This window comes from Euleptes europaea, chromosome 19, assembly GCF_029931775.1.
Source record: "Euleptes europaea isolate rEulEur1 chromosome 19, rEulEur1.hap1, whole genome shotgun sequence".
In the NCBI taxonomy this organism is placed as follows: Eukaryota; Metazoa; Chordata; class Lepidosauria; order Squamata; family Sphaerodactylidae; genus Euleptes; species Euleptes europaea.
The window spans coordinates 39,244,225-39,388,403 of record NC_079330.1 but is presented as its reverse complement, the minus strand read 5'-3'; the positions used below and the strand labels follow the sequence as shown (position 1 = coordinate 39,388,403).

Below are 144,179 nucleotides of genomic sequence, written 5' to 3'. Positions count from 1 at the left end.
GTCTCCACACAGTGAGGGCATGTTTGACTGCGGCTGCCTCTTTCTCCCAAATGGGCCAGTTCAACTCAGAGAATGAGATTTTTTTGGAAAAATACGCACAAGGTTGAAGCCGTCCTGCTTCCCCCTCTTGTAACAGAGCTCCCCCCATAGCCACATCTGAGGCGTCCACTTGGACAACAAATGGTTTTTCGCAGTCAGGGTGTTTGAGTACGGGCTCAGAAGTAAACCGTTTTTTCAGGGTATCAAACGCATGCTGACAGTCTGGCATCCAAGCCAGTCGGGAGGAGGCAGGAGTGCTGAACTCCCCTTCCCTTTAGTTTTTAACAGATCTGTTATGGGCAGCGCCACCTGCGCAAAATTGTTGAGAACCCTCTGTAAAAATTAGCGAACCCGAGAAACTGCTGCAATTGTTTGCGAGTAGTTGGTGGTTCCCACTCCAACACCGCCCAAATCTTTTCGGGATCCATGGCCAGCCCCTTGGGTGAAACCACATACCCCAAGAACATTAGTTTATCTTGGTGAAATTCACATTTGGACAACTTGGCAAACAAATGATTGTCTCTGAGACGTCTCAGGACTTCTTTGACCAACTTAACATGCTCTTCTTGAGTTTTGAGTAAATCAAAATGTCATCTAGGTAGACGATCACCCCTTTGACCAATAAATCATGCAACACCTCGTTAATCATTTGCATGAAGACACTGGGAGCCCCACTTAACCCAAAGAGCATAACTAGGTACTCGAACATTCGAAAACAGCTGGAGAAAGCTGTTTTCCATTCGTCCCCTTCCCTTATTCGAACCCGGTAATAAGCTTCGACCAAATCCAATTTGGTAAAGATGTGTCCTTCCTTCAGTTGGCTAAGCAGGTCGGGAATCAATGGAAGGGGGTAAGAGTTTGTCTGAGTGACTGCATTGAGCCTGTGAAAGACAATACATAAATGTAGATCACCCGTCTTTTTACACACAAAAAAAGAAGGCGTGGAGCAAGGAGCCGACGAGGGTCGGATGAAACCACGGGCTACGTTTTTGTCCAGGAACTCCCATAACACTGCTTTCTCTTTGGGACTCATGGGGTAAATCTTTCCCTTTGGCAACTTGCCCTCCCCCACCAATTCGATAGCACAGTCTGTCTTACGGCGGGGTGGTAGGACATCACACTCTTTCTCATTGAATACATCCACAAAGGGGGCATACTCTTCCGGCAGTTGAGGGGTTAGAGAATCTCGAGGCCCCAAGGCCATGGCGGTACAGTCTCGTATGGCCACCTCTCTGTGGTGGTGGTCACACTGCGGCTGGGCAAAAGCAATAGTCCTGGCTGTCCAATCTATGGTGGGGCCATGTCCTTGCAACCAATTTGCTCCAAGTACTACTGGGTACCGAATGCCGGGAGCAATGGTAAAATGTATTTGTTCCCAGTGCGCACCAACTCCCATTGCCACTCGGCCAGTGCATCTATCAACTGGCCCCCTCGAAAGTCACTGCCATCCATTTGGGTGAATTGGACGGCTTGGGGCAAGCGCACTGCCTTCACTTTTAAGGCCTTAAAAGTCTCTTCATTGATCAAAGTGTGTGCGCACCCCAAGTCCACTAGGGCCTCCACTGTCATCTGAGGTCCCCCCTTATAATTTTGCAAAACAACATCTAAAAACAGAGTCTCTCCCATATCACTCACCATCACTGGAGCGCCCTGTTCTTGACGGTCGGGGTCTGCTGTGGAGCCCCTTTTACAGGAGACCTGGGACGTTTTTGGCTGGTGACTCCAAGGCTCATCCTCCTCTGAAGTAGATGAGTTGCCTGGGCTTGGCCTGGTTGCATTTGTAATCCATGATCCTGTTGGATCGAGTGGTTTTGTTGGCCGGTCCTCTGCCGTACGCTGGTTCTCAGGGGAGGTTGGGGTGAGCTTGAGAGCAGTGGTTCCTCACCTTCCGGGCGCTGCACTCCTCCGACGATCCTTGCCACCGACCCGTGCTGTCTCCTCTTTGGTAGTGTGCAAACTGTCACCCGAGTGGCCTCGCTCCAATCCACCACTTTGCTACCAAGCAACTGAAACTCTCCCGCATACTGCATCACCGACCTGGCCCCCTGGCGAAGTTGAAGGAGAGCCATCTTGGCTCGCTCACTCTGGAACGGGTCCTCGAAATGCCATCTAAGTGCTACCATAAAGTCATCCAGGGAGCGCAGTGCGCGGGAACGAAGGTCGAACTGTTGGACCATCCAGCTCGCCGCTTCTCCTTCCGGGAGCAAAGCTACATATCGCACCCGACTTTCCTCCAAAATGAAAGTAGCCCCCTGCTCTCTCATAAAGCTGTCCACTTGGAGCAAAAAGTAGGGGAGCTTTTCCCCTGAACCGTCAAATGAGGCTCACAGCTCCCTCCGTGAAGCTCACGGTTGAGGCTGGGGGATGGGCTGTCCCAGAGCCGCAGGCACTTGCGGAGCGGCGGGTGCTTGGGGAGCGGCGGGCGCTAGCAGAGCTGCGGGCACCAGCAGAACAGAAGGTGCTACCGGAGCGGTGGGCGCTTGCTGAGGTGGTGGGGGCGCCAGTAGGGCCAACTGTGCCCGATGGAGGTCGGCCACCTCCTGCTAAAGTCCCTCTACCAAGCCCCGCATTATCACCATCTGTTCAACCAGCTCCTGGTTCTGGTGTTGAAGACAGCGGTAGTCCTCGTCACTCTCCCACCCTTGCTGTACTTGGTGCTGGAAGCCCACTTCCCTGTCGCACCAGTCCTGCATTCGGTGGAAATCCTTTCCCCACCCCGGCTTCACCGAGACCTCGGTGTCTTCCCGCGTCGTGTTGGAAGAATAATCCCAGGGCTCCTCACGGGTGTAGGAGCTCTCCTGGTGCCATTGCCGGGTGATCACACTGGAGGGCAACCTCTCCCGTGAAGGTTGTTTCCACGATTGTAAGAAACAATCCGATAGTCCTGAGGCCTGGGGTATGGCGTCCCAGGGTTTGTCCTCACCCACCATCTGTCCTCCAAAACAAGTCAGCAGGTGGTCCAGTTGCATCTCTGCCTCGGTTGTCCGGGTTGTTCGGGTCCCCGTCTCTGAGGCTCGCTCGAACATCTCCTCAATGAGCTGCTGGGCTTCCTCATGGATGAGCGGCTCATCCTTCTTCCTGACGGGCCACCCGGTTGCCCTGGCAGCAGCTTGCTCAACGTCCTCGGCGGCGGCTTGCTCGGCCTTCTCCCGAAGGAGTCGCTGGGTGTCCTCCTGGTCCCCCGCCCTGGCATTGGAGGGGAACGCGACACCGCAGCCCTAGGGCAGTATAAAGTCAGTAAAAAAGAAAAAGAAAAATAATAGCCTAATGTCAATATCAGGCATTTACCCCTAGCATCCCTGAAAGCAAACTCATCCAGGCAGGTAGTCCTGAAGCAGTAATTACTGTTGCAGCAAACAGGACAAATGAAACTGTACACAGATCTTACAGGCATGTGAACCAAGGACGTGACAGGAAGCCAAAGGCTGGCATGTGAACCAAGGACAAAGTCAAAGGCTGGCTTACCCCTGCCAAGGCCTTTACCAGCAAAGGCCTGTAAAGGCCTGACACCACCACCAAGAGAGAAGCCAAAAGCCACATTCCTCTCTAGTGCCTTGTTTGTTGTATTATTTTAATATACTGTGATCTCCCTCGGAGATGAAACAAACTACAATAAATGACACATGTATCCCAAACGGCTCAAGTCTTCCAGAATCTGAAAACCAGAGAAGCAGCACTGGGCACCTGGGCAGCAACAATGTGAAACAAAAATCAGTGATTTTTCTTGTTTTTCAAGAAATCTGCTGTGGTGTTCTCTTAAGAATCCACAGATCTCTCTGCTTTAGAACAATGTGTGGGTCCTTGAAAACTTTTAAAAGTCTAAAGCAATGATTGCAAAATCAATGGGAAATCACAATGAAGATGGCAACCCTAGGTAGATAGCATGGCCAAGAGAAATAGTAATTTTATTAGCACAGATTAGAATTCATAACAGCATTGACCAGGGACTCTCTGTGCTTGAAGGAAGGGGGCCAGCTCCAGTTCCCTTTTTCTCTCCCTCTAAGATTTCCCACACTTTGAGTTCCAAAACCTACAGTTTGGAAGAATCCATGCTTGAATCACTTTGCTCAACAGGACTACACTTGGGTAGCTATCATGTGTTGATTTAGGCAACAGAGGTCAATAGCTATGACAGCTACAATTTTCAGTTTAATTGGACAGAGTGGGAATGATGCAGAGAAATAAATTGCCTTGACCACTGAAAGTTTTAGGAGCTTCTGGGGTTAGAACAGAGAAGCCACAGATTAGCACACTGCTGCTTCTTGTGGTGAGCCACTCTAAGCACTTGGTCCATAGAAATCCAAAAACCACACCAGGAGACTTAGTAGTCCAAAAGAGTAGGTTTACTGGTAACATAGGCAAGCAGAGCTTAGAAATCCAAAGGCAGGAATGGGGGGGAAATGGCAAGCACTTGATTATATGAGAATACCAGAAAAGCAGCAGCAATACAGTCTCATGAGAGATAACCCCAAACAGTCTAGAAACACCAAGGCTCCCAAGGGCACCTGCTAGCTTCAAAGGGACCAGGAATGCGAGCGTTTAGAGAAACAGTTTAGAGAGACAGAAACAGTCCTTGAACGGGAGTCTGTGAGAAAACGAAACCATCTCAGACATAGCGAGCAGGCCTGACATTCTGCTCCCCTTAGGGTCCCCCCCATCCTGCAAGGGGGACGGTTTGTGGGGGTAGGCATTGTGAAAGGCGCGCACCAGGTGCAGGGCGGAAACATCCCGTGAACGAACCCATTTGTCATAGGCAGGGGGGAAGTGTTTCCATCGAACCAGGTACTGAAGAGAGCCATGACGGACACGAGAGTCCAGGATTTTAGCAATTTCGAAATGCTCCTCCCCTCCCACCATCACTGGTTGATCTGGAAGAGGTTCGGGATGCCATTGCGAGGATGCAATATGAGGTTTCAAGAGGCTTACATGGAAAACTGGATGGATGCGCCTCAGAGTCTTCGGAAGAGACAGTTCCACGGTTACTGGGTTAATGATTCGAGAAATGTGATAGGGACCCACGTATTTGGCACTGAGTTTATTACACGGGCGGGTGGACCAGAGGGTTTTTGTTGACAGGTAGACCAACTCTCCCACTTTAAAGTCCTGGCTAGGAGACCGGTGCTTGTCGGCTTGAGCTTTGTATTTACGTTTAGCTCGCTCCAGATTCTTTACTAGTCAGGGCCAGGTGGTATGAATCGCATCCACCCAAACTGCCACATCCTTACCACCCTCCTCCCCCGAAATGTCGATATGGCCAATGGGACTGAAGTCCTGGCCATATACAGTTTGAAACGGGCTGAAACCCGTGGATTGGTGTACAGCATTGTTATAAGCATACTCAGCAAAAGGCAACAACCCAACCCAATCATCCTGGTGGTAGTTTACATAACAATGGAGATAACATTCCAAGACTGCATTGACCCATTCAGTTTGTCCATCAGTTTGGGGGTGGAAAGCACTAGAGAGACCCTGTTCCACCCCAACTAGTTTGAGGAAAGCCTTCCAAAATTTGGCAACATAACTACTTCCGCAGTCGCTCACAATCTTGCGTGGAAACGAATGCAGTCGAAAGACATGTGACACAAAGAGGCGGGCCAACTTTGGGGCGGAGGGAATACCAGCACACGGGACGAGATGCACCTGTTTAGAAAACAAGTCGGTAATAACCCATAAAACCGTCATAAAATCCGTCAGTCATAAAATCCATAGCAATTACTTCCCAGGGTCTAGAAGGGATTTCCAACGGTTGCAATAGTCCAGGGGGTTTCCCTTGGGATCGCTTGACAGTGGCGCAGACTGGACAACTGCGGATGAAGGAGTCCACGTCGGTGCGCATGCCCACCCACCAGAACTGCCTGCGTAATAAGTGGAGAGTTTTTAAAAAGCCAAAGTGTCCTGCAGTTTTGGCGCCGTGGGCTAACTGCAGGACTTCCTTCCGAAGTACTTTGGGCACATACAATTTCGAGTCTTTGTACCAACAACCACCTCGTTCTAGCAGGCACAGGGGCAGTGCCTGAGCAGTGCATTCAACCAGGCATTGGGCACGAAGGGAGTCCAGGAAGGAGTCAGGCAGGGTCATCCCCACCGCGGAGGGGGGTGAAGCAGGGCTCGCTGGCAGTGGCGGTGGGGCGGAGGGGAGGACTGGCTGAGTTGGGGCACTAGGCGCAGGAGGCGTAGGTGGGTCCGGTGAGGGAGTCAATTCCCTCCTGACAGAGGCTCTGCTGTCCGCTGTTTGGGGCTGGGTTTGGGGCAGAGTTTGGGACTGGGTTTGTACAGCCAAAACCGGTACAGCATCCCTTTACGCCGGGGTGAATAAGGAGACCATTGGACGGTTGATTTTCACCGGGTACTGGGGAAGCCTGGACAGGGCATCAGCCAGTACGTTCTGCTTCCCAGGCACATGCTTGAGCAAAAAACGAAATTGAGCAAAGAAGTCAGCCCAACTCTGTTGTTTTGTGGACAGTTTGTGGGCCCCCGTGAGGGCCTCTAGATTTTTGTGATCAGTTCAGACTTCAAAGGGGGTCCTGGAACCCTCCAGAAATTGCCTCCACGTAGTGAGAGCATGGTGGACGGCTGCAGCTTCTTACTCCCAAATTGGCCAGTTCAGTTGGGAGTGTGCAAACTTCTTTGAAAAATAAGCTCAGGGGCGAAGAAGACCATCTGGCCCCCGTTGCAAAAGAGCCCCCCCCCATAGCTACATCAGATGCATCCACTTGTACAATGAACATATGGTCAAGATCAGGATGCTGCAGTACGGGTTCAGAAGTGAAAAGCTGCTTGAGAGTTGTAAAGGCAGTTTGACATTGATCTGTCCAATGAATCTTGGCGGTGGGCAACGTGGCAGAGACCCCCTTACCCTTAGTCTTTAGGAGGTCGGTGAGCAGCAGTGCCACTTGCGCAAAGTTGGGAATGAAACCACAGTAAAAATTGGGAAAGCCGAGAAACTGCTGCACTTGCTTGCGGGTAGAGGGAGGAGCCCAATCAAACACAGACTGTATTTTAGTTCGCTGGGCGGACTTCTTTGCTCAGTTCCGTTTCGTATTGAAGCATGTACTGGGGAAACAAAATGTCCTGGCTGATGCTCTATCCAGACTTCCCCAATATCCAACCAAGGATGAACGCCCCACGGAGTCCCTGTTCACTCCTGCTCAAAGGGGTTTGCTGCCCACTCTAGCAGTCCAAACCCGAGCACAAGCCCGTCTCCCACCGCAACCCCCACAAGGGGGGGACACTTCAAGCCCAACCACACCGGTCAGCCTGACCGTGCCACCCCCCTCGCCTCCTTCGCCAGCTCCGTCGGCGCCCAGTCACTCCGACAATCCAGCTGTCTGACCCCCCTCAGGGATGTCCCCTCCCTCCACCACAGAGCCCACACCACCAGATGGGTTGGATCTCACAGACTCTTTTTTAACCTCATTTCGTTCCGAGTGCCAAGCCGAACTCTCTAAGCAGACCCTCCCCTCCACTCTAACTGAACGTAGAGGCTTATGGTACAAAGACTCTAAGCTGTATGTGCCTAAAGAGCTCCGGAAAGAAGTCCTACAGCTGGTCCATGGAGACCAGACCATGGGACACTTTGGATTTCTAAAAACATTGCACTTGTTACGGAGGCAGTTTTGGTGGGCGGGCATGCGGACTGACGTGGATTCTTTCATTCACAGTTGCCCAGTCTGCGCTACGGTAAAAAGGGCCCAAGGGAAACCTCCCAGATTGTCGCAGCCGTTAGAGACCCCCACTAGACCTTGGGAGGTTATTGCTATGGATTTTATGACTGACCTCCCCCTCAGCGAGGGAAAAACTGTACTTTGGGTAATTACAGACCTGTTCTCTAAACAGGTGCATCTCATCCCTTGCGCGGGTATCCCATCCGCCCCGAAACTGGCCCGCCTTTTTGTGCCACGTCTTCCTTCTACATTCCTTTCTGCGCAAGGTGATAAGCGACCGCGGAAGTAACTACGTGGCTAAATTTTGGAAAGCTTTTTTAAAATTACTGGGGGTAGAACAAGGTCTCTCAAGTGCTTTCCACCCCCAAACCAATGGCCAAACCAAACAAGTGAATGCTGTGTTGGAATGCTACTTGCGCTGTTATGTTAACTATCATCAGGATGATTGGGTTGAATTGTTACCCTTTGCTGAATATGTGTACAATAATGCTGTGCATCAGTCCACTGGATTTAGCCCCTTTCAGGCCGTTTATGGGCAAGACTTAGGTCCCATAAGCCATAACGATGTCTCCAGGGTGGAGGGGGGAGAAAGTGTTGCTGACTGGGTGCACATGATTCAGACAACCTGGCCTTGGCTGGTGCATAATCTAGAGCGAGCTAAACGTAAATACAAAGAGCAAGCTGATAAGCATCGCTCACCAGGCAAGGACTACTCAGGGGGAGACATGGTTTATTTATCCACCAAGAATCTACAGTCCAATCACCCGTGTAACAAACTCAGTGCCAAGTACATGGGTCCCTTCCCCATTGCTCGTATCATCAACGCAGTCACTGTGGAACTTTCACTCCCAAAATCACTCAGGAGAATCCATCCTGTCTTTCATGTCAGTTTGCTAAAGCCACACGTGCCTTCCCCCGAGTGGCATCCTGAACCACTTCCTGATGTACCAGTGATGGTTGAGGGGGAGGAACATTTTGAGGTTGCAAAAATCTTGGACTCTCACGTCCGTCATGGGTCTCTCCACTACCTGGTCCATTGGAAACATTTCGGTCCCGCCCACGATGAATGGGTATGTGCACGTGACGTGTCTGCACCCCGTTTGGTCGGCAATTCCATACTGCCTACCCTGACAAGCCTGTGCCTCCAAATGGACCGATGGAGGACAGTGGGGAGGGGGCCTAAAGGAGGGCAGGATGTCAGGCCTGCTTTCCACAGCTCTAAGCAGCCTGTCAGACTCTGACTGTTTTAGTTTCAATTCCACCAGGTGCTTCTCAAGGCCCAACTTGCTAACTGCTAAATTCCTGTTCCAGTGCTATCTCCCGTGGGAACGGCTCCTCAGTAGAGGGGGCCCCCGCCTTGACCTGTTGTGACTAATACTTTCCCTTATAGGCCTACCCTGTGCTCCCAATTGCCATTCGTGACAATGTACCTTTAAGCTCTGCATATCTGTATGTTTTCCATTAAATCAGCTCTCTTTTGGGCTCTTTGTCTCTGGATGCTGTTTGTGGGATTACCATGGGACAAGTGCTTACAACCCCCCCATTGCTACGTCGGAAGCGTCTACATGCACTACAAATGGTTGATTGCAGTCTGGGTGCTGCAAAACAGGTTCGGATGTAAAAAGCTGCTTAAGACTATCGAAGGCGGCTTGACACTGGGGGGTCCACTCCACCCTGGCATTGGGTAAGGTGGCTGTATTCCCCTTTCCCTTAGTCTTAAGAAGGTTCATGATGGGTAGTGCAATCTGAGCGAAATGTGGGAGGAACGCCCTGTAAAATTCGTGAACCCGAGTAATCTTTGGACCTGTTTACGAGTAGAGGGTGGTTCCCAATCGAGCACTGCTTGCACCTTTTCAGGATCCATAGTCAGTCCCTGGTGTGAGATAATATATCCTAGGAAAGTCAATTGCTTCTTATGGAACTCGCATTTAGACACTTTAGCATACAGCTGATTGTCTCTGAGACGTTGCAACACTTCCCCAACCAAGGCAACGTGGCTTCTGAAACCTGTCGATTCTAACCAATAAAACTGCTTTCGTGGATTTGCCGTCTGCTGAAGTCTGTTTATGGGTTTGCCGCAGGACTAGAGCTTACAGTGATCTGGACACTATACTTCTGTTAATGCAGCCCAAGATCACATTTGCCTTTTTAGCTACTGCATCACACTGCTAACTCATGTTCAGTGTTTGGTCTACTAAGTCCACTAGATCCTTTTTTCACACACTACTGCTCAGACAAATCTCCCCCATCCTATAATTATGCATTGGATTTTTTCTACCTAAATGCAGAACTTTACATTTGTCTTTGTTGAAGTGCATTTTATTAGTTTTAGCCCAATTCTCCAGCCTGTCAAGATCATCCTGTATCCTGGCTCTGTCTTCTACCATATTTGCTACCCCTCCCAATTTAGTATCATCTGCAAATTTAATAAGCAAACCCTCTAATCCTTCAGCCAGATCATTTATATAGATGTTGAACAACACAGGGCCCAGGACAGATCCCTGAGGAACTCCACTAGTCACTTCTCTCCAAGTGGATGAGGAACCATTAACTAGCATTCTTTGGGTACGATCTGTCAACCAGTTGCAGATCCACCTAACAATAATAGGATCTAACCCACATCTTCCCAATTTGTCAACTAGAATACTATGTGGAACCTTATCAGAAGCCTTACTGAAATCTAGAAAAGCCTTACTGAAATCTAGAAAGCATAGGCAGGCCCAGCTTCTCCCAATGTGCCTCATGGCCAAGTGGGGGTTTGTACCAATTTCTCCCCATCCAAGAGACTCTTAGGAAAAGATGCGAACTTGAGTCCACCACACCACACTGACCCAGTATGGGACTGAAATGATCAGTGATGCAGAATGCATCAAAACTGGCTACTAGTATCAGCAGACTGATGATTGGGGTGCTGCAAACTGCCCTGTCTGTCCAGAGGCCAAGGCTTGGCTGTCCATGCCCACAACCGTCAGTCTTTTGCAATGGTCCAAAGATGTGCAGAGGGGGAAAGTCTTTGGGGCAGGGGGCAGCATGGGAGGGGCTGTGGAGCTGTGTGCTACATGTGAGGAGTGGCCTGAAGGGACACCTTGTGGGCTGCTGCTGAAGAGTGTGTTGAAGGGTTGGCTCCCAGCTGGTGACTGCTGGGCAAGGCATGAACTGAGCCAGTGGGTGTTTGAGTAGCCCTACATGATGGCTGCTAACCACATAGTAAAAAGCAAGAAATATATTTCCTTTTCAAATTGCTAATAACCACAGGGCGGCAGGATGCGTGTGTGTGTGTCAGTTCAAAATACATATTCCAAGCAGAGTCAATTCATATTGTAAACCCATTGCTTTCAACCCTCATCATATTGATAGTTTACATCATATAAAGTGGCATAGCACTTTATAGAGATGAGCTGTCAGAGGTTCTAAGAGTGACAGGTGTTTCGTCTTCTCTCAACATATCATGCAAAAGGGGAAATGGTACATCATGGAAAGTCAACTGAAATGGGCAAAACGTTTCATGAGAAATGTCCCCACAAAATATACTGCCTGGGGTGAAAATGGGGTGAAAATGTTGAAACGTTCAGTGTGAAGGGAGGAATCACTTCCCTCATCCTTGTATGATTTAGTGTTGTCATCATGTTAGTTGGGTGATCAGTAAACACTTCCAGAAAACACAGTATGAAAACACACAACACCAGAAAAGGGCACCACATCTCTTGAGCTCCTTAGTTTGTCCACCAAGGCAACCGGCTGTGAGCCAAAGGCCAAGTTCCTTTCAGCTTGTGCCTCAGGAGGCACCCCCAGGCTTTCAGCACCTGCTGAGAGAAATGGATGTCACAAGCAGGATGATTTGATGGTGGCATGGGTTGGTAAGGCAATGTCTTTGGTGCTGTGTAGCATCAACCAAACCCATAGTTGCCTATGTGACCAATGTGCGTGGCTATGGGCTGCCTAGTCCATCCCACCCTTCAATACACAAGTGATCTTATGACCTAGATCAGACATTTAATTAAACTAGCTTAACCCAGACTTGGTCATTTCTTAATTTCAAGTGGGGGGGCATTGCTGGTACAATATATTTTCTCTTCTTGAGCTGCTGTCAGTCAAAGTAGACAACAATGAGCTGGACAGACCAGGCATCCGAGTTGGGATCAGGCAGCTTGGTTCACACTGAGATGCCGAAACCCTCCGGAAGCAACTACCTTTGTCTTTGATGGTCTCCTGCACTTCATTAGAATGTAAGGAGAGCCCTGCTGAATCAGAACCATGGTTCACCTAGTCCAGCATCTTGTCTCACACAGTGGCTAGCCAGTTGCCCTGAAAGGCCAACAACACAGAATAGAGGCCAAGGCCATCCCACAGCGCGGCCTCCTGGCACTGGGTTCCAGAGGTATTCTACCTCTCAGGGTGGAAGTTCTCTTTAGTCACCATGACTAGAGGCCACTTAGGGATCTATCCTCCATGAATCCTTTGTGTGATTTTCCATTTCACTGCAAAAAAAGATGGTGGCAGGGTTGGAAACGAATTATTAGACCATGTTTCTTGTTTTATCTGGCTAAGGGCCGTAAATAAATAATCTAATCTAATCTAAAAGTGGAATTTTAAAAAGATGCTTGGTTATGCATCGGGGGGGGGGGCTATTATCAAGTGATGGCAGTAATTAAAGTTCAGTTCTTTATGCTGATCGGTTCTTCCTAACCCTTCTGGGAACCTCACCAGAGAGAGAAGTTCAGAGAAACAGATTAATCCAAATGTTGGCAGCGACTAAGATAAATGAAGGATTTATAGCCTGCATTAAGATAAATGGATATTAAATACCTGTTTGCATTTCTCCAATAGTTTTTAAAATGATCAGGATTTTTTTTAAAAAAAACCATAATGATGTTTTCACAAAAAGACCTATGGCAGAGTCACGCATGTAAGAAGAAGCCACCTGTTTCCATGAGAGATCAGATACATTCCTGTCTCTGCAGGAATGTATCTGATCTACATTCCTGCTCTATGCAGTATCAAATTACAGTATCAAATTCAGATCTCCACTCAGACAAAAAAGTCTGCTGGGTGACCTTATTCTGTCAGCCTAGCCCACCTCACAGGGTTGTTATGAGGATAAAATGGAGGAGGGGAGAATGGTGTTGTAACTTGTTTTAGGTGCCCGCAGTGGAGGAAAGTGGGGTATAAATACATAAACATGGTCAGGCTCCCTGAAGAGGCAACACAGAAATAATAAATAAATAAAATCGGTGGGGTGTCCAGGCACATAGTCTGACATTTTATGAAGGAAGTGATAAGGGTAAACCATGGAGGTCATTAACTTGAAACAACACCTACACAAAAGATTCAAATGCTTAAAGTTATTTGATGTATTAAATTCAAGTGAACTGTGCTTAAGTGCCAGGGCACCCAGGTGCCCCATTTTGGACTATATTGTCGGGTCACCACTAGGGATGTCGGGTCACTACTGGCTTGGGAATTTCCAGGAGATTTGGGAGTGGTGCCTGGTGATGGGGAGGGCAGAATTTGGGGAGGCGAAGGGGAATATCAAGGGGAACCCTGTCAAAAGCCTTACTGAAATCCAAGTAAACAACATCAACTGCTGAGACACTGTCCTTCAGTGTTACTCCTCTGAAGATGCCTGCCACAGCTGCTGGCGAAACGTCAGGAAAGAAAATACCAAGACCGCGGTTACACAGCCCGGATAACCCACAAGAACCAATGAACTCTGACCGTGAAAGCCTTCGACAATAATGTCAACTGCATTCTCTCAATCCAGTAAGCTTGTCAATCAATCAAGGAAGGAAACGAGGTTGGTCTGGCAGGACCTGTTGGGGACAAATCCACAACTTCCCCGGATCACCAAGTTGTCTTTCAGATGCTCGCAGATTGATCTCTTTAATATCTGCTCCAGTATCTTCTCTGGGACAGAGGTCAAACTGACTGGCTCGTAGTTTCCTGGGTCATCTTTCCTCAATTTTTGGAAAATTGGGATAACATTTGCCCTCCTCCAGTCTTGTGGCACATCTTCTGTCCTCCAAGAAGTCTGGAAGATGATGAACAAAGGCTCTGTAAGCTCCCTGGAAAGTTCTTTGAGCACTCTCAGGTGCTTATCATCTGGCCCGGGGGATCTGTACTCATCCAATGCAGCCAGGTGTTTCTGAACTACCTCTCTGTTCATGTCAGCTCAGATGCTGTGGCTTGCCTACGACCATCTCTAGATGAGCCGTTCTCTTTTTCAGGGGAAAAACTGAGGCAAAACAGGCATTGAGCCTTTCTGCTTTTTCTCTGTCTTCTGTCAGAGTTTCTTCAATTTCACTCAACAGTGGGCCTATGGCCTCTTTTCCCTTGCGTTTGCTCCTCACATATCTGACGAAGCTTTTCTTGTTGTAGCGAGCCTCCCTGTCCAGCATCATCTCACTGTGAGCTTTGGCCTCTCTGATTGCTGACCTACAGTGCCTCGCCACACACAGATACTGTTCTCCTCAAACAGCAACCCCTGTGCCACCAACCGCTGCACCCATTTCTTGGCGCGGCTATAGATTTAATTTCAACCCGTTCTTTCTGGTCCTACCTTCTTGAGCAACAGAAAACAACATGGCACCCTCCTCAATATGACAGCCCTTCAAGTACTTGAACATGGTTATCATATCCCCTCTCAGTCTTCTCCTCTTCAGGCTAAACATACCCAGCTCCTTTAACCTTTCTTCATAGGACTTGGTCTCCAGACCCCTCACCATCTTTGTTGCCCTTCTCTGGACGCGTTCCAGCTTGTCTACATCTTTCTTAAATTGTGGTGCCCAAAACTGAACACAGTACTCTAGGTAAGGTCTAACCAGAGCAGAGTAAAGTGATACCATCACTTCGCATGATCTGGACACTATACTTCTGTTGATGCAACCCAAGACTGCATTTGCCTTTTTAGTTACAACATCACACTGCTGACTCATGTTCAGTATTTGGTCTACTAAGACCCCTAGATCCTTTTTTCACACACTACTGCTCAGACAAATCTCCCCCATCCTATAATTATGCATTGGATTTTTCCTACCTAAATGCAGAACTTTACATTTGTCTTTGTTGAAGTGCATTTTATTAGTTCTAGCCCATTTCGCCAGCCTGTCAAGATCATCCTGCATCTTGGCTCTGTCTTCTACCGTATTTGCTACCCCTCCCAATTTAGTATCATCTGCAAATTTAATAAGCATGCCCTCTATTCCTTCATCCAAATCATTTATAAAGAGGTTGAACAACACAGGGTCCAGCACAGATCCCTGAGGAACTCCACTAGTCACTTCTCTCCAAGTGGACGAGGAACCATTAACTAGCACTCTTTGGGTATGATCTGTCAACCAGTTGCAGATCCATCTAACAATAATAGGATCTAACCCACATTTTCCCAATTTGTCAACTAGAATACTATGTGGAACCTTATCAGAAGCCTTACTGAAATCTAGACAAACTATGTCTACAGCATTTCCCTGATCCAGCAAGGTAGTAACTTTCTCAAAAAATGAGATAAGATTAGTCTGACATGACTTATTCTTGAGAAACCCATCCTGGCTCTTAGTGATCAGATCCATTCTTTCTAAATGCTCAAGGATGGACTGTTTGATGATTTGTTCAAACACTTTTCCTGGTATAGAAGTCAAGCTGATGGGTCGGTAATTACCCGGATCCTCCTTTTTCCCTTCTTGAAGATGGGGACAAACATTTGCCCGCCTCCAATCTTCTGGAACCTCACCTGTTTGCCAAGACTTTTCAAGCATAATGGAAAGAGGTTCTGAAATTACATCTGCAAGTTGTTTGAGTACCTATGGGTGCAATTCATCTGGCCCAGAGGATTTTGTTTCATTTAAAGAAACCAGGTGTTTGTGCACTACCCCAATGCCAATTCTAGGCTGCAAATCCCTTCCCTCACTACATGTTCTGTTTATGCCATGTTGAGCACCACTTCCCTCACGAGAAAAAACTGAGGCAAAGTAGGAATTGAGGAGTTCTGCCCTCTCTTCATCTTCTGTTACAATTTCACTTTCTGGTCCCCGCAGTGGGCTTATCTTGTCCTTGTTCTTACTCTTACTCTGTACATAGGAAAAGAACCCTTTTTGTTGTGTTTGTTGTTGTTGTTGTTTTACTTTGGGTCAAACAATTTAAAATGCATCATGTGTTTTGTATAAGAGTCACATGAATTGACCACTCCTCTTAGAGGCATACTTAAGTCTTGTAATTTTTGTACGTGTGAGACGGGCAAAGTCCCGCTGCTCAAACTATCATCCGATTGCCAAGTGCGGAGTGGCCTCTGGGAATGCCTTAAATTGATGACCTTTTAAATCCAGGCTTCTAAACTGGCAGGTGTATTTTGTGTGTCCCTCTCTGTGGCCAACTTTTCACGGATGATTTTGCTGCTCTCTTGCCATGGAGCAAAAAAAAAAAAAAAAGCGATTAATTTTTTTCCCCATGGCTGCGAATCATCCTTGTCAATCCCAAAGTAGTTTTGGTTTTTCATGGGAACAAAACAGGCAGGCAGTATTCTACAATGGTTTGGTCTGCCCCTTTGTTGGAGTCCTCCCCTTCCAACAAGCTCATTGTTTATGCCCACCCCCAACTCCGCCCCAACTCTGCCCAGCAGATTACCTTGTGCGGTTCACCTCTGTGGACACGGCCCCAGCACAAAAAAACAAGCACCAGTCCCTCTGGTTTCCTTATATAATTTTTCTATTTACCATGCTCCCCGTTTCCCCCCACCCTCATACTTGGCCACGCTCCCCCCCTTTCCCAGAGTTTGACAGACGGTCATCATTGTGCCCCCCCCCCCAGTAGAGCTCCAGCTGTCCAGTGTCAGGAATTTCCATCCAAGAGGGCTGGCAGCCTTGGGGGCGAGCCTTGGTGGCGAGCACTCAGGAGAAAAACCGCTCGACTCCACTTTCATGCAACCGAATGTATGGGGAGTTTTGCCTTGGATTTTCCGCTCTCTGGATGCTCTCTGGATGCACATTTTCCCCATCCGAATTCTCAAAACTCAACAATATGCCCCCAAAGCAGAGTTTTGAGAATTTGGATGGGGAAATGTGCCCTGATCCGGCCCCAGTGAATCGGGAGAGAGAAGAGGGAGGCCCAGAGCAGACTGGCCGCCCCTATTCAGAAGGGTGATGGGAGGGAGTTTTGCCTGGGATTTGCCACTCTCAGGATGCACATTTTCCCCATCCGAATTCTCAAAACTCAACAATATGCCCCCAAAGCAGAGTTTTGAGAATTTGGATGGGGAAATGTGCATGTAAAGAGTGGCAAACCCAAGGCAAAACCTCCCATGCATAAATGGCCAAACACTCTCCCTTCCCTTCACAGCATGCCGATACATCCTGCCTTGGAGGGAGGCTGTCCCCCGGGCACGATCCCCTAAACAGACCCCCCCCCCTGCAAGAATGAATGACCGGGCTCGCTTAGGTTAGCAAAGCCATGGCACTCACTCTCCGAAGAACAAAGAGCGCGATCTGCAGCAGCTATGCCCCTCCTGGCCCTCCTATGAAGAGGAAGCGCACACATCTCCAGCCGGAAGACTTCTGCGGAGGTGGAATGGCGGCCTGCGATACTTGTCGGAGCACAAAATTCCCCTTGTCCAATCACCGTTCGCGTGCGTGGTGAGTCATGGGGAGGGAGGAGAAATTTGCCTTCATGGGTGGGGAGAATAGATCTGACTCCAGGGGTTTTTTATGGAACTTTGCAATAGAAAGGGCGGGGCAAAGACAAAGATCGTGGGGATTAAGTGAATTTTGTGGTCAAATCCGGAACAGCCATGAAAAATCCAAAATTAGCAGCGCGGTGAAACAACAGTGAAACCGTGGCAAACCTCCGTGAAAAATGACCTATGTGTTCTGGCACTGCTGTGTGGGAATCATGGTGTGGGGGAAGGTGGTTATGGATGCCCCTTCTGCTTCCATCACCACAGTGCCTTGACCTGTGCTTCCTTCCTATTAACCAGCGTGGATTCCCTATTCAGGGAGGAAGCCTGGCAGTCATTCTGGCACCTTTAGCAATTACTCTTCCTGTTATCACAAACCCAAGTCAATTACTCTTGTCTTATCCAGTCACCTCTTTCTTCCATCCCCCCATATGATGCATTTTATTGTACTTAGTTATTTGTTTAAAACAAAATTGTGTGTTGCCTCTCCAGACTTGCTTAAGGCAGCTCACAACTAAAACAATAAAACAAAACCAACCAAGACAATAAGAATAAGTCAATAAAATGAATACGGCAATTAGCTAGAACTAGTAAACAAACAGTAATTAAAACAAGCGTGGTGTAGCGGTTAAGAGTGGTGGTTTGGAGCAGTGGACTCTGATCTGGAAAACCTGGTTTGATTTCCCACTCCTCCACCTAGCGAGATCACTTCCTCTGGAGGAAGTAGGGTTGCCAGCTCTGGGTTGGAAAATAACTGGAGATTTTAGAAGAGGAGCCTGGGGAGGGCAGGGTTTGGGGAGAGGAGGGACCTCAGCAGGGTACAAGGCCACCCTCCAAAGTAGCCATTTTCTCCAGGTGGGACTGTGTTCTGTCATCAGAATAGTCGTTGTAATACCAGAAGATCTCCAAGCCACACCTGGAGGTTGGCAGCCCAATTCAGAGGACATGGTAACTTTGAGAGTGGATTCTATGTCATCACATCCCCCACTGAGCTCACAAGGTGCCTGCTTGAGGGGGGGAAGGCAATTATAAGCCGATTTGAGACTCCTGACAGTAGAGAAAAAGTGGGGTATAAAAACCTACTCTTCTTCTGCACAGGGAACAGCTTTAATTGCAGACAGTGACAGGGGTCTTAAAAATGTAGTTTTATCAGTGCTCCTTCAGTCATCTGGGGGATAGGAATGTATTGTAAATGTTCTTTGTGTTGGGTGAAGTTAATCCAGCACAATTGAAAATATATCATAAAATATATCATAGAAAGCAAAGGTTTTAGTTGGCTGGAAAAAAATTCAAGGCATAGCTGTGTGTGTTCTCATTCCATAGTGATATGGATTTAATTTCCCAGACTTAGGAACACTTTAGAGGCTCTTCAGCCTGTCAGGTGTGATTATCAGCAGGGCCTTCGGCAATGTTCTATTGAATGGCGATGCCCTTATAAGTATTCTGCTCACATACCTTGGAATCAGCTAATTTTCAGCTATAGATGCTACAGATTCAAATGGCAAGGCACATTTTTATCTCCAGTCTATAAATGTGCTCCCTGCTTTCTCGCCGTGCTCCCTTTCTCGCACACTCTCTGCCTGCCTCGGCTTCTTTGTAATTCTTTGTAAATTGGGCCCACTGGAAAGCACTCGCTGGTTCACAAGGCGGTCCTTGTCTGCACTGGCTGCTCTCAGTCCAAAACTGACTGCCCCGGGAGGCTCATTTAGTGCACCTCTGGCTGGTACCCTGTCTGCTGCAAACACCTGGAAGCCTTTGTCCAACGGCACCTGCATCCCACTTCTGCCCACACTTATTTGAAAATGTTTGTTTGTACATTGAAAGCCCTGAAGGGTCCAAAGTATCTGAAGGACCGTCTTCACCTGTAATCATTGCACAGCACCAGCACCGATACAGTCCCAAAATTTATTGGAACAGAGGCAAGCCGTGGTCTGGGCCCTACTGGGCCAGCACCGGCCAGAGCCAGCAACCAACATTAGAAGTGGAAACTGAAACCAAACCAAAGGATTTTTCCTCAGTGGAACATGCCAACATAACTATGTAACATAGGGTTGCCAGGGAGGCCGGCCTCGAGGTGGCCCAGGATAGCCCAATCTCATGAGATCTTGGAAGCTAAGCAGATCCAGCCGTGGTTAGTTACTTGGATGGGAGACCAGCAAAGAAGTCCAGGGTTGCTACACAGAGGCAGGATACCTCTGATAGTCTCTTGCTTTGAAAACACCAAGGGGGTCACCATAAGTCATCTTTGACATGATAGCACATTCCACCACTCTATGAACTTTCCTAGGTTTTGAAAGCAACCAGTGGACCTGCTGGAGACTGGTCAGATAAGAGCAGAGGCTGGAGTTGTTTTACTGTCAATTTATTTATGGCTTAAGTTGAACTTTAGACCTTGTGGACTTCTGCCATTGATCCTAGAGGATAAGTATCCATCAAGTTGGCTGAAGGCTGTAGGTTATGATAGAGCAAGACAAACAGTAAAACAAAGAATTAAAGATACCAAAAGGCAATTTGATCTAGCTAGAGTGCCATTTTTCAGGGCATCTGCCAAAACCAAGTATATTCCTTGTCCAGCGACATACCTTTCGATATTAGAAGGAAATACAACTAGGAGGGCATTTACGCTAGCCCGATGTTCGGCTATGCCCTCCGCAGTGCTAGAAGGAAAATTCCAAAAAAATTCCCTCTCAAAAAAGGCTCTGTCCCTGCAACAGTGGGGACCCAGAAACATCGGAACATGTCCTCCTTAGGTGCAGCTACTATAAGGAGGACAGGGAGAAGATTCTTGGCCCTCTTTTAAGAAAGAGCCCTGGTTATTCTGAAGCTGTTAGAGCTGACATCCTGCTTAAGGATGAATTTTCTCAGGTAACAAAGTTAGTGGCCAAGTTTTGTAAAATAGTAGTCAATCACAAGAAATTTAAATATAAACAGAAATGAAAAGTTGTAAAGTGGATTGATTATTTAATTTAATTTATATTGCTGACCAGCTATTTTAATGAAAGCAACACTTTGTATAGTGTTTTAATCAAAATGTATTGTTTTATATTGCCGTTTGGGGTTGGGCAATGTACTTGTAAATATTTTATGTTTGGTCTAAAGACTGTAATAAATATTATTATTATAACCAATGGACCTGTGCTATGGGAGCACAGTGGCAGAAACCTATTTTTGAACACGTATTTTTAGCTGTCACTCCCCTCCTGAGGCATTCATTTTCCCATTAAGATGCCAATTGGCTACTGTTGGACAACAGGAACTGGGGATGGTTAGTTCACTACAGAAAGGAATTATACATCCTTAAGGGTTTGTGCATGCGATTCAGAGCCAAATTGCTAATTCATCACTAGTTAGCCAGGGCCAGGCCAAAGTAGGCACACTAGGCAGTCATCTGGGGCACCAGGTGACTTTTACTTTTACGTTATTTATTTTGACTAACAAGTAAAGAAAGTAGGGTTGGCAGTTCTGGCCTGGTAAATTCTTGGAGATTTGCAGGTAGAGCCTAGGGAGGGCAGGGTTTGGGGAGAGGAGGGACTTCAGCCATAAAAACCACCTTCCAAAGCAGCCATTTCCTCCAGGGGAACTGATCATTGGACCAGTCTGAAGTTCAGTTTTAATTCCAAGAGATCTCCAGGACCCACCTGGACGTTGACAACTAAAATAAAGATCAAATTTCATTTCAGGCTTCACATTTTTCTCTATATTGAATGTTGAGGGGGCACGCTAGTCATTGTTTGCCTAGGGTGTCAAAGGTTCCAAGTGCTTCTGCCTAGAGCTTTGGCCGTAGTTTCCGTCCACCCTGGGTGGGCTTTTTCACTCTCAGTGTGTTTTATTGTATTATCCTGTTCTTACTGCATTGTTTTTCTGACCTTTGCAGCTTAGGGGTTTTTTTTCTGTGTTGTTTTATATATTATTGCATTGATTTCAAATTTTGTAATTCAGTTTTAGTGCACTGTTATATTATACAGTTCTATTGCCTTTTTAAAACAAAATTGTAATCCCCCTAGAATCTCAGCAAGAAAGGCAGACTAGGAATGAAGCATACAAGTAAATCAATAAATGTCACCTGCCATGTATAACACGGCTGTGCCCAGGGGAAGTGGCCCATCCTTCCTCTCTAATAACTCCACATGCTGTACCCTGCTGTTCTGCGTTTGTAGCCCTCGGTGAAAAGCTCCTTCCCAACTGCATGAAATGCTTCAGGCAGCTGAAGAAGTGGGCTCTGGAGCATTAAAACCTCTGTCACATTAAATTTGTTAGTCCGTTAAGGTAACACGGCAGTTGTCTTTATTTTTCAACACAGCAGCTCGTTGGTTCGGGCCATCTAAAAAAAATCATAGAGCTTCAGCCCAAAACCCCGTTTTGAGGATTGTCAGTCCAGCCAGGTAACTAATTATCAGAACTCAGCAGAGGCACAGCTAATATGCCTGGCTCTCTTTCTCTGGCCTTCAGTTGTTAGATGAGCTGCAGTCCTGGCAAAAAGGGAACAAGCAGCACATAGCCTGGCAAATATGAGGAGATCTGCCATAGGTTAGCTGTAGAGCATCTGCTTGGCATGCAGAAAGTCTCAGGTTCCACCACAGGCATCTAGGATTAGGCAGAAAGTGATGCGAAAGACCTCTGCCTGGCCCCCTGGAGAGCCGCTGCCTGGCTGACCTTATAGATCAATGGCCTGATGTGGTCCAAGGCAGCCTCATGTGCTCATGTGCTTCCAAGTGACCACCTCAGGTGCCAACCATCAAAGAAGGGGTGTGAGGTGAAAGGCAATGAGAACAACCACAGTGAAATAGCAGGTTTGGGTGAGATCCATTCTCTCCAGCACATAGTGCAACGCTGGGATGGTTATGTGTTGGAGGGGCTAGGAGTACCCCCAATTTAATTACTTTTATTGTTTAATGTCAAGAGTTCAAGGGCAAAAGGTAGAGTAGGAATAAATGTATCTTCTAGGAGATTGTGCCCCAGAGCCAGATGTCAAATGCTGACTCATGCTTGAAGGCTGGGTTGAAATCTCCCCTCAAGGGAGAATGGGTGACCTTGGCCCCGACACTTTCTGTCAGTCCAATATAACTTACAGGGTTTGATGAGAATAAAATGGGGAAAGGATAACCATGGACAACAACTTAAGCTTTTCGGAGAAAAGGTTGTATGAAAACATCAAATATTTTCATTGTATCCTACACACCTATTGCCTGCTCTTGCCTTCTTCCTGCTGGGTTTTTAAGGGAACACGAAATCCCTGCATGGACTTCTAGAGCAATTGCTGTTGAGTTAGTTGAAATATTCAATTAGTTCCATTCCAAGAATTTCTAATCAATATGGCATTGTAGCTGAGGAATAACATAATAACAGCAATTATCAGGATAATTCTATCCTCAAATTGTTGACATTTACAGATGGCAGCATATCTTTAATTAATACTTGTGATATTATTCCAATCAATACATGCCATTCTGATTTTCCATTTATTTTATATTTTTGTTGTTTTCCTCAATATACATACATAAACTAGGTTGACCAGTGTTTAGCTTTGGAGTTTACTAGTCAGAATTTTAATGTGCTTTTTTCTATGCTTCTGTTAATTCAGTTGGCTGAACCCTGAAAGTACATCCAGTGGATAATATAATAGAATACAAGATGGAGACATTCCAGATCTTCTTTCCTTCCTAACTTGCCTTTAGAGATACTATGTGCTGTTTTCTCCAGGCATGAAATCATATCCAAATGCAACTCTGTCCACTGGAGAGGGATGCTCCGGAACTTCTCATCTGAATCTCTCTCTCAGAACCTTAAATTTCCAAAGTATTTGGTCTTGTTTCCAAAGCAGAACTGATTCAGTTGAGAGCAGGTCTCTCTCTGTTGGTGAGGGGCGGTGAGGGGTGTGTGGAGGTGGTGCTGCCAGGTCAAATTCACAGTGTTTCAGGCAATAGATCTTCAATCCAGGCAGAGCAGTGATTCAAAGATTTATTTCAGAAGTCAGTGATTTCAGTAAGAGATGTGCAAGGTTGGAATACATGACAGGGGGAGTGGGGGTACATTTATAGGGCTGGTACAATAGGGTAAGAGTCTCTCCCTGGTCACTCACCCAGGTCGGAACCGGCTCGTTGTCTTGCAAGGTAGCCTCCTGTGCCGGTTCAATCACAGGAAGCTTTCTTCGTTTTTTGCCGGTGAGGCTTCTCCGGAGCAGTAGCGATGTTCACACGGAGTAGGCCCCAGGTCTGCGCTTAGAGCTGCCGCGCCGTGCTGGGTGGGTGTTCCCTCTGCTCTCCTTCGGTCCGGAACTCGGGGGTCGGTCGGGATCGCTCTGTCTGCCATCTGTCCAGGGGATCCGTTAGTACACTTGGCCGCGAAGTGTCCCATTCTCCCGCAACGCAAGCAGGCCCCCTCTTTGAAACAACACGCCTTCACTTCCGAGAACCTGCCTCGGTTCCCCTCGCCGTGGTGCGCCCCCGCCGCGGCATTCCCCCTGGTTGGGCCTCTGGGGGGGGTTCGCTCCCTGGGCGATCCTTGGCAAACTGCAAGGTAAGCTTACAGTGCTCCACTTGCCCTGCCAGCCGGATCCAGCCCTCCACCGTTTCAGGGTCGCCCAGAGTCAGGCAGCCCTCCAACACTTCCCATCGCAGTCCCTCGTGAAAGTGTTGGACCTTGGTGGCCTCACTCCACTCCCTTACTTTGAATGCCAGGGACTGGAATTCTTGGGCATATTCCAGTACTGTACAGGACCCTTGCCTCAATTTGCGCATGGCGATCTTGGCCCTCTCTGCCCGGTGAGGGTCCTCAAATCAGCCGTGCAGGGCTTCCAGGAAACCATTGAGGGAGCGCAAAAGTCTGGGATTAACTTCCGTTGCTGTTACTGCCCACTCCACCGCCTCCTTCTCCAGAAGTCTGATGGCGTACCGAACTCGGGCTTCTTTGGAGGGGAAAGTCTCACCCTGGTCCTTCATGAAGCCAGAAAGTTGTAGTAAGAAGTGGGGTAACAGGGCACAGGTTCCATCAAAGGAGATCCTCAGGTCCCGGGGGGCTGTGCATGGAGGATGAACGGGGGGGGGGAGGTCGTAGCGATGATGGACGATCAGAGTCCTCGCACCATTCCTGCTAGCGCCGTCATCTCCCTCCTTAGGATCCCCAGCTGGTCCTGAAGCTCCCGGTTCTGCCGAGTCAGGTCGTGGTTCTGCTCCTGCAGAAGACGGCGTTCCTCTTCTCGGGGGCACGGGGTTGAGGTGACTGCAGCCTGGCCTCAGAGCGGTTCCTCCTCCCTGGAGTACAGGTCCTCCAGCGGGCCTCGATATAGGAGATCGAAGTTTGGCCCCGTGGTTGATTGGTGGACGTACTGTCCGGTGATCCACGGTGCCCCCCCTGCAAGTTCTGCAGGGCTCCTTCCCGGGGTTACTTCCTCCCGGCTTGGATCTGCTCCTCTCGGGGCTGCTTCCTCCCGAGGCAGGACCGCTCCCTGCTGTTCCGACAGGCAGAGGCGTTCGTACCGCCGGATCAGTTCAGCGGATCGGGTTGAACTGGGGAACATCTTTCTCAAGAACTAACTAGTAGAAAATAAAAAAGATGGATTCCAACCTAATGTCAGGCTTCAGCAAATACACGGCGTTTCAGGCAATAGACCTTCAATCCAGGCAGAGCAGCGATTCAAAGATTTATTTCAGAAGTCAGTGATTTCAGTAAGAGACGTGCAAGGTTGGAATACATGACAGGGGGAGTGGGGGTACATATATAGGGCTGATACAATAGGGTTACAGGAACAAAGAGACAATGTAGTCGTTTCCTGCCGGTAACGACTTAAATAAAACTGAAACAGAAACAATCATGAGCAATCAGTGGAGGAGATGGTCGAGCTCTCGGCTTTGTGCGCGGGACCCGATATCAGATCGAAGATTTACACGGGTGGGTCTCAATAGAATTGTAAATTTCTGGCCGGAGTTCGTGTGCAAAACGGGGGGGGGAGGAGTGCACGGAGAACTCCATTTTGTTTGCGGGGAAACCATCTTGTTTAAGGACGGAGCTGTCAGAAGCCCTATCTGACAATCTCTCTCTCAGAACCTTAAATTTCCAAAGTATTTGGTCTTGTTTCCAAAGCAGAACTGATTCAGTTGAGAGCAGGTCTCTCTCTGTTGGTGAGGGGCGGTGAGGGGCGTGTAGAGGTGGTGCTGCCAGGTCCCCCCCTTTCCTCCGGTGGGAGGTTTTGGGGCAGAGCTGAGTGGATCGCGCGCACGGGTCACTTCCGGTTTATAACAGGAAGTGCCACCTCGCGTGAGGCCTTATACCACTCAAACTCCCAGTTTGAGGGCCACTTACGATGCGGCATTTCCGGGTGTAAAATGCATTGCAGGGGGCCTTTTACCACTCAAACTGGTGCACGGTGCACATTTGCCCGCCGACCCTCAGCTGGTCAGTGGGCAAAGGGGTGAATTGCCAGGGGTTTGCCTGCTACCACTGGGCACCTAAGAAAAAAATCTCAGTACACTGCCACAACTTTCCTTTCAAATATATTTCTCTCTTTCTTTTCTTTCCAAAGTTTCTTAACTTGTCTTAACAATTTATACAACAACAAGTTTATAAGTTCCAATACAGTTTAACTTCACTATACAATTACTTCATTACACTTAATACCTTCTCAGAATCTTTAACATAAATGAGTACCCCTCGGGAACAACGAAATTCTGGCAGCAAAGTCCTTACTCGCAAGTAAGCAGTATAAAGACAATGTTGTGAGGAACGCTGTACTCCGCACCACTTCCGCGGTCAGGTGATGTGGACTGGTCCAATCACAATGATGGAATCTCGTTCCTGCCGATGTTTCTCTTTTGGCTGTAAAAAGCTGTGTATTTTGAATGTGGATCCATTCAATATTCATATACAGCATACAAAGATAACAAGATCCCGGTTGCCTCTTGTTTCGCGTTGTGTATAATTAGCTTCTTCAGACCATGTATTAATATTCTAGGAAATTAATTAACACCATGACGTCCTATATCTTATTACATGCAGCACCTCCCCCTTAATAAAACCTGTGAAAAATATTTCTTACCTGACTGCACCCTTGCAGTTCAAAAGAATGACTCCTAGTCATAGGCTCTATGTTAAAATTTAGCAACATCTCATTTCTAAATATGCGTTTTTTTCTTTCTTTACAGGTGTTCATAATACAAGGTCCATCACTCTTCAAGGTAAGTATCCTGTGTTAACTTGGAGGTGCTACTCCATAGCAATCACTTACAGTTAAATTTTTAACCATTACTATTGTATTCAATTCAATGCCCTACTAAGGAACATGATTCCCACTAGATATACATACAGTTATGATTATAAATATACATAAATATATAAATACAAGATATATAAATATATAAATACAAAAATATGTGTTGTAAACCATGCTATATTTAAAAAGGGTGTCACCACATAATTTAATAAAACAAATAAATCTTTTGGCAGGGCAAAGAGTTGCTTCTGAAGGATGAAGGGAGGCTGTGGGGGGCGGCTGAATCAGCTTCCTGTAGGGTAGGGAGAGGCTGAACTTGGGAAAGAAGTGTGTGTGTGTGTGTTGTGCCTCCTCTTCCCCTCAGCTTCTGCAGCAGCAGCTGCCCGGCCCTTGAGTCCTCTGCCTCCAGCAAGTTAAATTTATGTAATTTACTTTTATAGCCTACCTTTCTCCCCAGTAGGGAGTCAAAGTGGCTTACATTGCTCTCTCTTCCATTTTACACAAATGAGCTGCTCACATGGTAATCTGTTATTTACTGCTTTCTCTCAGCAACACAATGGATCCCAAGGACCATCCCCAACATGGACCAACACCACCCAGGAAATACAAGTCGGGGCCCCAGAAATGAAATAAATTCCAATGCAATACAATTTAAAATATTATAACATGCTGACTCAGCATATCAATGGCACCAATATAACGCCCTAGAAGGAGAGCAGGTATTTTGGTGGCCTTTATTCAGTCGAATTCCCAGTGTTATGGAAGGAAGAAGAATGTAACACAACGGAGAGAGGAGGAGGAGGAGGCCAGCTTTTAGAGGTGGGGGTTTGCACCAGTTTTCCCCCAGTATTTTTCAGGGTTAAGTGTGTTAAGTGCCATGAAGTCGCTTCCGACTCATGGCAACCCTATGAATCAATGTCCTCCAAAATGTCCTATCTTTGACAGCCTTGCTCAGATCTTGCAAACTGAGGGCTGTGGCTTCCTTTACTGAGTCAGTCCATCTCTTGTTGGGTCTTCCTCTTTTCCTGCTGCCCTCAACTTTTCCTAGCATAACTGTCTTTTCCAGTGACTCTTGTCTTCTCATAATGTGACCAAAATATGACAGCCTCAGTTTAGTCATTTTAGCTGCTAGGGTCAGTTCAGGCTTGATTTGATCTCCCTCGCCAAACTGCTTCTGTCCTTATGAAAGCATGTGTGTGGGTGGGTGAAGCTGGGCGGTTGGCTGTTGGAGAAACCTGCAACAAGAAAGATGGGTCTGGGGGGAGACTGGCAGCCAACCCCTGGGCGGCATGGGGGTCACCCAGGGGTCTAGCTGCAATGGCATGGTGGTGGTCCCGGCCCGTGGCTCTGGCGTGCATTGCCAGCATCGTCAGAAGGCTGTCCGAGGAGGCCGGAGCACAGCTGAGGGGGAGGGCGGCATGAGTGGTGGGCGGGTGGGGTGTGGGCATCATTGCTGAGGGAGAGGCAGAGCAGCATGGAGCCCCCGGGCTGGCCAGAACTGTGGCGGCATCTGAAAAAAAAGCACAGAGAGGGATGAAAGGCGACCTCGCCCCGGCATCCCAAGAAGGCTGTCTCTTGAGTCAGGCCAGGTGTGCGCCTCAACAACAGTTAAAGTGGAGGGGGAAAGTATGGCGGTCGCCTTCAGAAGTGGTCCCCCCTCCTAGAAGCCCCCCCAAGAGGGCAGATGAGGGAGCCATACCACCAAGCCCCCCCCCGGGGGGGAGCAAGAACCATACTCAGTCCCCACAGAGAGGGGAGTTGGAGTGAGAAATAAGCAAAGTCCTGACCCCCTGGCACAGACTGGCAGCATGCCGGCCCATGTGAGGCTTACCTGTCAAGTGAGCGCCGGATTCGAAGTGCCGCTTAGGAGGGAAGTTTCCACCTCCGAGGGCCCTCCTCCGGCGGGGCACTGCCACTTCCTGGCCTGGCCCCATTGGTCAGCCTCCTAGCTGGGTTCCAGAGGCACCAGGCTGAGATGGGCGGTGCTTGGGCGTGGCAGAGAGACGAAGGTCCAGAGCCTTTGCATGGCGGTCAATGGGCTGCGCCAGGTTGATACCTGGCATAACTTTTCGGCGGCAAAAGTGGGTGTTCCTGGGCTGAAAGGGCCTTAGGAGGCCTCCTAGCCGGCAGAACGCCACCGACCATGCCCCCGTGGCCATTGGCAGCCGCTTCTGTGCTGCTCAGGCGCTAGCGCAGCCCTTGCACTCGCACAGCCATGCCGTCCCACTCTGCCACGTAGCACCACCGGAGTAACCTGCCTTACACTGGCGCCCAGGCTGTTTGCGCCGGCATAAGTGCCTTTTACGCCGGCGCGAGGCCCCTCGGCCCCCCTAAGCACTTTCACCACCCAAGCTCAGGAATGGGCTGTTACTTGTTAAAAATGAAAGCTAGAAATTCAGAGAATCTGCAAGATACATTGTTATAACATAAGATTGATATAACAATTTTCATGTGCTGTTAAAAAGAATCATGGTGCCAGAGGGAGTGAACGACTGCTTCCGGGGTCACGGGAAGGTAAGATGGCTGTTGTGTGGGTTGGCCTGGCAAAATCCTACTCACATTACAGCCATCCAGGGTTTGCTGAGATCTTTCTCACAAATTTTCAGCCAGGCAGATTTGGGAAAAATTAGAGACAAGCAGGGGAAACCCCAGGAGAAGCACAATAATGCAGTGGGGAAGCAGGAAAAAAACACTTCCCAACAGCACCAAGAGTGGGCCAAATACTGTGTGTGGACATGTCTGGGAGAAATACAGAGCAGATCTACTCAGAAGCCCCATTTCATTCAGTGAGGCTCTACTCCCAGGAATGTGTTCCTCAGGCTCGTGACCTCCTGCATCACTGAAGGACTCAGACATCATTGAAGTTCTTGAGCCGGCATGGTGCAGTGGTTGAGAGTGACAAAGTCTAATCAGGAGAGGCAGGTTTAATTCCTCCACGTGAAGCCTGCTAGTCACAGTTCTCTCAGAACTCTCTCAGCCCCACCTACCTCACAAGGTATCTGTTGTGGGTAGGGGAAGGGATTGTGATTGTAAGCTGCTTTGAGACTCCTCCAGGTAGAGAAAAGGTGGGTATAAAAAACCAACTCTTCTTCTTATCTTCATACATGCTTGGATCCTTTCTCTGGACACCTGATGACCCTTTTGTCAAATCCCTCTTCAAATACCAAAGCTTCATGCAGCTTTCTAAACAACTCAAAGCCAGCAGTTGCATTACTGTTTCTATTCACTTCCATCTTCTGTACACAAGACACATTCTGCCCCCCTTCCCTTTATTATTGCTTTATTATCACTTTCATTCTCACCTACTGCCTGAATTAAGATGGTATATTCTAGGTGGCCCTACAGAAGGGGCTACAATCCCCCAGTTCATGATACTACAGAAGGTTCAACCTTTGGCATGTCCAGTTAAAGAAGAATTGCTGCAAGCCAGATTAAAGAATATCTGTGTTAGAAAACCTGGGACAACCACTGCCAGTCTGAGTAGAGGAAGGGCCGTAGCTCAGTGGTAGAGCATCTGCTTAGCATGCAGAAGGTCCCAGGTTCAATCTCTGGCATCTCCAGTTGAAGGGACTAGGCAAGTACTGTAGGTGATGTGAAAGACCTCTGCCTGAGACCCTGGAGAGCCACTGCCGGTCTGAGTAGACAATACTGACGTTGATGGACCAAGGGTCTGATTCAGCTTCATGTGTTCATGTGCTCATGACTGGGTAAGGGGAGCAATGCTTAAAGTAGTTTCAGTGTTCAGTTGTTTATATACATTAATATGACATCTCTTTTTATTGTTAGCTGGTTAAATACTGCACCTGGTGTTGTGGAACTTTAATAAATTGACTGATGTGCAAGTGGGGGATCAGCAAAAACCCTTGGGGAGGGGGAATTCCTATTCACCACTTCCACAGGACCCCTGGCTCTGCACTGTGTAGCCTCCAGCCAGTTGACCTCCATTAGGTTGAGGCCATGCCTTAAGCCTCAAGCTACCCCTGGACAGTTGCAGGGCGGGCCTTGGCCCTGAAAGCATGCCCAGAGGCACTTTCAGCCCTGACCCACCACAGAAGACCCTGTTGCCTGCCACTCCCACCCAATCCTGTATTGTTCACCCCTCCTGTAATCTGCCCAACTGTCCTTTCCACAGCCCTCTCTTAAGTCATCCCTACCTTTTCATGGGGATCTTCAGGTGCTAGGCAACCCAACATTTCAGACAGTTTTTGTGTGATTTTTGAGCAAGTGAAAATGTTGATGGCTAATTTGGATGGATTGTAAACCCCATTTTCAGGAGGGAAGATGACATTTGATCTGATCAGATGTCAGAAGCTAAGGAGGGTTGGTACTCGGATGAGAGACCACCAAGAAAGACTTTTGCAGAGGAAGGCAATGGCAAACCACTTGTTTTGAGCTCCTTGCTGGAATCCCCAGAAGTTGGCTGTGACTTGACAGCACTTTACACTCACATGCACATTTTAAATCCCATTTTTCAGATTTTTCTGCAAACAGGGGTATTCCTAAAATTTGTAGAAACATATCTGCTGGGGATGTAATTTAACTCCATGCCATGAAAAGCTTTAACTGCCTATTTCCTTTATTAAAGGGACAAGACATTTTGTCTCCAGACCTGTTGGTACCCTAGTTCCAGGCCACTTTATCAGATACATTCAGTGAACTTCCAGGCAGCAGAATCATATGCACAGCATGTTTAAAGAACAGTTACCTGAGTAATCCTTTGCCTTTCAAATACGTTTGCATGCTACCAAAAATCCACATATGTGGCATATTAATAGAAAGAAGTATGAACATACAATTTAACACACAAGCACTACTCTTCATTCTTTGAAAGAAAAGCTTATCTTTAATATTTTGTATTATGATTTGCATAGCAAAATCAAAAGAGTTAACAAAAATCCAAGCACCACTAATTAAAATTTTAAATCAGTAATAAAAACTAACCTTCTCTGAGAAATCAGCTGAAGCGACAGCTGAGTAATCTAGTAGTTAAACCAATTGGTGCAGGTAGCCCTAATCTTTGCCTGAATGTAGTGCTAATGCAAGCAAGGTGCAATCTTGTGGAACACCATAGCAGAAAGGCCAAGCGAGTGAGAAACAACCACCAGCGCCAATTCTGAAACCTACATGTACGTAGGAATGCAACCACTAAAGGGTAGTGCCCCCCCAGTCCAATTCTGCCCGACTGATCCAGAAACATAATGTAACCAATGGTATTGAAAGTCACTGAGAAGTTGAGAAGAACTGGTTTCCAAAATATTGTTCTGGAGTGTCTGTAAGACATGCCACTGTTTTTTGCGGAACAATAATTGGTTTAATGCCCATTCTGGGCCGTTCTGGGGTGTTCCGGAGCCATTTTGGCCTGGAAAGGGTTAATCAGTGCGTGCTGTCTTCATGTTTTGATTTCTAAAATATTGTTCTGGAGTATCTGCAATGCATGCCACTGTTTTTTTCTTTTTTTCCTTTTTTTGCGGAACTATTTTTTGTTTCATGCCCATTCCGGCCCGTTCCGGCTTTTACCCTGCCCCAGTTTTCTCACCTGGCTTTTGAATTGACGCCAACTTTCTTAAGAGGGTATCGGTCTTTTGCCCACAAACACACAAAAAGACAGATTCGGTTTCTGCTGGTCTGTCTTCAGTCTTGTTTGTTTGCTTTAGAATAATGTTCCAGTCTCTCAGCACACGCAGCACACCCTTCCACAGCACCTGGTACCAAAACGGTTCATAACTCTTCTGGCAGAAAGGCTTGCCCTCCCCTGGGCCCGGCTCAGCCAAAGCTTGCTACAGCCAGCAGCCTGCATAATACTTGAAAAGTGAAACGAAAGCAAACACTTTTGTTTCAAGGGGTCATGTTAAAACAGCTATACAATACAATAAGGGAACACCACCAAATTCACAGCTCCCATAATATAACAAAAAATATTCACCAAATGTCAGACCACTTACTTTGAGGCCAGCCATCTGAGTAATGTGTCCCTTGGAAGGAGAGTTTGATCTGCAGACCTTCTGCAGTTGCCATCATCAGCCTTCATATTTTAATCCTGCCTGTTCCAGACGGCTTTATCAATTTCCCATTAAACTCATTTCTATTGAAATCTATTAAGACTGAGCTACTTCACTCCTATAGGCACATTAACCTCAGGAAAGAATTAAGGGTTGGGTTTTCAGCAGGAGACCTGCCTTGTCACCTCTCGGAAATCTAATACATCTTTCGATGGCGTGGAGTATAATGAGATGTTCAAATATAGAAAATTGAGTTACTGCTTGTTTCAGCTACGACATTTATTCAGCCACTGCGTTCCAACTTCTCAACTGCATTACTTATAATTTACTTTTGACCTTGGGCGGCCAAGATCAATCTTTAGGGAAGCTATCCTTTTCATTGCCTTCATTTTATTAGTCTTTAATTATTTTCAGACATACAAATTATATATTAGATAGATTTGAAATTCCCATATTTCCCCCCTTCTCTTATCAGGAAGAACACATGTTTGAAACAAAATGAAAATCCAATCGCTTAAAAAAAATCTCTTCTGCAAATACACGAATGTGATATCAGTGAAAAATGCACAATATTTGCAGAGCCTGTTCAGTGTTTCATGTACATTATCTTGTTACATTCCTTAAAACACGTTGGGGATGAGTGGATTGGCCAAGCCTTCCCAGTGAGTTTGTGGAGGAGGGAAGATTTGACTCAGGGACCTACTGAATCACAGCTCATTTTCTTTAGCTACCCCTATGTTTGCTTGAGCAGTCTTGATATTTTGCAAGATGAAGTGGTTACAGTGTTGGGAAAGGATCTGGGACAACCCCGTTGCCATCCCAACTCTGCCATGGAAGCTTGCCAAGGGGCCTTGGGCTCGTTCACTCGCTTACTCTGCTGGCTGGCTGGCTGTCTTCCTCTCTGGGGGCAATCCCAAGGGACTTTGTCTAGATGGAGTCTGGGATTGGGGAGCACCACAAATGCCATGACTAGGGTTGCCAGGTCCTTCTTCGCCACTGGTGAGAGGTTTTTGGGGCAGAACCTGAGGAGGGGGAGGGTTTGGGGAGGGACTTCAATGCCATAGAGTCCAATTGCCAAAGCGGCCATTTTCTCCAGGTGAACTGATCTCTATTGGCTGGAGATCAGTTGTAGTAGCAGGAGATCTCCAGCTACTACCTGGAGGTTATTGCAAAAAGAATACCTCTGTACTGGTACCAATGGTTAGGAAATTAGTACAGGAAAATGCTGACACTGACATAGCATAACAAAGTTGTAATGATGTTCTGCACACAAGTGAAAATATATGCAAAAAGTGACTGTGAAACTAAGTACAGTGAGGGAAAAAAGTATTTGATCCCCTGCTAATTTTGCCCATTTGCCCTCTGACGAAGAAATGACCAGTCCATAATTTTAATGGTAGGTTTATTGTAGCTGTGAGAGACAGAATAACAACAGGAAAAAACCTAGAAACCAAGAAGACAAAAGTCAGAGATTGATGTGCATTATAATGAGTGAAATAAGTATTTGATCCCCTATCAACCAGCCAGATTAGGTTTAGGTTTAGGGTTCTGCTGTCGACAGAAGCAATCAATCCATCAGATTCCAAACTAGCCACCATGACCAAGACCAAAGAGCTGTTCAAGGATGTCAGGGACAAGATTGTAGACCTGCACAAGGCTGGACTGGGCTACAAGACTATTGCCAAGCAGCTTGGTGAGAAGGTGACAACCCTAACCCTAACTGTCAACCTCCCTCGGTCTGGAGCTCCATGCAAGATCTCATCTTGTGGAGTTGCAATGATCATGAGAACGGTGATGAAGCAGCCCAGAACTACATGGGGGAACTTGTCAATGATCCCAGGGCAGCTGGGACCATAGTCACCATGAAAACAGTTGGTAACACACTACGCTGTGAAGGACTGAGATCTTGCAGAGCCCACAAGGTCCCCTTGCTCAAGACAGCACAAGTACAGGCCCTTCTGCAGTTTGCCAATGCACATCTGAATGACTCAGAGGAGAACTGGGTGAAAGTGTTGTGGTCAGATGAGACCAAAATCGAGCTCTGGCATCAACTCAACTCGCCGTGTTTGGAGGAGGAGGAATGCTGCCTACGACCCCAAGAACACCATCCCCACCGTCAAACATGGAGGGGGACATATTATGCTTTGGGGGTGTTTTTCTGCTAAGGGGACAGGACACCTTCACCGCATCGAAGGGACGATGGATGGGACCATGTTGTCGCGAGGGGCCTTGGGTCTGGATGCCGGGAGGGTCTCTGGCCGGGAGGCGGTTGGGGCTGAGACAATCTCCTCTGCCTCAGACCAGTCCGAGGGGGAGTCAGAGCTCGACTCTCCCTCAGGCGCCGCCAGAGTGCCGCAGGACACACCTTGCGGTCAGACTCCAGCTTGTATCCTCCCCGGCAGTCAGACTTCTCTGGCCTTATATAGCCTCCAGGCCAGAGAAGTCTCTCCCAGGCTCCGCCCCTGTCCCTCCCCCCAGAAGTTCATATAAGGGCTTACAAGCCCCGCCTCCCCCGCCCTGGCACATCGGGCACGGCTTGCGCCCTGGCCTTGCTCTGGCCCGCCCAGCCGACAGCTGGGGTCTGGAGGGGACTACCACAGTCAACCCTTCCCCCGTGGCGTGGCTGCGGGGGCCCCCCCCCGGGCAGGAGCAGGACCGGGCTGCTCCTTACCCCTGTGGGGGTTGTGGCGGGGCCCGCGGGTCGGCGGCCCAAGGCTCCCGAGGGGGCGGCGGCCGGGCCTCCTGGGTGGCGTCCCGCCGCTTCCTCGGCGGCTGTAGCTGGCCCGGCGAGGCGGCGGCCCGCGGTTCCAGAGGGGCCTGCGTCCGGGCCTCCAGGGTGGCGGCTCGCTGCGCCGGCGGCGGTCTTGGCCGGCCCCGCGGGTCGGCGACCTGCGGCTCCCGCGGCGGCAGCGGCTGGGCGTCCGGGGCGTCGGCTCGCCCCTCTCGCGGCGCTTCGGCGTGGGCTGGCCCTCCCCTCGTCGGCTGCAGCGGGAGGAGAAAGCCCTGGTAAGTCGCCCCCCCCCCGGGACGCCCGGTGCGGGGGGGATGGCGTTTCGGCCCGGGAGGGGGATGGGGAGCCCCCCCCCAGGACACATGTATCGTCAAATCTTGGGTGAGCACCTCCTTCCCTCAGCCAGGGCATTGAAAATGGGTCGAGGATGGGTATTCCAGCATGACAATGACCCAAAACACACGGCCAAGGCAACAAAGGAGTGGCTCAAGAAGAAGCACATTAAGGTCCTGGAGTGGCCTAGCTAGTCTCCAGACCTTAATCCCATTGAAAATCTGTGGAGGGAGCTGAAGGTTCGAGTAGCTACACATCAGCCTCGAAATCTTACTGACTTGGAGAGGATCTGCAAAGAGGAGTGGGACAAAATACCTCCTGAGATGTGTGCAAACCTGGTGGCCACCTACAAGAAACGTCTGACCTCTGTAATTGCCAACAAGGGTTTTGCCACCAAGTACTAAGTCATCTTTTGCAAAGGGATCAAATACTTATTTCACCCATTATAATGCACATCAATCTCTGACTTTTGTCTTCTGGGTTTCTGGGGGTTTTCCTGTTGTTATTCTGTCTCTCCCAGCTACAATAAACCTACCATTAAAATTATGGACTGGTCATTTCTTCGTCAGTGGGCAAACGGGCAAATTCAGCAGGGGATCAAATACTTTTTTCCCTCACTGTACATACAATATAGTTTCTAATGTCCATATAAGGTATCAAGGTATCATAACATCCAAAGTTGGCTTCTTGAAACTGAAGAGTAAGATGGGATACAATCGTTTCGGAGTCTTCCTCAGTCCCACTTATATCATCAACAGGGTACCCACTTGTTCAAATTCAGCTTATTAATTGGTTCTTGTAGGTTATCCGGGCTGTGTGACTGTGGTCTTGGTATTTTCTTTCCTGATGTTTCGCCAGCAGCTGTGGCCGGCATCTTCAGAGGAGTAACACTGAAGGACAGAGAGACACAGTCCTACAGTGTTATTCCTCTGAAGATGCCGGCCACAGCTGCTGGCGAAACATCAGGAAAGAAAATACCAAGACCACAGTCACACAGCCCGGATAACCTACAAGAACCAATGAACTCTGACCATGAAAGCCTTCAACAATATTCAGCTTATTAAGTTTTTCACAAGAAAGTTCCCCACGGGGATAATGGCTGCAACCGCTATAATATTCCAATTGTTCAGTAATCTCAAATCAGGATGTCCATCCTTTGCTGCAAGTGGTTGTTCAGCATTTTTCTCACAGCATCAAATAACAAGTTACCATGTTGCCAAACAAGATACAAACTGTAGCTACTCCGAAACGATCGTATCCCATCTTACTCTTCAGTTTCAAGAAGCCATCTTTGGATGTTATGATACCTTGATACCTTGTATGGACATTAGAAACTATATTGTACATACTTAGTTTCACAGTCACTTTTTGTATATATTTTCACTTGTTGTGTGCAGCACATCATTACAACTTTGCTATGCTATGTCAGTGTCAGCATTTTCCTGTACTAACTACCTGGAGGTTGGCAACCCTAGTCATGATGCTGTTTCCAGCAGAGTGTCCAGAAGTGATGTCGCCATGTCTGTGCTACTTAGAGGTCGTGTGATCCTGGGCAGGGGAGGGTAAGCACAGGCTGGAGAGGTGGAGGTTCACAGCAAGTCTTGCTCGGCCCCAAATCAATATACTGGACCTGAGGTTAATAATGTTGCCAGCTATTTATTGCCACCAAATGGCTCCACAGCAGGGCCCTTCTTCTGGGCCAGAGTTACATCACTTCGCACCTTTGCTCCATCCCCAGAGTTACCTTGCTCTGGTTCAGCAGCCCCTCCAGCTTCCGCGCTCCCAGGCCGCCACCCAACCCCTCTGAACCATGAATTTAAGTGCTCCCCCCAGCCACTGAAGCCTGCCCCTCCTCCACAGGTGTTTGGTCTACTGCCCCAGCCTCTCTCAACCCCAGCAGTATCCCTTCTACCTTGATTGTCGCCACATGGATCAACCAGCCTCTTCCTCCTGTGAGTGTGCTCAATCGCACCCTGTCAACCGGGCAGCGTCCTACTTCTTTTCCAGTGGAATTTCCACCTGCCTTGCTGCCCACACCCCTTGGTGTCCATGGCAGCCCCCATGCTCCCATCCTGCCACACTAGAAATTTCCCCAATCTCTATGGTAAATACAATAGAGATTTGGGGAATTCCTAGAGCATTATGAACACAAGAATGTCACTTCTGGCTGCTCGGCCAGAAGTGATGTTCTGGCATTCGTGCCGACCCCCCCCCCATTTTCTCCTCCTACTGGTTAGTGGGACCATGGTGGCAGGGAGTGGCAAACCCTACCCATCACTATCACTCAGTCTAACCTACCTCACAAGATCGTTGCTATGAGAATAATGGAGAGGGAAGGAGAACAAACTGGAAGAAGAAGAAGAAGAGTTGGTTTTTATATGCTGACTTTCTCCACCACTTAAGGGCTTACTCTTAAGGGCTTACCACTTAAGGGCTTAACCGGCTTACAATCACCTTCGCCTCCCCTCTCCACAACAAACACCCTGTGAGGTAGGGTCACTGTGTGTGTGGGGGGGAGGTAGTTGTGAATTTCCTGCATTGTGCAGGGGGTTGGACTAGATGACCCTGGTGGTCCCTTCCAACTCTATGATTCTGTGTTTCTATGTTAAAAATAAAAGTTTTACTTTCTGTGATAGTTTTCCATTAGGCAAAGAGACAATACAATGTTGTAAAAAGATTTTTTTTAAAAAGAAGTATGTAGCTGTCAGTTGTTCAAAAGGGAAGGAAACATTCAACATTTTCTAGGAAAGCAAAGACACTCCTGATAGTGTGAAATGAGTGAAACCCATGGATCATACATATAGATGACAACCTCCAGGTGATGGCTGGAGATCTCCCGCTATTACAACTGAACTCCAGCCGATAGAGATCAGTTCTCTTGGAGAAAAGGGCTGTTTTGGCAATTGGACTCTATGGCATTGTAGTCCTTCCCCTCTCCAAACCCCGCCCTCCTCACTCTCTGCCCCCAAAATCTCCAGGTATTTCCCAACCCGGAGCTGGGAACCCTAATCATACACTAGATCTCAAAAATATCTTATCATAATCAGAGATAGAGGATGTGGTGCAGAAGTCCTCTTGGCTGGAAGTCCCTGAAAGTTTGGCAGGGAGGATCATGAGAAGATGGCTGCTAGCTGTGCATGTGTCTCCCTCTGGTTGCAGGTACTTAAAGCCTAGGTGCAGCCAAAGGTGTGAGCTGCTTTTTAGGCCTGCCAATTCCTGCCTGGGAAATTCTTGAAGATTTGGGGATGGTGCCTGTGGAGGGGAGAATTTGGGAAGGGATTTCATCTGGAATCTATGGCAACCTCCAGGTACTAGCTGGAGATCTTCTTCTATTACAACTGGTCTCCAGCCGATAGAGATCACTTCCCCTGGAGAAAATGGCCCCTTAGGCAATTGCACTCTATGGCACTGAAGTCCCTCCCCTCCCCAAACCCCACCCTCCTCAGACTCCACCCCCAAAAACCTCCTGCCGGTAGCGAAGAAGGGCCTACATACCATAACATTTACCGCACAACACTGCCATTTACTCCAAAAAACTGTTTTCTGTAATCTGAAAATCAGTTGTAATTTCAGGAGAACTCCAGGACATACCTGGAGGCTGGCAACCCTATGGGTCTCCATTGGGAAGACAGATAGAAACAAGCTAATTTTGTATAAAATTGATCTGGTTGGACATAAGTTACCATGAGCAGATACAGAACAGGCTCATAGACAATGCTCCAGTTTTATGGCTGATTGCACAATAAGCAAAAAGTGCATAATTAGCGAAATAAATCTGGAGAACTGGGAGATGGTGACCCTAGGTGTGGTTTGGTGGTGGTATCTCTCCTCCCTTAGGTAACGTTGGTTTGGCCCTTATTTCTAAGCAAATATATTTGGGATTAGGCTACGTTTTTTATCAGGGTTTGTTTGTAGCTTTGGGGGATCTTCCCTAAGGTACATGAGTTTCTGAGCTAATATAAGTCTGATTCCATTTTGCAAATGAAACAACTTCTGCAAAACTTCTGCTAGAAAGCTAGAGTCACATCAGGAATTATTTCATTTCCAGTTGTGCTTGTTAATGGATTCTTATTTTTGGCCAAGGCCTATTACATCTATCCCTAAGAGAGGAATGGCTAACCTTCTTCACATTAATGGTGTCAAGTGCTCGCTATAACTGAATATAAAATTAAAGTGCATTATTAAAATGAAATGTTTTATGCAACAATTAAAGATTCTCTCAGAGATCCAAGAATATTTTTGAAAAAATTATTACGGTTAAGATGATCTAATTTCCTTTATTCATTCTTTCTGACAGTTTATTTATAGCATCAAGTTTATACCAACTTTGCCGAATCTCTGCCATTTTCAGAGCATTCCCATAGGATTGCTGTGATTTTCTGCCCAACATGGAATAAAGCCAGTCAAAACATAGGTGTTTGTCAATGTAGAAATGCACCCCGCCCCCCAGCTGCCAGGTCTGCACTCTCATCCTGGCCCTTGGTTCCCACTAGCCAAATTTCTAAGAGATTTCTATGCTGTTTCTGTTGGAACTTTGGAACATCTCTTTCTACCTTTCGTTTGTTGTTTTAAACATATTTCTGCGCATGTGGGTCAATGTCCTCCTAAACGTCCTATCGTTAACAGCTTTGCTCAGGAGATAGATCACAATGGGTAGCTGTGTTAGTCTGCCTGGAGCAGCAGAAAAGAACAAAGAGTCCGGGAGCACCTGAAAGACCAACAAGATTCCTGGCAGGGGCAGGTGAGCTTTCATGAGTCACAGCTCACTTCTTCAGATACAGCTAGAATGTGAGTCCATCTATCCCTATGTACAGAAGAGTGACATTGAGCTTAATTCAGCAGAGACTGTTGAATTACAACTAATAATGAAGCAACTAATAATGAAGATGAAGACAATGCATTTTCCTGGATTGAATAGAGATCTGGGTTTCCTATCTCATCACCAGTGCTGATTTCTCCATACCTACTACCCCTCTGCATATCACACCTAATACAATCACGCCTGGTAATGTCATTTACTCGCTTTTGACATTTACATGTGTGATGAACAAAGAGTTAATCTTTGAGAGAAGCTCAGAGAAAGGGAGTGGGTGGAGCTAAGGGAATCACCCTCTCCGTTCTGAAGAAAGGAAAGGGACTCTGGTTTTTATAACTTGTGTGAGCAGAAGCTGAGCTTGACTCTGGGAACCGGAAGGCTCCGCTTTGCCTAAGTTGGTGCAAAACAAATCCTGTGGAGTGACAGGCAGAGATTGGGAGGGAAAGGGCCCTTTCCCAGGTCACTGGAAGGGAATAGGCTCTGGTTCTATGCTTCCTAACTACAGTTTCCCCTCCAAAGCCATCCCTTGTCCAGTGTTTAATAAATCTCTGTTTCTTGTTTGTTAACTTGAAATAAGCCTCTGGTGTCTCATTTCTTCTGAGGGAAAATAAGTAAAGGAGAAAAATTAAAAACTCCAATAAAACATTCTGGCATACAATCAAGCCAAGCTCTCTCGCCCTCTGTACCCACAAGGAGGGATTGGGATAACGAGCTGTTGCCATGGGGTGTCTAATTCACTCTTCTCTAAAGGATAGGTGGACTCACACTCTAGCTGTATCTGAAGAGGGGAGCGGGGACTAAGGGAATCTCATACCCAGCCAGAAATTGTGTTAGTCTTTTAGGGGCTCCTGGACTCTTGCTCTTTTCTACAGCCTTGCTCAGGTCTTGGAGAGGGAGGGCTGTGGCTTCCTTACACCAGCGTAAGTTGCCTGAACACCGGGGGGGGGGGAAGGCAGTGCCGCCCGCCCTGGGACTCCAACAGGGCCTTCCGCCGGCGTGCTACTGCCGTCAAAGCCCGCACCGGCATCCTGGGAGGTGTTCCCAGGGCCTTCTGGAGCCGGGCTGGGGGAGGAGCCGCCTTTAGGTGGCCTCCAAAGCCCTTTGGGGCTGGGTGGGAACACCCCCCTTTTTTATTTTCTCGAGATACACCATCTTTTTAGGTGGCGTATCTCCCATGCAAACCTATGAAGGGTTGCACGGATTTTTAACACCGCGAGGAGGTTTCTGCGGGGCCGAAACCTCCTTTGAAGGCAGCGCAGCTATGACCGGCGCAGGCACTCCTCTCAGGAATGCACTGTGAGACTCATTAGCTGAATTATCTGGGTTGTATTCGAAGGTGTCCTTTGTTAAAGAGGGTGCCAAGATTTCCATGAATTTCCCTCTTGAAGAGCAGTTCTTGTACCACTTGTTCTACTGGAGCCATTTTGCGGTGATGTAGGAGTTGCAGAAGACGGGGGGGGGGGGGATAAAAGATCCACTCTGCGAGCAGAACTCTCCTCATGATACTTAGGATCCAATCCAGTCTTACAGCTTCTCCCTCCCCCTTTAAAATCCCTAAATAATGTCATTTTCTTTCCTTAGAAGCTCATCGATCTACAAATCTTGAGCAGCAGATTCATCATTTTTTTATATACAAGGGATAAAAGGACTGAAACAATGTTGCTACCGCCAAAGTAATCTTAGCATCATTACCTCTAAGCAAATAAAACAGTTTCCGAGGTGGTGGTGGTGGTGGGTGTTTAATGGCTTGATACAATAAGTCCCTAAATCTAGACACATCTGTCTTTGGGGATGTTAAAATTCAAATTCACCCAAATTAAGAGATTATACATTTAATTTTTTTGAAAACAAATTTAAACTAGGGGAAACACCCTTGCCCTAAGTCAGTAATGTTAGCGTTAAAAGACAAGCACAGCTCCCCAAATTACAGCCTTCTTGATATATCCTAAGTTTAAAACATAAGGATAAATATGAGGATTTTGTTAAGTGAAGGAAAAAGACAAAGAAACCAATTATTTGCCAATTTAACTGATTAACCAAAAGAATTTATCAGGCTGAGTTTTAAACAAACAAAAAATCCCAGGAAAAATGTACACATCTGAATTGCCAAAACTGCTGGAAAATATCTAGATACTCTTGATAAAGTATTGCTAGTATGCAGTTAGGACGAGACAAAGAAACCTTTTTGTTGTTTCCTGGAATTAGCAGTGCACAAAGTAGCCATTTATAGAGAAGAAGACACACACACACAGGCAGATGCTAATAGCTTTTGCCTTGGTTTATAACCCAATTTCCATCCTTCATTGCTTGCTGTTCATATCACTTAGTGTACCCCTGAAGAGCATCCAAGTGTCAAGAATTTGCATTCATCAGCCGACTCTACACAAATCTTGCCTTTTTTACGGCTATAAAATTCTGGTCTTTTTTATTGTTAGGATTTTTGAAAATGCTGCTCGCCTGGGAAGGACCATCATCTGGGCAAATATTCTTTTGGCAGCCCAGTAAAGTTTCTGTCCCTTAGTGCTTTGTCCACAATCACAATATATTTATTGATCAAGTCTTTCATTTCCTTTGTGAATGGTTCAAATCTCTTCTGCCTGGCACCTGATCGCTTGAAATTCCCATCGCGGTTGTTTTCCACGCAGAGCAGCCGGTCCTCAGTGACGTGGGCGTTCAGAAATTCCACCATTTTTTTGAGCTGGGGCAGGAGGTTCTGTTTCAAGTCTTCATAGTGAATGACAAGGAGACGTTTCCCGTATTTCAGCCAATCCAGCACGTGAGAAGCCCACCACGAGGCATAGCTGTTTACAAAATCTGGCCATTCTGTATAGGGCAAAAAACAAGGAAGACTTTGTTTTGTCTTATCATCTAGGAAGAATGACTAAAGAAATAAGGCCTGCCAGAGAGGGGTTTTTTTTCGGGGTGCTTTCCCCACAGAGAGCTGTCTGGCACCTAACTTGCTATCTTCTCAGAATCAGGTGAAAACATTTGTGGGGGGAGGCTTTCTGTTGGCTTGAGAAGGTTGCTGCAACAACAGGGAACGTACCGCAAGGAAGAGGCTCTTAATATTAATTACGAGAAGACAAAAGTGATGGTCTTCAGGAAAAAGCCTAAAATATCATCTTGGAGTATACTTGGCAACCCAATCAAGCAGTGTAGCTCCTTTAAGTACCACAGAGTCACATTCAAGCAGACCCAAAAATGGAATATGCACCTAGCAACATCTAGAGCTTCTGCATTAAGGGTAGTGGGGTCCTTTTTATGTTTTTTCTACACTAAGGGAGGTTTCCTCATAGACCCCATCCTAAAACTATACAAAAGGTCATACCACACCTCCTTTATGGAGTGGAAGTATGGGGCTGGAAAGATGATACTCTTTTAGTTTAGAATCAATTCAAAATTACTTTCTCAGGAGTATTTTAGTTCTCCCTGAGGGGACTCCCGCTGCCCTGATGAGGGCCAAAACAGGTCTCTCCTCGCTCAGGGCGCGCTTATACCTAGCGATATTAAAATAATTGGGGGGGGGGGGAAACAGAACAGCTAGAGCAAAATCGTTTAGCGGACAATCATTAATATGATGCTAACAAAAGATCCACTACATCTTAACTTCTTTAAAAAGATATTATCTCAGTATTCAACTCCAGATGACCTTTTAGGGCTACCAGCAGATTATTCCCAACTGAAAGACTGGGTCCACAAATTCGATGCCCTGATGGACAGAACACAGATTCTGAAATCGGGAACTCTGCTCCTTGGTTGAAACTTTTCAAAACTGACCATCTTAGAGCTTCTTATTTAGCCAGTATACCAAATCTAAAACATAGAGTAGCCTTTACGTCCCTGCGGTTTCAAACAATGCCAATGGCTGTATTGACCGGGCGTTATTGCCAAATTCCTAAAGATCAATGTTTTTGCATCTGTTGAGCGTCTGTTCTGGAGGACCTTATACCACTACTTATTTGAATGCCCCCTATATGTGGAACCCAGGGCTAAATTTCTTGCTGGGTTGGTTTCTGGCCTAAATACTCTCCTAGTGCTGAGAAATTAGTATTTTTGTTAAAAGACACCGATGGGTTTGTTTCTTATAGGTCTTCCCTGTATGCTCTGGCGGCAAAGAAAATAAGGTCCAATATGGTTGCGCTTTTTTTTTAACGCTACTAATACATTGTTTATTAACTCATCTTTTTATAAAAGCCTATAGTGCCCTAAACCTTAAACCCTACCACCCACCACAGTGCCCTTCACCATTGGACTTCCGGCGAGGTGTTATGACAGTATATAAAAACCTATTATTATAATCATTAATTAAGAATCACATAGAACTATAATTTGTTTATACCCTTAAAATCCGTTTTTGCCAATTTGTCCCAATATGCAGCGGCCTTTAACCATGTATGTTTAAATTCCTCCATATCTTTACCATGTAAAGAATCTGTAATTTTGGCCATCCGCATATACATCCATAGTTTTTCTCTCCACTCTTTGATTGAAGGTTTATTTATTTGCTTCCATCTTTTAGCAATTATAATTCTTGCTGCGGCAAAGCTATATTGACATATGACTCTGTCACCTTTATCTAAATCTTTTTTTGGGATACCAAATAAACAAAAGGCAGGATCTTTTTTTATTTTTAGTTTAATCAAATTGTTAGTTTCATTCAAAACTAATCGCCAAAACCTCCTAATTTTTCTGCAAAACCACCAAACATGCATGAATGTATCTACATCAGTACCACATTTCCAACACAGGGCTTTGTCATCTTTTTTCATTTTACTTAATAATACCGGGGTTATGTACCATCTGTAAAACATTTTATATAAATTTTCTCTTATTTCATTCATAATAGTAAATTTAAACTCCTTTTCCCACAAATTTTCCCATATTTCCAAATCTATATTATAACCTAAATCCCTCATCCATTTCACCATCACTGGTTTAATCCTTTCCTGTTCTAAATTCATTTCTATAAATGCTTTATAAAACCTTCCTATCAATCCTTTATTACCCTTAGATAATATACTCTCAATTTTAGATTTGGTATGATTAAAACCCAACCTATTATCTTTACTAAATACATCCCTTAGTTTAACCAATCTTTAATTTGAAGTTCTTCTCGAGATTTCAACACCCATACCCCATCTTTATATTCTATCATTTCTCTTTAGTTATCACAATCCAAATTTAAATGTGCCCCTCTTCTCATAAATGCTTCTACGGGGTTAACCCAACCAGGAGTTTTACTTTCAAAAAAACCTTTATATTTATTCCAAATTTGTAATAATTTTTTTCTAATTATATGGGAATTAAATTCTTTATTTACTTTCTCCTTCTCGTACCATAAATATGCATGCCACCCAAATCGCAGTTTAAATCCTTCTAATTCTAATAACTTCGGGTTCTCTAAGAGAATCCAATTTTTAATCCAGGTGAAACAGGCTGCTTGATAATACATTTTCAAATCTGGCAATCCCAACCCTCCTGTTTCTTTTAACTCTATTAAATTATTATATGCAATCCTATGTCTTTCATTACCCCAAGGAAACCTCAAAATATCTTTCTTCCAATCTTCAAATATCTGAGCACCTTTCACTATTGGTAGGTTTTGAAACAAAAACAGCATTTTAGGTAATAACATCATTTTAATTACTGAAATTCTTCCCCACAATGATAGTGGCATTTTTCCCCAACTTATCAAGTCTTTCTTTATCTGTTGCCATTGATTTACATAGTTGTGTTGAAATAAATTAAGATTATTATTCGATATCCATATACCTAGATATTTAACTTTATGTTCAATATTAAATCCCGTCTTTTTAATTAATATTTGTTGTTGTGAGAGAGTCATATTTTTAACCAATATCTTAGTTTTAGTTTTATTAATTTTAAAACCTGAAAGCTTTCCATAAACCTCCAAAATTTTATTCCATCTGTCAATTTGCTCAATCGGATCAATCAAAAAACATACTAAATCATCCGCATATGCTCTAACTTTATATTGATTTCTCCCTATTCGAACACCAACTACTTCATCAGTTTTTCTAAGATTATTCAGTAACAATTCTAATACTAAAATAAACAGCAAAGGGGAAAGAGGGCATCCCTGTCTCGTTCCCCTTTGAATTTCAATCTTCGGTGATAATGATCCATTTATAATCAAATTAGCAGTTTGTTGAGTATATATACTTTTTATAGCAGTTTTAAAATTCTCACCAAAATCCATAAACTCTAATACCTTAATCATAAACTGCCAGTTAACATTATCAAATGCTTTTTCTGCGTCCAAAAATATCAAAGCTATCGGAGTTGTATCTTGTTCAGCATATTCCAGAAGATCTATTACCACCCTTACATTCTGACTAATCAATCTACCTGGTAAGAATCCTGCTTGATCTTCATTAATTGATTTAGTACCCTTTTCAATCTAATAGCTAAAATTGCAACAAATAATTTATAATCAGTGTTTAATAATGAAATCAGTCTATAATTTTTAACTTCCAATATATCAGAATTTGCCTTTGGTATTAGTGCTATGTTTACTTGTTTCCATGTTTGAGGTATAATACCCTTTATCAGTCCTAAATTCATCATTTCCAGTAAATAGGGAATTAACTGATCTTTAAATACTTTATAATAAGATGCGGTAAATCCATCTGGCCCAGGAGATTTATTTAGTTTACTTTTGCTTATTGCTTCTTCTAATTCCTCTTTAGTTATTGGGGAATCCAATATTTCTTTGTCTTCCTGTGTTATTTTTTCCCATTCCCATTTAGTTAGATATGCATCCACATCTATCTCTGAAACTACTTTTTTTTATATAGATTTGTATAAAATTCCACAAATGTTTCTATTATCTCCTCTTTTACTCTTGTTATCTTACCCTTCTTTTTAATTTGGGTTATTGGTACTTTTTTATCTTTATGTTTAAATTGCCATGCTAACATTTTCCCCAGTTTATTAGCATGTTCAAAAAATCTTTGTTTATTGTAAATAACTTTCCGTTCAATTTCTTCCGCAATTAAAAATTCATATTGCTGTTGCCACTTCCTAATCTTATCATGCTGTTCCTGTTTAGATATTTTATCCTGCAATCTACAAAGCTGTCGTTCCCCTAATTTTATTTCATCTAATATATGTTTTTTCTTTGTTTCCCTTTCCTTGTACCATCTTGTATTTTGTTGAATTAATAATTCTCTAATTATTGCCTTACTGGCATCCCAAACTATATCTTCCTGGGTACCCTTACCTGTATTTTCCTTAAATAGTTCTGTATATCCACCTTCAATTTACCCACTATTTTTGTATTTTTTAAAAGAAAATCATTAATTATCCATGGTTTATATCTTTTATCTCCTATTTTAATTTTAACTGATACCACATTATGATCTGATAGCACCTTAGGCAAAATCTCTGAATCTTCTGACCTGTCTATCAAACCTTTCGAGAGCCATAACATGTCTATCCTGGAATATGTGAGATGTCTTTGTGAGAAGAAAGTATATCCCTTCTTATTACCATTTGTCAATCTCCAGACATCGAACATATCCCATTGATCTGTAAGAGCAGCAAAACCCCCAGGTAATTTGCCTTCATTTTTTGCTTTTTGCTTTTTCCCAGACCTATCTATCTTAGGTACCATTACTCCATTAAAATCCCCCATCCATATCATTTTTTCTGTAGCACATTCAACTAATAGCATTGCTAATTTATCATAAAATTCTTTTTGATTAATCTAGGCGCATATATTCCCACAAGTAATAACTTCTGGTAACCACAAGTTATTTCCACCAACAACACTCTTGCCTCTATATCTTGGTAAATAACTTTGGGTTCTAATGCTAGAGGTATATACATAGCTATTCCATTAATTTTTTTATTTTCATTGCATGATGTGAAGAGTGTACCCAACCTTGATTGTTCCAACCTAAATATATCCTTTGGGACTATATGCGTTTCCTGTAAACAAATAATATTAGCATTAGTTTTTTGTAAGTGGTGAAATATTTTCCTCCTTTTGTTAGGAGAATTCAATCCATTAATATTCCAAGATAAAACCTGTAACATATCAAAATTCAGTTAGACCCTTTAACCATCCAAAACCAAAATTGTCATCCATATCCCTTGATCTGCCCCCCTTCCCTCCCCCAGTTAGTTTTTTGTTCAGCCATCAATATCATCAGTTGGAGACTCCTCTGGGGAGTCTGTTGGTAAATCCCCACCCCAAGATGCCTCAGATGCCTTTTCTTCTTCTGTAGATTCTCTAGTTGTAGGTTCTTGGCTTGATAGGTTTCACCAATTCTGCATCATATCTTCGCAAAAACTGTTCAGCCTTATCCAATTCCGTGAACTTGAACCTTTTAGCTTTGAAGGTAAAAGAAATGCCTTGTGGGTATTCCCATCTAAACTGAATTCCGCTGAGTCTTAAGCGTTGAACAATTTCCATAAAATCCTTCCTCTTCTTCAGCAGTCTTGCAGGTATTTCCTTCATCAATCTCAAAGGCTCATCTTAAACTTTAAGTGGTGTCTTGTAGTGAGTATTTAGTATCAAATCTCGGTGACTTCTTGAAAGCAGTTGAAGCAGGCAATCCCTTGGTACTTTATTTCTAGTTGCATATGCAGAATTTATTCTGTACGCTGTCACAATCATACCCCCAATGACTTTTTCCACTTCCTGTAAAAACTCTGCCAACAGTACTGTCAAATATCCATGCAGGTCTCGATCTTCAATCTTTTCTAGTTGATCTTGTTGCTTTTCCTCCCTTTCAGCTGAAGCTACCAATGACATCTCCAGAGTGTCCACCTTCTTCTTGATTTCTTTAGTTTCCTGTGTGTTTTTTGTAAGTTTGGTTTTGACCCTGTCTTGTCTGACAGTCAGGGATGAGATTGTTTCTTGCAAAGCAGCTATTGCAACTGAATTCTGAGACATTGTGGCTGTATTTTGGGCAAGCTCCTGCTTCATTTCTGCAACATCTTGATGAGTCTTAGATAGGAGTTCAAATACAGAATTCAGTATCACTTCAGGTTTGGTTTTTGAAGCCATCTTAGCACTTACAGATGCAGATGCTACTGGAGAAATTGTTTGTTTAGACGGGGTTATAGAGAAACAGAGGATCTACGTTGAGGAAGCTGTACCACCAACTTTGTATCTTTAAGAATTTCCTTGCCGTGCTTCTCTTTCTCTCCCATTGAAAGGCTAAACAGCAACCCGCTGTAATCCACAGAAGGAGAAGGGGGGGGCAGGTAACTTCTTTTAATTCATGGCATATAAAACAGAGTTATTTCAGATATATCAATTCATTTTGCCGAAAACACATTCACTATGACATCTCAAATGTTGTATTCCATGTTACTGTGCTTGTTCTCTTACTCTTTTCTTTTATATTAAAAGTCTTCCAGCACTAAAGACAAGTTTTCAAAGTGCGTCACTCCACTAGCAAAAAGCCAAAACTCCAAAAAACAAAGCGTAACGAATTTATAGCTGATTCAGAGTTATCACCTTCGGAAGCACCTCTGCCACACACCCCAATTTGATATTTTAAAAGTCAAAGAATTTTTTTTTAAAGAACTTGCTTATAGTATCGGATCCCTCCTCGCTCTCTCCAGCTGTACCTTATGGTTGCTAAGAGAGCTGAACCTTCAGGTTGATTTTAATGGTTGCTAGGTCCCATTGGCCGATTGGGACACCGCCACAATTTTTAGTTATGATTTCTCTGAATGCATCGATTTTAGCATAGTTTTATTATGTATATTTTAGCACAATTTTATTATATTAATTATCCATCCAGAATTTTATTAAACGCATATTTCCTTTATTATGTATCTGTGGCATCCTTGACATGTTTGTAATGGCCCATTGATAAATGCAAATAAAACAATTCAATAGTGTTGCCAGTTGGTGTTTTGCTCGGGCCCCTTGCTGAAAAAAACTTGCTGTATCAGCACTCTAATTTGTACTTATTTGACAAGGTGCTTTTTTTTTTGTCAAGGTGTAGTTTTCCATTTTCACTCCTGAGTCTGTAGATTTGTTTATTTTGTATATGCATTATGTTTATTTTTAATATGCAGTTTATCTGTACAAAACACCCCATTTATCCCATTACACACATACACACAATTATTGACAGACACAAATAATATTAAAACATATATACATTATATGGGGAAAATTCAGTGTGATGGAAGAGAAAATGCTATGATAGTAAAGAATTATGGGTCAAATTTATGCAAGGAAAAATGAAATCAGGAGTTCTCAAGTCAAAATAGCAGAGATGAGAAATTTAAAATCAAACTGTGAAAAGAGGGTTTTTTTTTTTTTTGCGGAGGTCTTTTTGGGAACTACGTCCCAGAAGATCTGAAATTCTTATGCTTTTGTATTTGTTTGCTTGTTGTCCACTGTTCTGCTAGGCATGTGTTTCAGAACCAACTTTTGTCTAATGCTGGGTCTTCTTTTCCCTGACAACATCATCTCAGCCAACCAGGAATTATGCTGAGAATGTGACCCTGTGTCACTAGTACCCAAATTTGACTTTATGATCTAGTTGAGGGGAAATACAGCTTTTGGAAGGACGAGGGACGCCACTCTGGATGAGCAGGAGGAGGAAGAGGCCTCTGTGCTGCCCCCCACAACTAAGCTGGGCAAAACTTGAAAGCCCCCTTCACAGCCCCAAGTGGCCAAAATTGGGATGTGGAGGGCCATATTTCTAAGAGCTTTTGTTTTTAATTCCATGACTTGAGGAAAGAAGATGAAGCCTAGAACCTTTTTACCTTTGCTTTTCCAGTTCCGGTCTGTAGCATATCCAAGGTGGCCAGCGCATTTCCGATTAAATTCTGCCACAAGCGACTTGTAGGGATTCCGTATCAGCAAGATGGCCGAATCAAACATTTCAATTTCCTTTCTGCCGCTCTCATGTGTTTTGACACAAATTGTCCTCCTACTTCTCCAGTGATCTTTTTCCCCTTTAAAACCTGTGTTTATAAATATACATGTATACAGTTACGCGCTTAGGCCATCGGTGCCTAAAGAGTTATCTGATGGGTAGTAATCTTAGCCTTGACAAAATAGCATTAATGCTTCTTAATGACTGTCAATGTTTTCCCCCTTTGATGGCCCAGAATCCAGACTTCAAATGCGACACCCTCAGAGCCAGAGAGAGTGAGAGAGCGAGAGAGAGAGAGAGCTGAAAGCCATCCACAGCTTGACATATCCTTGGGGCGCAGTTGCTCTCTTTGTGGACTTGGTACAGGATTAGCAGCTGTGCTCTCTGACTGCAGGAGACTAGTATGTGACTCCACTACGGACTGCTTGTATGTTTGTAAATAAAGTAAACATTACGAAGGCACCACAAAGTCCTTCCAGGGCTCCCAAAGCTGTAGCCAGGAGGTGGCCAGCAGGTGTCTGCCTGGCAGGAAAGCACCCATTTACCCATCGAAAATTTTTCTTTAAAACACATGTGCGCGCACACACACACACACCCCTCTTCTTCATTTATGACATGGTGACTTCCATTTAAGGAGCAAGAGTTTGTTATTAGTTTTTTTTGGTACAAAAAACAAACCACAAACCAAGGGTGGTTAGTTTGTTATCTTTAAAAATTCAGTCAGTGGCCAGCAGTCACACCTACAGACCACAGTATTCTGTGCACCTATTCTGACGGATTCTGTGCTCGTCTGTGAGCCCTTGATATTTCCAGTAAGAGAGATTTCAAGGATTGCCTCCTGCTGAAGGAGATCACTTTCCCCTTTTTTTGGAATCCACACCAACAATGGGGGCAAAACTCACTTTACAACACACGTGTCACTCTTCTGTCCCTGTGAGCCCAACAAAAGCTAAACGGGGGGGGGGGGCTTGTCGAGCGTATCTCGGCCTTTAGAGCTCGACCAAAGGCTAAAAAAAGGCTCCAGCGTATGAAATAAGTGCAGGAGGTAAATATATATATCCACCTGCCACAGCCCCCTCCTTCTCAGTCACAGATTTGGGACCAGACCCCCCCTTTGGTCGCCTATAGGTAACTGACTAAAAAAGCCCTACACCTCTTTTGGTGCGTACCACTGGGTTTAATGAGAAACCAAAATAAGAGGGGTGGTCAGTGTGTCTCTCATCCTCACTATGTGGCGGTACACTCAAGTTTCTACCCACCGGAAACATCCAAGTGCTGCCCCATCCAAAGGTAGGGGTACACGACCTACCACCCCACCCCCCTGAGGCTGTGCTTTAAATGTAGTCAGTTAAAGGAATTATTGATCTAAGAAAGGGGGCCCCTCACTAGCATTAATAATAATTATTAAAGGACCTGAACTGTTCTTGTTTGATTCCCACTTTTGAGTTATCATTATTATTATTATTTTGAGAAATTAATGTATGTATGATCTTGCTCTTACTACATTGTTTTCTATCTTCCGTAATCTAGTTTTTGCATCATCTGTGATTTATTATGTCTTATACTGTTTTACTGAATTGATTTCAAATATTGTAATCTGCTTTGAGTCTTGGTATGAAAGGCAGACTGTAAATAAATAAACAATTCATGTACACTATGTCTGCAGTCCCGTGAACCACTTACTTGGGAATAAACCTTGCTGAACAAACTGAGATTTACTTCTGAGTAAACAAGCATAAGGTTGGGCTGTCCTCCACATATAGTGCCATTCTAAGCAGAGTTTTGCCCTTCTTAATCAGCTGATCTCTGTAGGCTTCAAAAGGTGTCACTCTGCTTGAGATGCCACTGATGGTCATTTGGCTTGCAACGTTTCAGCTGTTGCAAGAAAACCATTGCTGGTCACTTCTTTGAAGTCCCACTTGGAATTGTGACAGTCCCTCTCTTGGAAGAGCAGCTGGACACCATTGGGGTGGACTGGGAGGGGTAAATGGACCTGGAAAGGGCCCCATCCCGCTCCCCCACAAGAAGCATGGCTTAGCAACACTGAGTGCGCAGTGTGGTGCGCAGCTTGGCTAGGCCAAGTGACTTCCTCCCTGCGTGGCCGGTGTGTGGCTTGCCTGTGCACCCTCCTTCCCTGCTCCCTGATGCACCTCCCCCCCAGGCAGGGAGGGATGGAGAATGAGGCAGCCAGCCTGGAGCCTGTGGGTGAGGGCCACTGGCAAATGGCCGCTGCTGCTGGGAGCCTCACATGGGGTGAGGGGCCCCTCTTGCCACAGTTGGTAGGGAGGCTCTGATTGGGGGCAGCCTGCAGGCCCCATCCGCCCTGGGCTGCCACCACGGACTCCCGTTTGGAAAAGAAAAGAGTATTGCCCCTGGAACTACAAAGTAAGGAATGCATAACAATATACAGATTGTTTTCTAAGGGGCTTTCCTATTAGCAATAATGGTTTCCAGAACAGAAACAATAACATTTTAATCAGTTTCAAATTAGAGGGAGAAATGAGCACGTTTTTTGCAGTTGGTCTTTGTTAGTAATTTTCTAATACTCTGCCGGAAAGAAAGCAAACTGTGTCATCTGACAGTGCCAGGGAGCTCCAAAGTAGTGTTGGTAAAATAATTATCTTAATTTATCTTTACTCAGTTTCTCTCTGATATTCAGCAATCCATATATTTTCCTCTTTTTAGAGGAAATTTGGAGTCTGTTTCAAATTAATTTTATCTTGTTAAAAAAATTTTTAAGAGACAAGGGGCAGGAAGGAGCAGGCAATGTCTTCCCAAACTTCCCAGACCTCCTGTTGGAGCACTATCCTGTGGTGTGTGACAAAAAAACAACAACCCTGCAAGGGCTAAAATTACAAGATGGTGGCTAGAGGTGTAACAGAAATGACAGAGTTACCAGCACGGTGGCACTCCTATCCCCTGGGAAAGAATCCTGGGAAGAGTCCTGGGAAAACCGTATTATCTAACTGCAATAGCAGGATGTTGACATATAAGACTGCACATGGCAAGCAGATGTAAAAGATCTAAGTGACAGCCAGGTGATTGGTGGTGTCACATGACAGCTCAATGACTGAGCAGAAAAACTGGCTTGTACTGGACTGAGCTAGATAGTCCTGGAGACAAGGCAGCCAACAGTTGATTGGCTGGGAGACTATGCCAGATATGTATATAAGTGTATCATATATGTATTGGGTTGTGGGTTGTGAGAAGTAGATGCTTTGCGTAGCATTTTGTCACTGTATAATAAAATAGCACTTTTATACTACGTGCTGACTCTGCAGTATTCACTCGCTGCTGTGGTGTCTGATACTTCTTCCAAACACCAACAGGGCTATGGGCCCAGAACGACTGCGCTAGGTGCTGGAGGTTCTGAACAGAGGTTTATCTGTGGAACAAGTGCCGTGGACTGCAGTGGGAGCGAGTGAATGTCTGAGGTGAATTCAGACGGAGCAGAGGAGAAGGCAAGCCTATCTGCTGGCAGTGAATTGTCGGGAGCAGAGGAGGAGGCGAGCCTATCTGCTGGCAGTGAGTTGTCAGGGGCGGCGGAGGAGAGCGATACAGAGCTTGAGGTGCCGGGTGCTGATGACATGGCACAGGCGGCTACAGCGTTGCTTGTGGACAAGCTCACCTCCACCAACTATGAGGTCTGGGCGTTGCGAATGCAGCACTATCTCAAGAGAGAGGCGTTGTGGAATTATGTAGCTGACCCCCCAGACCCAGAAACAGCTCAAGACGTAATTAAAGATGAGAAGGCACTAGCGACCATAGTGCTGAGCGTGGCAGACGACCAGCTTGTTTATATTACGGGAGCTTTGAAGGCGAAAACAGCTTGGAATTCCCTTAAACAAGTTTATGTACAAAAGACAGCTGGCTCTTTGATGGCTATCACCCGAAGGATGTATCGGACGGTTTTGAAAAGTGGAGCGCCAGTGAGATTGCACATGAACTCTTTAGCAGAGTGCTTCCAAATGCTGGAACAGAGGGGGAAAGCTGTGTTGGAGGAAGACAAGGTCTTCATACTATTAAGCTCTCTGTCGGAGGATTACAATATGTTAATCACTTCTTTGGAGTCTCTGGACACAGGCCAGCTGTCAGGCTGCTATCTCGGTTTCGTTATTGCCTCTGTCTCTGCGTTGTATTGTCTGCCCCCCAAGGTCGCATACCTAGGCCTGGGAACCCAGCTCCTGGGAAACTGTATTCAGCCTGTGCGTGTAATCTCCCGCCTTTCCTGCCTTATAATATCTCCCAGCTAGTGAGCCTCTCATAGCTGTCATTTTATTCGTTTGCACTGTATGCCTAATTGACCAGTAAAAGCCATCTGTTTGGACTCTATATGACTTTGTGGTGATTTCTGGTTCTGTGGGCCAAGGGCTGACATTATGACAGCTATCTCCTTCTCTTCACCATTCTACTAGCCAGGCTGGAGCCCAGGGGGGTTCGCCTGCCACTTGGATGGGAGCTGTGCAGCTCTCCAGGTGATCTACACCCTGGAGCCCTTCTCTGAGGATCCTACTCTGTTACAAGACTTAATCGCTGAACTTTTCCGGACGACCCGAGAGGTTTGCCGCTTGAGGGGATTGGTACAGGAACAGTGGCAATCTCTTAAAGGACGTCTCTGGATGTTAACGTCGGAGGATACTGATGCTCGTCTAGATCTTCAGGACTTGGATCAATTACTGGACGATGCCCGATTGGCGACTGAGGATTTACAAATATTAACTGGACTTTTGGATAATCTTATTTCTCGAGAAACTCTTTCTACCATGGCGGGAGCCCCACCGGAGGGTTTTTCCCTGATCCCGGATGCAGCCAGCTGTCAGGCTGAGGCCAAGCGAGTCGCTATTAGCACCGCTCTTCTCCTTGTGGAATGTACAAAGGACACCCCGGTAGCCACCTTGGCTCAAGTTTTGACCTCGACCTTCGGAGCCGAGGCACCCGCACTGGCGGTTCGAGTACAACCTCTGCTGGGCGGGGAACCCGACCCCATACTCTCACTCCTGGAGACAGAACTTTTGCCGCGCATTACGGCAGAGACTGCCCTGAGACTTGAGAACGCCAAAGTTCTTGCGGATCAGCAAGCCGCCGAAGCGGCTAAGGTCGCAAGAGAGAGAGAGGCTGCGGAAGCAGCCAGGGCGGCTGCAGCAAGGATTAGGAATCAGGCGAACGTGGACACGCGCCCTAAGGGCAATGTACTAGGGCTATCAGGTCTGTCCTTTTCCCCGGCGTTTGTCCCGTCGCGCGCGACCCAACGCGCACGCCGTTTGGCTGACCGACGTCGAGACTCAGAAGAGTCTGAAGACGAGGATTTATATGGGGATAGCTCTCAATGGGCCACAAGCTTCCGGACCAGTAAGCCTCATCTTACTGGTGGCCCAAGTGAGGAGGCTCATCTCTTAAGAGCCCAGAATCGGGAGCTCTCCGACCGTGTTGATCAACTCCAGGAAGTAATGGAACGTATGCTTCAGGAGAACAGGCAATTACAACAAACCCTGATAGCTCTGAGACAGCCCGTTCGATACCGGGTCAGGGGGTACCCGTACAGCCACCCGCTAATGTGCCTGCTCCACCCTTGCCTCCTGGAGCTCCTGTTGCTCCTCCGCCCGGACCACCCGTGCAACCACCCGCTAATGTGCCTGCTCCACCCTTGCCTCCTGGAGCTCCTGTTGTCCCTCCGCCCGGACCACCCGTGCAACCGGGTCAACCTGCGCCCGGCCCTTGGAAGCAACTCAAATTGAGGACTACGTATGACGGATCTCTCGAGACTTTGCCTTGTTTCTTGCATCAAGTGGACAGTTATATGCGAGAACAAGGACAACTTTTCCCCACGGAAGACAGCCGGGTGCGCTACGTAGCTTCCCTTCTGACAGGTAAAGCGGCTGACTGGATGGTCCTCCAGTTTGACACCCGCTCTCGTGCTATTCGTTCCCTCAACAACTTCATGACTGCCCTGAGAAGGAGGTTTGAGGACCCCTTCCTGGGGGAAAGAGCCAAAACGGAACTCTTACAATTAAAACAAGGCTCTGCTACAGTTCGAGAATTTGCCGATGAATTTCAACGACTGGCAAGTAAAATTGTAGGTTGGCCCGAGACCACCCTGATCCATCATTTCAGGGAAGCCTTGCATCCTGACATTCTGAACTGGTCTTACATGCGAGGCGATCCCGATACCCTCGAAGACTGGATCCTATTAGCCGAGGAAGTGGAAAGCCGCCGACGCTTCATTTCTCTCGTCCGTCAAAAGCACAAGGAAAAAGGCACCCAAAAGCCTCAACCCAAGGCACCACTGCTCGTCCCACGAAATCCCCCACGTCCGCCCCAGGAACGTGAAGCCCGATTTCAGAGGGGTGCCTGTCTTACTTGCGGAGAAATGGGCCACTTTGCAGCCGTTTGCCCACGCCGCCAGGAAATATTTCGTCCCAGCACGACAACCCGCGCCCGAGGTCGTCCACCACGCAGAGGCACCGCGGCCACCCGCAGCGCAGCTCCGGGAAGACCCACACCCTCTGCACTCCATGCCGGGGACCCAGCCTCCCTGCCTACTACCAACGACCCCGCCGGGTCTCGGATTACAAGTGCCCCATTGGGGGACGATTTTCCCTCTTCGGATGAGGAAAATCCTTGGATTTCTCCAGCCTTAAACCTGGAATCTCCCCTCGACTTGTCAAAAAACGGCTCCGGTCTGTGGTGAATGGAGCGTCTCCACAGACCTCTCAGGATCTTCCTATCAAACCGAATGCTCCTACCAAAATTAAAGACGTGGACTCCACCGTCTACGTGGATGCAGTTTTACAGCAACTTAACGGTGGCCCACAAATCCCCGTCAAAGCACTAATTGACTCCGGTTGCTGTCGCACTCTCATAAGCGAAACCACTTTTGCTGCACTCAGAGCCGACTCTGAGGCTTTACCCGCCCCCGTCCAATTTGCCCAAATGGACGGAAGCCATTTCCAGGGGGGTCCAGTTGATCACCGCACCATAGGGGTGGCAATGGGAATTGGTTCCCACTGGGAACAAATAGACTTCACTATAGCCCCTATCCGATTTGAAGTGGTCTTGGGAATTAACTGGATTAAAGGACATAGTCCCAGTATTGATTGGGAAACAAACACTATCTCCTTCGCTAGTCCAACCTGCGACCAGCATCGGCAAAACTTTGCTCTGCTATATCCGCCCGTTCCAGCATTAACCTCTACTGCCCCAGCATCACCGGCTCTACCCACTGTATACCGGGACTTTGAAGATGTCTTCGACCTTAAAGAATGTGATGCCTTACCCCCCCACCGAGCCTCAGACTGTGCGATTGAAGTGGTAAAGGACTGCACATTAACCAAGAGTAAGATTTACCCTATGAGCGCTTCCGAGCGCACTGTCCTCCGGGACTTTTTGGACAAAAACCTCGCCAGAGGGTTCATTCGCCCTTCGAATGCCCCAAACTCGGCCCCCGCGTTTTTCGTCCGGAAAAAAGAGGGCGACCTTCGCCTGTGCATTGACTTCAGAAAGCTCAATGCGGTTACCCAGACCAATGCCTATCCTATCCCATTAATATCCGATATTTTGGGACAATTACAGGAAGGCCGTGTGTTCTCTAAATTGGACTTGGTGGAAGCTTACTACCGAGTCCGTATCCGCGAAGGGGATGAGCACCTCACTGCCTTCTCTAGCTGTTTCGGAATGTATGAATTCCTTGTGATGCCGTTCGGATTAAAAGGGGCCCCGGGGGTCTTCATGCAACTCATCAATGAAATCCTACATGACCTTCTATATCGTGGGGTGGTGGTCTACTTAGATGACATTCTCATTTATTCGAAAACTATGGACGAGCATGTGGCTCTGGTCAGGGAAGTTCTGCAACGCCTGCGTAACCATCAACTTTTCGCAAAACTAGCTAAGTGCGAATTTCACCAAAGCAAACTCACGTTTTTGGGATACATCATCTCCCACCAAGGTCTTTGCATGGACCCCGCCAAAGTCCAAGCCGTCCTCGATTGGACTCCCCCCACCAACCGTAAGCAAGTACAGCAATTTCTGGGATTTGCAAACTTCTATCGGGGATTCATCCCTAACTTCGCCCACGTGGCTCTACCCATTACGGACCTGCTGAAAACTAAAGGAAAAGTAAGCTCGGCTGCCTTGCCCTCCGCGAAAATCCTATGGACTGAGCAATGCCAAGCCGCCTTTCTGGCCCTCAAACGCCTCTTCACTTCGGAGCCGGTGCTACAGCACCCAGACCCAAATCAAATGTTCATTGTGCAAGTCGATGCTTCCGATGTAGCCATGGGAGGGGCTCTCCTCCAGCAAGGACCGGATGGTCTTCTTCACCCTTGCGCTTACTTTTCAAAAAAATTTGCGCACGCTCAATTAAACTGGCCCATCTGGGAGAAAGAGGCCTCAGCAGTTCATCATGCACTGACTCTATGGCGACAATTCTTGGAAGGGTCTAAAGTCCCCTTTGAGGTTTGGACCGATCACAAAAATCTAGCTGCCCTCACGGGGTCCCATAAGCTATCGGCGAAACAACAACGGTGGGAGGAGTTCTTTGCGCAGTTCCGTTTCACCCTGAAGCACGTCCCTGGGAAGCAGAACGTTCTTGCGGATGCCCTCTCCCGTTTACCACAATATCCGGTAAAACTCGAAAGACCCACCAACTCTCTGTTCACCCCTATGCAACGTGGGGCTCTACCTATGCTGGCTGTACAAACTCGATCCCAGTATCAGCACACCTTACCCAACGTACAAGCTCCGCCAGCTCAACCGGCTGCCCAGCCGCCACCGCAACAAACCGGAGTTCCCGCCCTTCCTACCCCTCCGACCGCCCAGCCGCCTGCAGTCTGCGCACCGCCGCACGTAAGCACTAGCCCCATAACTGTTTCTAAGATCTCCATGGCCGACGGGGGGGTCCCCTCCAAAATCCCCATCTCCGAGTCCTTTTTAACTGTCCTTCGGGACCAGTGCCTTTTAGAACGTTCCGCTCATACCCTACCTCCTGGTGTTTTGGAACAAGGAGGATCCTGGTACAAGGACTCGAAATTATATGTCCCCAAGGCTCTCCGAAAGGACGTTTTACATTTAGCCCATGGAGCCAAAACAGCTGGGCACTTTGGGTTTCTGAAAACCCTTCACTTATTGCGCAGACAGTTCTGGTGGGGGGGAATGCGTTCCGACATTGACTCCTTCATCCGCAGCTGTCCCGTTTGTGCCGCTGCGAAACGATCGCAGGGCAAACCCCCGGGACTGCTACAACCTCTTGAAACGCCCAGCAAACCTTGGGAAGTGATTGCTATGGACTTCATGACCGATCTCCCTCTCAGTGGGGGTAAAACTGTGTTGTGGGTTGTTACTGATTTGTTTTCTAAGCAAATACATTTGATTCCATGCGCAGGGATCCCCTCTGCTCAAAAACTGGCCCGCCTCTTCGTGACGCATATCTTTCGTTTACATTCGTTTCCGCGTAAGATAATTTGTGACCGCGGCAGTGGTTTCGTTTCTAAGTTTTGGAAAGCTTTCCTCAAGTTGGTGGGAGTGGAACAAGGGTTGTCTAGTGCATACCATCCTCAAACTGATGGTCAAACTGAACGTGTCAATGCTGTACTTGAATGTTATTTACGCTGTTATGTTAACTACCACCAGGATAACTGGGTAGAACTGTTACCTTTAGCAGAATATGCCTACAATAATGCCATGCATCAATCCACAGGTTTTAGCCCATTTTTTGCTGTGTATGGACAAGATTTCAGTCCCATCGCTCCTACAGATGATATAGAGGGGGAGGGGAACCCCGACATTGCCTCCTGGGCACACGCCCTCCGTACCACTTGGCCCTGGCTCGTTAGCAACCTCGACCGAGCCAAACGTAAATACAAAGCACAAGCTGACAAACATCGCTCCCCCGGGGGTGATCTGCAAGTGGGTACTTTGGTTTACCTTTCCACCAAAAATCTCCGTTCCACCCAACCGTGCCATAAGCTCAGTGCTAAATACATTGGCCCTTTCCCCATCACCCGGGTCATAAACCCTGTCACGGTGGAACTGGCTCTCCCCAAATCCTTGAGGCGTGTGCATCCTGTTTTCCACATTAGCCTCCTCAAACCCCATGTTGCTTCTCCACGGTGGCATCCGGACCCACCTCCTGCGCAACCCATCATGGTGGGGGGGGAGGAACACTTCGAAGTCTCCAAGATCCTTGACTCCCGTGTTCACCATGGCAACCTGCAATATTTGGTCCGTTGGAAACATTTCCCCCCTGCCTATGACGAATGGGTACGCGCACGGGATGTCTCCGCCCCCGACCTCGTCGACGCCTTTCACATTGCTTACCCAGATCGGCCAGCCCCCTTGCGAACTGGGAGGGGGTCTTGAGGGGAGCAGAATGTCAGGCTGCTATCTCGGTTTCGTTATTGCCTCTGTCTCTGCGTTGTATTGTCTGCCCCCCAAGGTCGCATACCTAGGCCTGGGAACCCAGCTCCTGGGAAACTGTATTCAGCCTGTGCGTGTAATCTCCCGCCTTTCCTGCCTTATAATATCTCCCAGCTAGTGAGCCTCTCATAGCTGTCATTTTATTCGTTTGCACTGTATGCCTAATTGACCAGTAAAAGCCATCTGTTTGGACTCTATATGACTTTGTGGTGATTTCTGGTTCTGTGGGCCAAGGGCTGACACCAGCTGACGTGGGAGTATACGGCTGGGCGTTTGTTGGAGTTTGAACGGAGATTGATTGCGTCGGCATCTGGGAAGCCTGCCCGGTCCGAGGGAGGAAAAGATAACAGAGAAAAGTTTGCAGAGAAAAAGCACCTGTCGTTGGATTTACAACATGTGGCTTTAAATGTAAAAAGATGCTTTTTGTGTGGTCGGAGAGGGCATTTAAAACGCGACTGCCCTGACGTCAAGAAAAAGAGTCGAGGGGAGCAGTCATCAGCAGGCGCAGCCAGAAGCCAGACAGCGTCATTGGTGAGGACAGAGACTAATGACTCTACTGGCATGTGGATCCTAGACTCTGGAGCTTCTCAAACAATTTGTCAGAGGAAGGAGCTATTACAGGAAGCACACAGTTCAAGCCTGAAGCATGTAAGCTTGGCTGATGGAAGCAACGCAGATGTGGTGTGTGAGGGAAGTGTGAGGTTCCCTGCACTGGACTATGTCTTTAAAAAGGTGCTTTGTGTGCCCACTATTGAAACAAATTTGCTAAGTGTCTGTGCATTAGATAATGCAGGGTTTACTGTGACTTTTGCTGAAAAATCATGCCAGATAGCAAAGAATGGAGAAGTGCTTCTGAGAGGGAAGCTATGCCATAATGTATATGTGGTGGAGAATGTTCATGTGAAGGCTAAGACAGTACTTAATCAAAGCTTGCATGACAGCTGTATTCATTTATTGCATAGACGTCTAGCTCATTCTGGATATGAGGCAATAAATAAAACACTATCTCTACTGGGTAAAGAGAAAGTGAAGAAGTGTGAAAGGTTTCTAGACTGTGAGGTCTGTAAGTGTGTCAAATCTAAAGCCTACCCAGTGGCTAGACACAGTGATAGAAGGTCTGAAAGAGCTCTAAAGCTATGACATAGCAATGTCATAGGTCCTTTTAGAGAGAGCCATTCAGGGAACCGGTACGCATTAATTTTAACAGATGATCACAGCAGATTCACCTGGGTGTTTCCCAATCAAAAAGAAATCAGATGTGTTTGAGACCTTCAAGTACTGGGCTAGAAGAGTACAGAAGCAGCTTGGTCAAGAGCTAAGTGCTTTACAGACAGATTTTGGGGGCGAGTACATGTCCAATGCATTTGCCAAGTGGTTGCAGCAGCAAGGTGTGCAACACAGGGTGGCTAATGTTTCAACCCCCCAGGAAAATGGTATTGCAGAAAGGCATGGTGGGATGTTGCAAACAAAAATGTATGCCATGCTGCAAGATGCAGAACTGCCTATGACTTTCTGGGCTGAGGCTTTAAAGGCAGCTTGTTATATTTCTAATTGGATCTGGACCAGATCCATAGATGATATCCCATACAGGGCACTGTATAAAAAGGACCCGAGTCTGAGCTATCTCAGAGTGTTTGGGGTGAAAGCCTGGGTAAATGTGCCTTTAAACCAGAGAAGGAAAGGAGGAGCTAGAGCCAAAAAGCTCACTTTCCTAGGGTATCAAACAGGCATGAAAGCCTACAGGTTTGCCAATGAACACAATTGTCTGAGTTATAGCAGATCAGCCAATTTCTGTGAAAATAGTAATTGGGATAAGATCCATGGGCATCAGGTGTCTCAGCAATTACTTCCTTTGTCTGACAGCTCTCATGATGAGAATGAGGTGGAACTGGAGGGATCCCCTAGTAGGGCCTCATCAGAGAGTGAACAAGGTGGAAGGTCTGTGCCAAGAGTGTCAAGCAGGAGCAACAAGGGAGTTCCTCCTGTAAGATATGGTTTTGAAACAAATGATGTGAACCATGTGTATGTGAAAGAGCCACAAAGTTACCAGGAGGTGTTGTTGCTAGAAGGGAAAGAAAAGGAGGGTTGGCTTGAAGCCATGAAGTCAGAGTATGACTCTCTCCAGGATAACAAGGTATTTTCCCTGACTCACCTGCCTGATCAAAGGAAAGCAATTGGGTGCAGATGGCTATACAAAGTCAAATATCTGCCTAATGGAAAAATCCTTAGGAAGGCCAGGTTAGTGGCCAAGGGTTATTCTCAGAGGGAGGGACAGGATTTTGACGAGGTGTTTGCCCCAACTGTAAAATCAGAGTCTTTAAAAGCTGCACTGTGCAAGGCTGCAAGGGACAGTATGCAGGTGCATCATTTTGATTTTACTACTGCCTACCTGAATGCAAATCTGAGTGAGGAATTGTATATGGAACAAATTCCTGGGTTTGCAAGCAAAGATGAGCTGGGAGTGCTGAGACTGCATAAGGCCATCTATGGTTTAAAACAAAGTGCTCGGGCATGGTCACAATGCCTTAGCAAGGCCTTAATTAAACTAGGTTTCAAGCAAGGAGTGGCAGATCCTTGCATGTTCACTAAATGCGTGGGTGACACGGAATGTGTGCTCGTGGTTTATGTGGACGACCTTTGTCTGATGTTCCACACAGAGGAACAATTGCAGTGGTTCAAACAGGCTGCTGGGAGTGTGTTCAAAATGAAGCATTTGGGGAATATTCAAAACTATCTGGGGGTTGAAATAACCAGAGACTCAGAGGGGTGTTTTGAATTAAACCAAACCAAAAAAATTGAACAGCTTCTAAAGAAATTTGGAATGGCAGAAGCCAAGTGCACTGATACCCCCATGACAACAGGGTATGCCCAGGAGGTGGATGACAAAGAGTTCCACAACAAGGTGTTATATCAGTCCCTGGTGGGGTCATTGCTATACTTGTCTTGTTGGACTAGACCTGATATTTGTATGGCTGTACATTTATTGTGTCAAAGGTGTGTTTGTCCTTATGAAAAAGACTGGATAGCAGCAAAGAGAGTGCTGCGGTATCTGAAGGGCACTTCTTCAGCTAAGTTAAAACTCAAAGCTGATGAGGAGGAGCCAGTCACTGTTTACAGTGATGCTAGTTGGGGAGACAGGGAAGACGGGAAATCCACTACAGGGTATGCGGTGTATCTGCATGGGGCCCTCATCATGTGGAAGTCTTTGAAACAAACTCACGTCTCCACTAGTACGTGTGAAGCTGAATACTCAGCCATTAGTGACTGTGAGATATAGTTGGAGTGGCTACAACAACTAGTTAAAGATTTAAACCTGCAATGGAGTCTGCCTGTAAGGGTATTTTGTGATAATACAGCAGCGCAGCAGTTGGCAGGAGACCTAGGCATCAGAACTAGGAGTAAACACATCAATATAAGATACAACAATATCAGGGAAGCGGTGAACAATGGGTTTATAAAACTGGAACATTGTGCTTCAAGTGACAACATTGCTGATGTTTTTACTATATGTTAATCAGTGGAGAAATTTGTGAAATTTCGGGATTCATTGGGGCTTGCAATATCAGTCTAGGAGGAGTGTTGACATATAAGACTGCACATGGCAAGCAGATGTAAAAGATCTAAGTGACAGCCAGGTGATTGGTGGTGTCACATGACAGCTCAATGACTGAGCAGAAAAACTGGCTTGTACTGGACTGAGCTAGATAGTCCTGGAGACAAGGCAGCCAACAGTTGATTGGCTGGGAGACTATGCCAGATATGTATATAAGTGTATCATATATGTATTGGGTTGTGGGTTGTGAGAAGTAGATGCTTTGCGTAGCATTTTGTCACTGTATAATAAAATAGCACTTTTATACTACGTGCTGACTCTGCAGTATTCACTCGCTGCTGTGGTGTCTGATACTTCTTCCAAACACCAACACAGGATTCATTGTAGTCACCATGGAGAGGAGGGGAAGAGAGCCAGTGTGGTCTAGTGGTTAAGAGTGGGGGATTCTAATCTGGAGAACTGGGTTTGATTCCCCACTCCTCCATATGAGCGGAGGACTCTAATCTGGAGAACTGGTTTGATTCCTCACTCCTCCACATGAAGCCTGCTGGGTGACCTTGGGCCAGTCACAGCTTTCTCATTACTCTCTCAGCCCCACCTACCTCTCAAGGTGTTTGTTGTGGGGAGGGGAAGGGAAGGCAATTGTAAACCACTTTGAGACTCTACAATAGAGAAAAGCAGGGTGTAAAAACCAACTCTTCTTCTAATAGCTGCTGCAGTCATTGGGGCTACCAGATAGGAAGGGCTGGGGCTCTTGGGGATCATGAGGTTTCATAATGACATAGAACTGGGGGGGGGGGGCTTTCATTCAGCGTGGCTGGCAATTGCCAGTTCCATTCCAAAGACAGCCTGGGGAAGTTTGCTATACACTAAGCTGGGATCAGTCAGCACCGTACCTTTATTGTACAGGGTCCCATCAAAGTAGTAGCTTCCCGTGTAGAATCCTGTAGCATGTTCTATTAGGTGACGGGCCCAGGTGTTTCCAGCTCCAGGGAAGCTCGACAGAGCAACAAATGCTTTGGATTTTGTAGGGAGAAACTTCCTGTCAGTACATCGGGTGTCTGAAACCAAGTATATATGCTATTTAACACAGTAACTTTTATCATACAGAATGTTAAGGTATCAGGTTGCTTTCTGCTCAGCACCATTCAATCCTGGATGAGCTAAATACATACAGATATTGAGAAGAATCATAGAAGTAGTCACAAGACTCTTCAAACTAAAGCTAACCTGCATGTAGCAGAGGGGTGTGAGCATGTATTTCTTCCCTACCTACTAGGCATAACTGTTCCACTTCCCACACCACCGGATGCTCAATTATTGGACTAATGCTGGAAGAGGCTGCACGTATGCAAAATCCAATGTGTACCATCTCCAGCTTTGCATTCTGTCCCCCCCTCCAATTCATGCATCAACTTTGCAATTTATGCATATAACACTTTTCAAATGTTTTATTCATGCATGGATGCCTAGAGAGAGCAGTAGCGGACTACGCAATGGTCTCTCTCCCTCGCTGCCTGGGGCAGTCTTAGCCAATGGAAAACAGCAGCCACTCCCCTGGGCCCCATTTTGAGAGTCCCCAACCACCCATGGCCCTGCCCCAACAGAGGGGGGAGAAGAAGAAGAAGAAGAAGAAGAATGGGCTCCCAGGACCATCACTTGCACCACCTCTTGGGCTCAGTGGCTGCTGCTTGTGCCTGCTCCAGCCAAGGCTCCAGCTACCGGCTTCAAGCAATGGCCCCCGCCTACCTCACCGGGGAGGAGCCTGGCCCCAGCAGTGGAGGCTACTGGGGTAGTGGTGATAGAAGGAGGGCAGTGGTTTTGGGCCCCCGTCATGGAATCACTAAGGACGCCCCTGCCCACTGCCCATAACTGGAAGAGAAGGAACAGGACAATCCAAACATAGCAGAGATGTGTGTAAAAAAGGAGTGCTGGGTGAAAACCCAGATTGTTCATTTTCAAACTACTCCTGTGCAAAAGCATCCCGGTCAAACAGCTAAAAATGCTCAGTGGACGTTTGCAGGCATTTTGGAAGCCCGCAAAGCGCAGACGGCATTATGTCTGCAGCAGGTCCACTTCAAGGAGCCCCAAAGTGGCGCAGAATGTGGTCAGCCGCAGTCCTGCAGTCAAAAGCTCTGCTCAAGACCTGAGTTCGATCCCAACGGAAGTCGGTTTCAGGTAGCCGGCTCAAGGTTGACAGTGGGCAGCCTCCCATCCTTTTGAGGTCAGTAAAACGAGTACCCAGCTTGCTGGGGGTAAAGGGAAGATGACTGGGGAAGGTACTGGCAGATCACCTCGCAAACAAAGTCTGCCTAGTAAACGTCGTCGGGATGTGATGTCACCCCATGGGTCAGGAATGACCCGGTGCTTTTGCACAGGGGACTTTTACCTTGTGTCCACTTCACTACCACAATCCTTACCCATACAGAGAGGCAGGGTCGTAGCTGGGGGGGGGGGCAAGGAGGGTAGGCACCACCCCTGTGGCATTCAGAGAAGGTGACAGAACTGCCTCTCCTACCCACTCCTCCTGTAGGAAAGGCAGTTCTGCTGCCCTCTCTGCATGCCACCAGGGTAGCGCTTGCCTGTCAGGAGTCGTGCGGTCCAGGCAGGCTCTTGACATGAGTTAGGCCCATTTCTGTTCAAGAGCATCTTTCGGTTTTGGTTCCCTGAGCTGTTCAAACTATCCCCGCTCCCTGCCTTCCCCCCTGCCCTGACCTTGAGTCGCAAGCAGGCAACTTCAGTATTATGGCTTGCTCACTCCCTGCTTCCCACCAGGCACTGTTATCTCCCAATTCCCAGGCCTGCTTCATCTTGCACCTGGGGTTGCTTTGTGCTTAAAGTTATGCTTTGTAGAATGGATGGTCATTAGCAGCTTTGACCCTGTGGATTGCTTATGCTGCGGCTCCTGAATAAACGTTTACCTGCTTTAGACCTGCCTGTCTGAGCGAGTGACTTTTTGGGATTGCCAAGGTTGGCTGGAGAACCTCACACTGCCCTCCTCACCCCCCAGCTATGGCCCTGGAGAGAGGGGCAGCTGGCTCTTGAAATACCCAGCTGGCCTCTTTCTCCTGTAAATTATCCTTCCCAGTCTTCCTAGCCAGTGTGGTGTAGTGGTTAAGAGTGCCAGACTAGTGTCCAGGAGACCAAGGTTTGAATTCCCACTCGTGCTTGCTAGGGGATCTTGGGCCTGTCACACTTTTGCAGCCTAAGCTACCTCATAGGGTTGTTGTGAGGATAAAATGGAGACAAGGAGAATAATATAAGCCACTTTGGGTCCCCATTGGGAAGAAAGAGGGGAATGAATGAATGAATGAATGAATGAAATAGTACAAATTTCTGCAGGGTTTATGGGAATTGTAGTTTTTGCAGCTTCTCAATCTGAATAGGAAGATCAAGGTTCTGAACCTATCCAATGGGATGATGAATGGCACCAACTGCACAAATGCAAAAGCACTCAAAATACTGCTTCTTCTGTAATTACAAAGAAGTCTGCAATGTGAGAGTTTGGAGCGCTCAGCTTGAGAAGAAAAATGGGCGTTGTGCGCAGGGCAAGTAAACACTTCAGTTTTGGAGCATGTGTTAGGCCAGTGTTGGATCTCGCCTAAAACCTGAGCACTGAAGTAGAACTCCCCCTCCCCAAGCAGACCTAAAAATGCCCCCTGAAGTGCTGCTTCAGTGTGTGTGTGTGTGGGGTGTGTGTGTGGAGACAGGGCACACCCAGGAGTAACATGAGGGTCAGTTGGGAGTGTTGGTGTCAGAGGGGGAACTGGCACATCTTTTTGACAGGATCCAGGCAATTGTCATTTGGAATGAATGTTTTCACACTTATCCTCCCTTCCACATAACTGCACTCAGGAAGAGTAAGTGATAGTTTTCATTGATCACTTCCATGTAGACTGTCTTGTCCATGAATGCGGTGGGACAGGGTCCCTCACTGTCCAACTGGTTTATCATCTTAGCTGACTTTGCCATCTGCAATATGTGGGTAGTCTCTTTTTCACAAGTGATTTGCTCTTACAAGCATTCATTTGCAATAAACCTCTTGTACTCAAGCATCATTATGTTCTAGGTTGAGTATCTTAATCTGTTGAGGGCTGGTGGTCTTACTTTTGATCAGATTAGATAATTTCCTTATCTGCTTCATCCATGTGATATTACAATTTAGGCAAAGCTTTTCTGGTATCGTTACTTGAAGGATTTGGTGCTGAACAGAAAACTGATTTCAGGTCACATTTAATAACTGTCTGCTAATTTTCTATTTAGAACTTGCCTCGGCTAACTGTTCTTCCAAAGAAAGATCCAAATCAGATATGCTGAGTGCTATAGAGCTTTAGTCACACCCATCTGTATTGCAGACAGGAATGCTTCTGAAATTCTCCTCATCCAATTTTTACCCAGACCATCCCAAATTATCTAGCTTTATATAAAAAGTCTCTATTGTCCTGTTCTCTGAATTCCATAGACTGCTGTATGGATCCACATTTTGCCAAAGCTTGCAGTTCCTAGAGTTTTTCTTCTGCATTCCTGATGCATATGTGTGCATTGATAAACCACTGCCAAAAAGGAACGTGATGTACTCATACATGTTATTGTATCAATATTCCTTTTATCTTTTTTGCAGTGTACAGGAGAGTGTGAGCTCATGAAATGTTACAGAAAAAGAAACTTACTGCCATCATAAGTACAATCAATCAATCAATCAATCAATCAATCACATCCATATTGCTTTTTTGCAGTGGTTATGTACATTGGTCACATGGGGGAGGAGAGGGGAGGGGAGGGGAGGAGGTTCAAATGAATGGAAGGAAGCAGACGCTGCTCACGCTACAGTTTTGTAATTGTCTTTTCTTTGGTCTACCAATAAGCATTTGTATATGAAAAGTGGGGACCCGCAAGAAACTTGCAGGAGCAGCTATACCATCCCCACCGCCTTTGCTTCCCTATACTTCTCTCTGTCTATCACTCTTTCTCCCTCCTGCCACCCCTTTTCTTACTCTCTTTCTCCTCCATCCCTGTCACTTTCTTTCTGCCCCCATCCCATCATTCTTTGTCTCACTTTCTGCCCCCCCCCAATCCCATCATTCTCTCTTTCTGCCCCCATTGTCCTCCTGGTCCCACACCTGCTTCCTCCCCCACACACGTACAACAGCAGAGGTGGCAGCTGCTCTCCCAGAATCACAACAGATCTCCCAGATCTTCTGCATTGTGCATGGGCTTGGACTAGAGGACCCTGGAGGTCCCATTCCAACTCTGCGTTTCTAGGATCCTGTTTTTCTAACAACAGAGATCAGTTCCCCTTATGGTTGCCAGCTCCAGGTAAGGAAATTCCTAGAAATTTGGGGGTGAAGCCTTGGAAGGGCAAGATTTTTTGCATGCCCAGGGTAGTGCTGATCACCCTTTTGGGGTCAGGAAGCAATTTTCCTCCAGGCTGGCCAGGGAGCCTGGAGTTTTTTTTGTTTTTTGTTTTGCCATCTTCTGGGCATGGAGTAGGGGTAGGGTCCCAACTGCCCGCTTATGGCGGGCAATCTACCGCCCATTGCTCCTGTTGCCTGCCGACTCTCAGGTGTGCTTTGTGATTACGACTCTCAGGTGTTGGCGGGTGGAAGCAGGCGGGGGAAGGGAGGGGGAGCCATCCGGCATGATGACATTATGAGTCCAACTGGGGCGCCAGAGAAAAAAGCAGCCCCAGACGACCACGGAACGAGAGAAGCAAGGAAGGTAAAACAGGCTGCAAGCAGCGCCCTGTCCTCCTGCCTCGTGCCAAACAGCTGATTTTGAAAAACAGCTGATTAGCAGCAAGGCTGTGGGAGGAGGGTAGCTGTTTTTCAAAATCAGCTGTTTGGCACGAGGCTGGAGGACGGGGCGCTGCTTGCAGCCTGTTTTACCTTCCTTGCTTCTCTCGTTCCGTGGTCGTCTGGGGCTGCTTTTTTCTCTGGCGCCCCAGTTGGGGACGCCCTGACAAACCGAAGGTGACATCAGCACGTAGATGATGCTGATTTCCGCCCTCAACCCCGCCTCCCTAAACCTCCCACTGGTTGCAAGGAAGGACCTGGCAACCCTAAAAAGGGGTCACTGGGGATGTGGGGGTGGAAAGAATCTCATTAGATCTCACAAGCTAAGCAGGGTTGACCCTGGCAAGTATTTGAATGGGAGACCTCCAAGGAATACCAGGATCACTATGCAGAGTCAGGCAATGGCAAACCACCTCTGAATGTCTCTTGCCTTTATAACCCTACAGGATCTCCATAAGTCCACTGTGACTTGATGGCAAAAAAAAAATGTACACACACACGCAGTGGGAAGAAGATGGCCTATATATATAGCACTAAGCATGTGCTAGGTATTGTATGGCATACAGATGGTGCCAATCTAGAATGGGAAGAAGTAGGCTCTCTATATTCCTGTAAAGGTTGCTTACCTTGGACTGGAGTTTGATAGACGAGGCCGTAGTCCTCCCTCCCAGGCATATCGGCTGCGCCACTCACATTCTGCAGCCTTCTACACAGGGACCTGTCTGAGCTGTTGTGTAGTGGGAATTGAATTGTAGGGAAGCCGCAGTGGCAATTAGGTCCTCTGATGACAGCCAGGGGAAATTCCTAGGAAAGGAGAAAGGGGAGGGGTGAAAAAAAGAGTGTAAAATTCAAGGGGTCAAAAACATCAAAACACTTAGCTAGAACTTGAAATAAAGCTCCGCCATTTCAATGCGAATATCCTGGTTTTGAGCAGGTTCTCCAGTGCAGAATGTAAACCTGTGAGCCTTTACTTGTAAGACATTTTCTGTTCCCTTAAATTGACACATTTTAAACTGTATTTTGGTCTAAAAGGGGGGTAAAACAAATGAGCTGGGAGCAGAACAGGCATGGGTGCTCAACATTGGTCTGCCCTTGAAGACAACCCAGACACTGCAAGTGGTTCAGAATGCAGCAGCCCAATCATGGAGGAAAAATCATTTCTACCCACATTCTCTGCCCTGAGCATAATTTTACAAACTTCCATCATGTCCCCCAAGTTCTATTTTTTCCTAAATGGAAAAGCACCAGACTCTTTAGCCTTTCTGCACAAGGAAGGTGCTCCAACCCCATAATCACCTTGACAGCCCTTTTCTGCACTTTGTCCAACTGGTTCTGATTTGTAAAGCCCTTCATGGCCCTCCATGGACTGCATCTCCCCGTAGGTCCCCGTGCACCAGCTGCAGTCTTCTGGTGGCTCCCGTCTAGTTTCCCCCAGGCTTCCCCCTTGGCACCCCTTTTCATGGCTCATTGATTTTATCCACTCACTTTGTGTAATCCGCCTTCAGTCCCAATGAGAAAGGTGAACTGTAAATAACTTATATACCCAAATAAACCTACTACAGCAAGTTCCTTCTTTATTGTGGGTCTTATCTTGTGGAACTGGCTCTCTGAGGAGATGGGCAGTGCCTTCTTTAGAAGTGTTTAGGTCAGTGCTATAAGCCATTTTATTTGCGAGGGCTTTTAATGGAGTTTCAACTGCAGGCATTTTGGGGTGGGGTGGGGAATGGGGGTTTATTGTATTTTGCTTGTTTTTAATCTTGGAATTGTAAGCTGCCTTGAGCCACAAGGGAAAGGTGTGGTATAAATAGTTAAATAAATAAAAATATGTGTGCATCCCTAAATAATATTCAAGGAAAGGTCTCCAGAAAATTCAACTATTTTGTTTTCTTGCAGAAGTTAAGACTTGCATTATTTTCATTAAAACATTTTCAACATTTCAAGTTAAGAATGCTACCGAATTTGGGACAAGAGAAGCAACATGATCTTCAACAGGCAGAGAAGAGCCTTCTGCAATGTAAAAATTGGTGGGCCTTCACAAGTAGGCACCATCGTCTACATGTTTGGATGTTGTACTGAATATAGAGTATATTTGTGCACAATATACATAGGTATAAAACCAACAGCAAAAAGTGTATAACCCAAATGGCTGATGAACTACAAACTACTATACAAAGAAGCAAAACTGGAAACTTTCATTTATTCCAATTTAGCACTGACAGTGCAATCCTAAGAATGCTCTCCAGGGAGAAAGCCATATCGGATAGATCTGAGTTGGGTTCTGAGTAGACCAACTTAGGGTGGCACTGTAAGATTATGGTCCTCAGTGTAAGAGTAGATGTCTTGCAAATATATTTTCATCTGTGGAAAAACGGAAGAGATGGTTCTCCAATATAGACATATGTAGATGTTATTTAATTTAAAATATTTATATCCCAACTTATTTCCTTAGTCTCAAAAATGCCTGTTCCATATGGGACAAAAAACGTCCCCGTATAAAATTTAAAATTATGACTGATGGAAAAAAAAGAGGGGGATTGTCACTTCCAAATTTAATCATATATCATCAAGCGGCAACCTTGGTATGGGTTAAAGATTGGATTATGCAGACGAACGATAGGATCATTAAACTAGAGCTGGCAAGTCTACAAGGTTGAGCGCACTACCTACTGTGGGGGAAAAATTGGAAGAAAAGATTAGAAGAAATGGAAGGACATCCAACGGTAGAAAATATGGTGGCAGTTTGGCAGAAAACAAAACTAAGACTAAGCTTTGAAGGGTCACTACTGATGGCACCTCTTAATGTCTACGGTTCTATAACAGACAGAAAGAAATATGGGACAATAAAATATCAGAACCTGATAAAAACAGATGGAACTTTCAAAACCTTATTAGAGTTACAAGCCGACTACCCGCAGATGCCTTGGCTAACATACCATCAATTAATTTCAAGATGTAAACAGGACTGTTGGACACGGGGAGTAATAAAAGGAAAAACAGAATTCGAACAGATGATAAGTAAGCCAACAGAACATCTATTAGGTAAAATATATAAGTTATTGCTGAAATATGATACAGAAGAGGAACAAATCAAGTCTTGTCAAATTAAATGGATGGAAAATCTTAATGAGATTATAACAACTGATGACTGGGAACAGCTATTTCGCCGAAATCTTAAATTCACTCTTTGCCAAGGGATCCAGGAAAACTGGCTGAAAATGCTACACAGATGGTACATTACACCGAGCGATATACAGAATATGAATAGTTCGACATCTAGTCTGTGTTGGAAGTGCGGCAAAGTTAGAGGCACCTTTTTTCACTGTTGGTGGACATGTATTCTAATCCAAAAATTCTGGAAGAAAATACATAAGAACTTAGAAGCTATCATCGGTCAATCTATAACATATGACCCAAAAACTATTCCTCTTGAGTAAAATACCAGACAAATACAGCAACGATCAACATACTAAAATACCTAATCACAGCAGCGAGAACAGTTCTAGCGTCGGTGTGGAAAACGGATAAAACACCAAAAATTGAAACTTGGATAGATAAAACCTACCAATATGTAACTATGGCACATTTAACAGAAACATTACAAAAAGACATTCAAAGACCAAACAAAGATAAATGGAACGCCTTTTATGAATATATTAAAACTAAAAAATAACAAAAAACAAAACAAAACAAAACTAGAAGACAGGTGAAAGTTAAGTGAATGATCAAATGTATCAGGTTTTTGTCTTTTGTTTTTGAGTGTAATATTGAGCTTTACAAGGGGGAGGACTATGTATTTTGTTTTACTAATACTTTTTTTCTTTTCTTCTGTTAATGCAAAATATTGTTTAATCAAAAGTTTTTTCCCTTTTCCTTTTTTTCCTGTATCCCCATTAAATATGAAAACCAATAAAAATATTTATATAAAAAAAATGCCTGTTCCAAAAGTTGTGTGTTGTGAACGAGCCCCTGGAAAGGCCCCCCTGCTGTTCTCCGGCCATGAATGCAGGCTCTGCCGGACAAATGTAATGATCCATTCCTAACAAGGTAATATACTGAGCGTCCCTAAGGCTCCTTTGCAGTGTTGTAGCAGCAGGACAAGGCATTAAATAGGGATCGACGTAACTGGTTTCAGACCATCCCTTTCTGAGGGTCTCTTACCCTTCAGGTTGAGCTACGGCAGAGACAGAAACTGAAACTGCATTTTTATGAAAGCAAGAAGGGGTTTTAGTTTGATTGAATTTAAGATGCCCTTTTCAAAGAGAAAGCCATTGGCAGATTGATTTGAGTCCAGTAGCACCTTAGAGACTAACAAGATTTTTTTTTGGGGGGGGGATAAGCTTTTGAGAGCTTATACTCCCCCCCCCACACACACACACACAGTCTTGTTGATCTCTAAGGTGCTACTGGACTCCTAGGGGAGATTTGATTCTTGAAAGCCTATATCCCAAAAATCCTTTTGGCCTCTGAGGTGCTGTTGGACTCAAATCCAGCCACTCCACTGTTCTACTTGCAGACCAACACGGCTGCTGCCCTCTGAAATTAACAAATGGGGTCATTCTGGACCAAATATGCATTTCCCCCCTTTATCAGCAATGAATCATCAAGGACAACGATACAGAACCAAGAGATTATTGTTTCACTTGCACATAATGCCCAATGTAGGTTAAAAAATAAGTCAAGTCTGTCCTACAGAAAAGAATCTTTCCCAGTGCCTGTTGCTCCAGCTCCTTGAAGAGAGATGCCAGCCAGGGAAGGCATCTGAGACCTTCTGTGTGCAAAATGTTTGCTGGAGTGGGATAGCAGATGAGGAGGGTCTCCAATAGGTAGGACTGGAGCTCCTGGTATTGTGCCGGTTGCAGCAGACTTCTTTGTGCAGCCCCAAGAAGTCCCAGGAAAAGATCACAAAAAAGTCAGTTCCAGGCCTTTTAAAAAGCTTTCCCCCCCATAGGATTTTCTCCACACTGCTTAGCTGACAGCTTCATTTCTGGAGCTTTTTCTTCTTTGTATTCTGCTTTTAGGGTTGCCTTTTGGCATTCCCCCCACCCCCCATCACAACAACACCACTTCCACTGTGAACACACCAAACTATGGTTTTACCATAGAGTTTTGAGTGAATGCTGTATTATTGCCCCATCACATGGCTGCCACTTCTGGTTCATGCAACTGTGGGGAAGATGCCAACCCCCCACCCCACTTTCTGCCACATTAGCAAGGAGCAGCAGGGCCATCAGGCTGCCAGTGGGAGGTCTGGAGACTTGGCTGGCCGATCTGTTTCTAAGACAGAACAAAGATTGGGAACATGCTGGGGTGGGGTGGGGAGGGGTGCAGCTCAAGAAATTTTTCATTACTCAGAAGTAGCTCACATGAAAGCTTTGCATGGGATTCACTACAGCTACTTAGAAAGGAAGCTGGCTTAAATCCAATTCTATTTATCGTAAATATTTAGACATTTGGGATTTTCCCTTCAGTTTTCAGCCTTCAGCGGAAATTTAGTCCACAGGGAGTTGAGTAGGGATTCCTTTGACTGTAAGGAACTCTGCACATGCTCTGAGGAACCTGCGACATCCTAGGTAATGTATATTTTTTTTGTGTGTGTGTTAAGTGCCGTCAAGTCGCTTTCAACTCATGGCGACCCTATGAATCAATGTCCTCCAAAATGTCCTATCTTTGACAGCCTTGCTCAGATCTTGCAAACTGAGGGCTGTGGCTTCCTTGATGGAGTCAATCCATCTCTTGTTGGGTCTTCCTCTTTTCCTGCTGACCTCAACTTTCCCTAGCATGACAGTCTTTTCCAGTGACTCTTGTCTTCTCATGATGTGACCAAAATACGATAGCCTCAGTTTAGTCATTTTAGCTTCTAGGGTCAGTTCAGGCTTGATATGATCTATAACCCACTGATTTGTTTTTTGGCAGTCCATGGTATCCGTAACACTCTCCTACAACACCACATTTCAAAAGAGTCTGCTTTCTTCCTGTCAGCTCTCTTCAATGTCCAGCTTTCACACCTATACATAGTAATAGGGAATACGATGTCATGAATTAATCTAATCTTGGTGGCCAGTGACACATCCTTACACTTCAGGATCTTTTCTAGCTCCTTCATGGCTGCCCTTCCCAGTCTCAATCTCCTTCTGATTTCTTAGCTGCAGTCTCCCTTTTGGTTGATGATGGAGCCAAGGAATAGAAAAGTCTTGAACAATTTCAATTTCCTCATTGTCAACCTTAAAGTTGTGTAATTCTCCTGTAGTCATTACTTTTGTCTTCTTGATGTTCAGCTGTAGTCCTGCTTTGGCACTTTCTCTTTTAACTTTCAGCACAAGTTTTGCTTAGCTAGTTTCATTTGAATGCCTCTGTGTTGGTGGTGTTGGTTACCTTTCCCTGCGTTTTGTTTTTGCCCCTTTCTCACCAACTTTGGAATCTGATTACCCATTAATTTTTTCATTTTATAATAAACTTTTTAAAATAAAGAATTTTGGCTTTGCTTAGTACAATTTTTTTCTCTGGGATCCTTTTCTTAATCTCCTCAAGTGCTAGACTGCATGGGGTGCTGGTGAGTTGGTTATAAGATATTTCTTAGAGTTTCTACCCTGTCCCTTTGTTATTGCACTAGGGCTGCACTGGAAGAGGCTCCTTCTCAGCAAGTCAGTTTAGATGTTTGGGGTCAGGAAGTAATTTTCCAGCAGGCTAAATTGGCCAGGGAGCCTGGAGGGTTTTTGTTGCCATCTTCTGGGCATGGAGTAGGGCAGTGGTCGGCAAACTCATTAGTCAACAGAGCCAAATATCAACAGTACAACGATTGAGATTTCTTTTGAGAGCCAAATTTCTTAAACTTGAACTATATAGGTAGGTACACTGTTTATTAACTTAATAAACTTTAATTAAAGTTTTAAGTCTTAATTAAACTATAGGTACGCTGAATAAAACTTGATATCATACTTAATAGTGATCTTATTTATTGATAAAAATTAAATTGTAAGTAAGGTATCCATAAAATTAAATCATGACAATGACTGACAAACACTGTACATTTTCCCTATCTGCATTCTCAAAACTCTGCAGGGGGGCTTATTGTTGAGTTTTGAGAATCTGGATGGGGAAAATGTGCATCTGAGTGGCAAATCCAAGGCAAAACCTCCCATTCATAAATGGCCAATAACCCCCCATGCAGAGTTTTGAGAATCTGGATGGGGAAAATGTGCATGAATCAAACATGGCTTCCCCCCACCCAGGCCCCGACCTCCTCTTCCTCGCCGCTGTCACCTGGGCTCCTTCCTTCCCTCCCCGGCCGGCCTGCCGTCCGCCCATCTGCCCCTCCTCAGTGCCTCGGCCTCCGAGGAGGAGGAGGAGGAGGAGGAGGAAGGGGGAGGGGTGTCCTCCCCCCTCCCCTCTCGCTGGCGTTCTCCAGAGGCGGAAGGATAGGGCAGGCCACGAGGGCGAAGTGCTGGCGTTTGCAGGTGAGGAAGGTGGGGGAGGGTGTGTGCTGGATCGGGGCCTCCCTCCCTCTCCCCGGTGCTCGGGCCAGCACGTTGCAAAGACCTGCCCCCCCCCCCAGGCGCGGTGGTGGCGGCTCTGGGCTGGCGGAAAGGCGGAGAACTTTTGTGGGACTTCTGTGTGCGTGCAGAGCCCGGCCGGGGCGGGGAAGGTATGCCAGGTTCTCCTCCGCTGCGCCGCACAGCCCCAATCCTCCGCCGAAGGAAGCCAGCCCCCCCCCACGGGCCCTCCGCGCCCGGGGAAGATAGCTTCTCTTGGGTGGGCGGCCGCGATCCTGTAGCCCAGAGCCGCACTCAAGGGGCCAAAGAGCCGCATGCGGCTCGGGAGCCGCGGTTTGCCGACCACTGGAGTAGGGGGTCACTGGGAGTGTGGGGGGACTTAGTTGACAGCAGAGGATAGAACTCGCAATAATGGGTATCAGTTACGGGTGGAAAGGTACCAGCTGGACATTATGAAGAATTTTTTGCAGTAAGAGTTGTTCAGCAGTGGAATGGGCTGCCTAGGGAGGTGGTGAGCTCCCCCTCACTGGCAGACTTTAAGCAGAGGCTGGACAAACAGTTGTCAGGGATGCTCTACGTTGATCCTGCATTGAGCAGGGGGTTGGACTAGATGGCCTGTTTGGCACTTTTCCAACTCTATGATCCTATGCTTCTATTCTTAGAAGGTCCTGATTGGTGGTAGCTGATTACCAGGGTACTTTTGGATGAAGGGATTTTCCCAGCAAGGAAAGGCAACATTTCCCTCTTCCTACCCTAACATCATGTTTCAGCAAAAAAGAGTCTGTTGTTTCAGCTTCAAGGCTGAAATTCATATGCAGCACTTATCTTCTACTGGATACTACTACAGAACAAAGTCCAGACCTCTTTCAATTGAAAGGGTCTTTCAATTGATGCTTCTTACCCATAACTAGTTAGGGGTTGCCCCCTAGTGTCAAGTCTCTTGATCAAAATATGGATACCACTCCTCTGGATTTGTGAATATGAAGCTTCAGGCCAGTCTGATTTTAAATATACACTTTTGAACTAATTCCTCCTTTCCCTTTTGCTCTGTGCCTTGAATAATTTTTAAAATTCATTTTCATTTATTTGTTAGACCTGCAATGTCAAGAGTTTCCTCCACATGCCAAAATATTATCGAAATTGGGGAGGTTCATAAAGACTTGTGGTCTGAGCCCTCCCTTGAGAGAATCCCCTTTTAAGAAAGTATTTCAGACCCTTGTACAGCTTCCTCCTACCCTGGGAAGAAGAGGTTAATTTAGATAGCAATCCTAAGCAGGTTTTCTCAGAAAATAGTCTAATTTTATTCAGTGGGGCTTACTCCCAGGAAAGTGTTCTTAAGACTGCAACTTGAAAAAAGTGGTGAGAGCGACTTACAGTGCAATCCCAAACACAGTTACACTCTTGTAATTCAGTGAGTTTAGAAGGGTGTAACTCTGTTTAGGATTGCATTATCAGTGGGCGGGGGGACTGGGTGGGGCTGTGCCTGGTCAATGTGGTATTGTGAGGGTCTGGTATTCTTTGTTCCCCTTCCCCACTTTGTTCTTTGCCTATCTCCCTGAACTCGTAAAAGCGGTTCACACCTCCCCGCAACCCGGCGCCTCTGCTGTCTTTCCCAGGTGCCCTCCCCTGCCACGCTTCCTGTGAGCACTCCCTCAGGCCGAGTCCGGCCTTGAAGATCTGATAGCCCTAGCAGCCTCGCTGGGACCCGTTTGATGTTTTGTATTGCACCAATCTATCTTGTAACTTCCCATAACATCAGTGTGAACCCCAGTGCCCTGGAATAGATATATTTTGTAACCCAGCTATGCCAATTCACTTGCAACTTTGAATCCGTGTCTGTCTCATCTGTCTGAAGCCTTCAATAAATCTATTGTTTCTGCTTTCAAGCCTGAGCAGTGATTTTGCGAAGTTAGCCCAGGGAGTTGGGAACTCTCACACTAAGTTGCAAGTCACTGCCTTGTCGCTCTGCAGCTGTACCTTAAGGGACTGTAATGCCAGGCGACGGGGATCCCTCTTCTCCCCCGGGTACACCGGAGAAACCCGAGGTCCCGGAGAAACCGGACCCTAAGGAGGAGGATGTCAGGTGGAAGGTGCCCGGTGCCCCACACCCGGGACCGGACTTGGGTACGAAGCCCAAGAACACCTTTAACTCCTGGCTGGACTCTCCTAAGGGCTGGTCGCTTTCCCGGACTGAGGCGAAGCATCGCCGTCTGGGGTTGTCCGGTACGGGACTCGTAGACGACCCCGCGCGTAGGGAAGTCCTGATGGACGAGGAACGGAGACAATGGCAGGAGGAACGCCAAGCCATGCTGGAGCGGATGGATGCCATGCAAACCGTGATGGGTGAGATGGCAGCCGCCATGGACGCACTGAAGGTACGGCCTCCCCCGGCAACGCTCCGGATGGAACGCCGGCGACTCCTCCCGCTCCTCCCAGCGCTCCGGCCCGCCGTGACCTGAAGATCACGTACGATGGGTCGGGAGATCAGTTAACTTTCTTTATGGTCCAAGTAGATATTTTTATGAGGGAACAGGCCCGGACCTTCACCTCGGAAGAGTCCCAGGTCCAGTATGTGGCCTCCCTCCTGCAAGGCGAAGCGGCCGCGTGGATGGTGTTACAGTACGAACTCCGCTCCCCTGTGCTGCGGAATCTGGATGAGTTTATGGTCGCGCTCCGCAACAGGTTCGAGGACCCGAACCTGGGGGAGCGGGCTAAGGCCACTCTGATGCAACTGCGCCAAGGGACTAAGTCGGTGGAGCAGTATGCGAGTGAATTCCAGTCTCTGTCGAGCAGAATTCTGGACTGGAGCGAAGCTACCCGGGTACAGTGCTTCAGAGAGGGGCTAAACCCGGACCTGCAACATTGGGCCTTCATGCAAGGCAACCCCCCGGACGTCGAGGGCTGGGTGCGCCACGCCGCCGACATCGAAAATCGGAAACAACTCTTGACCCTGTCCAGACAACGCACCGGCCGCGACGCTAAGCCGAAAGGGGACAGGCCGGGTGATATCAAGGATTCCCGTACCCCGGGGGTCCCCTCGACGGCCGAACGCCGCAAGCGTTTTGAAACCGGGGTGTGCTTGGTGTGCGGTGGCAAGGGCCATTTTGCCTCGCAATGCCCTTCCCGTTCCGGACGCCCGGCTACCCCTCGCCCAGTCCCGGCCGAACCGGAGAAGACCCCGACGGAAGGCCAACCTCGACGCCGCAGCGGCGCTCGCGGACGCCAGAGCGCACCCACCGCCCTACACGCAAGCGCTCAAGAGGACGCCTCCATCTCCACTGGTCCATCGGGACCTCGGATTACAAATGCAGCTTTTGACTCGGCCGAGTCATGGATTACAACTACCACGTCGCCTTCATCCAGTGAGGAGGAAGAGTGGGAGATACCGGCAAAAAACGCCGTCGGTCTGCTGTAAGGGGGGCTCCTCAGCAGACCGCTCCCATTGTTGTGCAAGGAGCTCCACCGATGGTAAGCGCCCAAGAGGACAATGTGTATATTCGGGCACACCTCTCGCTGCCCAAGGGGGGCCCAGTTTTAGAATTTCCCGCCTTGGTAGACTCCGGGTGCGCCCGCACTTTGATTAGCGAGGAAGCCGCCAAAAGGTTGGGCGTCCGGCGCAAACTACTCCCAGGTCTCCTCCGCTTTTCCCAGATGGACGGTAGCGACTTTAAGAAGGGCCCTGTTACTCACCGTACCGCTGCGGTGATTATGGCTGTAGGGGAACATTGGGAACGCTTATATTTCACTATTGCCCCCATAGTTGCCCCCATAGTTTTGGGGATGAATTGGTTACAGGGGCATAATCCCTCGATCGACTGGGTCAAGCGAACCCTCACGTTCCCGGAGGACCCTTGCGGGGCGCACGATAAGGACCGAGTGCTTTGCACCCCAGCCGCCGCATTGGTGGGATCCCTCCCCCAAGTCACCCCTCCACCCCGGCTTCCCGCGGAATATTCCCAGTTCACGGATGTATTTGATGTGAGGGAATGCGACGAATTGCCCCCACACCGGGACACTGATTGTGCTATTGAAATTGTGGGGGGAGGCAAGTTGTCTAAAGGGAAGGTTTACCCCATGAGCCCCAACGAAAAGGCGGTGCTGCGGGACTATCTGGACACCAACCTGGCGAGGGGCTTCATTCGCCCCTCCAAAGCCCCGTACTCTGCCCCCGCCTTCTTCGTTAAGAAAAAAACGGGGGACTTAAGACTGTGCATTGACTTTCGTAGACTGAACGCGGTCACCCAGTCTAACGCTTACCCCCTCCCTCTCATTCCAGACCTTCTTGCGCAACTAAAAGAGGGCCGAATCTTCACTAAACTGGATTTGGTAGAAGCCTACCACCGCATCCGCATTAAGGAGGGGGACGAACCCAAGACGGCCTTTTCCAGCTGTTTTGGAATGTTTGAGTACCTTGTTATGCCTTTCGGACTTTCAGGGGCCCCGAGTGTTTTTATGCAATTAATCAATGAGGTTTTGCATGATTTGTTGTTTCGGGGGGTGGTGGTATTTTTAGATGACATTCTCATTTATTCTGAAACCGTGGAGGAACACGTTAGGTTGGTGCGCGAGGTCCTCCAACGCTTGCGGGAACACAAGCTGTATGCCAAAGTATCCAAATGCGAATTTCACCAGCCCTCCATCACCTTCCTGGGTTATGTCATTTCCCACCAGGGCTTGGAAATGGACCCCGAAAAGGTTCAGGCCGTGCGGGATTGGGAACCCCCCACCACACGCCGCCACCTACAACAGTTTTTGGGGTTTGCCAATTTCTACCGCAACTTCATCCCCAATTTCGCGCAGGTGGCCCTCACTTCCCTTTTGCGTACCAAGGGGAAGGGAGCGAGCGCCGCTCTACCCTCAGCCCGTTTGCAGTGGTCTCTTACCTGTCAGCAGGCGTTTGACGAGCTTAAATTGCTTTTTTCGTCAGAGCCGGTTTTAGCCCACCCGGACTGCACCAAGCCTTTCGTGGTTCAGGTGGACGCCTCCGACGTGGCCATGGGGGGGGGCCTTACTGCAAAGGGACGGGGAAGGGAAGTTGCGGCCATGCGCCTACTTCTCCAAAAAATTCTCCCAATCGGAAATCAATTGGGCTATTTGGGAGAAGGAGGCGGCTGCGGTAAAACATGCCCTCACCATCTGGAGGCATTTCTTGGAGGGGGCCGAATTTCCGTTTGAGGTGTGTACCGACCACAAGAATTTGGAGGCCCTCAAAGGGGCTAGGAAACTCAATGCCAAACAAATTCGGTGGGCCCAGTTTTTCGCCAAATTCCGCTTCACCCTCAAACATGTTCCCGGAAAGGAAAATGCCCTGGCGGATGCCCTGTCCCGACTTCCCCAGTACCGCAATGATTTTGACCGCCCCGTGGACTCCCTTTTCACCCCAGAACAACGAGGGGAAATCCCGGGACTCGCTGTCACTACCCGGTCGCAAGCCCGTCTACCAGAGAATCCCATGCTCAAGGGTATCCCGGAGGCCTTTCAGCAAAGGCTCCGGGACGCATCCCGGCAGGAGATGGAGCAGCAGATTCTCCCTACGGGCATGGAGCAAAGGGACTCCTGGTGGGTGCAGGGGGGAAAACTCTACGTCCCAACCTCTCTCCGCAAGGAAGTTCTGGGACTGGTCCACGGGGCCAAACTGGCGGGTCATTTTGGTTTTGTCAAAACACTGCACCTGGTGAGAAGACAATTTTGGTGGCCAGGTATGAGAGCCGATGTAGAATTGTACGTGCGCAGCTGCCCCACCTGCGCTACGGCCAAGAAAAGAATGGGAAAACCCCTTGGACTGTTAAAACCCCTGGAGAGTCCCACCCGACCCTGGGAGGTGATCGCCATGGACTTTATCACCGACCTACCTCCCAGCCGGGGTAAAACGGTTCTATGGGTGATCACGGACCTTTTCTCCAAACAGGTCCACTTCGTTCCCTGCGCCGGACTCCCCTCGGCCCAGGGATTGGCTAAGTTGTTTGTCACTCATGTCCTCAGACTACACTCGGTCCCTAGGAAGGTCCTCTCCGACAGGGGGGTCCAGTTTGTCGCCAAATTCTGGCGAGCCTTCCTAAAATTGATGGGGGTGGAAGAACAGGGTCTCTCCTCAGCTTACCACCCTCAGACCGATGGTCAAACGGAACGGGTAAATGCAGTGGTCGAATGTTACCTCCGTTGTTATGTCAATTACCACCAGGACGATTGGGTGGATCTGCTGCCGTTTGCTGAATACGCCTATAACAATGCCCCCCACTCCTCCACAGGTTTCAGTCCTTTCCGCGTAGTGTACGGAACGGAATTTGGTCCTTTTGGTTCCGCTCCCGTCACCCCTGAGCTCGAAACTGTTCCCGAGGTCCAGGAGTGGGCACGAGTAGTCCAGTCTACCTGGCCCTGGTTGCTCAAAAATCTCGAACGTGCCAAGAGCAAGTACAAAGAACAAGCCGACAAACATCGATCCCCGGGCTGGGAACTCAAGGTGGGGGGGCAGGTCTATCTCTCCACTAAGAACCTGAGCTCCCTCCGACCCTGCAAAAAACTCAACGATCGATATGTGGGCCCTTTTCCCATTACCCGGGTGATCAATGAAGTCACTGTGGAACTCGAACTCCCAAAGACCCTTAAGGGCGTCCATCCCGTCTTTCATATAAGCCTCCTCAAACTGTACGTTGCTGCCCCCCAGTTCCACCCCCCTCCGAAACCTGAGGTTCCTACGGTTGTGGGAGGGGACACCCATCTGGAAGTGTCTAAAGTGTTGGATTCCAAATGGAAAAAGGGGAAATTGTTCTATTTTGTCCGGTGGAAACACCTGGGACCTGCACACGATGAATGGGTGGCAGCCCCACACATGGCGGCCCCCCGCCTGGTACAAGATTTCCACACCGCCTATCCCGATAAGCCCCGTCCTCCCGACCTTACTGGAGGGGGGCCTTAAGGGGGGCAGAATGTGAGGGTCTGGTATTCTTTGTTCCCCTTCCCCACTTTGTTCTTTGCCTATCTCTCTGAACTCGTAAAAGCGGTTCACACCTCCCCGCAACCCGGCGCCTCTGCTGTCTTTCCCAGGTGCCCTCCCCTGCCGCGCTTCCTGTGAGCACTCCCTCAGGCCGAGTCCGGCCTTGAAGATCTGATAGCCCTAGCAGCCTCGCTGGGACCCGTTTGATGTTTTGTATTGCACCAATCTATCTTGTAACTTCCCATAACATCAGTGTGAACCCCAGTGCCCTGGAATAGATATATTTTGTAACCCGGCTATGCCAATTCACTTGCAACTTTGAATCCGTGTCTGTCTCATCTGTCTGAAGCCTTCAATAAATCTATTGTTTCTGCTTTCAAGCCTGAGCAGTGATTTTGCGAAGTTAGCCCAGGGAGTTGGGAACTCTCACAGGTATGTTCTAGACCACTGATTCCCAACCGGGGGTCCACAGACCCCCAGGGGTCCGCGAGAACTAAATTAAGGTCCGCGAAACGAAGTTATAAACTCATAATAAATTAATATTTTCAATTAAAAGTTCTCTATTATAAAAATATATATTCAAATATTATTCTAAGTTTAATGTTTAACTAACAGTTATGATTAAAGTTTATTTTCAAATTCTCTGAATTTTTATTTTGAACCTTGGGGTCCCTGCACCGAACAAAAAGTCCTAGTGGTTCCTGGTCAAAAAAAGGTTGGGAACCACTGTTCTAGACAGACAGACGGACGGACGGACGTAATATTTGTTGTACAGGCAAAATGGACTTTGTTTCCCAAAAGGTGATGACGCACCAAAAGCTTCAGTCTTTAAAATGTCACAAGACTGACACGGTGCCGTCCCAAACGTGTTCACTCAGAACTACATTTCACTTAACTCAATGGGACTTAGCCCCTAGTAAGTGTGCTTGACAGTGTGGCCCTAAGCAGGGTTATGCTCTTCTAAGCCCATTGACTTACATGAATTTAGAAGGGTGTAACTCTACAAGGAATTCCACTGCGAGAATTACAGCCTCTGTTGTTGATTCTTGAAATGTAGAAAAATTATGTAAAAGACAAGGGGGAGGGGAAGCAAGAGAACACATCTCTGTCTTTGACAAAACACACAGTTCCCTCCACTGTCATCTAAAAATGGAGTGACTCAGACAGTTTTCAGTTGGCAACCCCTGAGTTTTGCAATCTGGACAGAATTACTGTTGTGACCCACCTTTCTACCTGAATCTTTATTTAAGACTAATGGTTACTGAGGCACAAAAGTACCATTGTTTTCAAAATGTATTCTGCTCTGCACAGGAGGACTCAAGGATGCGCAGAGAGTCAGAAGAGCCTGCCTCTGCACCACAGGAAGAAAAACGAACGTAGAAGAGGGCACAACCTAGTAATTAGGTAAGATGTGTTTTCTGGGCCTTAACAGAGTTAACTAATTGGTACATCTGGAAGACAAATTAATTAAGTGTTCCCTGGTACACATGTAGGTTTTCCTAGCAGGCCCCAAAGCATTCTCCTGGTATTCCTTCTGGTTGGGAAAATGGTGTGAGGGGAAGGCTGAAGCCCCTGTCGCTTGTACTGCCTGTCCTTATCCCAACTAGGCATGGTGCACACAAAAATGGAGGAGCACCCATAACTCACATGTGCGAGTGTTGCATCTGACATAGGGCAGTGACCCCACGCCCAGTCTGTGTACTTCGTAATGTGAGGTGCTGTTAGCAGTGGCTCTGAAAACCCTTTTGCCAGCCGACCAGAGATACAGAATTTCACTCCTCTTGAAACACCAACGTTGGTCCCTCTGGTTACTTAGAAGAGGAAGCAGCAGCGTTAAATTCTGAGTCTCAGTCTGATGAGTGAACCAGTTGCCAGGACTGCTGGAAGCCTTTGGGAGGTGGCTGTCATAGCTGAACCCTTACTCCTACTCCCTGAGGAGCAAACGTGGCATAGAGAACAATTTGTGAATAAGCTTTGATCCCCGACTGGCAATGCTGAAATGGTTCAGTTTTCTATTTTTTTAACCATTTTTAGAATTTTTGTGCTATCTACCCTTTAAAAAATGTCATGTACATTTCATATTTTTAAAAATGTTCTTTAGTTGTTATTATCAAACATGAGACTGTGCCTTTCCCTTCTGTGTGCCTGCATCATGCTTTGCTTACATCTACCAGGTCTTCTCTCACTGTTTGGTATAGTTACTTTTGCCATTTTATAAAAAAATGAGGGGACCCAGAAGGACTTGTGGGAGGGGGAATTTCATTTTGCCCTTCCCCACTATTTCCTCTTTGCCTTTCCTGAAAGGCCCCATGCCCTCTCCACTTTTCCTACTTCCCCATTCAACAGTCAACCTTCCTTTATCTGCTCCCCTGTCTTCAGCTTTCCCATCTTCCCTCCTCCTGGCAACCTCTACCTGGGAAAACTATGGTCCAGAGGCCTGGTACCAAGCACTGGGCTGGGCCTGGATGCATAGTGAGGAACCCCACTTTCTCCTGTATATCCCCCCCACACACTATTTCCTCTTTCTCTCCCCCTGACAACCCCCATATCCTCACCTTTCTCTTCTTCCTTCTCTCCTTCCCAACCACCAACCAATCTACCTTTTATCTGCTCCCCATCTTCAGCTACATTTATTATTTATTTGCTTCATTTATACCCACCTTTCTCCACAATGGGGATTCAAAGCAGCTTATCATTCTTATCTCCTCCATTTTATCCTCAGAACAACCCTGTGAAGTAGGTTAGGCTGAGAGTGTGTGAATCAGTCACTCAGTGAATACCATGGCACAGTGAGATTTGAACCTAGGCCTCCCATAACCTAGTCTGAAACTCTAACCACTACACCACACTTGCTTTTATGGAGTGATTGCAACTAGTCCTGGGACAGTCATACATATTGTGAGGTAGCAAGGTTCCCTGTAATTGCTAGGGCTGTGCATTCGGTAAAACCCAAACCGGGAAAAAAAATGAAAAAATTCAGTTTTGGCTTTTCCGGGTTCGGGTTTTACCCGATGCAAAAAAAGGCATGAAAAAGCCAAGCTGAAAAGGGCGATTCTCGGATAAGCCGAAAATATCCGGCTTTTCCGGGTTCGGCTTTTTCCTGCATTTGCAAGGAGAAAGCTCTCCTTGGGCAAGTTCGGGCAACTTACCTTGGCTGTGGATGGGCAGAGGGAGGGGTGAATTTAACAACCAGTGGCCAATAGGTGGCCAGACCTTGGAGAAGAGTGTTCTTTGGCCAATCACAGAAGCTCCCTGGTCTCTACTGGCCGTTGCTCACTGAGAGTTTGTTCTGGTACAAAAACCTGGGCTTTTGCTCCTGCTGCCTCTTCCTGAGCTGACCTGGAGGATTACAGCCGGCTGCTTCCATTGGATTATTTCCTGCCTGCTGCTTCCATTGGATTATTTCCTGCCTACTGCTTCCATTGAATTATTTCCTGCCTGCTTCCTGGAGGAGAAGACATCCAACAGTTTGAGACCCTATTACTTTTATTTTATTTGGGGCAAGCAAGGTGGGGTCTGGGACTGAATTCACATTTCAACACTGTGTTGTTGTTATTGCTCATTCCTCACTGCTTTATTACCTGATTAATTCCTGTTTATTTCCTGTTTAAAAGTTTTACTCCTGTGTTGGCTGGTGGGTCTCTGTGTCTGAGGGGAGCCATTTTACTTGGCTGCTGGTGATTTACTGGTGATTTACTGGTTTGATTTCTATTCTCTGTTAACCTGTGTGTGTATGTGTGTGGGGGAAACCATTGAATCCTGAGTGGATTTTTGCCATCTGGCTCTCTTTAATTCAGGTTTTGGTGGCTGCATTGCTCTGCACTGCAGGTGATTTTTTGGTGGTTTGTTGTGCTGCTAGGTTGTTGTGCTTCTTGGTAGCTAGGTTGTGCTGCTAGGTTGTCTGGTGGTTGTGTAGGGCTTGCATGAGTTGTTTGGGAAGGAGGAAATGAGCTGGGAAGTTTTCCCACCCATTTAAGACACTGGGTTTTTTTGTTTGCGAAGCTTCTGGGGGGGCATTTTTGCAGGTAGAGGTCCCAAATTTTCAGGGTAGCTTGAAGGGACTCTCCTTGCAAGAACCCCAAGTGTGGTGAAGATTGGGTCAGGGCTCCCGATTTTATGGGGTCTGGAAGAGGTCGCTCCCCCTTTCTCCATTGAGAACCAATGCAAAGTCTTTGCATTGGTTTTCTATGGAGGAAGGGGGCAACCTCTTCCAGACTCCATAAAATCCGACCCCCTAACCCAATCTTCACCACACTTGGGGGTTCTTGCAAGCAGAGTCCCTTCAAGCTACCCTGAAAATAGCTTGAATAGCAGCAAACAGTGAAACAAATTTTAATATTCATCTGTATAAAACCATAAAAACTATTCAACAAAACATGACCACATAAACAGGAAGGAGATAGTGATACAGTGGGGAAAAACAAACTTTTCTGAGGAGGGAATTTCATAGCTGTGGTGCCATGACTCAGGAGACCAATCCTCGGGTTGCCACCTGTTCTGAGCCACAGCAGGCTGAGCCGCAGGCAGCTGCCGCCAACTGGGCCCTTGCCTGCTTGGACTCCTTGCCCCTCCCAAACCCCGCCAAGCACACACGCCAACCATCCGGCTTTGGGAACGTACCTGCCGAGGAGGACGCAGCAAAGATGGCGGAGGCTCAAAGGGCAGAGCCAGGGAGACGCAACAGCCTGCAGCCCAACTGGGAGCCTCCTCCCTGTCTCAAGGTGGGGCAACAGAATGCCTAAGAAGTCACAGCTGAGGCAGGGCAGGAGCCCAGGATGCTACCCCCTTTGGCAGACAGGGAGGGGTCCGCAGGAAAAGCCTGGACAACCGGCCACCTTTCAAGCTTTGAGGAGGCGGGTTGGGAGGCAGGAGGGGGAGGAATCGTGGCTGTGGCCAAGGAGGAGGGCAGAGAGAGTAACTGCTGAGGGCGTCAGAGGGAGAGGAACCTCTAGGAGGTGGTCAGAAGCAGCATGGAGGCTCTGTGGGTGCTGGGGAGTGAAGCTAACTCCCCCACCCCTTCTGAGGCGAAGAACAGCCAATCCAGCCTGAGTGGGGAAGGATGGTGACCTGGCACCCCTGCAGGAAGCTGAGCACCAGCTCCTCAGGACACCACGGACCCACCGCCTGACCCGGGGAAGGAAAGGGGACCACCACACCACCCATCTAATCTTAGAGGGCAGAGGTACCTGAAGCAGCAAGGCCTCTGAAGATTACCACTGTGGCCAGGTAGATTCACTTGCATAAGGTTGTCCTTAGCCAATGGGCCACAGAGGCAGCTGCCCAGGGACTTATTCTGAGTGGGACCCTGACTGCCCATGGACAGAGGGGGAGAAAGAAAAAAGAGCTGGCTCCTACTGCCTGTTTGGGGGTGGACTACCTGCTCCATCCGAGGCTCAGGCAGCCAGCTCCCGATGATGGCTCCCACCTACCTCACACTGGGTGGCAGTGGGCCCTGGCTTGGCCCTGGCAAAGGTGGGAGTGGGTCTGGGATCCCAGCCAGGACTTCTGCCTAGGGCCCCAGAATCACTATGACAGCCCCTGCATAGGGGAATAAGCAGTCTTCATGGCTAGAGGCTGAACTGAAGTACAGAGAGAAGGAGAACAAGTGAGCATCCGGAAGGGAGGAGGAGATGGAGAGGGAGGAAGGCAGAACTCCCTCCCTTCACTACCTGAGCCTCTAAGGTGTTGGGGCAGCATCTTGACTGCCTCTGGACATGGCTATCAAGACAGACGCTGGGAGCAAAACCCCCCACTAATGTACAGTTTTTAATTAATTTTGGTGTACATCAGTGAAGCAGTGTTACACACTGTATGCACGGTTGTAGAGTTGCCAGGAGAGCTCCCAGAATTACAACTGATCTCCAGACTAAATAGATCCCTTCCCCTGTAGAAAATGGCAGCTTCGAAAGGTGGACTCTATAGGATTACACTCCACTGAGGTCCTTCACCTCTCCAGGCTCCACCCCCAATTGTTCAGGAATTTCCCCACCCGGAGCTGGGCAACTGGAGACCCCCATGTGGTCCAAGGGTTCATTGAGGGTTTGGTTCCTACTGGAACCAAACAGATCTGGGTCTGGTTGGTGCCTAAACAAGATTCTTCCTGGGAGATATCTTCCCCACCCCCCCTACTCCATACATTGCCTTGAGCTCTGTAATGGAAAGAAGGTGGGACATGAATATATAAGTGACTGCATGTCTATGTGGTTTATTGAAATCATGCATATAAATGGACCTATAGAACCAACAGCAAAGCATAGAGGAGCTAACCCAATGACAAAAAATATAGATGAATGTAGAAAGAAAGAAAATAAGAACATTCACTCAATCCTACTGGAAAGCAGTTGCAGCTGCATTTGCCGTCACAGGCATTCATCACTTTGGGCTGGACTTTGTCTTTCTTTTAGCAGGAGAGTCCTGAGACACAAAGATGGATACATTTTGTATGGTGTTCAAAACTTGAAAGAAAGACAGGAAAAGGGAAAAAAAATCTCCTCTTACTTTCTTGGAACACAATTCAGAGCACATCTCCACTGTCAAATTGGAGTGCATCAAAGTGACGGGCAGGGCGTTTGTTAAATTTTCTGGCACTTGAAAGCATCCTCGATAGATAGTATTTCGCCCTGTGGGGAGAGGAAATAGGCTTCTCTTGAGAAACAGCAACTGCACTGGCCTCTTGCTATCCCAGGGAACAATATAAGTTTCACATTCTAAAATAAGTATACAGATAGATAGATCAAAACGCAGCATTTGGAAGTAATAACCAGTATTGAGAGAGACTGACAATGAGAAAATGTGCTTTGAAGCCTGCCAAGCCAAAAGGAATTCATAATTTCTAGCAAGGCCCTGCCTGTTTAAGTGTGGGTCAGCACAGTGAAATTGAAATTAAATTCCACTGGTGGAGGGCAATGCAATTGTTTGCAGGGGCCAGTTTTCTTTTGAGTGCAGCTCTCCTCTCAGATTTTCCCTGAGAAACTGGGAAAGCTCTGATAAAAATCTACAAAGCTTCTCATGATCTGCACCAGCAAAGAGATGGAATTTCAATGAGTTACACCTTGAGGGAGCCCTGTATTCCACTGCGCGTTGCTTATTTCATTACTACTTTATCAACACAGCCCCTTTTCTGTTTTCATTCTTTTCTGAGCCAGGGAGAATATTACAATTTCAAGAGCTAGAATAAATTCCTGTTGTGTCAGTCAGAGAGTGCAAAGTATCTGCTACCAGTCACAGATTCGTGCAGGCTTGCCAGGCTGCCCGTCCGCTCCCTCCCTCTTTGCTCTCACAGTGCCTGAGGCGGTGACACGCAAAGTCTGTGGTGCCGACCAAACTTGTCGTCTCGAGAGGTCTGCTGCCTACCAGGTGCACGCATGCAGGATGTGACAGAAAGGGCAGAAAGGGTAAAAAGTACAATCAAGCCCACAGATTATTACCCTTTCTTGATCATCCATGTGGGAACAAATTATATTGTCCAGCACAGCCCAGAACGTATTAAAAGAGACTATGCAGCTCTGGATAAAAAGGTGAAGGAACTGGGAGCACAGGTTCTTCACTTCTTCCTATGGAAGGCCATGGCTTAGGAAAGACGAATACTGCAAATAAATAACTGGCTACATAGATGGTGCTTTCAGGAAATGTTTGTGGGTTTTTTGGACCTTGGCTTACACTTTTCGAGATGAAGCCCTTCTCTCAGAAGATGGTTTGCACCTCATGAGGGTAGGAAAAATGTGTTTGGTGAGAACCTTGCAAACCTGATAAGGAGGGCTTTGAACCAAATCCTACAGGGGAGTGAGATAAAAACTCAAAGCCTAGTATGATGCCAATAACTGGAGATAAGAACACTAAAGATTTGTGGGGAGAGGCACATATGTGAGGAAACATTAACTCACAGTTAAGTACAGAAACAAAAATCTGAGGGCACGTAAACCATGAATTCTGATGTCTCTACACTAATGCACAGAGTATGGGAAACAAGGCCTAATAGGCATTACTGAAACTTGGTGGGATGACACTCACACAACTAGAATATTAGGATTGAGGGGTTCAACTTGTTTAAAAGGAATAGAAAAGGAGGAAAGGGAGAGGAGTAGCATTATATGTCAATAATGTGTATACTAGTGAGGAAATATATGCATCTGAGCATGGGAGTTCAGTGAAGGGTCTCTGGGTAAAAACAGTAGTAGTCAGAAATAATAGTGATATTATGGTGGGGTCTGCTATAGATCACCAAACTAGGCAGAGGACATGGATGAGACACTCCTAGACCAGATCACAAAGTTCTCAAAGGGTATTTTTGCATGGTGATTAGCCTCGTGTTCCCATCTGAGTTGCCTCATGGTTTTTTTGTGTTTTTTTGGCATTCTCCATGGAAACCTTGCAACTCCGCAGTCAATTTGAAGCGGAGTGCTTTTGCGGCGGATTTCTAAGGAGCCCTGTAAATGCAATTTTTTTCTCTTTGCCCCGGCTCTGCCACAAGGTAGCCAGACTGTAAATAGTGCAAAATCCCTCCCACTTTTGCTTCCCCTCCCCACCCAGGGCTGTTTCCCCCTCCTCTCTTCCCTCTCCTTCCCTGCTAGTCCTTTCCTTGTTGGGACACACTTTGCGAGGTAGGGCGCCACGCTGGTAACCCCCCTCATTTGTCCATTCCTGCAATTTAAAAAATTTTTTTGGTACTTTGATTAAGGTCGATATATCGACCTTGCCATTCAGCTCCTTCAACCTTTCCTCATAGGACTTGGTCTCTAGACCCCTCACCATCTTCATTGCCTCCTCTGGATAGTTTCAGCTTGTCTACATCTTTCTTAAACTCTGGTGAAGTGACATCACAAAGTCTTTCAACTCTCTAGGAATCCCCCAACCTCTATGGTAAAGACCATTGAAATTGGTGGAATTCCTAGAGTATCATAGACATTAAGTGTCTCAGAGTCCCCTTTGCTCCTGGAAACTCTAATTGAATTGAAGCAGAAAACAAAACCCACAATATTTGTCTATAAATCATAGAATCATAGAGTTGGAAGGGACCACCAAGGTCATCTAGTCCAACCCCCTGCACAATGCAGGGAATTCACAACTATCTCCCCCCCACACACACACATACTCCAGTGACCCCTACTCCATGTCCAGAAGATGGCAAAGAATAGCCAGGAAAATTGCTTCCTGCCCCCAAAGTGGAGATCGGCATTTCCCTGGGCATATAAGAAGGGGCCACAAGAACCAAACACTGGTGCAACCTTTCTTGCCCTTCCTCTTATGATCTGCCTAAGTTCATAGAATCAGCACTGCTGACAGATGGCCATCTAGCCTCTGCTTAAAAACCTCCAAAGAAGGAGCCCACAACCTTCCAAGGAAGCCTGTTCCAACAAGGAACTGCTCTAATTGTTAGAAAGTTCTTCCTAATGTTTAGCCAGAAACTCTTTTCATTTAATTTCAACCCATTGGTTCTGGTCCGACCTTCTGGGGCAACAGAAAACAACTCGGCACCATCCTCTATAATGACCTCCCCGCCACACCCCCAGTGACCCCTACTCCATTACCCAGAAAATGCCCAAGATGCCCTCCCTCTCATGAACTGCCTAAGGTCATAGAATAGCATTGCTGACTGATGGCCATCTAGCCTCTGCTTAAAAACCTCCAGGAAAGGAGTGCTTACCACCCCCCGAGGAAGTCTGTTCCATTGAGGAACCGCTCTGTTAGAAAATTACTCCTACTGTCTAGGCCGAGTAGTTCCTGGTCCACGCAGTCCCACAGACACCATGGAAACCACCAGTGCCAGCAAGAAGAATAACAGTCCAGCCACAGCCACACCCTGTTGAAACAGCATTAACCTTCTTGCAAGTTTCAATACTGATGCAAGTCCTGTGAAAGGGGTTACCATATGGAGCTGGGCTCTGGGGGGACGTTGTTGTCCAAGCCCTGGTCTTCTTTTCTAGCAATAAAATGCCATCTTAGCTAGTAGAAAATAAAATTCTTGTGTGTTTTTCTTCCACGAATAGCATTTCACATGGGACTTATAAGTCGATTCGGGGGGATCCGAATCGGCAGCATAACCATGAGTTAGTAAGCAACTAGCAGCATTCTCCAATCAGTGGCCAAGCTGGGTCTTCTTCTGGCCAATCAGTTGCAGTTGAGTGCGTGAGCCCAGCTGCTGCGCGGCCCGGGGAGAGAAAGTTTGTGTGTGAGAGATCCCCGTGGGGGTGTGTGTGCGTGTGCACATTCATGGCTTTCCGTGGCTCCGGGGGGGCATGTTTGGAGGTAGAGGTCCCAAACATTCAGGGTAGCTTGAGGGGACCCTTCTTGCAAGAACCCCCACGTTTTGTTAAGATTGGATCATAGGGTCCCGAGATATGAGGCCCAGAAGGGGTCGACCCCCCAAAATCGCCCACAGGAATAAAGCCACTTAAAGCACATTGGCGGCATTCCGTGGCTCCGGGGAGGCATTTTTAGAGGTAGATGTCCCAAACTTTCAGGGTAGCTTGAAGGGACCCTTCTTGCAAGAACCCCAAGTTTTGTTGGATCAGAGAGTCCCGAGATATGGGGCCCGGAAGGGGTCGCCTGTGACGTTCTCCAGCCAACCTCGGCAATCCCAAAAAGTCACTCGCTCATACAGGCAGGTCTAAAGCAGGTAAACGTTTATTCAGGAGCCGCAGGTACAGCATGAGCAATCCACAGGTTCAAAGCTGCTAATGACCATCCATTCTACAAAGCATAACTTTAAGCACAAAGCAACCCCAGGTGCAAGATCAAGCAGGCCTGGGAATTGGGAGATATCACTGCCTGGTGGGAAGCAGGGAGTGAGCAAGCCATAATACTGAAGTTGCCTGCTTGCGACTCAAGGTCACAGCAGGGGGCAAGGCAGGGAGCGGGGATAGTTTGAACAGCTCAGAGAAAACAAAACCGAAAGATGCTCTTGAACAGAAATGGGTCTAACTCATGTCAAGAGCCTGCCTGGACCGCATGACCCCTGACTCCTGACATTCTGCCCCCCTTAAGACCCCCATCCCGGTTCCAAGACAGGTTGAGGTTTTTGAGGGAAAGCATCATGAAACTGTCGTACCAGATGGGGCGCTGCTACATGCGGAGCTGCAACCCATTCATCATGCGCTGGCCCCAGATGCTTCCAACGTACCAGATAAAACAACTTCCCTTTTCTTATTTTGGAATCCAAGATCTTAGAGACTTCTAGATGTACCTCTCCCCCCACTACAGTTGGTACCTCGGGTTTAGGTGCTGGATGGAACTGGGGAGCCGCTACATAGGGTTTGAGGAGACTGACATGAAACACTGGGTGAATTCCCCTGAGGGCTTTGGGGATCCCTAGCTCTACAGTCACTTTGTTGATCACCCTGGTGATGGGATAGGGACCCACATACTTGTCACTGAGTTTTTTACATGGTCGTAGGGTCCGGAGGTTCTTGGTGGACAAGTAGACTTGATCCCCCACCTTAAAATCCCACCCCGGGGAATGGTGTTTGTCCGCATGTTCCTTGTACTTGCGTTTAGCCCATTCCAGATTCTTCTGAAGCCACGGCCATGTGTTCTGGACCACCTGTAACCAGTCCCCCACTTCACCTTTTACCCCCTCCTCCCGGTGTAGGTCTACGTTCCCAAAGGGACCAAAGTCTCTGCCGTATACCACCCGGAAGGGGCTGTACCCGGTAGATGAGTGGGGAGCACTGCTATAAGCATATTCAGCAAAAGGCAATAGATCTACCCAATCGTCCTGATGATAGTTCACATAACAGCGTAAATAGCATTCCAACACTGAATTAACTCATTCCGTCTATCAGTCTGAGGATGGTGCGCCGAAGACAACCCTTGCTCCACCCCCATTAGTTTCAAAAAGGCTATCCAGAATTTAGCCACAAATTGAGCCCCCCTGTCGGAGATTATCTTACGAGGGAACGAGTGATGTTTCATCACATGTGTAACGAACATACGTGCTAGCTTCTGGGCTGTCGGGAAACCTGTACAAGGGACAAAACGCACTTGCTTAGAAAACAAGTCCATCACCACCCACAATACCCTCTTCCCCCTGCTGGGGGGAAGATCCGTAATGAAGTCCATGGCAATGACCTACCAGGGAACGGACGGGACTTCCAATGGTTTGAGGAGTCCCGGGGGTTTCCCCATGAGTCTTTTGGCGGTTGCGCAAGTGGGGCAAATGTGCACAAAAAGGTCCACATCTGCTCTCATGCCCGGCCACCAAAATTGACGTCTGTCAGGCTGTTATCTCGGTTTAGATGTTTCCTTTCATTACTCTGCTGAACCGTCCAGACTCAAGGACGGCTACACATACCAAAGCCTGGGAACGCCACTCCTGGGAAATAATGCTCTGTTTATGCTTTGTAATCTCCCGCCGTTTCTCTGCCTTATATTTCCAAATAACGGGCAAGACAAGCCATAGCTGTCATCTTGCCTTCCATGCACTGTATTGCCTATTTGACCAGTAAAGCCATCTGCTTGGAATCTGATTGTCTCTGTGGTGATTTCTGGTTCGATGGGTCAAGAGCTCACATTATGACAGCTATCACTACTCTTCTACATCGATTCTTTAGTCAGGCTGGAGCCCCGGAGGGTTCGCCTGCCACTCGGATGGGAGCTAGGAGGGCGCTCTCCGAGTGAACCGTGACTACTGCTTCTTGGAACCCTGGAGTCCTCATCCAAGGATCCTACCCTTCTACAGGACATAGTAGCTGAACTCTTTAGGACTAATTCAGAGGTTTGCCGCTTGAGTGGACTGGTCCAGACGCAGTGGCGATCTCTAGTGAGCGTTCTCTGGATGTTAACGTTGGAGGATACTAATGCTCGTTTAGACCTCCAGGATTTTGATCAGTTGCTGGATGATGCCCGGCTGGCAACTGAGGACTTACAAATACTAACCGATTTATTGGATAAGCTTATTGCCCGTGAGACTCTCTCATCCACGGCTCTAACGCGTCCTGTCGCCTTGGGGAAAGGTACCATGGCGGGAGCCGCACCGGCAGGTTTTTCTTTGGTACCCAGTGCCACCCTAATTCACCATTTCAGGGAAGCCTTACACCCTGACATTCTGAACTGGTCGTATATGCGGGGTGATCCCGACACCCTCGAGGATTGGATTCTATTAGCCGAGGAGGTGGAAAGCCGGTGCTTTATTTCCCTCGTCCGCCAAAGAAACAAGGAGAAAAGCGTCCAAAAACCCCAGCCCAAGGCACCGCTCCCCAATCCACGGAAGCCCGCGCGTCCACCCCAGGATCGCGAAACACGGTTTCAAAGAGGACCTTGCCTCACTTGTGGGGGACTGGGCCACTTTGCGGCAGTCTGCCCACATCGCCCTGAACTCTTTCGCCCCAGCATGGCAGCCCGAGCTCGAGGACGACCTCAACACAGAGGCACCGCAGCCACCCGCAGCGCAGCGCCGGGAAGACCCACACCCTCTGCACTTCACGTTGAGGACTCATCTAACCTTCCTACATCGAGTGACCCCGCCGGGTCTCGGATTACAAATGCCCCATTGGGGGACAACTCTCCTTCTTCTGACGAAGAGAACCCATGGAATCCTCCAGCTTTGAACCTGGAATCCCCCCTTGATTTGTCAAAAAACGGTTCCGGTCTGTGGTGAGTGGAGCGTCTCCACAGACCCCTGCAGAATCTCCTGCTAAACCGAAAGCTCCCACCAAGGTGAAGGAAGTGGAAACCACCGTTTATGTGGATGCAGTTTTACAACACTATAAAGGTGGTCCCCAACTACCCGTTAAGGCACTCATTGACTCCGGTTGCAGTCACACTCTAATCAAAGAGGCCACATTTGCAGCACTCAAAGTCAAGTCCGAGGCTTTACCAGCCCCCGTCCAATTTGCCCAAATGGACGGAAGCCATTTCAAGGGGGGCCCAGTTGATCATCGCACTACAGGGGTGGCGATGGGTATTGGCTCCCACTGGGAGCAAATAGACTTTACCATAGCCCCTATCCGATTTGAAGTGGTCCTGGGAATTAACTGGATTAAAGGTCATAGTCCCAGTATAGACTGGGAGACGAACACTATCTCCTTTGCCAACCCCAAATGCGATCAGCACCGACAGCAAGTTGCGGTGCTGTCTCCACCCGCTCCAGCATTAACCTCCGATGTCCCATCACCGCCGTCCCTACCTGATGTATACCAGGACTTTGCGGATGTCTTTAACATTAAAGAATGTGATGCCTTACCCCCCCACTGGGCCACTGACTGTGCAATTGTGGTGGTGAAGGACTGCACATTAACCAAGAGTAAGATTTACCCTATGAGCGCTTCCGAGCGCACTGTACTACGGGACTTTTTGGACAAAAACCTTGCCCGAGGGTTCATTCGCCCATCGAATGCTTCCAACTCAGCCCCCGCATTTTTCGTCCGAAAAAAAGAGGGCGACCTGCGCCTATGCATCGTCTTCCGAAAGCTCAATGCAGTTACGCAAGCCAACGCCTACCCTATACCGCTGATTTCAGATATTTTGGGACAATTGCAGGAGGGACGTATATTCTCCAAATTGGACTTAGTAGAAGCCTACTACTGCGTCCGTATCCGCGAGGGAGACGAACCCCTCACTGCCTTCTCTAGCTGTTTTGGAATGTTTGAATTCCTTGTGATGCCTTTCGGGTTAAAAGGAGCCCCGGGGGTCTTCATGCAACTCATCAACGAAATCCTCCACGATTTACTGTACCGCGGGGTGGTAGTTTATTTAGATGACATTCTTATTTATTCAAAAACCATGGATGAGCATGTCGCTCTGGTCCGAGAAGTTCTGCAGCGCCTGCACAGTCACCAACTCTTTGCAAAGTTGGCTAAATGTGAATTTCATCAGAGCAAAATAACTTTCTTGGGATATATAATCTCCCACCATGGCCTTAGCATGGACCCGGCCAAGGTCCAATCCATCCTCGATTGGACCCCTCCCTCCAACCGCAAACAAGTACAACAGTTTCTAGGTTTTGCTAATTTCTATCGCGGGTTCATCCCTAACTTCGCCCAAGTGGCGCTGCCCATCACCGACCTGCTGAAAACAAAGGGTAAAGGAAGCTTGGCTACGTTACCCTCCGCTAAGATACTGTGGACTGATCAATGCCAGGCCGCTTTTGTAGCCCTCAAACGCCTTTTCACTTCGGAGCCCGTGCTACGGCACCCAGACCCGAATCAAATGTTCATTGTGCAAGTCGATGCCTCCGACGTGGCTATGGGAGGGGCCCTTCTCCAAAGAGAACCAAATGGTCTCCTTCACCCCTGCGCTTACTTCTCAAAGAAGTTTGCGCACTCCCAATTGAACTGGCCCATTTGGGAGAAAGAAGCATCAGCCGTTCACCATGCACTTACTCTGTGGCGACAATTCCTGGAGGGGTCTAAAGTACCCTTTGAAATCTGGACTGACCACAAAAATCTAGCTGCCCTCACGGGGACCCATAAATTGTCCGCGAAACAACAGCGCTGGGCGGATTTCTTTGCTCAGTTTCGTTTTGTCCTGAAACATGTCCCTGGAAAACAAAACGTTCTCGCGGATGCTCTCTCCAGACTGCCTCAATACCTGGTGAAACTCGATCGGCAAGCCCTACCCGTGCTGGCTGTACAAACCCGATCCCAAACACTGCCCCCACAACGGAAGCACGCAGTAGCCGACGCACCAACTCCTCCAACCCAACCGGCCGCCAAGCCGCCTGCAGTCAGCGCGCCACCGCACGTAAGCGCTTCCCCCTCGTCGACCCCCATATCTGCTCCTGCTTCCACCGTAAAAAAGGGGGGGTTCCTGTCTCCGAATCTTTCTTAAATTCCCTTCGGGCACAATGCCTTATGGAACGCTCTGCTCAAACCCTGCCTCCCGATGTAATCAAACAAGGAGGTTGCTGGTACAAAGACTCGAAATTATACATGCCCAAAACACTCCGAAAAGAAGTCTTACATTTGGCTCATGGAGTAAAAACAGCGGGACACTTTGGGTTCCTAAAGACCCTTCACCTGTTGCGCAGACAGTTCTGGTGGGGGGGAATGCGTTCTGACATTGACTCTTATTCGCAGCTGTCCTTTTTGCGCCACGGTCAAGCGATCTCAAGGCAAACCCCCAGGACTACTGCAACCACTTGAAATACCCAGCAAACCCTGGGAAGTGATTGCTATGGATTTTATGACGGATCTCCCTCTCAGAAGGGGAAAACTGTGTTATGGGTTATCACTGACTTATTTTCTAAGCAAATACATTTGGTTCCATGTGCGGGGATCCCCTCCGCTCAGAGGTTGGCCCGCCTCTTCGTGTCACATGTCTTTAGACTACATTCATTTCCGCGCAAGATAATCTGCGACCGCGGAAGTAGTTTCGTTGCTAAGTTTTGGAAAGCTTTTCTCAAATTGGTGGGGGTGGAGCAAGGGTTGTCTAGTGCATACCATCCCCAAACGGATGGTCAAACCGAACGTGTCAATGCTGTACTCGAATGTTATTTGCGCTGTTATGTCAATTACCGCCAAGATGACTGGGTGGAACTGTTGCCTTTTGCAGAATATGCCTACAATAATGCTGTACATCAGTCCACAGGTTTCAGCCCGTTTTATGCGGTGTACGGACAGGACTTCGGTCCTATCACCCCGGTAGAAGGATCAGAGGGGGAGGGGGATGCCGACATTGCCTCTTGGGCACACACCCTCCGTACAACATGGCCCTGGCTGATTAGCAACCTGGACCGAGCCAAGCGCAAATACAAGGCGCAGGCTGACAAGCATCGTTCCCCCAGTAGGGACCTGCAAGTGGGTGACCTGGTATACCTTTCCACCAAGAACCTGCGCTCCACCCGTCCTTGCCATAAGCTCAGTGCTAAATACATTGGCCCATTTCCCATCACCCGCCTCATAAATCCTGTCACGGTGGAACTGTCTCTCCCCAAAACTCTGAGGCGTGCACCCCGTTTTCCATGTCAGCCTTCTAAAGCCCCATGTTGCTTCCCCACAATGGCACCCGGAGCCGCCTCCTGAACAACCCATAATGGTGGGGGGGGGGAGGAACATTTCGAAGTCTCCAAAATCCTGGATTCCCGCATACACCATGGGGCCTTGCAATACCTGATCCCCTGGAAACACTTCCCCCCTTCCTATGACGAGTGGGTTCGCGCACGGGATGTCTCCGCCCCCAAACTCGTCAACGCCTTTCACAATGCCTACCCGGACAGACCAGCCCCCTTGCCGGATGGGAGGGGGACTTAAGGGGAGCAGGATGTCAGGCTGTTATCTCGGTTTAGATGTTTCCTTTCGTTTCTCTGCTGAACCGTCCAGACTCAAGGACTGCTACACATACCAAAGCCTGGGAACGCCACTCCTGGGAAATAATTCTCTGTTTATGCTTTGTAATCTCCCGCCATTTCTCTGCCTTATATTTCCAAATAACGGGCAAGACAAGCCATAGCTGTCATCTTGCCTTCCATGCACTGTATTGCCTATTTGACCAGTAAAGTCATCTGCTTGGAATCTGATTGTCTCTGTGGTGATTTCTGGTTCGATGGGTCAAGAGCTGACAACGTCTCAATAAATGTAAAGACTCGACAAATCCGAAATGTCCTGCAGTTTTTGCCCCATGTGCCAACTCCAGCACCTCCCTCCGAACAGTCTCTGGGACATACAGTTTTTCCCCATGAAACCACAACTCCCCCTGGTGAAAGAGAGCTTGCGGGAGCATTTGGCCCCCTTTTTCCTGGCGCGCAGCTTCAACAACCCTTGTGCGGAAGGCTTCCAGGAGTCCACTTGCTGGGTCCAAGTCCGCCTCTCGGCTCTGAGCGCGAGTAACTACGACTAACCCAGGCACCTCCCCCCGTTGTTCCGGAATGAATAAGGAATCCACCGGGCGGTCGATTTGACTGCGGTACTGGGGAAGATGGGACAACACATCTGCCAAACAATTTTCCTTCCCTGGAACATGTTTCAGGATGAACCGGAATTTGGCAAAGAACTCTGCCCAACGAATCTGTTTGGCAGATAATTTTCTAGACCCTTTTAACGCCTCCAAATTTTTGTGATCGGTCCAAACCTCAAATGGGACGTCAACCCCTTCTAGAAAATGTCTCCAGAGAGTGAGGGCATGTTTCACGGCCGCGGCCTCCTTTTCCCAAATGGGCCAGTTGAGCTGGGCTTGGGAGAATTTCTTAGAGAAATATGCACAAGGTTGCAATCGTCCACCCTCACTCATTTGCAAAAGCGCCCCTCCCATAGCCACGTCTGAAGGGTCCACCTGAACAACAAAAGGTTTCTCACAATCAGGATATTTCAATATGGGTTCAGATGTGAACAACTGTTTTAGCGAGTCAAACGCTTGTTGGCATTCGGGAGTCCAAAGCAACCGGGTGGAAGGCAACGTGGCTGCAGACCCCTTCCCTTTGGTCCGCAGCAGAGAAGTGAGAGGTAAGGCAACAGTCATTTATAAAATTGCAGTAAAAATTGGCGAAACCAAGAAATTCCCACTCCACTACTGCCCGAACCTTTTCTGGGTCCATGGCGAGACCCTGCTGTGATACTATATACCCCAGAAATGTTATCGATGACTGGTGAAAGTCACACTTGGAAACCTTGGCATATAACCGGTGGGCTCACAGCCGACTTAACACCTCCTTCACCAGAGCCACATGCTCGTCCATAGTCCGGGTGTATATTAAAATGTCATCTAAATAAACAATCACTAGACCCTCTGATCCAATCTTCACAAAACTTGGGGGTTCTTGCAAGAAGGGTCCCCTCAAGCTACCCTGAAATTTTGGGACCTCTACCCCCAAAAATGCCCCCCACCCCGGAGCTGCAGAAAGGCGTGAATGTGTTTTTAATGGCTTTATTCCTGTGGGCGATTTTGGAGGGGCACCCCTTCAATGAGGAATAATGCCACAGAGTCCACCTTCCCAAGTGGCTTTTTTCTGATCTCCGTTGTCTGGTGATCAGATGTAATAGTGGGAGATCTCCAGCCACCACCTGGAGGTTGGCAACCCTACAGAGAGGGCCTAAAATTGACATCCAGATTTCATCCATTGGCTATCTAATATTTCATGATGGAATGAAGGCAGCTGTTGAGTGGATTGCTAATGCGTCATTACTCTGCTGTTCTGGGGATTCATTTTGCCCAGCATTTCATTCCTCCTTTAGTTTAACTAGGGGAACTTTTAAATTCTAGAACTGGAACCTTAGCACTTTGATGCAGCTTCTTTCATCTCCTTTGTGTCTTTTTTTCTCCCTTCCACATTACCCACACACAGGTGCACATTAATGATGCTTTTTTCGCCATACTTTGCCAGTGCAAATGTGCACATGATTGATACAGAGAAATGGAAAGAAATGGAATGAACTCAAAGGTGTGAATTATTTTTGTTAATGGAAGAATGGAGTGTTTCTAATACATCCTTCCACACTGAAAATAGCCCAGGCAATTCAGACTTCCAGAATCCTGATATGCATTTGCATGGGTGGTAGCTGAAGGATAAGGAAGGTACTGATGGATGTGGAAGAGGGTGAAGCTGATGCTACTCAGTATAGGAGGAATTTTGGATCAGAGTAAAAGGTAACCTTCCATTTTTCCCAGATATTATATATATTATATTATATATAATTCATCCAAATCTCCCGTTATCCCAAGAATTAGTCTCCATCTCCTCCAGCTCTAACATTTTAATCTAATCCCCTTTTTTCTGGAACATCCATCCCTTTCCCTTTGGCTGCATCTAACAATTTTGCAGCCATTGTAACATGAATTTAAAAATATCCTTTAAGTTTAAATGCCATTGAGAATCATACTAAATATCATCATCTTCAATATTTTTTAAAACGTTTCTGTATAATCCATTTTATTTTGTAACGTCCAAATCTCAATTTATACCGTAAATAGCCATGCCTGTATTCAAACCAGACCTTTAGCCATGATCTAATTTTTCCTTCCGGATCTGTAGTGGATCAGTCAGGTGTAAAAGCCAAATCTCTTTGTTCTCTCGGCAGCTTACTCTGACCTTCATCTTGACTGTATTCTGGTTGGTTTCTGTTGCTTCAGTCTGTTTTTCTTGTCTTTCTATCTTTTTCTTTGTTTCCTTATGACCCTCCACAGCTCTTTTAACTAAGAAATCCATCAGTTGTATGTCTGTTTTCATTGTCACAAGCAGGTTGCTTTCTTGCTCTTCTATCTTCTTTTTTATATCCTCGTGTACTTCCATAACCTTTTTGACAGAAGAATCCATTACTTGCTTGTCTGTGTTTATGATCATCATTTGATCCTTGACATCTTTTTCCATCTTCATAGTCATAATTTGGGTCTTGATGTCTTTCATATCTTGCGTGACAGCATCCATCTTCTGATTGATAGCTTGTGCAGATTGGTCAAGAGTAGTGACCATTGAAATCAATTGCGCCATCTGTGTTGTCATCTGTTCAAATTGTTTAACTGTTGCCTCAGATTGTTTAATAAACATCTCCTGTAGTTTTTTCTCCATGGTTAAGGCTGTGAAGTTTCTTTTAATTTTGTGAAGGCAGGGCTATGTAATAAGTCGAAACAGGGGTGAGTTCCAGACGTTTACATTTGTAAATAGGCTTGGGAAGCTCCCTCGGAGAATTTAGGAGGTCAAACCGCATAGAGGGCTGCAGGGAATTCCTGCTTCCCAACCCACTTGCAAGGGTCGGGTTGGGGTGCCTTCTGTCACCCCAAATTAGGCGCAAACTTGGATTCCCCCCAGGAGCCCCTGGGAGGAAGTAGCACTCAACCCAGCGTCACCACCGGACGTCCGACCCTGACTTTGCTTTCTGATGGCCACCACTTGGCATTCACGTCTGAATGTTTGGGAAAGAGGTCTCAAGTAACTGCAGCTGGGCACATCTGAGGGAATTAGGAAAAGCATTATCTTTGTGTCTAGATGGTGCGTCTAGGTCTCATATTTTGAGACGTTTCCATGGAACCTTAAAGCAGAATGTGAACTGTGAAAGTTCTGGGGCAGATGCATGTTGTGGGACCTCCCAAGATAGGCTTATATGTGAGATTAAGTAGGGAAAGGGGGTGGGGGAGAAGGAAAATAGATAACAACAGCAGGCCATAGGGACTGGGAACATAGGAAGTGCGAGGTGAGATGTAAATGAGTTAAATTCAAATATAATAGACTTCAGAGACATCCACTAGAACAGTAATTGATGACTACATGATTTCCCTCATTTTGCTAAGCTGGCTGAGGAAACCTGGTGTCTTTGAAACACCATGCTTTGAGAGCCAGCGTAGTGTAGTGGTTAAGAGTGGTGGTTTGGAGTGGCGGGCGCTAATCTGGTGAACTGGATTTGTTTCCCCACTCCTACACATGAAGCCATCTGGGTGACCTTGGGCTAGTCACAGCTTTCTCAGCCCCAACAACCTCACAGGGTGTCTGTTGTGGGGAGGGGAAGGGAACTTGATTGTAAGCCGATTTGATTCTTAAGTGGTAGAGAAAGCTGACATATAAAAACCAACTCTTCTTCTTTGTTTTGGGCTAAACAGGGATTTATCATTAGGTTAACTAAGTTGTCAATTAGTGTCCTGTACCATAGCTTAGTTATCCAAGAACCAAGGCTACATGTAGACTATGGCTACATTTGATACAGAATTCCACATCTTCAAAATATCTGTTGGATGCTGACTAGGGGTGTGCATTCAGCTAAAGCCAAACCAAATAAACTCTGAAAATACCTTATTGGTATTTTTGGGGAGGAGTTAACAAGAAAAAAATGGTAGCAATTAAAGGGAGCTGAAAAGCAGATCCCAAATAATGCCTCTTTGGCGCCGCCGCCATATGATCCCCTCTCCCCCCCTCCCTCTCCCTCTTGGGCCAACACACACCAGGTTTTCATAATCAAGCCAGATAAACTACTCTGAATTAAAATGGGAGGGGGAAAACATGCGAGGATGAGCCACCCTGCATGGAAATGTTCCCCCCTTCTGTTTCTGCACAACTATGTTTCGGCCGCACCTCTCTATTGGCCCACAATGCCACCCTGAACTGCTGGGGAGGGGGGAAGAAAAACATGAGTCTGAGCTCTACCCTGCTCCAACACACAAACCCAGCAGGGTGACCCAGGGCAAGTAGCAGTTCTCTTATGAGTGCTCTCAGCCCCACCTACTTCATAAGAACATAAGAACCTCAGAAAGGCCCTGCTGGATCAGACCAAGGCCCATCAAGTCCAGCAGTCTGTTCACACAGTGGCCAACCAGGTGCCTCTAGGAAGCCACAAACAAGACGAGTGCAGCAGCACCATCCTGCCTGTGTTCCACCGCACCCAAAATAATAGGCATGCTCCTCTGATACTAGAAAGAATAGGTATGCAGCATGACTAGTATCCATTCTAACTAACAGCCATGAATACGCCTCCCAGAGGAGGGAAGGAAGGGAAGGAAAAGAAGGCTAGGAAGGAAGGCTGGGGTTGCCAGGACTGTAGCCATCAACTGGAGAGTGGAAACCCTAAGAGAGGCTTTGCAGAGGAGGGAGGGAAGGAAGGAAGGAAGGAAGGCTAGGGTTGCCAGGTCTCAAGCCTGGCAACCCTAGGAGAGGTTATGCAAAGGAGGGAGAGAGGGAAGGAAGGAAAGAAGGAAGGAAAGGAGGCTTCCCCCCCACACACACACACATGCCTTCCCACCCCTCCACACACACAAACACACACACACGCAGGCACACACACACGCAATTGGGAAGGAAGGAAGGAGGCTTTCCCCACACACACACACATGCATACACACCTTCCCCCCTCCACACACACACGCACACACGCAATCAAGAAGAAAGGAAGGAAAAAGAAGGAGGCTCTCCCCGCCCCAAACACACACACAGTCACTGGGCAGCGCTAGTGGCATGGAGAAGCCCCGAGGGAGCCAGAACGGCTTCTTAAGCCGGGTGGCACAGCCAAGCTGGAGGTGTGTGTGAAAGTGTGGAGGGGGGAGTGCTTCCCCCCCCCTCCAGACTTTCACACACGCCTCCAGCTCGGCCGGGCCACTCGGCTCCAAGAAGCAGTTCTGGCTCTCTTGGGGTTTTTCCATGCCACCGGCTGGGAAGGAAGTAGGGAAGAGGGCAGGGAGGGAGGAGGACGGCAGCAGCGGCTCCTCTTCCCTCAAGTCAGAATAAGACCCGGGGAGGGAGCTGCGCGAGCCCCCCGGCCGCACCCCCGGCCTAACGCTGAGGGGGTGGCCAAGACTAGTGCCGCCGGGGCCTCGCTGGCCTGCACGCTGGCCACGCCGCCGGCTCGGTGAGCCCCTATACAGCCCTTCCCCTGCTCAACCCCCCCTCCCCGGCCGCAAATCCCCTCCGCCATTGGCCAACTGGGGGCTTGTGACCTGGCCGCTTGATGCGATTAGCTAGTATCTGCCAGCAATCAATCGGGACTTTCGAAACAAAGGAAATAAATTACAATAATCATCCAATGCTGACCAATCCTGATGCTGTGTAACAAAGTCAGAAGACTAACTGAGGAAGCGACAACCTTTTTCCTTTCCTTTTATCCCTTCGAAGCTCCTTGACCAATTGATCTTGAGCAGCATATATCTAGTGTTGGAGGGATATAAGGACTGAAACAAATCTTGCCACTGACAATGTAGCCTTGGGGTCCCTATCACAGTAAAAAAGGCATTATGTCAGTCACAGAGGCATTGGATTTGTATATTAAAAGGGGGGAATATAGTGCGATCGAAGTTCCTCGTAAAAGCGGCATTCCAAAAGGGCAAGGGCTAATAAGTTAATAGAGCCAGAAGAGCAAGGGCAGATCCTGTCAGAGTATGGTATATTCAGAATTCTGCCCTGCATTACTATAGAAGGGTTAGCATTCAATCTAGCCAAGCAAAAAGCTCTACAGAGACGAGGAGTTGTTAGATAATATGTATAGGCAGGCAGATCACGTGGAGGGGGTATTCCGAAGAACTGGGATGAACAGACACGACGAGCACGAAAAGTAGTGCTGTTGTAATCGAGCTCTTTAATGCATTTTTTAATTTTGGCAAAAGCTTCAGTTTTCCTAAGATCTGATAACATATCCTGCGAGAAGCCCAACAACGCCAGTTTCTCATCTAAGATTTTTTGCCATGAGGATTTAAAAGGGTCATGCTTCAGAGAAGCTAGGAACCCCTCAGTGCTAAAGCACAGTTTAAGGTGGAGTTTAAAGGCGGCCAACCACGCCCTAGCTTCAAGTGACATTTGGCCAAACTCGGAACGAAGAGTAACGCCAGCAACACATCGAGGGGCATTTAGGAGTTTTCGTAAGAACTGAAGCAGTGGACGATCTATAGATTCATTGATGACTGTAATCCAGATGGCAACACCAAAGAGGATAATTGGGGTAATTTTGAGGTTAAAAACCTGAATAGCCCCTGGAATATATTTGCCACCTTTGGTGTGAAAAAAATTGACAATAGCACCAACCCCAGGTTTAATTTTGTTGGACACTGCTTTTTGATGGGCATTCCAATTTAGGTTACGGGGAAAAAGAATGCCAAGGTAAACAAACTCCTTGACTTGGTCAACCTCAAAGCCATCTAATACCCAGCGAAAAAGAGGCAATTTTCTCCTCTTGGTGAAGATCATGATCTTAGATTTATGATGGTTTATTTTAAGACCTTCCCTAGAGCAGTACTCAGAAAAAGTTTGCAAAGATCTTTTCAAACCAATTCTTGTGCGGGACAGGAGAACTGCATCGTCAGCATAGAGTAGAATCGGGGTGGGATGACTTGCAAGCTTTGGGGGTGGCAAAACTCTGAGAAATTGGTTGCCATATCATTCAGGTATAGGTTAAACAAGAGAGGAGCAAGGAGGCAACCTTGTCTAACTCCCTTGACCAGCTCAAATTGCTGCCAAAGGGGTGGTGTTCTCAACAAAGCACGAAACCCCCCCCCAGCCAATCACCATTCTTGGGGGAAGGAGGAAGTAGCCGTAATGGGCGGGGGAAAGCGAACCGAAGCAAAAAATTCTTCATGGAGTTCTGAGCCAAAAACTGTGCAGCATCAGGAAAGAACGGCTCAAAACAGGTTTGGGTTGATGTGGGGAAAAAGCGGCTTTTGTGGTTCAAATCGGATCAGTCATGAATAATCAAAAATTTGCACCGATGCAAACCAGACGTGAGACCGCAGCAAAGCTCCGTGAAAAATCGACCAGAGGGAGAAGCAAGTAAGCGCTAAGAATGGGGAGGGGGCGCACTGACAGGCACTGTGGAATACTCAGGCACCTTGCTGAGGGTCACTGGCATAAAGGCCGGGAAGACCGGTCCTCAGACTCTCTCTCTGCCTTGGAGCTTGCTGGCTGGGGGTTGGCCATTCACCTTCTCTCTGACTATCTCATGAAGTGGTTGTGAGGATGATGTTAGGATGGGGGGCACAACATCGACTGTCGCAAGGTCCTGGGAGGCAAAATGGGGCACAGGGTGGGACAGTCGGTGCCACTGGGCAAGGAAGCCCTTTAGAAGCTAGTCCTGGGTCAAATGTTCTAGGCGAATCACTCAATGGATGGATCAGCCATGCCCCATCTCATCTCCCCATGTCAGGGGCCAGACTTTCCACTCCCCATCCCTGGGCGAAGCAGAGCCTTAAGTCACTTACGTCGTTGGGGTCCAGCCCACGGTTCCTCCACCCGGAAAACAGAGAGCCTCTTCACTCCTCCGCAAATGGTTCCTTTTTCTCCTTTGCATTCATGGTTGCACTCTTCCTGCTTTGCTGCAGTCAAGGGTAGCTTGTTTCCACAGTAGCATTCTGCTCCATACTCCAGGCCAGCGTAAGTATAAGCCCTATACAAAAAAAACCACACACAAAGGTGAACATGAACAATTTGACAAGGGCAATTGTAACTGAATTCTTAACACAGGATTCGGTTCCAATCGGGGCTGCATTAGTCAGTGTCCCCAGGACACTAAGGTCACACTAAACCATATTCTTTTTGCTCTATTTAGCACAGGCTTTGCATAAGGAAGGTCCTGGGTTTAAGGAACTCAGTACATGTTACAAAGTGTCCAGGTTTGCTGCAAAGACTTTGATCACATTTGCAAGTCCCCCCATGGGGCTCTCAGTTCCCACCTACACAGGGGCTGATTGAGATCAGGACCACAGTGCATCCGGGGAGGGTGCTTACGCCTGCCCTGACACCATCTTCCATCCCTGAAAGGGCCCCGAGGGAGCAGTATTTGCCTTGTTGGGAAACTTGTGTGTTCCCCACCTACATGAGGGCCCCAAAGCAAAGTTAAGGTTTAGTACCAGGCACCTGCAGCTTAAAGAGTCTCTGCCTAAGAGCTTCTGCTAATCAGAGCAGACAATAATAAAACTAGTCCATATATAAAAATAAATTAAGTGGTGGGATGTTCCACTTATGTACTTTTTAAATAATATTCCATAATGATCAATTAGTCCAAAACTGGTTGATACCAACCCTGTCCACAGGCTACAGTGAACACACACATCCCGCATGTGCATGTGTAAGAAAGAGCCAACACATGTTCACCTCACAAATGAAACCAGGGATTAACTCCTGGATTAATGTAGGGTTTGTATCACATGTTCAGCTGTATATTTGTTGACTGTAACATGAGAATTACTCAGCACAAGTATAAAGAAAAACCAAATGGACTGTACAAACATTCCTTGTGATTGGTGAACAGGACTACAGTAAACTGTGGAAAGCATTCTATTTGTAGCACTGTACAATTCAGAGTACTGAACCACAACCTGAAAGATTCAGGTTCAAATTCCTACTCAACCATGTGGCTTTCTGGGCCAGTCAAACACGCTCAGCCTACTCAACCTCACAGGGTCGTTGTGATGATAAAGGGGGGGGGGTTACAAAAGCTTTCTTACAATTGCACGAGGTTCTTAGAGAAAGGCTGGAATAAAGTAATACTAGAAAAATAGCTGGATCAGTAGTCCACCTCAAGTAACTAGGTAGCTTTGTATGTTAGCGGTGCCTTTAAAAATGAAATAAACGATCCAAAGATTAACATACGTATATGCATTTCATTTGCTTTAGATATAGGCAGGGCAGTAAATATACAGAGAAAATAAGACACAATGGGTAGCGGTGTTAGTCTGTCACTAGCAGTAGAGAAGAGCAAGGTCGTTTATGCATGGGTACTTTCACTCATATTCACCCTCCACCCCCGGTCTGTCTCAGTTGTTCCTTGGAGTTATGCATGAGTTTTCCCTCCATTAGAGATGACCTCACTGCTAGCCCTCACAAATCCCAGGACTTCCCTTCCCTCTGTTAACCCAATTCTTCCCTCTCCCCTGAGCTCAGCCCACTTGAAATCCTAATGCATAAGGCAAAGCGCGGGACACAGAAGCTTGGTTTCTCTCACAGCAAGCAGACAGCCCATTAAAAAGCAGCATGTCAAGGGGCAGAGATTCAAATGCTTCCTGATTGCTGGGAGTTCTTTCTGAGCAGAAGGTTTTTAAAAATGAGAATTGGGTTTCTCTCCTTCCCCCCCCCCCATTCCTTTCAAATAACTCTGTTTTTTGTTTTTATTCTTAAAATGCTTTTAAAATGCTTTTTTTAATGTGGCAATTGGGTTTCAGTTGGGGGAACGTTCCTCGCACTACAGCCAATTACAAAGTAGCATTTCAAGCGGTGGGGATTCAAATACTTCCTGATTTGAGCTTGGAGACTGCTCGTACATAGACTCCCAACAGGAAAGTGTGAGTCCAGCAAGCAACGAACCTCAGGTAAAACTCCCATGCATAAACGAACCAAGAGTCCAGTAGCACCTTAAAGACTAACACAATTTCTGACAGGGTAGGAACTTTTGTGAGCCACAGTTCACTTCTTCAGATACCGAAGCTCCTATACTGCCAGAAAATTTGTTAGTCTTTAAGGTGCTACTGGACTCTTGCTCTTTTCTACTGCTAGAGAAAATAAGAGTTTGTATATATATGTGTGTTGTTGTTATTGTTTTTTACCTTTCCGCACAAGCTTCCTGGCAGTGAGAAACTGTCATTTTCCTCAAGTCATAAAACACAGCACCTTTCAAAGTCCTCTCTCTGGAATCGTCGCCAAAGCATCCGATGTAAGTGCCTCGAGTACATGAAAACAACAAAACAGTGAGAAAGAATCATGTCAGCAGGAGCATTTTAGTGTGAATCTTGAGACCCGTTTTCCAAAGGGCAGCCTGCTCTTTTGCTCCTCATCATGTTTGGTACAGAAGGGGCTAATAAAATAATAAAAAGAGCATCTTGGTATTCAGGGGAGAACTAGACATTACACGATGTTACTTGGCTGCTGTTCTCTTTCTCTTTCTCTCCTATTCCGGGTAACTTTACTGAATCTAATAGTAAATTGTCCCCTCATGCCAATCACAATAGTGGCAAAACAGGGCTAGCTCTGGACCAGGCAGAGGACAGCACACCCGGAAGACTCCCAGGGAGGGGGGAGGGGGGTACATTGGCCTGGCTAAGGCCCAGAGTGCTCATAATGTCCTGGAGCTGGACCCTTTGCAAAACGTTAGCTTTCACTAGAGCTTTTGCCCAAGCAGAAACACAACAGAAAGATGGCAGGAGCCCTTGAACCAAGTCATTGTGATTGTATCCCCACTTGCATGTCTGATTGCGCAAGATTGTGGACAGCCAACTTATAGCAGGGGGTGGCAGTGTCATGATGTCCACCAACACATTTCCTGGCACTCACCAAATGGTCTTAGAAAGTGGGCAGGGCCAGTTAGGGCTGTTCCCCAACGGGGCTTTTGCCACCGGAGACCTCACTGGCCATGCGTTTTTTAAAAGTTGCTTCAGCAGCTGCCATCTTCATGGCATGACTGCAGGTCAGCTGTGTGTATGCAGGAAAATATTTTTAAGCAATATTTTTATTTTAAAAGGCTCCCTGTAAAGCCCGGCATCAGCAGTCGAGCAGCTGAAGAGCTACGATTAGAATTATGCCTGAATTCACTCCCTGACCTTTTGTGGTTGGCTCTGCTTCCTATGTAAGCCATTCTGTGGCAGCACCCACCACCCTGTTTCAGGATTTCAAAGGTGCCCACAGGCTCAAAAAGGCTGGGGGCCCATGATCTATAGGAGGAAAGCTCTAGCGGTTGTGTTAGATTTTGCACCAGCAGAACAGCACTAAATCAACTTATTGTTCCGCTCATGCATCATTGGATCCAAGCCCTGAACAGGGAGTGTTTTGTGAAGGGGGGGGGCTTTCAAATACCCTCAGTGATTCCTCATGGGCCCTATTTGTATTGCACAGATGCCTGCTAGTCATCGCTAGGGCTGCCAGGGCTCCTGCTCCAGCAGGTGACCTTCTACCCAGCAGCCTGTTCCCTGTCACCACTTGTTAGGGTGGGTGGGGGGAAATCAGCATCACTCCTAAAACGCGATGTTACTTCTAATGGGAACCCAGAAGTGACATCATCACATCAGGAAAATGCTCTAAAGTGTGAGGGTCTGTATGCCTTGCCTTGGGTAGGCCTTTGCCTTGTATGTTTCCCCCCCCCCCTCCCTGGGCTCGTAAAAGCAGTTCAGGCCTCTTGACTTTCCTTGGTTCAGGCGCAGGGTCTGACGGGCCCCAAGGTTGGAATGTCTTCCCTCTTCCCACGTCCCTCCCTTGCTCTCACTGACTCCCTTCCACCACTGTGGCCTTGGTGGGTAGATAGTACTAACAAGCTCTGGGTTCTTTGATGTTTTGTACCATGCACAATTATCTTGTAGATTCCCATAACATATGTTTGACATCTGCTTCCCTGTAGGGGTTATAATTCTGTCTTTGTGAATCGGTATTCACTTGCAACTTTACCAGTGTGCGGCCTGTATCATCTGAAGCTTCCAATTAAAGTTTCTTGTTTCTGCATGACTGTCTGAGCAAGTGATTTTATGGAGTTTGCACAGAGAGGTCAGGAATCCTCACATAAAGTTCCACTGAAACTATAGAATTTTGGGGAATCCTAAAATCCCAATATGATGACGCCATTAAACCAGGAAGTGACAGGGATGCTCTAGCACATTTCTCCCAAAACTCTCTGGTTTCCATGGAGTTTTTTCTGTTCTTTGAGGGACATGCTACAGTGTCCAAGTAAACCTGGAAGGGACATTTTTGCGCGTGCATATGCCTCGTCCCCCCCCCAAAAAAAGTTTTTGCCGGTGGCAAGGAGGGACCTGGCAACCCTAGGATAGGTGGCCTATAAATTTTGTAAATACATAAATATCAGTACTCAACATTTTGCAACTTAAGCACTGCAGGACAGTCTAATATTGTATTTGTTCTTTTTAAGAAATCACTAATAATGACCGACATATAAATGCTTCATGCATAGCTAACTCAGGAGGGCCCAGAGTACCCTCCCTGCCCCTGGCCGCTTCTTCTCCCACCAGGGTGTACTTTCTAGGTGACCAAATGAGGCGTGAGGACCCAGTGTCAGGCCTGTATCTCAGTTGATGTTTACTTTCGCTTTCCCACCGACCAGACTCAAGGACTGTTATGCCTACTGAACTCCGTTTGAAGCTCTGGGAACACAGCTTTGTTTTTGATATGTAATCTTGCCTTTTCAGTGCTTTTATATTACCAAGTTCAAGCCAGCCAGCTTCATTGCTGTCACCCTTTCCTATTATGCTCTGTAAATCTATTTGACCAGTAAAGACCAGCTTCTTTGGACCTGATTGTCTATGATGTGGTTTCTGGTTCTTTTGGACCAAGGGCTTACATTGTGACAGCAATCCCCTTCTTTCCTCTGTCAGGCTGGAGCCCTGGAGGGTTTGCCTGCCACTCGGATGGGAGCGAGGAGAGCGCTCTCCGAGTGATTCGACAGGGGCTGGAGCCCCGTGTGGTTCGCCCCAAACCCGCCGGTTGTGATCCCCGGGTTGCGGGTTCCTGGAAGAACCCTGGAAGACGATCCCGATCTCGTACGGGCCGTTGTAGCTGAACTGAGCAGGACTAGCATGGAAGTTAGTCACCTAAATGGATTAATACAGACCCAGTGGCGTTCTCTAGTGACTTCTCTTTGGATGTCTGACGTTGAGGATGCTAACACCTGTTTAGACCTCCAAGCCCTTGATCAGTTGGTGGATGATGCCCGACTGGCGGTGGAGGATTTACAAATACTAACCGGTTTGTTGGATAAACTTATTGCTCGTGAGACTCACTCAACAGGAGCCATGGCAGGAGCCACGCCGGCAAGTTTTTCTTTGGTGCCGAATGCAGCTGACTGTCAAGCAGAGGCGAAACGGATCACTATCCAAACAGCGCTCCTATTTGTGGAACTAACAAAGGATACCACGGTAGCCACTCTATCACAATTGTTGTCCCCAACATTCGGGACTGATGCACCTGCGCTAGCGGTCCAGATTCAACCACTGTTGGGCGGGGAGTCCGAACCGCTCCTCGCCCTCTTGGAAAAGGAACTTCTACCACTTGTGACCGCAGCTGCTGCCCTGAAACTCGAGGCCGCCCAAGCTCTCGCGGATAGAGAAGCAGCTGTGGCAGCGGAGGTGGCGGCCAAAGCTCAGGCCGCACGGGACAAGGAACAACAGTTGGCTGCGGAACAGGCACGGGCGGGTGTGCGCCCCAAAGACCCCGGTCGAACCAGCCCTTCATGGGGGCCAACGTTTTCCCCGGCTTTTGCCCCATCTCGCACCGCCCAACGCACGCGGCGCCTCGCAGAACGGCTTCGGGGATCCAACGATTCTGACGAGGAGGACTTGTATGGGGACGGCTCCCAATGGGCCACGGGCTTCCAGGCCAGCCGAGCACATCGTACAGGTGGACCTGAGGAAGAGGTGCACTTATTGCGGGCTCAAAACCGGGAGTTATACGATCATGTAGACCATCTCCAGGATCAAATGGAACGTTTGTTCCAGGAAAACGAGCACTTGCAGCGGGCGCTGATGACTCCGGCGCAGCCCATCCTTCCTGGGCCCGCCGCACCGGTTCATCCACCAGGTCAGCCGGTTGTGCCAGCTCACCCAGCTCAACCACCAGCTAATCTCCCCGTTCAGCCGCTGGTCCCTGGAGCGCCAGTTGCACCAGCTCCCGGGGCACCCGTACTGCCAGGACAACCCATACCCGGCCCATGGAAACAACCCCGATTAAAAACGACCTATGATGGCTCGCTTGAGACTCTACCCTGTTTCCTACATCAGGTGGACAGTTACATGCGAGAACAAGGACAATTCTTTCCCACAGAGGATAGCCGGGTTCGTTTCGTAGCTTCTCTATTGACGGGGAAAGCAGCTGACTGGATGGTCCTCCAATTTGACACTTGGTCCCGTTCCATCCGCTCCCTCAACAATTTTATGACTGCCTTGTGGAGACGGTTTGAGGATCCCTTTATGGGAGAACGAGCCAAAGCAGAACTTCTGCAACTCAGACAAGGTTCTTCTCCAGTCCGAGAGTTTGCAGATGAATTCCAGAGACTAGCCAGTAGAATAGTGGACTGGCCGGAGACCACCCTAATCCACTACTTCAGGGAAGCCTTACACCCTGACATTCTGAACTGGTCATATATGAAGGGCGATCCTGACACCCTCGAAGATTGGATTTACTGGCTGAAGAGGTTGAAAGCCGCCGGCGTTTCATTTCCCTGGTCCGGCAACATAACAAGGATAAGAGCGCCCAGAAGCCCCCATCAAAAGTACCGCTCCCCAGCTGCGGAAACCAACGCGACCGTTTCAGGATCGCGAAACAAGGTTCCAGAGGGGGGCTTGCCTCGTTTGCGGTGAACTGGGTCACTTTGCGGCAACCTGTCCTCAACGTCCGGAGACTTCTCGCCCCAGCATGCCGCCCCGGGCTCGAGGGAGACCTCAACGCAGAGGCACCGCGGCCACCCGCAGCGCAGCACCGGGACGACCCACACCCTCTGCACTTCACGTTGAGGAATCAGTTAATCTGCCTGCATCAAGCGACCCCGCAGGGTCCCCGATTACAAGTACCCCAATGGGGGACAACTCTCCTTCTTCTGATGAGGATAATCAATGGAATACTCCAGCTTTAAATCTGGACACCCCTCTAGACCTGTCAAAAAATGGATACGGTCTGTGGTGAGTGGAGCGTCTCCACAGACCCCTGCAGAATCACCTGCTGAACCCAAAGCTCCCGTCAAGGTGAGTGAAGTAGAAACCACTGTTTATGTGGACGCAGTGTTACAACACTACAAAGGAGGCCCCCAATTGCCTGTCAAGGCACTTATAGACTCTGGCTGCGGTCGCACTTTAATTAGTGAAGCCACGTTTGCAGCCTTCAAAGTTAAGTCTGAAGCGCTACCAGCCCCCGTCCAATTTGCCCAGATGGATGGGAGCCATTTTAAGGGGGGACCAGTCGATCATCGCACGCGGGGAGTGACGATGGGTATCGGTTCTCATTGGGAACAAATAGACTTTACCATAGCCCCCATCCGGTTTGAAGTTGTTCTGGGGATTAACTGGCTCAAAGGTCATAGTCCCTACATAGACTGGGAAACGGACACTATTACCTTTGCCAACCCCAAGTGCGACCAGCACCAACACGAACTCGCGGTGGTGCCTCCACCCGCTGATGCCTCTTTAACAAAGTCTCTACCCGAGACATACAAAGAATTTACCGACGTCTTTGACATTAAAGAATGCAATACTTTCCCCCCCCCACCGTACCACTGACTGTGCAATTGAAGTGGTTAAGGACTGCACACTGACTAAGAGCAAGATTTACCCCATGAGCACTTCCGAAAGCGCTGTGTTACGTGACTTTTTGGATAAGAATCTTGCTCGAGGGTTCATTCAACCACCGAACGCTCCCAATTCAGCCCCTGCATTCTTTGTCCAAAAAAAGGAGGGGGACTTACGCTTATGCATTGATTTCTGGAAGCTCAACGCAGTTACCCAAGCCAATGCCTATCCCATACCGTTGATTTCGGACATTTTGGGACAATTGCAGGAGGGTCGCGTTTTCTCCAAATTAGACTTGGTAGAGGCTTATTATCGAGTCCGTATCCGTGAGGGAGACGAATCCCTCACTGCCTTCTCTAGCTGTTTTGGAATGTATGAATTTCTGGTGATGCCGTTCGGGTTAAAAGGGGCCCCGGGGGTCTTCATTCAACTTATTAATGAGATCCTTCACGATTTACTGTACCGCGGCGTGGTGGTTTATTTGGATGATATCCTTATTTATTCTAAAACCATGGAAGAGCACATTGCTCTGGTCAAAGAAGTCTTGCAACGTCTGCGCAACCACCAGCTCTATGCTAAACTGTCTAAATGCGAATTTCATCAAAAGAAAATAACCTTCTTAGGATATATAATCTCACATCAGGGCCTCAGCATGGACCCTACTAAAGTCCAAGTGGTGCTGGACTGGACTCCGCCCTCCACCCGCAAACAGGTGCAACAATTCCTAGGCTTTGCCAATTTTTACAGTGGTTTCATCCCCAACTTCGCTCAGGTGGCACTGCCAATTACTGATCTCCTCAAAACAAAGGGTAAAGGGATTTCGGCAACGTTGCCCTCTGCCAAGATACTCTGGTCTGACCAATGCCAATCAGCCTTTGTAGCCCTCAAACGACTGTTTACTTCTGAACCAGTGTTGCAGCACCCTGATCCAAACCAAATGTTTATTGTACAGGTCGATGCGTCCGACGTAGCCATGGGGGGGGGGGCCTTCTCCAGAGTGGACCGGACGGTCTCCTTCACCCCTGTGCCTACTTCTCAAAAATGTTTGCGCATTCTCAGCTGAACTGGCCCATTTGGGAGAAAGAGGCTTCAGCCGTCCATCATGCCCTTACTCTATGGAGACAATTCCTGGAGGGATCCGGGGGGCCCTTTGAAGTTTGGACTGATCACAAAAATCTAGCTGCCCTCACAGGGTCCCACAAATTGTCCGCAAAACAGCAGCGTTGGGCAGACTTCTTCGCCCAATTCCGTTTTGTCCTTAAACGTGCCTGGAAAGCAAAACGTACTGGCTGATGCTCTCTCCAGATTGCCTCAATACCCAACAAAACTTGAGCGACCGACAGACTCTTTATTCACCCCAGCGCACAGAAGTGCCCTACCCGAACTAGCCGTACAAACACGGTCCCAAACTCGACCTCAGCCTGCACCCCGTACCGGAGCTGACAGGAAACTCAGCCCTGATCAGCCAGCTCCCCTGCCGGCATCCCTCGCACCGCCTGTACCCGATCCTCCGCAGCTACCGATCTCCCCCCTAGCTCCCAGAGCACCCTCTTCTGCAAGAGGAGGGGGGATGGCCCTTCCCAACACCTTCCTGGACTCCCTGCGTGTTCAGTGCTTAGCCGAAAGCACTGCCCAGACCCTGCCCCAAGGGGTACTTGAGCAAGGTGGGTGTTGGTACAAAGACTCAAAACTATACGTGCCTAAAATACTTCGCAGGGAAGTCCTACAGTTAGCCCACGGAGCTAAAACAGTGGGACATTTTGGGTTCCTGAAAACCCTTCATTTATTGCGCAGACAATTTTGGTGGGGGGGAATGCGTTCTGATGTGGACTCCTTCATTCGCAGCTGCCCTATTTGTGCCACCGTCAAACGGTCTCAAGGCAAACCCCCGGGACTGCTGCAACCACTGGAAATCCCCAGCAAGCCCTGGGAAGTCATTGCCATGGATTTTATGACGGATCTCCCACTTAGCGGGGGTAAAACTGTGCTGTGGGTTATTACTGACTTATTTTCCAAACAGGTACATTTGGTTCCGTGTGCGGGGATCCCCTCCGCCCCGAAGTTGGCCCGCCTCTTTGTGTCACATGTTTTCCGGCTACATTCGTTCCCGCGCAAGATAATCTGCGACCGCGGGAGTAGTTTTGTAGCTAAATTTTGGAAAGCTTTTCTCAAGTTGGTGGGGGTGGAACAAGGGTTGTCGAGTGCTTACCATCCCCAAAAGGATGGGCAAACTGAACGTGTCAATGCTGTATTAGAATGTTATTTGCGTTGTTATGTCAATTACCACCAAGATGACTGGGTAGACCTGTTGCCTTTCGCAGAATATGCTTACAATAATGCTGTACATCAATCTACTGGTTTCAGCCCTTTCTATGCTGTGTATGGGCAGGACTTCAGTCCTATTGCCTCTGTGGAGGTAACTGAGGGGGAGGGGGATCCTGATGTGGCCTTATGGGCACATGCCCTCCGTACCACATGGCCCTGGCTAGTGAGCAACCTGGACAAAGCCAAACGGAAATATAAAGCGCAAGCTGACTTTCTCTCCAAAGCCTTGAAACGTATTCACCCTGTATTCCATGTCAGTCTCCTGAAACCCCATACCGCCTCCTCGAGATGGCACCCAGAAACACCTCCCGAGCAGCCTGTGATGGTAGGGGGGGAGGAGCATTTTGAAGTGTCAAAGATCCTGGATTCACGTATACGGCATGGATCCCTGCAGTACTTGATTCACTGGAAACACTTCCCCCCTGCCTACGATGAGTGGGTGCGTGCACAGGATGTCTCCGCCCCGCACTTAGTGACTGCCTTCCACACCGCCTACCCGGATAAGCCGTCCCCCTTGCAAGGTGGGAGGGGGCCTTAAGGGGGGCAGAATGTCAGGCCTGTATCTCAGTTGATGTTTACTTTCGCTTTCCCACCGACCCGACTCAAGGACTGTTATGCCTACTGAACTCGGGAACACAGCTTTGTTTTTGATATGTAATCTTGCCTTTTCAGTGCTTTTATATTACCAAGTTCAAGCCAGCCAGCTTCATTGCTGTCACCCTTTCCTATTATGCTCTGTAAATCTATTTGACCAGTAAAGACCAGCTTCTTTGGACCTGATTGTCTATGATGTGGTTTCTGGTTCTTCTGGACTAAGGGCTTACACCCAGGCAGAGTAACAAACAGTTTATTAAAGAGGCCTAATAATAATGACAACTCAGGCCACAATAGGATGACAGAACCGGTCAAGGCAGGCAATCAAACCCATAAAAAAACCCAATCGTGTCTATCTTGACTGCCCCATGCCGCCTCCTGGCACCGGGCCTCAGGCGGACTCTCCCCTTCCTGGAGGAGGATTCCTCCGTCTGCAGCAGCCCCTCCCCAGCCCTGCTCCCCAGGGGTGAACCCCCCTCCCTTTCCAGGCAAGGCCTTTTGTTCCTTCTCCCCAGGCACCCCTGATTGGCTGGAGCCTTCCCTCCAAATCCTCTTCCGCCAATCACAAGGCCCAGAGGGTACCTGGGGGATGTAGGCCTGGTCACTTCTTTAATATAGGAGATGTAGGCCTGGTAACTATATTAAAGTAGTGACCAGGCCTACATCTCCTAGAGCCTGTAGGCCGCCCTTGAGGCCTAGGATCATGACACCCGCTCTGAGCCGGGCCGGGAATGAGGTCGGGCTATAAATTTAACTATTAAATAATAATAATAGGGAGGCAGAAGGTCATCAGAGGGGGCTCAGACCTTTGGTGTTAAAATGCACAAGCAAGACGAGGGCAGCCTGGATTGTGAATTCAGAGGTCTTGTTATGGTTCCGATTGGCTCTACCCTAAGGGCTGAGCTGTAGACTTATTGAGCCGAGCACCAACGAAGGATCTGAGGATCCAGCTGACAAAATGTAGGCTGTGAATAGATTCTGGCGAGCTCAGTGAGCCCCGTGCTGCTGGGGGTTCGAGTGCTGCGAGCCCCCGAGAAAATTTAGAAATTTGACCAATTACAGGGACATTTTGAGGCCCTGTGAAATGGGTATTAGAGCATATTCTAAAGTCAATATTACGTAGTTCAACCCATTGGCTTATTATTCTATCACTAAAAAACTCCACTGGTTTTGTTGAGAAATTCACTCATTAAAAAAAGTGGCTTCAGGGGCCCCCTCCGGGATTAGGAGCCCTGAAGCTTCAGCTTCATTCGTTTCACAGCAGATCTGCCTCTGAACCCCTGGGAAGACCCATGGCTCAGTAGCAGAGCATGTGGTTTGCATGAAGTCCCAGGTTCAGTCCCCAGAACCTCCTATTAAAAGGACCAGGTAGGAGGTGACGGGAAAGACGAGACGCCCCGGAGACCCACTCCCAGCCAGAGTAGACAACACTGAACTGGATGGCGCAAGCGCCTGGTTTATGAGGGGCTGAGCAAAGTGGAGGATGTGACGTCACTGCCAGATGGAGGGTAGATAGCAGACATCATTTCCTGGTGATCTTTATTAATGCCATCAATCTCCAGGGTCTCTACCATAGAGGTTGGGAAAAATTCCTAGAGAGTCACCACCATCAACGTCATTTCCCACCCATTTTTCTCCTTCTTCTCAAATGACTGAGGGTGGCGGACTGAAAGTGATGGGGTAGGGTTCCCAAATACCCAGTGATGGTGGGCAATTGCTTCTGCGGCCTGTCAACTCTCAGCTGGTTGGTGGATGGAAGCAGGCTGGGGGAAGGGTAGGGTTGCCAGCTCTGGGTTGGGAAATACCTGGAGATTTTGGGGGTGGAGACTGAGAAGGACGGGGTTTGGAGAGGGGAGGGACATCAATGCCAGAGTCCAATAGCCAAAACGACCATTTTCTCCAGGGGAACTGATCTCTGTTGCCTAGAGATCAGTTGTAATAGCAGGCGATCTCCAGCCACCACCTGGAGGTTGGCAACCCTAGGGAAGGAAGGGGGAGCGATTGCACTTCCGGTTTGCCTGGGGCTGGCACCAGCAGGGGCGCCAGAGCAAGAAGCAGCCCTGGATTAACGCCCTAACGTGTAGGTTGCCAAGCTCCAGGTACTATTCAAAAGGAAAAACCCGTGCCAACAAGTGGAAGTGACTGAAAAAAGGCACTAATGGCATATATCAACATCAAGTAATATCCAATGAAATAGTTGCTGAATCATTTATGAGAACAATGCAAGGATGCAAGGCAATGTAAATATTACAAGCAAAGCACAAACTATCCGAAAAGGAATAAGTAGAACAAAGCACAATGTCAAAACAGTAGGGTACAAAGTATATGATATACAAAAAAGTAGAGACACTGTGAATAAGAATAGTCTTATCAGTTCACCTGGAGAAAATGGCCGCTTTGGCCAATGGACTCAAAATCACAAAATCACACAAGGTTGGAAGAGACCACAAGGGCCATCCAGTCCAACCCCCTGCCATGCAGGATCCCACAATCAAAGCACTCCCGACAGATGGCCATCCAACCTCTGCTTAAAGACTTCCAAAGACGGGGACACCACCACCCTCCGAAGCAGCGCATTCCACCGTCGAACCGCACTCACCGTCAGAAAGTTCTTCCTAATGTTTAAATGGAATCGCTTTTCTCTTAGTTTAAATCCATTACTCCGTGTCCTAGTCTCTGGAGCAACAGAGAACAAGCTAGTTCCCTCATTAACATGGCATCCCTTCAAATATTTAAACATGGCTATTATGTCACCCCTTAACCTTCTCTTCTCCAGACTAAACAAACCCAGCTCCTTAAGTCTCTCCTCATAGGGCATGGATTCCAGACCTTTGACCATTCTGGTCACTCTTCTATGGTCACGCTCCAACTTGTCAACATCCTTCTTAAATTGTGGAGCCCAAAACTGGACAAAGTATTCCAAGTGAGGTCTGACCAATGCAGAATACAGTAGTAGTATTACTTCCCTTGATCTAGACACAATACTCCTATTGATGAATTGAAGTCCCTCCCCTCCCCAAACCCCATCCTCCTCGGGCTCCGCCCCAACCTGGAGCTGGCAACCCTACTGACGCGGGGAGGAATGGTGGCAAAACAGGCTGGCAAGCCACAACACCTGTTTGCATCAGGCTGGGCCCAGCCGTCGCTTCATCCTCCTGCTTGGCTGCCAAACAGCTGATGGGGGAAAAACAGCTGAGTGGCGGCGAAGGTCTGGGATGAGCGGGGTGGGCCACTGGAGGGGGAGAAACAAGGTGACTTGCAGCAGCAGCTGTCTGGGAAGCCCGAGGAGCCATTCCAACCTTGGGTCCTCCTCCTGGGGAGGCCCAGGCCTCTCCCAAGCTGGGCACTTACCTGCTGCCAAACAGGGAACTCTTCTTGCCACTCAGGCAGGAGGGCCCGCCCCAGCCCTTTATGCTTTTACATGAGTGCTAGAGCGTCCCCCCCAGTGCGATGCCGGAACTTCCACATAAACCAGAAGAGACGTCATTCCATAGATGACGCTGATCGCTGCCCCCAATCCTCCCTCTCTAAACCTCCCACCCGCCGGTTGTGAGGAGGGATGGGCATCCCTAAAGCGGGGTCTGGAGACCTCCCAGATTTGCAGACATTAGTTCCCCTGGTGGACTCTATGGCATGATGCCCTGCTGAGGTCTTCCCCCCCAATCCTTGTGCCCTCCTAGGCACCACCTCCCCCAAGTCTCCAGGGAGTTCCCAACCTGGTGTAGGCATAGGGCTGCCAACCTCCAGGTGGTGGCAGGAGATCTCCTGCTATTACAACTGACCTCCAGCCAATAGAGATCAGTTCCCCTGGACAAAGTGGCTGTCTCTGCCTTTCTGCAGAGGCTATCCGATTGAAGTCATTACACAGGCTAGAAATAGAACACATGAATGGGACCGTGGTTCCCTGGTCACTGACTCCACACGGCACCAACCTTCCTTTCATCACCAAAGTTTGGTCGCTTCTTTGCAATACACTTATCTCGTTTACGATATTAAAAAGATCGTACAACGACATTGGCATCTGGTTGCAAACATTCCCGGATGCCAAGATTTCCCACTTTTGGGTCTTAGAAAATCTAAATCCCTCAAAGGCCATTTGGTCAAAACGGACCTCCACAAACCCAGAAAACATATGAATATTCAAGGCCATCACAAATGTGGGTCATGTTCTATGTGCCCCTACAGCCTCGTGTTAGCCGAATTGCTCCTTAATATGGGGAAATTAGCTGAGCAATCGGTAACTATGTATTTATAAAGTGGGGTCGCACTCAGCTATACCAGAATCCATTTAATGAGACCTTGAATAAAGACAATGGATTTCAAATTAAATAATGTTTATGTCTTTTTCATTCAATCAGTGATGCACACAAACATACAGAGAATCTAGGAATATCAAGAGAGGAGTACAAGCACAGATGCCAACGTGGCAGGAGGTCGTTGGTGGGGTATATTTACCGTATCTAGATGAGGTGTTGTCCAAATTCACGTAGACTAAGACAGATTGAAAAGTAAAAGCCGAGATGGGGCAGGAGTTCCCGTAGACTTGACCAGCAAGGCGGGAGGGAGCGTGGTTAGGCTGCGCAAAACCAAACCAACAGAGTAACGGCAAAGGTGCCAGGAAAGACCTAAGGTGAGGTAGTGGGCTGGGGGCACCCCAGATATACTGTTTCTCTGGGGGCGAGGAGAGGGGTTTCAACCCTCCTAGGTTCCCAGGTGACAAAAAGTTGACAAAGGACTAAGCTGTGGCTAGTGGGGTAGTGAGAATTTGGAAATCTATTCTGATTCCGATGGCTTTTGCAACCCATGATGAACTGGAAATTCTCTGCTGACGAGATTAACATACTGGAACAATGAGTGTGATCTGTGCAAACGTCCTGAGGTCGCTGCTGCTGAGCTGGAGGAACGACTCATCTTGATATCAGGATCGCTGCTGACGACCCATCAAGCGGTGGATGTTGCAAGAGGGGGGGGTGGTTTGGCACTGACTACGTGACACTCTGCTTCTCATGACATGGCTGCGGCTGGAACAGAATCTGTACAGGAACATGGCTTCTCTCAGGTTCACCGGAGGCTGCCCCTGCATCTGCTTCCTGGCTGCTAACTGCACGGCGCTCGCAGGAGCGGCCGAGTCCGTTACAACGGAGTGCGCAACAACTGTCCTGTAGCATTTGGGGCGGGCGCACAGCCAGCACAGTAGTCAAGTGCCTGCATAGCAGGTTGCCAGGTCCCGTCCGGGAGGTCTGGGCAGGCCCATATGCTATCACTCACTATCAAACAAGTCAGTTCCACATCTTCCAAATTTTCTTATACTCTTTACCAATTGTGGATCAGAAATTGTGACTTATTCAATAATTTGCATGTGCAAATTGATGTACATTGGCTGCACATCAAGACCTCTTCACCTCAGGATCGGGGAACATCGCGCCAAAATTCAGGCCAGAATGGCTGACGCCCCGCTGGTCCAACATTATAATTCACATGGCCATTCTGACACTGACCTGCTATTTTTTGCCTTATGGCGATACGAGCCTCGTTCTTATCAAATACAGGAGGAAAATCATGTTGCAGCAAGAAACAAGACTGATTTTTGCATTTCAAATCCTCATGCCCAATGGCCTGAACAATGAACTTGATCTCTCCTGTTTTCTATAAAGAATTAATTCCCCCCCACACTTTTAGACAAGCACGAGAGGGAATAACGCCTCTGTCTCTTTAAACTCCAAAGGGCCACGCAGCTGGCTTCTGCTGCCTCGCGCCCAAGTGTCTGTAGTTTTACTGCACCGACACAGCTAAATTACTTCCTAGCACAGTTTGTGCATTATCGGAGAGAGGCAACCCGTCCCACACCAGAGGCAATTCGCCTGACGTTCGTTCCCTCAAGAAGGGTTATCATCCCACGGGGTAAGTGGCTTTTTGCATCTTATGCCAATCTTATATCTATATTTATAGTATTTTTAGTAAAACTTTATTTTGAATAACTTATTGCAGGATATACCAAACCGGCCTCAAGTAACTCTATTTGAAAAAGAGCTGGACCACCGCAGAACTATTAACGTAATTGAGCTGATGAAGCCATCGAAACGTGTTCTGACCGGTTACACATTCCCCCAGTTTCTACTATTTACAGCACAGGTTACATATTTATCTTAAACCTCCAGGTGGTGGCAGGAGATCTCCCACTATTACAACTGATCTCCAGCCAATAGAGATCAGTTCCCCTGGACAAAGTGGCTGCTTTGGCAATTGGACTCTGTGGCACTGAAGTCCCTCCCCTTCCCTCCTCAGGCTCCACCTCAAAAACCTCCCACCAGTGGCAGAGGGACCTGGCAACCCTATGTAGGCAGCCCTATGCTGGAGTGAGATTGCCAGCTGACGAGGGGCAGATGGTCAGCCTAGCTTCAGTGTGAGGCAGCTCCATATGTTCAGTTTTAAAGGGAGGGGCCACGGCTTAGCGGCAGAGCCTCTGCTTTGTGTGCAGAAGGCCTGAGGCTTAATTCTCCCAGTCCTCTAAATCTGGCTAAAGGGTGCTTGGTAGAGAGGGTTGGGAAAGGCCTTTCACGACCAGAGATCCCAGAGAGTCTCAGGGCATCATTGTGGACACAGAGCTAGATGATCTAACTTGTTGAAAGTCATCTTCATGTGTACCCACAGCCTCTAAGAGGGTTGGGACTCCCCCCCCCCCCACTCAGCTAACTGGACAGCTCCAACCTCTTCTCTTCGGTTTGATTAGGTCTCTTCTCAGAGGTGTCCTCTTAACTTTCTCAGCCCCAATGTTTTGTTTGAGAGAGAAGAGATCTGTGAATGATGTCAACCGCCAGGTTTTAAGATCTGCTGCTGTTATTTTAGGGCCTTGTCTGGTTTTACTGCTGGTCATTTATTACGGAGTACTGCTATAATTGTGTCACCTTCCAGTGCTTTGATAATTCAAAACTATTTTGTTGATGATTTTTATTTTTGCTCCCAGCTTCTGTTTTAAAATAATTTATGGCTGGTGATATTTTAAATTATTTTTATTGTTGCTACAGATTAAGACTGTTTAATTGCTGTTTTACTTTTTTAAAATCTTGAGATAGGATTATGTTAAATTTACTGTAATTGTTGTAATGTTTTTTTTCTGACTGTTAATTGAATGTTCAATCAACATGGATATTGTAAGGCAGCTTGTGGATATCCCTTTAAACACTTGACTATTATTTAATGTTACTGTTATTATTATTGCTGCTGCTACTACACAAATATATACAATTAAAAAGATATAAATGATTATGACACAAAGCCCTTGTCAGGCTGCTATCTCGGTTTCGTTATTGCCTCTGTCTCTGTGCTGTATTGTCTGCCCCCCAAGGTCGCATGCCTAAGCCTAAGCCTGGGAACTCAGCTCCTGGGAAACTGTATTCCTGCGTGTAATCTCCCGCCTTTCCTGCCTTATAATATCTCCCAGCTAGTGAGCCTTTCATAGCTGTCATTTTATTCGTTTGCACTGTATGCCTATTTGATCAGTAAAATCCACCTGTTTGGACTCTATACGACTTTGTGGTGATTTCTGGTTCTGTGGGCCAAGGGCTGACATTATGACAGCTATCTCACATCTTCACCGTTCTCCTAGCCAGGCTGGAGCCCAGGGGGGTTCGCCTGCCACTTGGATGGGAGCTGTGCAGCTCTCCAGGTGATCTACTACCCTGGAGCCCTTCTCAGAGGACCCTACTCTGTTACAGGACTTAATTGCTGAACTTTTCCGGACGAACCGAGAGGTTTGCCGCTTGAGGGGACTGGTACACGCGCAGTGGCAATCTCTTACAGGACGTCTCTGGATGTTAACATCGGAGGATACTGATGCTCGTTTAGATCTTCAGGACTTGGATCAATTACTGGACGATGCCCGATTGGCGACTGAGGATTTACAAATATTAACTGGACTTCTGGATAATCTTATTTCTCGACAAACTCTTTCTACCATGGCGGGAGCCCCACCGGAGGGTTTTTCCCTGATCCCGGATGCGGCCAGCTGCCAGGCTGAGGCCAAGCGAGTCGCTATTAGCACCGCTCTTCTCCTTGTGGAATGTACAAAGGACACCCCGGTAGCCACCTTGGCTCAAGTTTTGACCCCGACGTTTGGAGCCGAGGCATCCGCACTGGCGGTTCGAGTACAACCTCTGCTGGGCGGGGAACCTGACCCCATACTCTTGCTCCTCGAGACAGAACTTTTGCCGCGCATTACGGCAGAGGCTGCCCTAAGACTTGAGAACGCCAAAGTTCTTGCGGATCAGCAAGCCGCCGAAGCGGCTAGGGTCGCAAGAGAGAGAGAGGCGGCGGAAGCAGCCAGGGCGGCTGCAGCAAGGAATCAGGCGAACGTGGACACGCGCCCCAAGGACTATGTACTGGGACTATCAGGTCTCACCTTTTCCCCGGCGTTTGTCCCGTCGCGTACGACCCAACGCGCACGCCGTTTGGCTGACCGACGTCGAGACTCAGATGAGTCTGCAGACGAGGATTTATATGGGGATAGCTCTCAATGGGCCACGAGCTTCCGAACCAGTAAGCCTCATCTTACTGGGGGCCCAAGTGAGGAGGTTCATCTTTTACGAGCCCAGAATCGGGAGCTCTCCGACCGTGTGGATCAACTCCAAGAAGTAATGGAACTTATGCTTCACGAGAACAGGCAATTACAACAAACCCTGATAGCTCAGAGACAGCCCATTCCGATACCGGGTCAGGCGGTACCCGTACAACCACCCGCTAATGTGCCTGCTCCACCCTTACCTCCTGGAGCTCCTGTTGCTCCTCCGCTCCGACCACCCGTGCAACCACCTGCTAATGTGCCTGCTCCACCCTTGCCTCCTGGAGCTCCTGTTGCTCCTCCGCCCGGACCACCCGTGCAACCGGGTCAGCCCGCGCCCGGCCCTTGGAAGCAACTCAAATTGAGGACTACGTATGACGGATCTCTTGAGACTTTGCCTTGTTTCTTGCATCAAGTGGACAGTTATATGCGAGAACAAGGTCAACTTTTCCCCACGGAAGATAGCCGGGTGCGGTACGTAGCTTCCCTCCTGACAGGCAAAGCGGCTGACTGGATGGTCCTCCAGTTTGACACCCGCTCTCGTGCGATTCGTTCCCTCAACAACTTCATGACTGCCCTGAGAAGGAGGTTTGAGGACCCCTTCCTGGGAGAAAGAGCCAAAACGGAACTTTTACAATTAAAACAAGGCTCTGCTACAGTTCGGGAATTTGCCGATGAATTTCAGCGACTGGCAAGTAAAATTGTAGGTTGGCCCGAGACCACCCTAATCCATCATTTCAGGGAAGCCTTGCATCCTGACATTCTGAACTGGTCTTACATGCGGGGCGATCCCGATACCCTCGAAGGCTGGATCCTATTAGCCGAGGAAGTGGAAAGCCGCCGCCGCTTTATTTCTCTCGTCCGTCAAAAGCACAAGGAGAAGGGCACCCAAAAGCCTCAACCCAAGGCACCACTGCTTTTCCCACGAAATCCCCCACGTCCGCTCCAGGAACGTGAAGTCCGATTTCAGAGGGGTGCCTGTCTTACATGCGGAGAAATGGGCCACTTTGCAGCCGTTTGCCCACGCCGCCAGGAATTATTTCGTCCCAGCACGACCACCCGCGCCCGAGGTCGTCCACCACGCAGAGGCACCGCGGCCACCCGCAGCGCAGCTCCGGGAAGGCCCACACCCTCTGCACTCCATGCCGGGGACCCAGCCTCCCTGCCTGCTTCCAACGACCCCGCCGGGTCTCGGATTACAAGTGCCCCATTGGGGGACAGCTTTCCCTCTTCGGATGAGGAAAACCCTTGGATTTCTCCAGCCTTAAACCTGGAATCTCCCCTCGACTTGTCAAAAAACGGCTCCGGTCTGTGGTGAATGGAGCATCTCCACAGACCTCTCAGGATCTTCCTATCAAACCGAATGCTCCTACCAAAATCAAAGAAGTGGACTCCACCGTCTACGTAGATGCAGTTTTACAACAACTTAACGGAGGTCCACAAATCCCCGTCAAAGCACTAATTGACTCCGGTTGCTGTCGCACTCTCATAAGCGAAGCCACGTTTGCTGCCCTCAGAGCCGACTCAGAGGCTTTACCCGCCCCCGTCCAATTTGCTCAAATGGACGGGAGCCAATTCCAGGGGGGTCCAGTTGATCATCGCACCATAGGGGTGGCAATGGGAATTGGTTCCCACTGGGAACAAATAGACTTCACTATAGCCCCTATCCGATTTGAAGTGGTCTTGGGAATTAACTGGATTAAAGGACATAGTCCCAGTATTGATTGGGAAACAGACACTATTTCTTTCGCTAGTCCCACCTGCGACCAGCATCGGCAAAACTTTGTTCTGCCATTTCCGCCCGTTCCAGCGTTAACCTCTACTGCCCCAGTACCACCGGCTCTACCCGCTGTATACCGGGACTTTGAAGATGTCTTCGACCTTAAGGAATGTGATGCCTTACCCCCCCACCGGGCCTCAGACTGTGCGATTGAAGTAGTAAAGGACTGCACATTAACCAAAAGTAAGATTTACCCTATGAGCGCTTCCGAGCGCACTGTCCTCCGGGACTTTTTGGACAAAAACCTCGCCAGAGGGTTCATTCGCCCTTCGAATGTCCCAAACTCGGCCCCCGCGTTTTTCGTCCGGAAAAAAGAGGGCGACCTTCGCCTGTGCATTGACTTCAGAAAGCTCAATGCGGTTACCCAAACCAACGCCTATCCTATCCCATTAATATCGGATATTTTGGGACAATTACAGGAAGGCCGTGTGTTCTCTAAATTAGACTTGGTGGAAGCCTACTACCGAGTCCGTATCCGCGAAGGAGATGAACACCTCACTGCCTTCTCTAGCTGTTTCGGAATGTATGAATTCCTTGTAATGCCGTTCGGATTAAAAGGGGCCCCGGGGGTCTTCATGCAACTCATCAATGAAATCCTACATGACCTTCTATATCGTGGGGTGGTGGTCTACTTAGATGACATTCTCATTTATTCGAAAACTATGGACGAGCATGTGACTCTGGTCAGAGAAGTTCTACAACGCCTGCGTAACCATCAACTGTTCGCTAAACTAGCTAAGTGTGAATTTCACCAAAGCAAACTCACGTTTTTGGGATACATCATCTCCCACCAAGGTCTTCGCATGGACCCCGCCAAAGTCCAAGCCGTCCTCGATTGGACTCCCCCCACCAACCGTAAGCAAGTACAGCAATTTCTGGGATTTGCAAACTTCTATCGGGGATTCATCCCTAACTTCGCCCACGTGGCTCTACCCATTACGGACCTGCTGAAAACTAAAGGAAAAGTAAGCTCGGCTGCCTTGCCCTCCGCAAAGATCCTATGGACTGAGCAATGCCAAGCCGCCTTTCTGGCCCTCAAACGCCTCTTCACTTCGGAGCCGGTGCTACGGCACCCAGACCCAAATCAAATGTTCATTGTGCAAGTCGATGCTTCCGATGTAGCCATGGGAGGGGCTCTCCTCCAGCAAGGACCGGACGGTCTTCTTCACCCTTGCGCTTACTTTTCAAAAAAATTTGCGCACGCTCAATTAAACTGGCCCATCTGGGAGAAAGAGGCCTCTGCAGTTCATCATGCACTGACTTTATGGCGGCAATTCTTGGAAGGGTCTAAAATACCCTTTGAAGTTTGGACCGATCACAAAAATCTAGCTGCCCTCACGGGGTCCCATAAGCTATCGGCGAAACAACAACGGTGGGCGGAGTTCTTTGCTCAGTTCCGTTTCACCCTGAAGCACGTCCCTGGGAAGCAGAACGTTCTCGCGGATGCCCTCTCCCGTTTACCACAATATCCGGTAAAACTCGAAAGACCCACCAACTCTCTGTTCACCCCTATGCAACGTGGGGCCCTACCTATGCTGGCTGTGCAAACCCGATCCCAGCATCAACACACCTCGCAAGCTCCGCCAGCCCAACCGGCTGCCCAGCCGCCACCGCAACAGACCGGAGTTCCCGCCCCTCCTACCCCTCCGACCGCTCAGCCGCCTGCAGTCTGCGCGCCGCCACACGTAAGCACTAGCCCTATAACTATTTCTCAGATCTCCAGAACCGACGGGGGGGCTCCCTCCAAACTCCCCATCTCCGAATCCTTTTTAACTGTCCTTCGGGACCAGTGCCTTTTAGAACGTTCCGCTCATACCCTACCTCCTGGTGTTTTGGAACAAGGGGGGTCCTGGTACAAAGACTCAAAATTGTATGTACCCAAAGCTCTCCGGAAGGACGTTTTACATTTAGCTCATGGAGCCAAGACAGCTGGGCACTTTGGGTTTCTGAAGACCCTTCACTTATTGCGCAGACAGTTCTGGTGGGGGGGAATGCGTTCCGACATTGACTCCTTCATCCGCAGCTGTCCCGTTTGTGCCGCTGCGAAACGATCGCAGGGCAAACCCCCGGGACTGCTACAACCTCTTGAAACGCCCAGCAAACCTTGGGAAGTGATCGCTATGGACTTCATGACTGATCTCCCTCTCAGTGGGGGTAAAACTGTGTTATGGGTTGTTACTGATTTGTTTTCTAAGCAAATACATTTGATTCCATGTGCAGGGATCCCCTCTGCCCAGAAACTAGCCCGCCTCTTCGTGACGCATATATTTCGTTTACATTCGTTTCCGCGTAAAATAATTTGTGACCGCGGAAGTGGTTTCGTTTCTAAGTTTTGGAAAGCTTTCCTCAAGTTGGTGGGGGTGGAACAGGGATTGTCTAGTGCATACCATCCTCAAACTGATGGTCAAACTGAACGTGTCAATGCTGTACTCGAATGTTATTTGCGTTGTTATGTTAACTACCACCAGGATAACTGGGTGGAACTGCTACCTTTAGCAGAATATGCCTACAATAATGCCATGCATCAATCCACAGGTTTTAGCCCGTTTTTTGCTGTGTATGGACAAGATTTCAGTCCCATCGTTCCTACAGATGATGTAGAGGGGGAGGGGAACCCCGACATTGCCTCCTGGGCACACGCCCTCCGTACCACTTGGCCCTGGCTCGTTAGCAACCTCGACCGGGCCAAACGTAAATACAAAGCGCAAGCTGACAAACATCGCTCCCCCGGGGGTGATCTGCAAGTGGGTGCTTTGGTTTACCTTTCCACCAAAAACCTCCGGTCCACCCAACCGTGCCATAAACTCAGCGCCAAATTCATTGGCCCTTTCCCCATTACTCGGGTCATAAACCCTGTCACAGTGGAACTGGCTCTCCCCAAATCTTTGAGGCGTGTGCATCCTGTTTTCCACATAAGCCTCCTCAAACCCCATGTTGCTTCTCCACGGTGGCATCCGGACCCACCGCCTGCGCAACCCATCATGGTGGGGGGGGAAGAACACTTCGAAGTCTCCAAGATCCTTGACTCCCGTATTCACCATGGTACTCTCCAGTATCTAGTTCGTTGGAAACATTTCCCCCCTGCCTATGACGAATGGGTGCGCGCACGGGATGTCTCCGCCCCCGACCTCATTGACGCCTTTCACATTGCTTACCCGAACAGGCCAGCCCCCTTGCGAACTGGGAGGGGGCCTTGAGGGGAGCAGAATGTCAGGCTGCTATCTCGGTTTCGTTATTGCCTCTGTCTCTGTGCTGTATTGTCTGCCCCCCAAGGTCGCATGCCTAAGCCTAAGCCTGGGAACTCAGCTCCTGGGAAACTGTATTCCTGCGTGTAATCTCCCGCCTTTCCTGCCTTATAATATCTCCCAGCTAGTGAGCCTTTCATAGCTGTCATTTTATTCGTTTGCACTGTATGCCTATTTGATCAGTAAAATCCACCTGTTTGGACTCTATACGACTTTGTGGTGATTTCTGGTTCTGTGGGCCAAGGGCTGACAGCCCTGTAATTTTCCTTTCAGTACACACTGGATTGGACCCAATGCTAATTTTCTGCCAATGGGGAAAAAAACTGTCCTCCAGAAGGGGGGGCAGTACCCCTTGCTCACTGCAGCCCCACAACTACTCCTGGTGGTCCCCTAAACATTTTTGTGAGGTACAGTCAGGTGCAGAGTGATTGGGAGGGGGAAAGGTTTGCACCACAACCAGAGTTGAGTTCACAATACTTTGGATCAAACCCATGGAAAAAGATCAAGAATTAACTTCAAAATCATGTGAGATGGAAAAAAAAGGGGGGGGAATGGCATTACCAAATTTGAAACTTTACTATCAAGCGGCGGGACTAACTTGAATTGCGGATTGGATTAAAGATCCTGAAAAGAAAGCATTGAAGATAGAAAAAGGTCTGTGGGACCGGGGACTACATTTTTATCTTTGGAAGGCAAAAAAAATCAGAGATCTATGGACAAAAACATATATTTATAGAAGGCTTAATGAAAATCTGGATGAGAAATAGGAATAGACTGAGTCCATTTCCACCATTAATAATGTCCCCAACTGATGTGTATTTAAATAAGGGAAAGAAAAAGCGTACGGACTTTATAACATACCAAGATATGATAAACAAGCAAAAAAAATTTTTGGGAAGAAATTAAAAAGGACAATAAGAAAATAGACTGGTTATTGGTTCTTGTAGGTTATCCGGGCTGTGTAACCGTGGTCTTGGAATTTTCTTTCCTGACGTTTCGCCAGCAACTGTGGCAGGCATCTTCAGAGTAGTAACACTGAAGGACAGTGTCTCTCAGTGTCAAGGGTGTAGGAAGAGTAATATATAGTCAGAAAGGGGTTGGGTTTGAGCTGAGTATTGTCCTGCAAAAGTATTAACCTGCAAAAAGTATTAACCTGCAAAAGATAACCTACAAGAACCAATGAACTCTGACCGTGAAAGCCTTCGACAATAGACTGGTTATTATACAACAGAATGGTTGGAAAATGTAGACAAGACAGTTATCAAAAGAGCAAGTTAAAAGAAAGTACAGAATTTGAAACACTAATAAGTAAAGAAACAGATCATATAATGGGAAGACTGTATAAACTGCTGCTCAAATACGAAACAGAACAAGAACAAGTTAAAACTTGTATGATCAAATGGATGCAGAACTTTAATAAAGAGATAACAATGCTGCAATGGGAAACCCTATAGACTAAGTCAATAAAATTCACACTGAGTAATAGCCTAAGAGAAAACTGGTATAAGCAATTTTTTAGATGGTATATGACCCCAGTGCCCTGACCTGAATGGCCCAGGCTAACCTGATCTCGTCAGATCTCAGAAGCTAAGCAGGGTCAGCCCTGGTTAGTATTTGGATGGGAGACCACCAAGGAATACCAGGGTTGCTGTGCAGAGGAAGGCACTGGCAAACCACCTCTGTTAGTTTCTTGCCATGAAAACCCAAAAAAAGGGGTCGCCATAAGTCGGCTGTGACTTGAAGGCACTTTACACACAGAGAGAGACATCAATAAAATGAATGGATCATATGACAAACGTTGCTGGAAGTGTAAAGATAAAGGTGGGACCTATTTTCATTTGTGGTGGACATGTACAAAAGTAAAGAAATTCTGGATACAAATACATCAAGAAATGCAGAAAATTGTAAAAATTAAATTTCTACTACATCCAGAAATAATGTTGTTGGGAATAGAACCAGGAAATCTAGATAAAAACTTAAGAAACTTATCCAGCTATATGTTAAAGGCGGCAAGGGTCATCTTCGCAATGATGTGGAAGCAAGAGAAGATTCAGGAAATAGAAAAATGGCAACAAAAAATGTCAGAATATGCAGTGATGGTGAAATTAACCACCATGTTGAGAGGAAGAACGATAAACGAATTTCAAAAGAACTTACTGTTACTTTGAATGTGCAAATCTGAAGTTTTAATGTAAGACATCAGTATGCAATAGCAATGATTAGATATAGTTATTTTGGAAAGTGAGATTGTGAAAGCTGGAATTGTAAAGATAGTCACTAAATCGATTAATAGGATTTTAGAAATATTAAACCTTAATGTATAACAAGTAAGGTGATTGGTGATGGTAACAATGATAAATACTAATCCTGGAAAGAGCACAAGCGATATGTGAATGGGAATGTATGTAGTTTATGTTGTGTATGTTGAGTTAAAAAACAGTAAAATGTTTTTTTAAAAATACTTTGTAACCCTATGAAAACCAACATATTCTCTATAAATAATAAGTTATTTCATTTTCTGATCAGTCTGTTATATAAGAAGATAATTTCACAATTTATTTAGTTTTTGTGAACACGCAGCTACTGGGAACAGTTAGTTTACTTCCCATGTGGATTTTTCCTCAATCTTAAATTTGGCTGCTGCTATCACACTTAATATTCCTTCCGTAACTGATCTTTCGGTAACTTCTTTGCAATAACTAATTTATATGACTGCCAGAAAAGAAGACTCAGACCACAAAATGTTTGCAAAATGTACCTCCTGCACAAAAGCCGAGTCAATTCTTATGATCATGACGCAGTTTTCCAACTCAACTCATGTGCCCCTCACATTTCAATGCCCTTTCATTGTCAAACAGAAAATAACACAATTATAAAACAGAGTAGCACACAAGCAGAGAACAATTCAAGCAACTATTAATTAAGTAATGTAAAGCTGGGAGTACCAAAATCATCACAGTATTCTAACAAGTTTTAACATGGCACCTAGAAGGAGTAACATCCTAATGCATTCTGGGGATTCCCATAAATGAGGAACCATCACTGAAAAGAACCTCTCCCCATGTGGTTTCTGAAATTGGGGGAAAAGGTCTCTAAAGCACATCCCCCCCCCATTTGATCATCTGTGCCCTATTTTCCCTCCTCCCATTGGAATCTTAGAAAACCCGCTTACCTCTGCTTTCAGATGCCGGCTTTACCACTTTCACCCCTGCAGCCTGGATTGGCTCCTGCTCATTGATGAACCTGAGAAACCACCTCCTTCGCAATTGTCTCAGTTCAGAATTACGGGACATCAACCACCGAGGCCCATACTTATGGTCTGATGTTGGCCCATGGAGCAGCTCCACGTTCACCAGAGGTTTGGGGCTTAAATGAGAATGTGGTGCCAGGCGGCTGTCTGTATTCCCAGCACCCACCATGGCATCTGCTACAGGCAATGGCTGGTTGCCAGAAGTCCCACGAGAACTTTGTTGGAGCACCAAGCGAGAGCGCTGCAGTAGCAACAGACTGCCAGCCATCAGGTAAGCCGCTGTGAGGAAGAAAAGCAGGAACTGGGTCCTACGAAGAAACTTCTGTGGTCTGAAGAAAGGTTTGGCCATGCCCCTGCTGTGCCCCGGGGCTCTCTCACACCTTCAGAACGGCCCTGAAGCCTCTTGCGACGTCCTCCCATCGGTTCATCTCATTGTCTTTGAACCTTTCCTTTCTCAGAAACGTTTTCTTCCACAATCACATTCAGGTACACATCCATTGTCCTCTGTTTCCAGAAGGTTCTGGGGCTTGAGGAGGCCCAAACTACTGTTGCTGAACACCACAGGCATCTCCTTCAGTGTAGCCTGTTGCATTTCACCCCAAAGGCCCACAATCTGCAATATTAAAGCCAAAATTGATTGAATTATTTGTTATCATGACACACTTGTCTCTCTTTAGCTGAATGCTCCTCCATCTGTTGTTTATCATTCTACATTTTAAGACTAAACTCCTATGAGAATGGTTGTGCGTGTGTGTGTGGGGGTAATCACTGATCTTCAGCTGTGGAGCCCCCCCCCCCCCATCGCTCCTTTTAGTCAGTCTCAAAAAGAAGATTGTCACTGGGAATGTTTTGGAAGACACAAAACAGTCTCCCTTGGCTGCCACCATTCTAGACGCCTTTACAGGACATTGTTTTCTTTTTATATATTTTGCGGATTTGTAACCTGTTTTTCAATACAGGACTCTCAAGGCAGGGAATAATAATTATAAATAACAGAACACAGCAAGACTAGTAGTAATTCTAGACCTAAGTGACTATATTGCTGATAAGGGGATCATCTAAAAAGAAATTAAGAACAAAAAAACCAGTATGACTCCATGAGAGAAGCAGCCTGTTTAAGGAGCATATGAATGATTCTTTGATTACACATTGAAGTTTAAAACTTGTCTGGCTGAAGAAGCCACCTTTGGGTGGTGAAAGCGCTGTGAATATCCGGAAAGGCATTTCCTTTGACCATCTAAGCGTTTCCTTTTACCATCTGATGCAACAAAGCGATCTGCGACAAGCCAAGCCGTTTATTTTTGGAGTGAGATTCTCCACTCCTTAACATTCTTTTGAGCTATTGTTGGCTGTCAGCTGTTCTTTATGCTTGTTTATTGTAATGTTTACATTGCATCTTTGTATTGCACTGTCCTTGCTTAGTGAACTTGGCTCCTTTGGAGCATTGTTTGAATATATTGTATTTATATAAGAATTTATTCTTATTGAGTTTTGCTTATTACCCATGAGTGCTGAGCCTACTACTGTTCCTTATTTCAAACCACCAGGTACTAGCTGGAGATCTCCTGCTATTACAACTGATCTCCAGCCGAAAGAGATCCGTTCACCTGGAGAAAATGACCGCTTTGGCAATTGGACTCTATGGCATTGAAGTCCCTCCCCTCCCTTCCCCAAACCCCATCCTCCTCAGGTTCTGCCCGCAACACCTCCCAATGGTTAAGAAGAGGGACCTGGCAACCATACCCAGGAAGGTAAATGGGAGGCCTAACTGCAGAGGCCAAGTTGTTTGCTCCCAAACAAAGCAGTATGGTGGCAAATCAGCCATAGTTGCTGAAACATCAACCATCTTTGGCAGCTGAAGATGCTGGCTTTAGCTTTTAACATCCTAAATGTTCAGGAATATCAGGACCCTATTACTTATGTTCCCATACAGCAATTATAGGTTAGATCTACATTACAGTTCCTGTTAATCTTCCATCAGTAACAGCAGTGAGACTGACCACAACCAGAAGTAGGACTTTCTTGGCGCTCTGAGTCTGGAATGACCTCCCCTAGCTATATGTCTGCTGCTGGTATTTATTGGTTACAAGCACCTGGGCTTTCTGTTAAATATAGTTTATCCTACAGTTTATCTGTGTGATGTTTTTCTCTGAGTTGGTGGTTATTTATATCCACTCTGATGGTATTTCTGCTCCAGTTTTTTTATTGCTTCATTTGTCCTGCTCATGTTTTTATTTAGCTGTGCTCCTCATATTCTTTTACTTGGGTTGCTGGGTGGTGGTGGAGTTAATTTGCAAACATTATCTTATTCTATATTGTATTTGGGTGTGGTTTTTAATATGTTTTACTATGTTGTGAACCCTCCTCCAAGAACCTTGGGGCTTCAGGGTAGGGCAAAGACTAGAAGTTGCTATGCAGCCAGACCCTTGTCTATCAAGGTCAATATTTTTGTCTACCCTGACTGGCAGCAGCTCTCCAGACTCTCAGGCAGAGGGGCCTTACAAACCAACAACAGCCTGTTCATTTCAACTGGAGATACTGAGGACTGAACCTGGGACCATCTGAAAGGAAATCCCTGTGCCATGGCATCTCCCCTATAAAGTAAACTTATTCTGGCCACTGTTTCTACCTGAAAATTCAGGAGAAGGCTTGGATCCAAGAACAAGCCCAGGTTACAAATCTGTGCTTTTGTGTGTGTGACCATTCAAGATATGGATGGTTTTGAATTTCTGAGCCCTGTTGCTTTGACCCTATAATTCCTTTTTCAATTTCCTTTGTGTGAACTGAACCTGTGATTCTTTATTTTCTGCTTCCACACACTGGACTTTCCTGCATACCTTTGTCAATGTCATCTGTATGTCAGTAAACCAATTCTGTACATTATATGCACAAATAATACATCATAAATAAAGGGCATTGTAAATGTACATACCATATAAACTGCACATGAAACTGTACAACATGTGTCCACAATGCAAACAAATCTATAAATGAAGAATAAAAATTGATGGCAAAATATAAACAAATGTCAAAAGAACAGAAATCGGGAACATTTGTTCACTCCTAATTCAAGGCAGGTGTTTCTACCTTCTTCGCAAGTATCAAGATGGCCCACCATAAACAGCTCCATCTTGCCTGGATTGCATTTCAGTCTGTTTATATTCATCCGATACAGCCTCTGAGCAAGCGTTCAAAAGCGAAATCTCTGGAGTAAGGATGGAATTATTAGATGTTCTGCTTTTAAACGTAATGGTAACTAAGCTGGATCAGATGAGAATGGAGCGGGTATACATGGTAGAGCGTGCTGAAGAATAAACTTCCAAAGGATAGCAGAACAATTGTTAATCTCTACGCAGTCTAATAACATTCGAATGCGCGTGGAGAAGAATCAAATATTTGTATCCACATTGGTCTCACAATGTCTTTTTATTGGTTTTAAAATGTGCACGTTTCCAACTGCCTCCTGGTTCGGAAAATTCCAAGCATCTGATTTTGAGAGCTGGAATTGTATAATGAGTCAAGCAGACCTCTGCCCCACCACGATGAACCACCAGCCACGGATGGTGACAAGTCACCTGCCGAGGGCAGCTGCTGCTGAGCTGTTTCATGTGGACACAGAAAGAGCAGGACCGCTCTGAAGCATCTGGTGCAAATTTAGTTCAATACGTGGGTTTGGTGGGTGAGTGCCATGTTGTATGTGTGTGCGGGGTCTTTGCCGGCTTTTGCGCTCAACCTCACCTAATTCCCACCCTTATTAACAGCGCCCATTCCTTGATTTCCAGCATCATTTTTCAGGTGGTCATCCTGAGAGCCAGTGTGGTGTAGTGGTTAAGGACGGTGGTTTGGAGCAGTGGACTCTAATCTGGAAGAGTGGAGTTGGTTTCCCCACTCCTCCACATGAGTGGCAGATGCTAATCTGGTGGGCCAGGTTTGATTCCACATTCCTCCACATGAAGCCTGCTGGGTGACCTTGAGCTAGTCACAGTTCTCTCAGAACTCTCTCAGCCCTACCTACCTCTTAGGGTGTCTGTTGAGGGGAGGGGAAGGTAACTGTAAGCTTTGATTCTTTCTTAAGTGGTAGAGGAAGTCGGCATATAAAAACTAACTCTCCTCCTCCTCCTCTCTTTTCACTGGAGGAAAAGCTGGGCAGATCCAACCCACGAGCTGGTGTGCTTGAGATAAATGTGAGAAATTGAAACTGAAATCTTTGCTAAACCGTGACAGTCAGCGTGGGACCTGGACCTAATCCCTCTGCTCACACCTACACAATGGGGTATCCACCAAACATAATATAGCCAACTGATTTGCACGGTGGCTTCATTTATTTATATTTTTTTATATTTTTAGATTTATATCCCACTCCATGCCCCCACTTTGACCATGTCAAAGATAGGACATTTTGGAGGACTTTCATTCATAGGGTCGCCATGAGTCGGAAGCGACTTGACGGCACTTAACACACACACATGCCCCCACTACAGCGGGGCTCAGGGTGGGTAACAACATGTCAAATATACATTTAAAATAAGCAGAGCCAGGCAAGATCAGACGAGCGGTTTATCTAGTCAAAGCATTCTGTTTCACTTAGTGGCCTTCCAGTTGCCATGGAGGGGCCAACCCCTCAGGGCACGGAGGCTGAGGGCCGCACCCTGATGTTGCTCTTACCACATGTTGTTTTGTGTCCAGCACTGAGGTTTTCAGTTAATAAAACAAGGGTATCGTTATTACTTACATCAAAACGAACAACATCAACAAAACTAGACATACACCACTGGTAATCATGGAAGAACAGGTGGAACACAAGACTTTGTAATCCAGTTTTGTTTGTAGCTTTTATATTGTTCTTGTTGGATTGTTTTAATTGCATAATCCACTTTGCAATTCAGTGAGAAAAGCAGATTATAAATGAATAAATAATGGCAATTTTAAAAAATTGAGGCAGGGATCTCTGACTCTGCAGGACAAGATGCTAGAGGACTTAAGGGAACATGGTGGATTTTCTGGGTTGTGACCTAGATTTGAAGACAGAGGTCTGTCCTACTAGCTGTCCTGTTAATTCCTCTTAACTCAGCTCAGAATTGGATTGACAATTATGAGCAGAATTTAAGAAAGCAAATGAAAAACATGAGTCCTACCCTCTGCTGCCAACAGGAACAGCTCCCTGCCCTCCTCTCAGTGACAGCCATTCAAATACTTAAAGAGAGCAACCATGTCTCCTCTCAACCTCTTCTTGTCCAGTCTAAACCTTCCCAAGTCCCTCAGCCTTTTCTCATAGGACTTGGTCTCCAGACCCCTGATCATCCTCGTCGCTCTCCTCTTCACCTGCTCTGTTCTGTCCACATCCTTTATGAAGTGAGGCCTCCAGAACTGCACACAATACTCCAGGT

At 47.4% G+C, this 144,179-nt stretch overlaps 1 protein-coding gene across 1 annotated transcript; it reads right to left on the bottom strand.

The window, feature by feature from the left end:
• Positions 1–42,909: 42,909 nt before the first annotated feature.
• WSCD1 (WSC domain containing 1) lies at positions 42,910–139,163 on the bottom strand. Its single transcript, XM_056865173.1, has 8 exons — positions 138,715–139,163; positions 113,375–113,489; positions 111,035–111,219; positions 92,003–92,124; positions 71,707–71,884; positions 66,185–66,349; positions 51,210–51,410; positions 42,910–43,271 (listed from the first exon to the last, which is right to left on the bottom strand). Exons 1-8 carry the CDS (start codon positions 139,139–139,141, stop codon positions 42,919–42,921), a joined length of 1,746 nt encoding a protein of 581 aa, XP_056721151.1. The 5' UTR covers positions 139,142–139,163; the 3' UTR covers positions 42,910–42,918.
• Between the last annotated feature and the right edge of the window lie 5,016 nt (positions 139,164–144,179).

Excerpts from the sequence above, each read along its gene's own strand:
- WSCD1 (XM_056865173.1), bottom strand. The coding sequence starts at position 139,141 with ATGGCCAAACCTTTCTTCAGACCACAGAAGTTTCTTCGTAGGACCCAG. Across the intron at positions 92,125-111,034 it reads GTGGGCTGGACCCCAACGAC|GGCGAAATACTATCTATCGA; the intron begins GTAAGTGACTTA and ends CTCTCCCCACAG. Across the intron at positions 51,411-66,184 it reads TGGGACCCTGTACAATAAAG|GTTTTAAAGGGGAAAAAGAT; the intron begins GTACGGTGCTGA and ends TTATAAACACAG.